Source organism: Callorhinus ursinus, unplaced genomic scaffold (assembly GCF_003265705.2).
Source record: "Callorhinus ursinus isolate GAN/ISIS: 27379988/994484 unplaced genomic scaffold, GSC_fseal_2.0 scaffold4, whole genome shotgun sequence".
NCBI classification, from domain to species: Eukaryota; Metazoa; Chordata; class Mammalia; order Carnivora; family Otariidae; genus Callorhinus; species Callorhinus ursinus.
The window spans coordinates 29323561-29467739 of record NW_027397066.1 but is presented as its reverse complement, the minus strand read 5'-3'; the positions used below and the strand labels follow the sequence as shown (position 1 = coordinate 29467739).

At 36.1% G+C, this 144179-nt stretch overlaps 1 long non-coding RNA gene and 1 pseudogene across 1 annotated transcript; both read left to right on the top strand.

Moving 5' to 3' along the window:
- Positions 1–34562: 34562 nt before the first annotated feature.
- Positions 34563–35506, top strand: LOC112835535 (large ribosomal subunit protein uL15m pseudogene; annotated as a pseudogene).
- A 48260-nt stretch (positions 35507–83766) lies between these two features.
- LOC141372444 (uncharacterized) lies at positions 83767–119918 on the top strand. The gene is made up of 5 exons (XR_012377698.1): positions 83767–83861; positions 106745–106901; positions 107747–107789; positions 108329–108564; positions 119751–119918. It is a non-coding gene; the product is annotated as an uncharacterized lncRNA (long non-coding RNA).
- Positions 119919–144179: the final 24261 nt, after the last annotated feature.

Below are 144179 nucleotides of genomic sequence, written 5' to 3'. Positions count from 1 at the left end.
TATATTTGAAATTGTTGACACATGTTCAGGTTATGCCTTCACTTATTCCCTCAGAAATGTCATTCCACTAAAGATTTCCTCTGCCTCTCCCTCCTACTTCTGTAGTAGATGGTAATTTATGCCACTTATTATATTCTCTATACTTAATTATGAAGAATCATAGTTACAATATGAATATGCCTGTATATAAGTGTGACTATGACTTTGACTGTGAAAGTTACAGGGAAGTAAAAGATACCAGAGATGGAGACGGTGAGCCGCCAGGCAAGCATTTTTATGTCGCTATATCTTGGCAGTTTCCATGTCTCAACTTTTGGCATGGAGGTCTAGAGTCATTTACACTCAGAATGAGTCAGAAACTAAAGATGACTCATTAAAACAAAACTTAAAAAAGATTGATGTATAAACCACATATTTTATGATAAATAATTGACAAGAAATCCTAGTACTTATGCAAGCTCTTCGGGGTATAATCCAAATTCACCATTTGGAAAGTCTACACCAGAAGTCAAGTTATACTTTGGAAATTGGTAAGTGAGCCTGAGTTAGAGCAAGGGAGCAGATTGGAGGTGGATGGCACATCTGGCTCCACTGGGGTGCTCTTACCAACCATATAAGCATGATTGAGAGAGTACCTCTCCTGTAAGCAGATTGGAAACACACTGGCAATCATCTTTTTATGGCTCCTTTTTGAACCTTTCTTTTCTTTGGACTTTGGACAGACCATCCTTCTAATCCTAGTAATTGATTTCTCGGATACCCCAGGACATGTGTAAGTTTGACTTAATGTGTCATGGGGTCTTCACTAGATTGGCTTCCTGTATTGGGTCTTAGAGACATTTTTTTTTTTTTAAGATTTTATTTATTCATTTGAGAGAGAGAGAGAGACAGAGCACAAGCAGGGGGAGAGGCAGAGGGAGAGGGAGAAGCGGGTTTCCCACCGAGTAGAGAGCCTGATGCGGGGCTCGATCCAAGGACCCTGGGATTATGACCTGAGCTGAAGGCAGATGCTTCACTGACTGAGCCACCCAGGTGCCCCTTGTTTTGTTTTGTTTTGTTTTGTTTTTGAAGATGGTGTTTGTAGTTATAGTGGTTCTCATGTGTCACATGCTAACTGTTGCCAATTCAGTAACTTTAGCTTATTTCAAGCTCTAGTGACACGTGATGGGCGTCCCCTTTGTGCCTATTCAATCTCATGTGACCACCCCATGTAGCTTTCCCATACCCAGTTTATGAGTAGTAGAACCTTATAATTACCAATGGGCTAAAGAGGATGAGGCCTTGCCTCTTAACCTTCACACTGCCCGATACCTGCACATAGAGAAATCTATTTCAATGAGATAGAAACTATTCATTTTAGGGGCACCTAAAATGTAGCTACACTACATTGTAGCTACACTATGAGAGTGGAGAAAAGAGACACAAATCTGAAGAAAATGCCTAACCTTTAGAGAGTTACCTAAAACTTGTTATCCCTCTTTAATTTGCCAGCGTGAATAGCAATTTCTTCAGATGATTATTTAAAATCAACCTGCCTTTCAGGTCAGTCTTCAAATTTGAAGGTAGATAACTGTATAGACTATTGTATCAAGACTATAGGTCTGTGGTCTATAGAAAGATGGAGTAGTTAAGACATTCATGTGGGGAAGAATGACATCTAAACTTTTCTTCAGAGGGTGTCATTCACTGGTTACACAAACAATGCTCACCTAGGAAACAAGAAATACATACTTCAAATTATAAAGTTCAGTGACATGGTATGCAAGATGTAAGAAACAAAAATTGTTGGTTAAAATGTAATAAAACTGGGGAGCAGAGGCTACTAAGAAACAAGGGAGAAACAAAGCACCCCAAAATGAGGAAAATGAAAACCAGAGCAGGAAACATGAATGGAAGTGTGGGCTGCCCTGTGAGAGTTTGAGGAGACTAGTAACAATGGATTTGGGTTTGGATGGCTGGTGGGGACAGCAAATGGGACTCCAGTCAAGGGATGATTTGGAACTGACTGTATTGATTTTGCCTATGCTGTATTTTTTATTAGCGCTTGTTTCTGTTCGATACTGTAAAATACACTTAAAATATGGGTTGACCGAGATAAATATCTGATAGAAGAAAAGGAAAAAAAGAATAAATGAAGGGAGGAATGAAAGAAGTTACATTTGTATATATACCTATCTATATAAGAAAAATGTAGTGTTTAAAGTACTTTTTGAGTACTTAAGCTGTAAATTATCTTTTTTTTTTTCAGCTGGGGATTTAGTTTTCATTTAATGAGATCTTCCAAGTATCACTCAATTTTTTTCAATCTAAAAACTGACGTTTGAAGAACATGATTTATGACTTATTCAATTAATATATATTTAATTGCTTCAGACACTTCAAAATATGAAACACTCAACCTTTATAAGAAATCACTTAGGGCTCAAATTCTAGCTCACAAAATATTTTCAAAGAGGATGAAAGAAACAATGAATCACTTTTGGCCACTCCAATGAAAAATTCAGAATTAGAAACAAGGAATAAAAACACCGAAAATCTCTATTACTTCACTCATCTCTGATTTTGTTTTTGACCTTGTGAAAGTTCCCTCTGTGTTTTAGTTCTTTGCTCTTCAAAATGGAGTCTTTTTATTTTCCCCAGCAGTTTTTCAAAGAGGAGCTATCTAATGCACAGCCTTAGATAGTTTGGGGAATGAAGCAAAATATGAATTATTAAATAAATAACACCTAATGTTTATAGCCTAGAATAAAAATATTATGGGTATAAGAAAAAAAAAATCTTTCTGTTCTGTTTCTAATCCTGGAGATGAAATGTTCTCTTCTGTGATTCCATTCTTCTCCTGACCCTAACAATGCAAGGAGATTTCATCAGGATGAAAACTTTATGATTATCTGCTAATAATAAGGGAGGATCAGGGTGAATATGTGATAAACACCACAGGAAACAATAATTCCTTCCTATTTTTTGTTTTTGCCTCTCCTTTATGGGCCCAATTAAAATGTTATTTAAATTTTATTGGAACAGTTGTGTATAATTTTGCTGAATGAGCATTTTAAGCTATGCAAGTAGGCAATGAGAAATAGATTGATTATTCCACCCACTCTTAAACCTATAAACATGTTGAGAATTTTCCCAACAATAATCGAAGAGGAATGTCTGTATTGGGCGCTATTTTATCTAACAGTTAACACCATAGGAAAAAGCAACATAAAATATTAAATTACTCAGGAATTATGTCATTTATTTTAGAAAGCCAGATTTATATGCAACTAATGAATCATTGAACACTATGTCAAAAACTAATGTACTATACAGTGGCTAACTGAGCATAATTAAAAAAAAAACATGATAAAGAATCAAAATCTAAAAAAAAAAAAAGAAAGCCATATCTTTTTCTTTTACATAAGGGATTAGCTATATCTGTCAGTCTATCCATCAATCTATATATTTATGTTCACACCTACATCTAGCTTTTTACTTCATAATCTTGGATTCTAGTTGTATTAGTCTCTGCCTTACTCACTATAAAATAGAAAACACATAAATAGGCAATTTCTTTCATTTTCACCTGGTTTGGCACAATATGGGGTTCCAGGACTTTTATTAGAAAAGGAGTTGCATAACTTTCTTCATTTCTCTTTCCTCTGGGCTACATCTTCATGGCTGTGTGCTGGAAGTCATCACAGGAATTTCCAGCTGCATTTTCTGAGCCTTTTGGGATTCCAGTCACTGGATGTGTCTTGGGTTTCTTCATTTTCTGGGGGGAGAAGCCCATAGTGGCCTTCAGAAACAATTTTATTTTTACTCTTTTTTTCACTCTGACTCATTAAAATGTGTTTCTCCTGATAAATATTATAGAAAGTGAAGTTACTTTAAAAATGAAATTTTAAATAAAAAGGAATCTTCTTTTACAATTTATGATTACAGTTACTTCTTTGAATCAACTACTGTATACCTTCTCTTGTCTTCCTCTGGGTGTTAGAGGTCCCTAAGATATTTTTCCTCAATTATGCTTTAGGTGATCCTTACCTTTGAGTGAAGGTCACAGGAGGTATTCTATCCTTCAATTAGTAATCTATCATAAGTTAGAATTTTTCTTCAAGAAATGTGCTAATGGAGTATGAAATTGTTTCTTTTGGTTTCCCATATAATTTTCAACAAAGCTTGTATTGCTGGGTGAAAGGGTATGGCTGTTCAGACCCCTCAATTTCCATAATTTTTTTTAAAGATTTTATTTATTTATTCGACAGAGAGAGAGAGTGAGAGAGGGAACAACAGCAGGGGAAAGAGAGAAGCAGACTCCCCACAGAGCAGGGAGCCCGATGCGGGGCTCGATCCCAGGACACTGGGACCATGACCTGTCGAAGGCAAAGGCTTAACGGCCTGAGCCACTCAGGTGCCCCTCTATAAATATTTTTTACTACAAATAGAACAAACTGACGGTTGCCAGAGGGAAAAGAGTTAGGGGGATGCACAAAATGGGTGAAGGGGAGGAGATAAAGGCTTCCAGTTATGGAATGACTAAGTCATGGGCATAAAAGCCACAGCACAGGGAATATAGTCAATGGTATCGTAATAGTGTTGTATGGTAACAGATGGTAGCTACACTTGTGAACATAGCTTAACCTATAGAGAAACTGAATCACTATGTTTTATACTGAAACTAATGTAACATTGTGTGTCAACTATTCTCAAATAAAAAAAAAATTAAAGTAAGTTTGATTCACTTTTATTGGATTATAGAAGTGTGGAATCTGCTCACGTCATTTTAAGTCTTCAGTGCTATCAGGCAGACTTTTGCCCACATATGTGAGTTATATATTGACTCATAAGCTCTTACTCCTAGTTTCTTCTACTGAAAAGAATGCTTTAAAAACTTCTTTATTTTGGAAAATTTTCAATATATCTATAAATAGAAGAGTAAGGTAAACCTTTGTGTATACTCATCTTCTAGCTTCAACAATTATCAACATTTGGTAGTCATGTTTCATTGACCACACCAGCCATTTTTCTTCTTTTCTTGAGCTAAAGTATTTGAAAGAAAATCCCACATATCATGTCATTCCTCCCATAATGTTATCAGCATGTGCATCTAACTCAGAACCTTTAAAAAAAAAAGCACACATCACATTATTACTCAAAGTTGAAACTAATCTTTAAAATTCTTTAATAACCATCCACATTTATATGGGCCTAATTGTCTCAAAGATGACCTTTTCTTAGGGTTCATTTGCTAATATCAAGATCCAAATAAAGCCCAGATGTTGCTTTTTTTGATTATTTTTTATGTCATAGATTTGTTGGGGGAAATCAAGTTGTTTGTCCTTGTAGTGTGTCCTAAGTTTGGATTATTGCTTCCAGTGATGTCATTTATCTTACCCTACTATCACCCACATATCACACTGGTAGTTAGATCTAGAAGTTTAATTAGATTTAGATTCAATTGGTGGGGAGTTCAAGAATGTTTCATAGGACATCAGATCAGAAGCCACATGATCTGTGGTTGTCTCACTTTTGGTGATGCTTGAGCTGATTTGAGATAATGCCAGTGTGATCCTTCTTTCATAAAATTTCTGGTCAAATTTTATTCAGTGTTTGTAGTAGATCAAGCTCTATTGTCAAGCTCTATTATTTTATTAGGTGGTGTAAGGTGATAATTTTATAATTCTATCATCCCTTTTGCATTTATTAGCTAGAATGCTGATTGATGATTGATTGATTGATTGATTTTTAAGTAGGCTCTCTGCCCAGTGTGAAGCCCAAGATGGAACTTCAACTCATGACCCTAAAGACCTGAGCTGAGATCAAGAGTCAGATGCTTAACTGACTGAGCCACACAGGTGCCTTTTTAAAAAATGAATTTTCACACAACTGTTTTTTTTTTTTTATCTTGAAATACAATTTGTGCAGAATAGACAGTATAAATGATTGATTTGTTCACTTTATTATTGAGTTTTCAAGATAATGCCCTGGTAACTTTCAATGGAGACCCATGTGTTGTGTGTTTATGTGCATTTGGGGGAGAGTAGTATTTTGAATTCACAAATATTATGTTTGATGTATTTCATTTTTTAAAAATTCAGTACTATTTTAACATTTCCTGCAGGACAGGTGTGTTGGTAATGAATTCTCTTAGTTTTTGTCTAAAAAGAAAAAAATCTTTATTTCTCCTTTACTTTTTGCAGATAATTTTGTTGGATGTAGAATTCTAGGTTGGAGTGGACGTGTGTGTATATTTTAACATTTTAAATATTTCACTCCGCTTTCTTCTTGCTTGCATAATTTCCTCTATAGATGAAATGTTTCCCTACCCTGGCTTCTTTCAAGATATTCTCTTTCTCTTTGTTTGCAGACTGAATATGATATACTTAGGTGTAGTTTTGTTGATATTTATTCTGCTTGGTGTTTTCTGAACTTCCTGGATTTGTGATTTGGTGTCTGTCATTAATTTTGGAAACTTCTTAATTATTATTATTTCAAATTCTCCTCTGAGACTCCAAGTATGAGTATTTTTTTCTACCTTATAAAATTGCCCACAGTTCTTGGATGTTCTGAGGTTTTTTGTTTGTTTGTTTGTTAATTTTTTTTTTTTTTGGCATTTCTGTTTGGGAGGATTCTAGTAATACATCTTTAAACCCACAGAATCTTTCCTTGGCCATGTCCAGTATACTGATGAGCCTATCAAAAGCATTCTTCATTGTTGTTGCAAGCATTTCTTTATGATTCTTTTTTTAGATTTGTTGTCTCTGTATTTAGATTACCTGTCTATTCTTGCATGGTGTCTACTTTTTCCATTAACCCGTAACATATGAATCATAGTTATATTAAATCCCCCATCTGATAATTCCATTATCTGTGTCATATTATAGTCTGGTTCTGATGCTTACTTTGTCTATTCATATTGTATTTTTATTTGCCCTTTGTTGTGCCTTATAATTTTTGTTGAAAGTTGGACATGTTGTATCACATAATAGAAACTGAGCTCTATAGGTCTTTAGTGTGAGGATTAATGTTAATCCAGTTAGGAACTGGGTTGTTTAATGTTTTCTGTTGCTAAGGTGTCAGATTTCGAATTCCTCTAGTGTCTTAATATATGCTGTTCCTCATAACCTTGAACTTTCCTATATATTCCTCCTGAGAGAGAATTTGTGTCTCTCAGCTCTTCTAGATGTAATCTGCTGCAATTATACTGGAGCCCTATTTGTGTGTTGGTGAGATGGTAGAAAGAGGAAGAATTCTGTAATCTTATTATAGACATATGTCTTTCCCTGGACGTGTGTCTTTGTGCTGTGATCTTTAGAAATGTTTCTCCAGTAGTTTACTTTTCCTTCTGTTCTTTCCTCTCTTCCCTGGTTCACCTCTCATTTCCAATTTTCTTGGAGACTTGACTCCTCTTTATTATGTTTTTTTCCTGTTTATATGAGATAGGAAGTAGTGAAGTGGGAGGAATGCCCTTCCCAGCTGGAATGAAGCTCTGGTAAATTCCATAGAAAGCAAATCTTTATTATGGAGAGGGCTCTGGGCTGTTTCACGTTTACTTTTCCCCTCTCCTTCCAGAACCAGGAGGGGACATTTCTCAGGTGTTCACCCTAAGAACCTGGTGGGTTTCCCAAAAGTCATGCCCATGAAGTATCCTTCCTAAGACTGTGGCATCCAAGAACTTTTAATTTTCATATTAGTCCACACTCAGCTTCCACAATTTGTGAAAATTACCATTTAAGTCTTCCTACCAGTTCATACTCCATAGGTTTCTGTACAGGTACAAAGATCTTGGCTGTGATTTCTGGATTCACCTGTTTCTACAGATTTCGGAGTTGTAGTTTGCTTTGCAACCTCAGTTCTCTGACAAGTCCAAGAAAAGTGATTAATTTTCACCTTGTATAAATTTTTCTTCTTGTAAGAATGGAAGTGATGACTTCCAAGTTCTTCAAATGTCAGAGCTGAAACTGGAAGTCAAATTCAGTATTTTTGTTGAACCCTCAAATTATTCCATCTTAGAATCATGGGAGAGCCAGCAAATTGGATTGCATAGCATTTAGATATGACCCAATTTTTTAAAAATTTTTTATTGCTATGTTAATCACCATACATTACATGATTAGTTTTGGATGTAGTGTTCCATGTTTCATTGTTTGTGCATAACACCCAGTGCTCCATGCAGAAGGTGCCCTCTTTAATACCCATCACCAGGCTAACCCATCCCCCCCCAGAACCCTCAGTTTGTTTCTCAGAGTCCATTGTCTCTCATGGTTTGTCTCCCCCTCTGATTTCCCCCCCTTCATTCTTCCCTTCCTGCTATCTTCTTCTTTTTTTTTTTCTTAACATATATTGCATTATTTGTTTCAGAGGTACAGATCTGTGATTCAACAGTCTTGCACAATTCACAGCACTCGCCATAGCACATACCCTCCCCAATGTCTGTCACCCAGCCACCCCATCCCTCCCACCCCCCACCACTCCAGCAACCCTCAGTTTGTTTCCTGAGATTAAGAATTCCTCATATCAGTGAGGTCATATGATACATGTCTTTCTCTGATTGACTTATTTCACTCAGCATAACACCCTCCAGTTCCACCCATGTCGTTGCAAATGGCAAGATCTCATTCCTTTTGATGGCTGCATAATATTCCATTGTGTATACATACCACCTCTTCTTCATCCATTCATCTGTCGATGGACATCTTGGCTCTTTGCACAGTTTGGCTATTGTGGACATTGCTTCTATAAACATTGGGGTGCATGTACCCCTTCGAATCCCTACATTTGTATCTATGTGATAAATATCCAGTAGTGCAATTGCTGGATCGTATGGTAGCTCTATTTTCAAATTTTTGAGGAACCTCCATACTGTTTTCCAGAGTGGTTGCACCAACTTGCATTCCCACCAACAGTGTAGGAGTGTTCCCCTTTCTCCACATCCCCGCCAACATCTGTTGTTTCCTGACTTGTTAATTTTAGCCATTCTGACTGGTGTGAGGTGGTATCTCATTGAGGTTTTGATTTGGATTTCCCTGATGCTGAGCGATGTTGAGCACTTTTTCATGTGCCTTTTGGCCATTTGGATGTCTTCTTTGGAAAAATGTCTGTTCATGTCTTCTGCCCATTTCTTGATTGGATTATTTGTTCTTTGGGTGTTGAGCTTGATAACTTTTTATAGATTTTGGATACTAGCCCTTTATCTGATGTGTCATTTGCAAATATTTTCTCCCATTCTATCGGTTGTCTTTTGGTTTTGTTGACTGTTTCTTTTGCTGTGCAAAAGCTTTTTATCTTGATGAAATCCCAATAGTTCATTTTTGCCCTTACTCCCTTGCCTTTGGCAATGTTTCTAAGAAGAAGTTGCTGCGGCTGAGGTCGAAGAGGTTGCTGCCTGTGATCTCCTTTAGGATTTTGGTGGACTCCTGTCTCACGTTTACGTCTTTCAACCATTGGGAGTCTATTTTTGTGTGTGGTGTAAGGAAATGGTCTGGTTTCATTCTTCTGCACGTGGCTGTCCAATTTTCCCAACACCATTTGTTGAAGAGACTGTCTTTTTTCCATTGGACATTCTTTCCTGCTTTGTCAAAGATGAGTTGACCATAGAGTTGAGGGTCCATTTCTGGGCTCTCTATTCTGTTCCATTGATCTATGTGTCTGTTTTTGTGCCAGTACCATACTGTCTTGATGATGACAGCTTTGTAATAGAGCTGGAAGTCCGGAATTGTGATGCCGCCAGCTTTGCTTTTCTTTTTCAACATTCTTCTGGCTAGTCGGGGTCTCTTCTGGTTCCATACAAATTTTAGGATTATTTGTTCCATTTCTCTGAAAAAAGTGGATGGTATTTTGATAGGGATTGCACTGAATGTGTAGATTGCTCTAGGTAGCATGGACATCTTCACAATGTTTTTTCTTCCAATCCATGAGCATGGAACGTTTTTCCATTTTTTGGGTCTTCCTCAATTTCTTTCACGAGTATTTTATAGTTTTCTGAGTACAGATCCTTTGCCTCTTTGGTTAGATTTATTCCTAGGTATCTTATGGTTTTGGGTGCAATTGTAAATGGGATCAACTCCTTAATTTGTCTCTCTTCTGTCTTGTTGTTGGTGTATAGGAATGCCACTGATTTCTGTGCATTCCTTTTATATCTTGCCACTTTACTGAATTCCTGTATGAGTTCTAGCAGTTTTGGGGTGGAGTCTTTTGGGTTTTCCACATAAAGTATCATATCATCTGCAAAGAGTGAGAGTTTGACTTCCTCTTTGCCGATTTGGATGCCTTTGATTTATTTTTGTTGTCTGATTGCTGTGACTAGGACTTCTAATACTATGTTGAAGAGCAGTGGTGAGAGTGGACATCCCTGCCGCGTTCCTGACCTTAGGGGGAAAGCTCTCAGCTTTTCCCCATTGAGAATGATATTCGCTGTAGGTTTTTCATAGATGGCTTTTATGATATTGAGGTATGTACCCTCTATTCCTATACTCTGAAGAGTTTTGATCAAGAAAGGGTGCTGTACTTTGTCAAATGTTTTTTCTGCATCTATTGAGAGGATCATATGACTCTTGTTCTTTCTTTTGTTAATATATTGTATCACGTTGCTTGATTTGTGGATGTTGAACCAACCTTGCAGCCCAGGGATAAATCCCACTTAGTCATGGTGAATAATCATTTTAATGTACTGTTGGATCCTATTGGCTAGTATTTTGGTGAGAATTTTTGCATCCATGTTCATCAAGGATGTTGGTCTGTAATTCTCCTTTTAGATGGTGTCTTTGTTTGGTTTTGGATCAAGGTAATGGTGGCCTCATAAAATGAGTTTGGAAGTTGTCCTTCCATTTCTATTTTTTGGAACAGTTTCAGGAGAATAGGTATTAATTCATCTTTAAATGTTTGGTAGAATTCCCCTGGGAAGCCATCTGGCCCTGGGCTCTTGTTTGTTGGGAGATTTTTGATGACTGCTTCAATTTCCTTAGTGGTTATGGGTCTGTTTAGGTTTTCTATTTCTTCCTGGTTCAATTTTGGTAGTTGATACATCTCTAGGAATTCATCCATTTTTCCAGGTTATCTAATTTGCTAGCATATAGTTGCTCATAATATGTTCTTATAATGGTTTGTATGCTTTGGTGTTGGTTGTGATCTCTCCTCTTTCATTCATGATTTTGTTGATTTGGGTCATTTCTCTTTTCTTTTTTATAAGTCTGCCCAGGGGTTTATCAATCTTGTTAATTCTTTCAAAGAACCAGCTCCTAGTTTTGTTGATCTGTTCTACTGCTCTTTTGGTTTCTATTTTATTGATTTCTGCTCTGATCTTTATTATTTCTCTTCTCCTGCTGGGTTTAGGCTTTATTTGCTGTGTTTTCTCCAGCTCCTTTAGGTGTAGGGTTAGTTGTGTATTTGAGACCTTTCTTGTTTCTTGAGAAAGGCTTGTATTGCTATATACTTTCCTCTCCGGACTGCCTTTGCTGCATCCCAAAGATTTTGAACAGTTGTGTTTTCATTTTCATTGTTTTTGATGAATTTTTTTAATTCTTCTTTAATATCCTGGTTGACCCATTCATTCTTTAGTAGGATGCTCTTTAGCCTCCATGTATTTGAGTTCTTTCTGACTTTCCTCTTGTGATTGAGTTCTAGTTTCAAAGCACTGTGGTCTGAAAATATGCAGGGAATAATCCCAATCTTTTGGTACCAGTTGAGACCTGATTTGTGTCCTAGGATGTGATCTATTCCGGAGAATGTTCCATGGGCATTAGAGAAGAATGTGTATTCCATTCCTTTGGGATGGAATGTTCTGAATATATCTGTGAAGTCCATTTGGTCCAGTGTTTCATTTAAAGTTTATTTCCTTGTTGATCTTTTGCCTAGATGATCTGTCCATTTTAGTCAGGGGTGGTGTTAAAGTCCCCCACTATTATTGTATTGTTGTCAATGTGTTTCTTTGCTTTTGGTATTAATTGCCTTATATAATTGGCTGCTCCCATATTAGGGGCATAGATATTTACAATTGTTAGATCTTCTTGTTGGATAGACCCTTTAAGTAGGATATAGTGTCCTTCCTCCTCTCTTATTACAGTCTTTGGTTTAAAATCTAATTTGTCTGATATAAGGATTGCCACCCCAGCTTTCTTTTGGAGTCCATTAGCATGGTAAATGGTTTTCCACCCCCTCACTTTCAATCTGGGGGTGTCTTTGGGTCTAAAACGAGTCTCTTGCAGACAGCATATCGATGGGTCTTTTTTTTTTATCCAATCTGATAGCCTGTGTCTTTTGATTGGTGCATTTAGCCCATTTACATTCAGGGTAACTATTGAAAGATATGAATTTAGTGCCATTGTATTGCCTGTAAGGTGACTGTTACTGTATATTGTCTGTATTCCTTTCTGGTCTATGCTGCTTTTAGGCTCTCTCTTTGCTTAGAGGCTCCCTTTCAATATTTCTTGTAGGGCTGGTTTCGTGCTTGCAAATTCCTTTAGTTTTTGTTTGTCCTGGAAGCTTTTTATCTCTCCTTCTATTTTCTTTTTTTAAAAAGATTTCATTTATTTATTTTACAGGGAGAGACACAGTGAGAGAGGGAACACAAGCAGGGGTGTGGGAGAAGGAGAAGCAGTCTCCCCACCGAGCAGGGAGCCTGACGTAGGGCTCGATCCCAGGACCCTGGGATCATGACCTGAGCCGAAGGCAGACACTTAACGACTGAGCCACCCAGGCGCCCCTTTCTCCTTCTATTTTCAATGATAGCCTAGCTGGATATAGTATTTTTGGCTGCATATTTTTCTCATTTAGTGCTCTAAAGATATCATGCCAGTCCTTTCTGGCCTGTCAGGTCTCTGTGGATAGGTCTGTTGCCAATCTAATCTTTCTACCATTATAGGTTACATATCTCTTCTCCCGAGCTGCTTTCAAGATTTTCTCTTTGTCTCTGAGACTCGTAAGTTTTACTATTAGATGTCGGGGTGTTGACCTATTTTTATTGATTTTGAGAGGGGTTCTTTGTGCCTCCTGGATTTTGATGCCTGTTTCCTTCCCCACGTTAGGGAAGTTCTCTGCTATAATTTGCTCCAATATACCTTCTGCCCCCCTCTCTCTTTCTTCTTCTTCTGGGATCCCAATTATTCTAAAGTTGTTTCATCTTATCGTTATCGCTTATCTCTCGAATTCTGCCCTCGTGATCCAGTAGTGGTTTATCTCTCTTTTTCTCAGCTTCTTTATTTTCCATCATTTGGTCTTCTATATCGCTGATTCTCTCTTCTTCCTCATTTATCCTAGCTGTTAGTGCCCCCATTTTTGATTGCACCTCATTAATAGCCTTTTTGTTTTCGATTTGTTTAGATTTTAGTTCTTTTATTTCTCCAGGAAGGGTGTCTCTCATAACTTCCATGCTTTTTTCAAGCCCAGCTAGTATCTTTAAAATCATGATTCTGAACTCTAGGTCCGACATCGTACTAATGTCCCTATTGAGTAGGTCCCTGGCAGACGGTACTACCTCTTGTTCTTTTTGCTGAGGTGATTTTTTTCGTTTTGTCATTTTGTCCAGAGGAGAACAGATGAATGAGAGAACAAAATGCTAACAGGTTAACAACGCCCCCAGGAAATATACTCTAAACAAATCAGAAAAGACCTAAAACCAGGGGAAAAGAAGGGGAAAGAAAGAAAAAAGAAAGAGAAAAAAAAAGAAAAAGAAAAAAGATAAAAACAAACAAAGACAGAACAAAACAAAAATAAACAGAATATGATCAAATATGATCAGGCTAGTGCATAGATCAGTGCCACACACTAGATGTTGGGTGTATTTTGGTCTGTTAGAAGAAAATGCCTCTGAAAATTTTAAAGAAAGAAAGACATATATTTACAAAATAAGGGTTGATACAATGAAGGGATGGAAGACGATTTCAGTAAGTGGTCCCTTTTCTGTTCAGAGAGTTGTTGCTATTCTTCTCTTCAATCTCCCGTTGAGTTTGTAGGTGTTCAGAATGGTTTGATCCCTATTCAGCTGAATTCCTGAGACCAGACGAAATCCAGGTCTCCTACTCCTCCGCCATCTTGCTCCGCCCCCAATTTTTATTTTATTGATTCCTTGCTTTCTGGTAAAAGATATCTTAAGCTCATCTTGTATGTTGTCCTTGACAAACTTACAATGAGCAAGTTTTTAAAGGAACCCTAAAAATAATCATTAAAACACAAAACAAACAAATAAAAAATAAGATATCCTTGTTGAAAGTTAAGCTAAACTCTGTGGTGTTGCTGCCTTGGCATCTATATTGTTTGGCCGAGTGATCTACAAGGACCTTAAACCAATACTAGCCCCTTATATAAGTGCATGTCCTAACTAGCGGCCCACAGAATCACAAGCATATGTAAGCTCCTAGTTTGATTTTCCAATGGCTCTTGTGATCAACAGTTTTCCCTTGCCTCCCAGAACCTGTATGCTTTATGTGTCCCTAAGATAAGATCTCTGTGGGACTTCCCAAAGCCCCACCCTTTTAATTTGAATAAACCAATCTGGCCCTAACCCAGGAGCCCCAAGACTTTCCACCCATGCACTAATAAAGGCATTTTGCACAAGGTCCTGATTTCTTTTTATGCACTCTGCCTGGACTTCCTGGTGTTGTCCCTAAAGGTGTACCATGTGTTTCCTGGAAGGACTGATGAGTACTAAACTTCTCTACTTGAATTTCTTTTGTGGTCTGTTATTGAACTGTGGCTCACCACCTGGCACCCTGTGTTCCTTTTAACAAATGTTCATTAGACAGATTTATATCAATCTTTGTGATAATTTTCCTATTAGTCTGAAGATATATGTATTTATAAAGCATAATCTATTTTTTAAATTTTTTATTGTTATGTTAATCACCATACATTACATCATTAGTTTTTAATGTAGTGTTCCATGATTCATTGTTTGTGCATAATATCCAGTGCTCCATACAGAACATTCCTTCTTTAATACCCATCACCAGGCTAACCCATCCCCCCATCCTCTCCCCTCTAGAACCCTCAGTTTGTTTTATAAAGCATAATCTATTGATGTGTGTTAAGCATAGTTAGTATTTCTTCAATAATTCAGTAATATTTATTGAGCATCTACTCTGTGCCAGGCACTATTCTAGGTGCCTGAAGGTATAGTAGTGAACAATATGAGATCTTTGTAGTCATGACACTTCATTTTAGAAAAGGCAGGCAACACACAATCAACTCTAATGAACAATTAAATACATAGAGTATTATAAATTGTTAGGTCCTGTGGAAAAAGAAAAAAAATAGAACAGAAGAAGAGCGATCAGGAGTGTGTGAATTTGTATGGTGAATTGCAATTTTGAAAACAGTGGTCAGGGTAGTCTTATTAGGTGATAATTGAGTCAAACTTAAAATGAGTGAGGGGGTCAACCATCCTGATATCTGTGTCAGAGTGTTCTAGACATATTCCATTGCCACATATCCAAAAACTACTATGTCCAATTAAACAATAATGACAACATTTCTCTACCCTTGGATTTAAGTATCCATGAGACATCACATTAGAGACATCTTTAATCTTTTGGAGACCTGAAGCACTAAGTTGAGAAATTTTGACTGTGTAGAGTTTGGTATTCTAATCTGTCTAAAGAAATCCTAATCTGTCTAAAAAGAAAAATAATTGTATTATATAAAAGTACTTCTCTAGCATTTAAGGAACGTTTTTGAAAACTTTCCAGGTAATTTTTACTGGATGTGTCTACAGTGAATTGAAAGCAATACTATGCTTTGGACCATCAGTTTCTGACTTTTCCATCTCAGTCACATTTAATTAAAGAAAATGTTCTTGTTAAGTAAAATTCTTTCATGTACGTAAAGAAAACTGAAAGATCACTAATTGTGATCTCCAATGTAAGAAAATAATTAAGATTTAATTATTAAACTAAAAATGAATTTGCCATATATATATGAAAGAGAATAAGTAAAATAAAATCAAGTCTCTTGGCATAACCTTGGAAAAGGTGAGATTCTGGGAAACCAGAAGAATGAGATAATCTAAAGGAACATCATGAATAATTCTGAACTGGAAACAATAAGACAAAATCTTCAAGAGTACATCATAGTTAACATATTTTTTCATGTATTTTTCCACTTGGACATTTTAACATATCTTTTGAAGTTGCATATGTTAATTTACAATGTTTGAAATTGGAATTTTAATGAATCCAATCATAATACTGCTTCATACATAAAAGTCAAAGACTTCAATATACATTACCTTCTTAACTAGCCACAATTCTAAGTTTTAGATAGGAGAGAGCTTATTATCCAAACAAAAATCAGAGAGGTTAAAAGATTGATTCTAACTTATAATATAGCCAAAATTAGAAATTATATCTTACTGCTGTTAGTCCAGGGAACTCTTTTGCAAATCATTTCTTATATAAAATGGATCTTTATTTAAAAAAAAAAACAGCCTGGGTCACTGGTGCTTTTAAAACAGAATACTTCCTTTGGGAAGTTATAGGATAATAATATGCAAGGGGAGAGAGATTGACTGAAATAGGGAAAAAGAGATCATTTAAGTTGTCCATTTAAAGTTGATTTTAAATTAGGAATTCTTCCTACTGACAGCTTAAAAAGAATTGAAGCAATAATAAAACAGTAATTTTTCTGTAGCCTATGATTTCCCAATGATGAGATAAGCTAAGCTACTATCAAGGATCCGCCCTATATGACAGTTAAACATGGCCACAAATTCTTTGAGATTTCTCCTATTGAGGAATGGAGTCTATTTTCCTTTCTTTTGAATTTGGGTGGGGTCTGTGATTGCTTGACCTTTTAGGAAATAGTAGAAGTAATGTTGAGTCATTTTCTGGGCCCAAGCCTTAAGAAACTAGAAGCCATCATGTATGTTGCCCAACTACCTTGCTGGAAAGACCATGGATGAAAGCCTTGAGATAACCTGATGAGTCCAACCTTCCAGCCATCCCAGCAGGACTGACTTCCCAGACTCACTCAGGTAGCTTAATGTCCCAGTGGATGCCAAATGAAACTGTAGAATCACCCAGGCAAACCCCACCAACTCCTGATTTATAAAACAATGAAATATAATAAAATGGTTCTTGTTTTAGTCACTGAATTGTGGAGTGGGTTATAGTGCAGCCCTAGATAAGGGCAACATCCCTTACCCTTACCTGATCTCTTACTGGCTTATGGGACTCTCAGCTATTTCTCTCTCTCTCTCTTTTATTATTATATTATGTTAATCACCATACATCACATCATTAGTTTTTGATGTAGTGTTCCATGATTCATTGTTTGCGTATAACACCCAGTGCTCCATGCAGAACGTGCCCTCTTTTATACCCATCACCGGGCTGACCCATCCCCCCAACCCCTTCTCCTCTAGAACCCTCAGTTTGTTTTTCAGAGTCCATAGTTTCTCATGGTTCATCTCCCCCTCCGATTCCTCCCCCTTCATTCTTCCCTTCCTGCTATCTTCTTCTTCTTCTTTTTTTTTAAAAACATATATTGTATTATTTGTTTCAGAGGCACAGGTCTGTGATTCAACAGTCTTACACAATTCACAGCGCTCACCATAGCACATACCCTCCCCAATGTCTATCACCCAACCACCCTATCCCTCCCACCCCCCACCACTCCAGCAACCCATATGAGGAATTCTTAATTTTTTTTTTAAGATTTATTTATTTTAGAGAGAGCACTTGAGTGGGAAGGGCAGAGGAGAGGGAGAGAGAATCTCAAGCAGACTCCATGCTGAGCATGAAGCCCGATGTGGGGCTCAATCCCACAACCCTGAGATCACGACCCAACCTGAAACCAAGAGTCAGAAGCTCAACTGACCACACCACCCAGGTGCCCCTCAGGTATTTCTATATAAGGTGCTCATGAAATCCAAAAAGGGAGAAAATTTCTCCCTAAGAGATGAACATAATGTTCACAAGTATTTCTCATGCCACAATGTAATCTTCCTTCTTTACTCAGTCATTGACGTGGAGCTTTAAATCTCACTTCTGTAAAATGGGTTTCCCTGCCATTTATCAGCCTATGTACCGTGGGCATCCCTCCCTACTCTCTCTCCCATCTGTTCTTAAAGTAAAAGACATCATCAGAAACTGTAAACTTAAATTTTATTGTTCATTTCTGTGGCTCTCTTTTACTGACAAATTATGCCCATAAGGTCCTTCTACAAATGAACAGAAGAAGAGACCATGGGTTGTGCAGGTACTCACTGTTCTTAATCTTATTTTGCTCCTTATTCTCCCCAACTAGCTATAAACAGTCTATATAACCAGTTGAAATCCCAGTTTTCATTAAGAGAGTAACCTCTGGAGCAAAAGCACTGACTCCAGAAAGCCACTCTTAAAATGCCTGCGTCATGACTGGGAGGATAGAAATAATGGAAGCACTAGCTCAAATGTGGCAAATTGTTTTTATCTTATGTGTAAATTCCTGTTTATTGGTAGTGGCTGTATGCTGTGCTTTGATTTGAAGAAGTCTGACTAAGCTCAGAGAGAATGAGTTCAAGGGTCAATTATTGATGTCTTCCATGAGTGCAAAAGGAGGAATTTGCTATTGTTGATAGTCTTTCTCCATAGGTAAGGAACACAGATACGCAGAAAAGAGGCAAAGACAAGAGGTACATTTGGTTCGCTTAGACCACAGCTCCAGTTCTGAGGCATTGGTGATACATTGGAGCATGACCATGGGTCCTTTAGAGTCATCAAGAAGTATAATTTTAACTATTTATTTTGCTGACAGCTAGTCTTCTCTGAAGCTCCTCTTGGATTACTCAGTGTTAGGGTGAGTGGATTTTCTACAATAGCAATAACTTTGTGTTAGTTTTTTTAAAAAATACATTTACTAATATTATCTCATTATGCATTTTATCACCACTCTGTGATTAGACTAACCAGGATTGGTATATTTGTTTCCATCAAAGAGGGAATAATTAAGGGCACCTGGGTGGCTCAGTCAGTTAAGCAACTGCCTTCGGCTCATGTCCTGCACACTGGGCTCCCTACTTAGTGGGGAACCTGCTTCTCCCTCTCCCTCTGCTGCTCCACCTACTTGTATTCTCTTGCTCTCTCCCTCTGTCAAATAAATAAAATCTTTTATTTTTTTTAAGAGGTAATAAATGTAAAAAAAATAAGGATCTTGTCCAATATCATACATCAGGTGGAGAACCATAATATTCTGATGCTGGATTATTGCAGATTTTTCTGCCCACTGTGAAATCCTTAATCTTGAGGTTTTTGCAGGACATCTAAAAAACTGCTGCTTGATACTTTGCTCTAAAATATGCTTTATCTCTTTGCAGTGAAACAGAAAACTAAAATGAAATGCTCATCTTTTATTAAAATTTTCTAGCATGTTTGATGTGACAAGATAAGAAATGGAAAAATTTTAAAGGAACCAAATCTGTTAGGTCTTTAAGATTTCAAAATAAATTGCTACAAATAACTGAAATACAAACTTAAATACAAACTTGAAAGTATACTATCTACAAAAATGTGAGCTTATATATATATATATATATATATATATATATATATATAGATAACCAGACTTCACTTCCACTGAGGCCTGATTAACAGTTGAAAAATATTCATTGAAAATTAATGCTATAACTGTCAACATGAAACACAATTCACCTTTATCAAGAAAATCTGAATGCCAACTTCCAAATGACACAAGTTTAAAGATAAAATTCAGTGGGTATTTCCTGACAGAAATAATATCCCAAAGACAGTATTTCCTAATGGAACATTAATATAATTCTTTTCTTCTTCCCTTCCGTTGTTTACTCTAAAGTTTGTGGATCTCAGATTTACCCAAAGGATACAAAAATACAGATTCAAAGGCGGCACATGAACCCTCATGTTTATAGCAGCATTATCAATAATAGCCAAACTATGGAGACAGCCCAAATGTCCATTGACTGATGAATGGATAAAGAAGAAAACTGGCATATGTATACAATGGAATATTACTCAGCCATGAAAAAATGAAATATTGCATTTGCAACGATGTGGATGGAGTTAGAGTTTATTATGCTAAGTGAAATGTCAGTCAGAGAAGGACAAATACCATATGATCTCAATCATATGTGCAATTTAAGAAAGAAAACAGATCAACATATGGAAAGGGGGAAAAGAAAAAAAGGAGAGAGGAAAACAAACCATAAGAGACTCTTAATGATAGAGAACAAACTGAGGGGTGATGGAGGGAGCTGGGTGAGGGATGGGCTAGATGGGTGATGGAGATTAAAGAGGGCACTTGTGATGAGCACTAGGTATTGTATGTAAGTGATGAATAACTGAATTCTACTCCAGAAACCAATATTGCACTCTATGTTCACTAACTGAAATTTAAATTTTAAAAAAGTTATGGGAAAAAAAATAAGGTTCATAGATCTCTATAGTCATGTCCTGATTAATTATCCCTATTCTAGACTTTAGCCACTGAGAAATTAATAAGGGAATAGTATTAATTATTCTCCAAGTTTCAAAATTCACTACTAATGGGAAGATAACTATTACTTCTCTTTAAGTTTTATCTCTTGCTGCCTATCTCTGTCCTGTTTTAGGAGTCTTGTTTTCTGGTTCCTTACCTTACTCTGGCCACCGTCCTTCCCAGGAATCAGCACCTTACTCCGGTTTAATAACAAATTGCTGGTTTGTGATTATATAGTTAGGGTAATATTTATTGTTACAATCATGGATACCATCATGAAGCTGGTCAACAACTTATGTTTATATTTTATATAAATAAGAATTTTTTAATGAATATAAACAGCAGGAATTCAATTTTCCTTAAGAATAAATGAGAAAGATTGTTCTAAATTAAAGCAGGGGACCAACAAGAAAATGTTTCAATGAAATATCAAAATAAATGGTAGATATTTTATCTTGATGAAGAAAATGGACAACTCTCTGTCCTGAATTAATTAGATATTCATGTTAGTGAAAGTGTCTTTTAGGGGCGCCTGGGTGGCTCAGTTTTTAAGTGTCTGCCTTTGGCTCAGGTCATGATCCCAGGGTCCTGGGATCAAGCCCTGCATTGGGCTTCCTGCTCAGCGGGAAGCCTGCTTCTCCCTCTCCTACTCCCCCTGCTTGTGTTCCTTCTCTCACTGTGTTTCTCTCTGTCAAATAAATAAATAAAATCTTAAAAAAAAAAAGAAAGTGTCTTTTAAATCTACAAGTGTATGTTGGTAAACATAGTTTATTTTTCTCAGAAATGTCTATGTAGGCCAGTTAATACTTGCCCCATCGCCTAATAAAAATCATGAGGTGATCTTGTGGAAGTAATTTAAAAACAAAAAATCTCCCAACTCAGAAAAATTGTCCACAAACCTAGTAGAGAAAGAAAATAATTTTATAATTGACAAGCATTCCACCAGAATATAATGCACATCATAGGCAATCCACTAAGCGATTGCAGAGACAGAAAGAAATTTCTTCCTTTATATAAGTCAAGCAGATAGGGTCCATTACATACATGTTTTCAAGATAAACAGTAACTGGTCCTCAGGTAAGAGGACTTCACATCACCATTTGTCACACATAATGCATCTTAATTTTACCTAGTAAGTGAGATAATCATCTGTGTTTGCTAAAATTGCCTTTATCTGTAGAAAAGAAATTCTCTTCTGTTTATGGCAGGAGGTAATTTTACAACTTGGACTGAGGACCCACAGAAGTTAGGTTCCTTCCCTCCATAGTCAGTGGGACATAGGGGATAGATCTCCTTTAGTTTTCACATTTTGAAGAGATAGCTCCAGAGTCCTTGAGAAAGACTTAGGTCAGAAAGTTGACAAAATGCCTATCTAGTTGTCTTCAAAAGGATTTATGTACATTTTAAGAGAGGAGGAAGTACATACCAGTTTTCTAAGGCAAATAGTTTAGGAAAAGGAAAGGGAAGGAGATCTGTTCCCTATTTTCAACAGGGAGAATTAAGTCTCTATTTTTAATTTGCATTCATCCTTAGAAGGTCTAGGCTCTGATACAGATATAAGTTTCTTTATAGTGTTTTCATCACGAAGAAGTCTGGCACTTTTAAGCCATCAGGTCTCCTTCCAGTTTAGAGGTAGAAAGGTATTAATAGAGTGCGATAAGGTTATTTTTTCAAAGTATGAGGAGAATATCAGTACAGTATACTGATTTTAGTTATTAAAAAAAAGGTGATAATCAAGTTGTTATATGACAAAGAAGAAAAGTGAGAAAAAACATATATAATCTCAATTATTTCACATAACTGGAAGCCTGCCATGAACTGGAATCAACACCCAAGACTTCAGACAATTGTCCCCTCTTCTTTTCATTTTTTGATGCAATTTCGGGTCTCTTGAAATCAATTTTCAAATAGACCATTTTTTTAGGTTTACTCTCTAAAGTCCACACACCAGGTTATTTGGCACTTTGTGGCTTGATTGATCAGATTACAATTCATGGAAATCAGTGCTCCCATTTCTACTTGATTCTTTTTGTGTAGTCCTGGTTGAGGGGTCTGCTTTTAACTAGCTCTATTTTCTCCCTCTCTCCCTCTCGCTTTCTCTCCCTCTCCTTCTCTCTCTCTTGTCTTTCTCTCCCTCTTTGTGTGTGTGATTTCCACCTTCAAATTGAATAAAATGTCGAAATGCTGTCTACCTTCATTCTATTCACCTTGTAGGCATTCAAATCCCCCCCCAAAAATTCCTGAGATAAATAATCAACTCATGGGTTAACTACAATTTATTCGCAATTTAATGAATTTTTCGAGCAACAATTGTATTTTTTTCATTGCAGCAATAGTATACATAATTTATATCTTGTTCCTAAGCCTAACAAATGTGTTTTCTAGAGATAAGAGGTCTATTTCCACTGTTTGTTCTCTGCATAGCCAAACTTTTTCGAAAAGGTTTATGAACATTACTTATGATACATATGTTAATCATTTCCCCCCTTTAATTGTGGATTTAGACTCAATTTTGCATGCTGAAATCTCAGTCTCTGTCTCAGTCTGTTTTGTTATTTTGGCAATTTAATATGATCAGATTTGACTTCCAAGAACTTATTAACCTAATGTAGAATTAATCTTTCTCTCCTACAAACATATGTATATTAACCCACATATTAACAATTTTAAATAAGTTAAATACAAAATTTCATTGTTGATGGGAAATGAAACAAAATATAGTGTTAATTTGATTTCATGACTTTTTGGAATCTTGCTCCTGAGAATGTCTTATTTTTTTATTTGGGTTCTATCTGTTTAGTTATTTGTAAACCTCAGGAACAAAGGTGAAAATTTTTCTTTAAATTCAATAGAGGTTAGTTGTCAAGAGGTTGTGCAAATTTAAATGAAATTTCCCATGAGGTACTGAAACCTAATAACAGTGGTCATTCCATATTTGTTTTTATAAAATTTTAGAGTTGATACAAAATAACTCTTTTGGAAAGTAAGTTTTTGGAAAGTAAAAATATCAGAGTAACTGGCTTAGAATTTTTCAGTGTTTAGTATTTTAATAGATATATACCCCCAATATATTTTCACTAACAATTGTTTATGTTATTTCTTAAGATAACATAATGAGGGTCTAACTATTAATATTAATTATAATAAGAAAAAGACCTACCACTTATCAAACTCTTTCTATATCTTAGGCATTTGTTGAGTGCTTACGTGCATTATCTTATAAATCTTCACAACAACCCTCCAAAAGACAAGCACTTATTATTTCTACTTTTATAGATGAGGAAATTGGGGCTTAGAAGGGTTAGGTGGCTTGGACAGGCTGGGCACCAGTAAGTTCTGGGGCTTGAATGTGAAGCCAGGTCTGCCTGCATAAATGTCACTGTTCTTAACTAGGATGTTAACTGCCTCGTTTAGAAACGGCTTAGCTCAGTAATATAAAATTAATTGAGAGATTATATTAGAAACCTATAGAGCATCAGCTAATATTTCCCTTCCTGATTCTTCCCCCATAGCCTCTGGAGATCCACCTGTTGTATCTTCACTCTCTCTCTCTTTTTTTTTTTTTTTGTATTTCAGGATAAATTCCTGACTGGTTATTTGCTGGATCTGGCTCACCCTCTGTGCTTCGTTGTGTCATGTTATTTCATTCCCATAACCACTTAGTGTGTGCTATTATTCTCCTTTTGCAGAGAAGCATATGGAGGCTCAAACTGGTTAAAAAAATTTGTTAAGATCTTTGGCCTCTTTATAATGATTTTTCCATTATGACTCCGTGATGGTTAGCTTTATGTGTTAAGTTGGAGTGTGTTTTTGGATGAGATTAACATTGACATCAGTGAACTCTGAGTAAAGCAGATTGTTCTCCATGATAGGGGTGGGGCCTTATCTAATCAGCTGAAGGAAGGCCTAACTAGAATGAAAAGACTGTCTTCCCTGAACAAGGGGCGATTTTTCAACAGATTACCTTCAGGCCTTCAGGCTTTATCTGCACCATCGGCTTTCATGGGTATCCAGGCTGCTGGTCCACATTGCAGATTTGGAACTTGTTAGCCTCCAGAATCATGTGAACCGATTCCTTAATAAATCTTCCTATATAAATACACATCCTACTGGTTCTGTTTCTCTGGGGAATTCTGACTAATACACACATAGTTCTTGATGAGCACAATTAAAATGCTTGGTAATATGCAGCAAGGCATATACCACTCACTGTTGACCCCACCTGGGAACTTCCATCAGGAATCTATTTGGATCTTTTAAATGTGACCTTGGGTAAAAAAGGAATTAAATAATAATAAATATTTAAAGGAAAATACTGGTTGCAGAGTCATTATTATTCAATTATAAATATAAACAAATTATCATAATAAGCAACATCCTTCATGCAAATTCTAAAAATCATTATTCAGTAGAGCTGGGAATTACAGTATATTAGATTTTTTAAAAGGATTTGAATTAGGTACTGTGTAACTGACCATAAAAAATAATGGCTAGATGTTTATCTCAGTCTGTCAGATTCCACCCATAGTGCCTTGTCTTTTACTATCAAAAATTCAAAGGCGTTTCTCAAATGTATATTTCTCAAATATAAATGTTGTTATATGTTTACTTGAAAGTTTACCAAAACAATGAATATAAGCATGTAACAGGGCACTTAACATGCTTTTTAAAAATAAAAATGGAGTTTTCAGAATTTCTTCTCTTAAATTTGGCATGGACAACAACCAGGGCATGTATGCATCTGGTTTTTATTAAGGAAAATTTTATAAATTATAAAAGAAGCAGCACATCTGTTAAATGTATGGTTCAAAAACAAACAAGGGGTAGAAATTAAACTTGAATACAATATATACACATAATATAATCTTAGAAAAACTGAGTAGCACAAAAAGTGGATTCAAATCTATTGAAACTAAGGAGCTATGGAGTGGACTTAACTAAAAAAAAGAAATAAGAGGAACCAAATAAAATATCTAATTTTAATCACAGTGATATCCAGTATATTGAAATTTAAAAGGAGGAAATCTAAGATAAGAAAAGAATGTATTCAGGGGCATCTGAGTGGCTCAGTCAGTTAAGCATCTGCCTTCGGCTCAGGTCACGACCTGGGATTGAGCCCCATATCGCACTGGGCTCCTTGCTCAGCAGGGAGCCTGCTTCTAACCTCTACCCCTCCCCCTGCTTGTGCACTCACACACTCTCTTTCTCTAATAAATAAATAAATAAAATCTTTTAAAAAAAGATTTAAAAAAAGAAAAGAATGCATTCATGTAAAAAGCATTATGACAAAACTTAAAAACAGATAATTATCATTTGATTGAAGCAGAAAAACTATCCATTTGGAGAATAAGATTTGCAAGATACTGGGTAAGGATTCAGAAGAACCAATATACTGCTATTTGAAAGAGGTGATGGAGAGATAATCATCAAATAAACACTTTAAAATGTTTCCTAATCTGAGGAAAGACTTGAAGCTTCAAATCAAAAGAGGTCAGAGAGTACCAGGCAAATTTAGTGAAAATAGACACCCTGCATATACAGCAGAAAAGATGAGTTGCTTTCAAAGGATATAATGAGGTTCGTGTTAGATTTTTTTCTTCTGATCACTAAGGGTCAGAAATCAATAAAGCAACATCAGCAGCTTTGAAGGAAAAAAAGATTAAGGTCTAAGAATTCTATACCCAGAGAAGCCATCATTTATTTGCAAGGGCAGGAGAAAGATACTCTCTGACATGCAAGGGCATAAAAATTATACCACCTAAGTAGTCATCCTGAAAAAATTACCTGAAGATATAGTGAACTAATGGAAACATGCATCAGAATAAATTTTTCAAGAAGAGAGTGCAGGTATAAAACAACTGTGATGAGCAATGGAACCAGAAAATAGTAACATAGAAATAATAATTGTTAATATTAAAGAAAATGAGAATTTTGTAAAGAGATCTCTAAAAGAGGAAATTTGAAGGAAAAATCTTATTTGTAACAAAATAAGTTCATTTCAATAAAAATAGGAAAGAAGCAGTAAAAGGGTGGCGATTTTCAATTGATAATAGAAGTCAGTAACTTAAGATTAATTACTCGATACTGATTTTTCAAAAATAATGAATCCTGTGTTTCCAAGACTAAATGCAGTTAGCCTCATCTGGGCACATTTTTAAGCATATATATCTCCAAGATTCATCTCAGACCTTCAGAAACAGAATTTAGTTTTGGCTGGTAATTGCCAGCCAAATTGCCAGCCAGGTAATTGCCTGGTAATCAAAACTATTTGAAAAGCTTGCCACAGTAACTTTTGTGCAGCTGAAATGTAAAAATTTACATATATAGTTTAGCACAGCTCCCAGTTGTTCTGGGAGACAATCAAATCTCCCTTAAGAGAAATAAAGATCCTAACCTTACTCTGGAACCGTTGTTTATCTTTATCTTTTCTTTGGGCAGTTGATAAGGGTGGGGGGAAAAAAAACCCAAACTGTGGTTATCTATTGTATTAAAAGTTCAGTAGAAGAGGGGCTCCTGGGTGGCTCAGTCTGTTAAGTGTCCCACTCCCGGTTTTGGCTCAGGTCATGATCTCAGGGTCCTGGAATCAAGCCCCATGTCAGGCTCCACAGTGAGTGTGGCATCTGCTTGAGATCCTCTCTTCCCCTCTAGATCATACTCTCAAACTCTGTCTAAAATAAATAAACAAATTAAAGAAAAAAGTTCCCAGAAGATATCACATTAAAATAGGGGCAAGAACATATAGTGTCTTAAAAAATGCTGTGAAAATTCTCTAATTGTTTTCTGTTTCCTTTTTAAAGTTTTACTGAGAGAAGAGATTGCTTTTTAAGGCCTTAAGGAGGTCAGCAAACAGCCTTGGAATGGACATCACCATTGATGCTGTGATGGTAAATAAAATGAAGTAATAAATTTGTGATTTGTGGTTACAACAGCCAATCTTTTCTGCCCCAGGGGAAATAATAAAAGGGGTAAGGATACCTTCTCCTTTGAAACTGTCATCTGGTCGTGACCTCAGGGATTAGTTATGAGTTATGGGTAAACAAATTTCTAGGTTTGCCCCACAATCAAGTGAACACTGGGGTTTACCTTTGTGGAGTGTTGAAGACAGGAAATTAATGTTCCTCAGGGAACAGATTCTCAGTGCATTGTTGAAATAGACAGAGTTGCTATTATAAATAGGGCCAAAAATCTGTAAAGACTCAAAGCTCTAGAAGCTTATTTCTCACACAAATGACAAGTCAAGGACGGTGCTCTTTGTTGGTAGGCAACTCCCCTGGGTGGTACAAACATCAGAATTCGTTCTATCTTACAACTCTGTCATCCCTTAGAGCCAGTTGTCTAGAACATGCAACTAACAAGGTGGAGGAATGAAAAGGTCTCTACTGGGAAAACCAAAGAAGCAGTTAGAACTAAGGAAGCAGAATTCCTTAAAACATATTTCCTGAAACAAAATTCTTGGCTAGATAGCCTCCAATAGATAGCTGTCTCTGCTATAGGATATAAAAAGCTTAGACTGTACTCTTTTTCAACATCCTGTAACTTCTATCTTATTACACTGAAAAGAATCCAAATTGATCCTAGTTCTCTGAAAGGTGTCACTCCAATACATGTAGACTAAACATTTATGAAATTAGTAAAAAGGAAAGACGGAATGCTAACTGAAAAATAAAGGACCATATTTACAAAAGAAGAAATAAAAATAGAAATAAAAAAGAATATATTCAATTTCACTGAAAGTGCAAAATGCAATTAAATTTTCTTCCCCAAACTGACACAATGTTCAGCTTAGTATTATTCAGTGTCAGTGAGGCTGTATGAGGCTGTATTATCCATTCTCATCCGTTGTTGTTTGATATTTTTAAAAGAAAGTAGACTTTTTTTTGCTTCATGAGAAATAACTAAAAATATGTATTTATAGTCATGAAATCATGTGTACCCTTTGACTCTGTAAATTCACTTATAGCCACCTACCCTAAGGAAATCAACTGAGGTGTGGATCATGATTTATAAATAAGGACATTCATTGCAACATTATTTATAATAATGAAATGTTGGTGGAAAATTCCAGCTACAGTAAAATAACTAAATGAATCATGTTACAGCCATATGGTAGGCTGTCACTCACTTACTTAATAATATATTTCAAAGAAGTTAGATATGGAAAAATTCTCACAGTATAACATTAATTGAAAAAGGTAAACTATAAAATTATATATATGACATACAGACTATTAATTTGGTCTGTAAGATAGTAAAAGCAAAAAGTAATAATCTAAATTAAAATGATGTTCATAGAAGAGAAATGTCCAGTAAGATATATGTTAAAATATTAATAGCCACTTTTATTTTTTAGGTTTTAATATTATGAGTGATAAATCTTTTCTTTTATGCATTTCCATATTACCCACAATCTTTACAGCTAACATATATCGCTTTCATATTTAAAATATCCTGTTAAGGATAAAATATCATATGGAGTCATAGAAACAAGTTTGAAATAAACTTTATGTATTCTGAACTTCCACTCAATGCAATAATCCTCTCCATACTAAATTAAATCATTGCTGACTAGTGCTAGTCACCAAAAATTGTTACTTTCAAGTTTGATAATCTTTTCTGTATATAAGAGAGCTGTTAGGAAACCAGTAGACAAAACCTGGGCTCTAGCAATTTATTTTTATTTACTTTAAGTCTATTCTACGTATATATATATATATATATATATATATATATATATATATATATATTTCAAGTCTATTCTATATATATATATACACATATATATGTTTCATTTCTTACAAATAATTATGTTTTCCTCACCAAAGATATATTTGAGTGAAAATTGAATATAATGAATAATTTACATTTAACATTTTCATTAATAGTTTGGATACTTGTAAAGAAATTTGATGTCTTTCTCTCTCTTACTCTTTCTCTCCCTCTCTCTCTCTTTCTCTCTCTCTCTTTTTTTCTTTCTCTCTCAATTTCTTTTCCTGCTAAATGAAAACTACAGTACCTATATGATAGGAGCATCTCCTCCTCACCTTTGGAGATGCGGACTTTTTAAGAAACCATTTCACAAGAATTTCACAAGATGCTTTTAGATAACTCTATTCTATTTGTTTTGAAAAAGTGCCTCTAAAGTAATCTATTATAAAGTATGCAGTTTTCCAAAAGCCATAGCTAGTTGCCTAGCAACACAGTTGGTTATGTCATATAATGAAAGCAATATGATAAAATGCTATTTTTCAGGTATTAATTTTTAAACACTTTTCTAACTAAAAGAATATATTTTTTGTGTGAGAACTATTGAGAGATGGGTCTTGTAAAAACAAAATAAGAGAGGGTAAATGCCACACTAATTGAGAGTCATTTTCTTAATGACACGATATTAAAATTCATGCCCAACCATAAAGATTTGAAAACTCCTTACCAGGCCCTCAGGCTCTACGTTGTACTCCCTAAAGCACTAGCTGCATTAAGAGCCTGCAGTAAGAGGATCAAATTGCATGTCTGTGAAGGGAACTTAATGGCATTATGACATTTGCTGAACACACAGAGTGCCTTAAATGCAACAGCAAATATCTAACTTTGTAAAAGTTCTTTATTTTTTTAAATGTCAGAACTGTTAGACCAGGAAAATTTTAAAAGCTAAATTTAAATCCTAGCATGAAAATGAGAACAATCACCACTTGGGTTTTTTTTTTTTTAATAACTCTTTTCTATTTTTCTTTCCATTTCAAAGAGTTTCTTGAAAAATCCCATGTCCCCTGTTTGCTTTTGCACATTTTTGTGATATTCACTAATATTAGAGATCACCCAGATTTCCTATTTCCTCTCTGTTTTCTTTCCAAAATTTCATCTGCTTTTTTCTGTTTCCCACAAAACTCAACTTCTTTCTTCCATTGTCTTTTTGTACCCATGTGTGTGTGTGTGTGTGTGTGTGTGTGTGCACCTGGTGGTGGGGGTGAGGGTGGGGGGTGGTGGTAGGACATGTTGAAAGAGTTCATAAAAGAGGGGAGACACTCTCATATGAAAATACATTGAACTAGAAGTGAAAGTTATGGTCTTCTTGTCAAGTTTGAGCGTTTAGAATCAATCTAAAACAGGCTACTTTTCAGAATTTTTCATTTTTAACTGATTTCTCTCTGATGCTTAGATTCACTCTGATCTTTAAGCCTGTATACTGTAATCTGCAGCAGTATACAGCTTGTCTTTGCCAAAATATCTCAACTGGCCCACCTACCACTCTTCCATAATACTCCGTGTTTAAATCCTTGCCATATGATCCTCTTATTATATAAATGGTTTATATCTCTTTGGAGGAGATGTAGGCTATTGATATCCATTTTCACATTAATATGGTATTTTTAAAAGAATTCATTGAGTTACCATAGAGATTCCTGAATGTGTGTGTATATGTGCGTGTGTGCCAGGAATGGAGTGGCAGGAAAAACACTGATTGTATAAGAAGGCAACATCTGAGGAGATATTAGGGTATCAAGAAGCCAGATGTCACTAGCATATGTTCTCTACTCCTCTATGTGACAACATAATGCTTCTTCCTAATTTTTTATTGTATTAAGATACACATAACATCAAACATACCATTTTAACTATTTTTTTCCTTTTTGCACTTCTGTCTTAGTGTCTCCCCATGCCCAATGTAATAAGCAGGCTTAAGGGCTGCAATGTAATTGATAACATAGGGAAAGAGGGTAACCTCAGGTCCTCAAGCTTCTCTCATCCACGAGCATGCCCATGGTTACAACTTCCTGCCTTCATTTTAGGACACTGTTCCTAGTTATGTCAACCTTCAAGGAAGGATAACTTCTTAAGTTTCTATACCGTTGATACTCTAGGTGTGACAAAACTCAGAGGCAGGGTTTTATGGAGGGGACGGGCACTGGGGGGTAAGATGATAATGCTCCAAGGTTACTTTAGAAGAGGCAAAAAGTGTCAATGTGGGGATGATTCACAGTAAAATATTCTGTATTATACTGTTTTAAGGTCAATTTACTCTTGCTAATTAGTTTTCAACATCCCTGCCTTTTCCAAATCTACCTTTTGCTGACATTTTTTTCAAATGTAAACTGTCAAACATTAACTATTTTTAAGTACATGTTTCAGTGATCTTAAATGTTTTCATAATATTGTGCAACCATCAGCACCATCCATCAACGTAACTTCATCTTGTAAAACTGAAACCCTGTACCCATTAAACAACTCCCCATTCTCCCTTCCCCCCCTCAGCTCCTAGCAACCACCATTCTGCTTTCTGTCTCTATAATTTTGACTAACCTAAGTTTTAAAGATATCATTTCTATTCCTTGTTTTGTTCCTCATATTTTCTTTTACCCTTTGTCACCTTCCCCAATCTACCCTCTGACCATTTCAGTATAGTATTTACTATCTCAATGAAGGAAAGCTTGGATTTTTTTTGATAAAAAGGGTGGGAGTGGAAAGAATGGGAAACAGAATTCTAGGCAAAGACAACATATTTTGGGAAAGACATGGTAAAAATGATGATTTCAGAGCAAAAGTTCTTGTCTCTGAGATTTATAAAGGTTTCTGGTCTGGGAGTCAGGAAAGATTTAGAGGGGAAACAAGAACGTTGCAAATCCTATTGGATTTCTGGATGGAAGAACAGAGAGTAGAGTCCCTGAGAATATATGATTTTGTGATATGCTTAGAGAGACAGGATTTTAGACACCTTCAAGGAATTCCCAGAAAAGTACAGAAGCAGCAAAATGAGTCTCATGTACCCAGGAGTGGCAAGAATGTCGTGGAACAGAGTGCGTCTGGGTAGACAGCTGCATAAGATGTTCTGCAAATGGCAAATAAACTCCATTTGTTTAAAAACATCAGGGAAGTGGGAGTGAGAAAGGACTGTATCCAACACTTCAAAATTTTTACCAAAGCAGAAAAGTGTTACTTGTTCACCAGACTGATTAAAAGCTGTAAGACCTAAAAAGCTGCAATTGTGAGAAAACTGACAGGGGGCCACAGAGGAAAGATTAAACTTATTGACAGATTACATAGAATACATATAATAAATTTGATTGATCAGCTCAATTCCATCTCCATTCCATATCTTGCCATTATAGAAAGGCTCCTGATTTTAGAAACAGGTTCAAGGAAGAAGTCGAAGAACACCAAAAGTAATGAGACTAATTTCTGCCACATGGTGAAGTGGGGCTTCATGTTAGAAGTTAAATCCAGAGATGAAAATGAAATTATATGTATTATCCATGTGAGTCTCATATAGAGAATTACAACTGTTACAGTAAGTACACTTACATAGATCAGCCTTCTCAAACGTTACTTCTTGGTTTACATTGGAGCTTCAGGGATGCTTAGGATTGGCTCTGATCTTTCTGTGTTCAGTAGTTTCCTGTAGAGTAGTTCCTTCACATTTGGAGTCTATCCATCATTCACTTACGTTCTCCCAGGTGAGTGATACTGCTTTAAACATTCATGTTGATTTGTCACACTAACTGCAGTCTAAAACTCATCTCCTCTTACCAATTGTCAAAAACAGTTCTTGGGTAACTGCAAAGTTCCATGAAGGCAGTTATGCCATTTAGAGCTACTAGAATCCAAAGAATTTCAAGAATCTCAGGGGAGAGATTTTTAAATCAGAATCGAGAGAGCTTTGTCAGAATTTTCCCCCATTTCAAAGGATCTGATGTAATCTTTAAGTGTAGTTGGAGAGAGGCAGCAGTTTGAAAAACTTTTTCAAAGCTCCCTTTAGTTAATTCACTATTCATGGTTATTAATACTATTTCTAATGTGTTCATAATGTATTTGGGAGGATTGTTAATTCATTTCATAGATATTTATTTTGAATATCCTCCATGTAATACAATGTTCTAGGGGTTGAAAATACAAGAATGATGAGAGTATACAAAGTCCTTGCTGCCATAAGGATTATAAAGTAGCGTGGAGAACAAGAAAGAAAGAAATGTTAAGCAGCAATAATGATATAGTGATATATATAGATAGAGAAGATATAGTGATTATCTATCTATCTATCTATCTATCTATATATCATCTATCTAAAGAAGGACAAAGTAAAAGAAAATGGTAGAGGGGTCTCTTTATAAGGTGGTCAGGAAAAGTATCTGAGAGCTGGTACTTTACTGATATTTGTAGGAAATTAGGGCCAAGCCACATAGTTATCCTGGGAAAGGCATTCTGGGAGGAAAAAATAGTAGGTGTAAAATCCCAGACGTGGTAACTTGTCCAAGCATGTTGGAAGAATGACGATAACCTGAACCAGAGACCTGCATTAAATTGCTGGGAAAGAGAGAGGTAGGCAATGAACTCATGGTGGTAAAGGGCATTAGATCACATAGAGCTTTTATAAAATTAGGCTTTTCCTATGAGTGAGATGGTAAATCACTAGAGAGTTTTAAGCAAGGGAAGAAAATGATCTAATTTATATTTTGAGAACGTTTGTGGCCTAAAGGAAGCAAGGACAGAGTCAGGGAGACTAGTTAGGAAGCTATGTTTAACAAAGCAGGGAAGAGTTGATGTTGTCTTGGGCCAGGGTGAAAGCAGCAGAAGTGGTGAGAAGTGTTCTATTCTGCAATTACTTTAAGATAAAGTGAACAGAATTTGCTGATATAATGGAGATTAGATGTGGTAAAGAGAGAAGAATTCTGCCTAGACAAGTAGATACATGAAGTTGCCATTTACTGGGATGGGGAAGATTAAAGGAGGAGCAGATTACAATCTGCAAAGGTTGAATTGTTTTGTACATATACTAAATTTGAGATTTATAACTTTGAATATTATACATTAAAGAGAAGATGTTGAACAGGGAGCCGAGTTCAGGACATAGGCTTTGGTTAAAGATACAAATTTGAGTATTTCTAAGCATCCAACTCGTAATTAAATGTAAGGGATTAAATCAGATCACCTAAGAGTCTAGTGTAGATAAAGAAGATGTCTAAACTTTAATTCCTAATCTAATATTCAGAAATAAGAATAGTGATAAAAGCATAAGAAAGAAAAATAAGAAGTAGCAACCAGTGAGACGAAGAAAAAATGCTACAGAAAAATGATATTCCAGAAATCAATTGACAAAAAACCAGTATAAAATATTGGCGTGATTAGACCCCAGGCGCCCTTGGAGGGTCTTGGCCCTGCAGGTAATGACTGGTCCCATGCAGGACTGTGGGGCAACGGCCCTGGACCTGCTCCGGGCCCTGCCCCATGTGAGCTTGGCCAACCTATGTAAACCTGAAAGAGGGCGAAGAGGTCGGAGAAGAGGTAGAAAATGTGGTGGAGGCCATAAAGGAGGAATCTGTCAGAGAGGAACCTGGCCCAGCCTGGGCTTTGAGGGAGGCCAGACTCCATTTTACATTTGAATTCCAAAATACGGGTTTAATGAAGGTCTTGGCTTCAGACACCAGTATCAGCCTTTGAGTCTCAATAGATTGCAATATCTTATTGATTTGGGTCGAGTGGATCCTACTCAACCTATTGACTTAACTCAGCTTGTTAGTGGGAGAGGTGTGACCATCCAGCCACTTAAAAGGGATTATGGTGTCCAGCCGGTAGAGGAGGATGCTGACCCTTTAAGGAAAAGTTAATATTGAAGTACAGTTGGCTTCAGAACTAGCCATTGCTGCAATTGAAAAAAAAAAAAAAAGGTGGTGCTGTTACTGCGGCCTTCTATGACCCAAGAAGTCTAGAAATTCTGTGTAAACCCGTTCCATTCTTTCTGCGTAGACAACCCATTCCAAAATGAGTGCTTCCACCTGAAGCACTGGTACCGTATTACACTGATGCAAAGAATTGTGGTTATCTGGCCAATCCTGCCAAATTTCCTGAAGCAAGACTTGAACTTGCCAAGAAGTATGGCTATATTTTACCTGATATCACTAAAGACGAACTCTTCAAAATGCTTAGTACTCGAAAGGATCCAAGGCAGATTTTTTTTGGTCTTGCCCCTGGATGGGTGGTGAATATGGCAGATAAGAAAATCCTCAAACCTGCAGATGAATATCTCAAGTATTACAGCTCATGAATTCCCTTCCAAGAAAGCAGAGTTGTAAAAGAGTACTGGAAGAAAACAGACTGAAACATGCTTATTTCTCATCATTTTGTCTTGATTTGTGATTCTCTAGATGTTGATGTTAATTTTCCATGTAGCCCTATATCTATTTTTATCTAAAATTGGAATAAAAAATGGAATAAGTAAGGGCTGCATAGGGGAAAAAATTTGGAGTGATTAAATATAGATGCTACATTAAGGGAGAAGTGGATTAAAAAACAACCACTGAATTTAGCCAAAGAGGATGTCATTGGTGACCTTGCTAACAGCAATTCTAGGAGATGGAGATAAAAATCTTAATTGGTATGGTTTCAAGAAAGAATGAAAAGAATGGACCTGGATGAATTTTACTATAAAAAGCAACAGAAGATTGGAGAAGTAGGTGAAGGGGAATGAAGGATGAAGGAAGTTCACTTTTCAGATGTGAAGTAATTTATATATGTATATTTAATTAACATATTATGATATATATTAAGTATAATTTATATATATATATATTTTAAACGTTGGTCAGGTAGAAGGGGAAAAGTATGATTCATGATCCATGAGTGACATTGAATAGGACAGGAGTCTGGATGAGTTGGCAAGTTAATAATTAGGAGAATAAAAGTTCCAACAAAGAAGGAAGGAAGAGAAAATCTGGGCACGGATGCAACTAGGCTGATGGAGTTGGTGGGAGGATGTGGCAGCTCTCTACTGATAGATTCATTTGATCATGAAATAAAAAAGATCATCAGTTGAAATTTAGAAAGAAGGGAGTGTTGGATGTAGAGAATCGAGAGAGTATGAGAGAGTCACCTCAGTAAGTAGGAGAACATACTGACCAGAGAAATGCAGTAGTATTTTGGGTTAGCACTGATACTGAGAACTCATTTGCTATTTGATTTCACAAATATAAAAAGATATAATGTAACATGGTTTTATTTTTTTAATTTAATTTGTTTTTCCTTTGAGATCTGCTCAACTCCTCAGTTCCAACAATGAGTAAGCAGAGAGGCAGACTGAACTAGCCAAACCAGTAAGTCCAAGGGAGAGATAAGCAAGGAGCTGTGTATGTTAGTTAGGATAGTCTAAATGGCTGTAAAAATAGTTTCTTAATGTAATGGTTCAACATAAAATAGATGTATTTCTCACACACATATAAAGTTGGTGGGTATCTTTTTCCCATTAGGTGATTCAGGAACCCATCTTTCTCTTTTGTGGCCTTGCTATGCCTGATAGTCTTAACTTTAAGGTTTTTCTAGAAGACCTAGAAAAGAAGACCAATTTTTAGAAAACATTCTGGCAGCCCCACACATCACAGTCACTTACATTCTATTGGGGAGAACTAATCTTATGACCATACCTGCTTCCAGCATGCCTAGGTAAGGTAATTCCTGGCTGGATACCTTCTTTTTAGCTTACATATTTATTTCTCTAGAAGGGTAGAACAATTTTTGGTTGAATTCTAGTTGTCTCTGCCATATTGGTTATAATGATGGGTATGGAACTTAACTAGATATGGAGGGAAATGGGAATATGAAGGGTTATTGAATGGCATTGCATGGACTGGAGAATCTGATGCTAGTGGAAGAAGTATTGAAATTGGACTACTAGAGGTAGCGACCCAAAAAGATAGGAGGGGGTGGTCAGTAAGTAGGATACTTAAAAGGGAAAAGAAAAGTGACCGGTTGGCTACCAATTTGGATGACTCACAAAGCTAGTGTTGAATAAAGAGAATAACTCAACATCAGAGCAAGTATGAATTCTAATATCTGATTCAGATATTGAATTCTTCTATTTAAAATCTGTTCTAGAACAAATTTCTTATTTTCCCTGAATTTTAACTTTGTCTTATAAGATAAAAATAATAAAACATCCTATTGTATTATTAGAAAATTATGTGAGAGAGTACAGATAATAACTGTAAACTTTGTACTTTCTAAGTGTTTAGTTTTTCATATTACTCTAGCTGAATTTCAGGACACTGCTGACTACCATGAATTTGGAATTTTTATAAGCATGAGGGTGAAATTAGAGTTGCTTCTGACTTGTCATGTATCTTCCCTGAAAGAATACAAAATGACTTCAAAAAAGATGTCAGAATATTAACATAGTAAATGGAGAGTATAGGCTGGGGTAGGATAAATTATGCTGTTCTATAATGTTACAGAGCAAAACTGTGTCCCACTTTCTTAGAAAGAGTAATTCATTCCTGAGTTCTGCATCCTCTCCTCAGGTCTACCATATCAATGATATATTCAAATGAAGATTAAAATATTTTGTTAAAATAAAACATCTTTTCCTATTTGTCATAAAATAGGACAGTAAGCTTGTTCTAAATTTGAGTGAGTATTTCCTAATTTATGATATATAGAAGAGAAGATAGAGCCTAAATTTGGGCCACCGTAAGAAATAAAACTCCCAAAGATGTAATTGTGTCTTCTCTACTTAGAGGAAGCGAGAAAATAAATAAAAGATATTTAAAATTTCTCTTTCCATTTTCTTTCTTCTCCATTATCCCCACGAGGAATTTTTCACATTCTGACAATAAAAAAACAAAAACAAAAACACCTGGAGAAGACTGGAAGATTGAGAGGCTATCAGGATTTGCACTACAGAAGAGAGAATTTAGGGCAGAAGATAATTAAATTTGCAGAGGAGAAATGAAAGGAGAAAGGCATTTGAGAGTCAATGAGGACTTGACTGGATTTTGAAAAGAGATTTTAGAGGAGTTTTAAAAGACGTGTGAGAGATTTTAAGAATATATAAATGTTGGTGGCCTGCTGTCTTAGTCTTAGACCAGCCACCTTAGACCAGGTGGCTAATACAGAAATTTGTTTCTTACAGTATTGGAAGCTGGAAGTGTAAGATCAGGGTGCTACGTGGTTGAGCTCTGCTAAAAGCCTTCTTTGGGTTGCAGACTGCCTACTTCTCATTGTTTCCTCCCAAATAGGCAAAGATGGGAAGTGAGCTCTCTTGTGACTCTTGTAAGGGTATTTTTCCCATTCGTGAGGACTCCACTCTCATGACCTCATCTAATCCTAATTACCTCCCCAAAGCCCCACCTCCTTATACTATTGCTTTGGGGGTTAGGATTTCAACAGGTGAATTTGCAGAGGACACATTCAGTCCACAGGACCTACAGATTAAGTTAGTGATATGATGATAGGAGAAAGGAAAGAAGTAGCAGTGGAAATTGAGAATGGTGGGGAGATAGTGATATTTAAGAGAGAGCATTGGCCTGGAGGTCCATGATCTGGGTCCAATTTGATGTGGGGAAGAGGGAACATGCTCCTTCCTCTGTCGGAAATGCCCTCCCCATTCAACCCTTTTCTGCTGTTCACCCTCTTTTTTGTCTTCAGATTTAAGTTCAGTCATCACTTCCTCAGGAAATCTTTCCCACACTTAGTCTTAAATGCTGTCACAGAAGCCCATTGATGTCCTTGTTGGGACTAGCCATTCTCCTTATTTCATTAAATTATCTCTTTCCCATTAAACTGTCAGCTACCTGAGAATGGGGACTGGTTTTATTCTGCTCAATACCTCAAACACTGCTTGGTATACAGAACATATTCCATAAAAATTTTGTCAAGAAATTAATAACAATGTGTGTTCTTGGTAAGAAATTGGTGGGCAACCACTCAGGTAGTGTTGTCACTCACTGGGGGAGGGCATAAATAGGTGGGAAAAAGCACTTAAGTTCACTATGTTTGGTGTTGAGTTTAAGATGCCTAGGTGTCAGTGGCACTTGGGTGACTCAGTCGGTTGAGGGTCCGACTCTTGGTTTTGGCTCAGGTCATGATCTTGGGTTGTGGGATTGAGCTCTCGCTCAGCAGAGTCTGCTTGAGATTCTCTCCCTCTGCCCCTCCCCCAGCTCTCTCTCTCTCTTTCAAATAAATAAATAAACAAACCTTAAAAAAAAGATGCTTATGGGTCATGTCAGTGGAGATGTTGAGGCAGTCTTCAGGTCTTGTGGAGGTTGTACTTTAAATGTCAAGAAAAAGAATTTAAAAATCATTCATTTGGAGCAGGATCTAGAACAAAAAAGACTGAAAAAGAGTGAATGGACAGAGAGGTAGGAAGAAAGTCAGGGAAGACATTTTCACAGAAGCAAAACTGACGAGGGAGCAGAAAACTCCATTGACATTCTTTCACTCATGGAAAGAGCTGGAGAATAGACAGTGTGGATGTTGCTGCTTTTTAACACCCAGTCTGTTACTTAGCTGCATGGCAGCATTAATGCTTAATCAGAGGTTCCAACACACGGAGAAATTACTTCTCCTGTTTTTATTCATATTTATGAGAATCTGTACCTTATAATTTTGCCAGATATGAAATAGCCAGAGGCCTTAGTGACCAATCATTTAAATGTATTTTGAGCCAAATGAAACCTTGAGAAATCCAGACCCTACAAAATGTTACCTTAGAATATTTTTGCATACATCATAGAAAGAAATGGTTTTAGGCTAATTTGTATAACTCACCGATGTAATACAGTGCAATTTATTAGGTTAAAAAAACAAAACAAAACAGTGATTTTTTTTTTCTCTATCAGAAACCTATAAATCACAGAGTGGTGATTTAGCCAATACATTTGTTAAACTGATATAGCTAAACATTTTTTTTTATTTCTGTTAAAGTATTGAGAACTGTATCTCTTTTTTTTTAATTGAGATATAATTGGCATATAACATTGTTTAAGGTGCTCTTTCTCTTCTTAAAGTAACTAAAAAATATCTCTTTGTTATTGTCCAAGCAAAATTTTATTTCTCATACAGCATTTTAAACATTAATCAGAAACACAGCTAACTCTGGCCAGGAAGGCCTATGCTTTAGAAACTAATATTTACCCTGCGCTTCTCATTTGAAAAGCCATTTAAGAACATAAATTAATCTTTACAACACTGCTGAGAAGTAGTTAGTGACAGGAAGGTGATCATTATTCCCATATTACAGATGAGTAAAACTACACTGCAAGTTTAGTGACCAAATTAAAATTATTACTCATGTGGCAAATCATTTATGACTATCCCCATCTGATATTTCATGCTTCAAGTTTTTTTAATGTATAATCATCTCTTGGATGAATAACTGTATTGCTCTCAGGTATTTAAGAGAGAAAATACTAAAGTAATAAGACAAGGCACATGAAGTTTGGTCAGTACATGATGGAATATCATTACTCTCTACTTCATACACAGTGGGGGAGCAAACTACACATCACTGACAGACTTCATCACTTCCCATACAGACATCATATTCAATTAAGTAGAGAGCTCTCTGTCAACAAACTTGACATGCTCACCTAGGGAATGTCACAACCTCCCCCCAAATCAATATTCAAGTTATGATGGACTGACAGCTTCACAGATGAATGAGTGTCCCTTGATTTTTACCTACTTTTGCTGCAGAGCAGAGAAAAGTGCTGAAAGCATGAACAAACAAACTTAATTAAGCTTAAGGGATATGGTTGAGTAATGTAAATCTGGAGCAAACAAAGTCATGGAGCATTAAAGAACCGCTTAATGAAATTCTGATCAACAGGAAATAAAATGAAGAGCTGCTTCAACTGATCCAATAAAGTTAGGTTTTGGTGATTTAGGAAGGCAAATGTTCATGTGTAAGAGGTTCCTTTTGAGAAATAATTTCCTAGACTCTTTAGACTGATGCATATCTTGAGAATTTCTATATTTTCTAATATATTTGACAAATTGCTGACAGTTTCCCCTTTCTTCTTTGATCTCTAAAATGATTCATAATGGCTCCAGAAATGGAAAGGAAAAACATCTGAAAACTTTAGAGGAAAAGCACAAAGACTAGGGTTATCAGAAAACACAAGTGCCCAGCCTCAGATGTTTTGACAGATGTCATTTTCTGGGCCAACTTTTCTTCCAGCAGAAAGCTATTTCTTCTGATAGAGTTGAGGTCATCTAACTCACCTTCTTTCTGATCCATTGTTTTACTCTCTGACTTTTCCTTTTAGACTCTAATCTTCTCAGGAATGTCACATTAGCCACTTCTTTGGGTTAAGATAGCTATGAACTAAATTAAATGGCAAAGGTTAAGACATCCATGAAATAATTTAAATTAGAAATGATATCATTAATTTATAACAGTGCAAGTTGAGACGGGTCAGCTAGGAAAACCCTTCCAAACAGGGCGTATTGTAAGGAAATTTTACTGGGAGAAAGAAAGGACTACGATAGTGAACCATGACATATTTGTCCAGAGGATGCCATTTTTTTTTTCTGTTCGGATATTGTGCTACCTCTAATCTTAGATTACAGGTGACTCTGTGGGAAAAAAAATGGGGAAAGAGAGAGAGATAATGAGAAACAGAGATCCATTTCTATAGCTGAACACAATTTTATCCATAAGAAAAAAAATAAAGTTGTGTTCACATGCACCTATAAATACATATTTTTCCTCCTTTCGATGACTTACATTTTATTTTTTTATTTTTTTTAAGATTTTATTTATTTATTTGAGAGAGAGAGAATGAGAGATAGCATGAGAGGGAGGAGGGTCAGAGGGAGAAGCAGACTCCCTGCTGAGCAGGGAGCCCGATGTGGGACTTGATCCCGGGACTCCAGGATCATGACCCGAGCCGAAGGCAGTCGCTTAACCAACTGAGCCACCCAGGCGCCCCTCGATGACTTACATTTTAGAAGGGAAATAAAGGACAGATATTGTTTAACATTAACATATAAATTATAAAAACACAAACAAAAACAAAACTGGAAAAACCCAGAAAAACTCAGATGTCTAGCAGTTGCTCTAATATAATTCAAAGTCAGGAAGTTAAAAAAAAAGAAGAAGAAGAAGAAGAAGGCAATGAGTGTTCTAAATGTTACAAAGTTTCATGCTGAATGACATGCGTTCATCCACAAACATTCTCTTGTTTTTCACACAAATATAGTTCTATAAAGTTTGGTTAAAATTTTCCAAGCCAGTATCAGTTAGATATAGAAATGTGAAGGGAAAAGCATAATAAGCATTCTGATTTTAAGGATATTTTAATGATGACTCTATGTTACCAACAAAAGCTTAAGCCCTTCCTCCACATATTTTTTTCTATTATTCTTTCCTTTTCTTAATTTTATGTCTTCATAGACTCAATAAATATCGTGTGCATATAATAAATATAAATAAATATAGGCATAATACTGGTCACTGAGGTTAGAAATATTTTGTTATACAGGTGCAGGGTAATTTCACAGGTTATAATTTAGGCAGATTTCTATTTTAAAAGACTAGAATAAATCTTTTTGGTATTTTGCATTTCTATTTATTACTAGCTTTGAATATTTGGACAAGTTACTCAATATTTTTGATGCTTAGTGTTTTCTTCCATAAAATAAGGAAATAAGAGGAAATTCTTAAGCACCCAGTCAGCATCTGGCACATAATAGGCATGTGACATAGATTAGTTTCATTTAGTAGCAAAGACAAAAATTTCAGCCATTCTGAAAATGTACCTGCTGTAACCCAGTTTACCCCCAAAGTAAATTTTATTACTTAAATTTTATTACTTTTTTGTCTCTCCTCAGTTTATTTCTGGGCTCTTTCCCCCTTTGAAGAGTTTCAAATATAGGGCACTCTGAAACTCAAAGATAATGAGGAATTCAAGTAGAAGTTGTGTTTTAGGGTTTCTTGACAACTAAACAACCCACTCTATTTTTTATCAGCTGATGAATTCACTGTATAGTTTCTCAAATTCTCTACTTTTTATTATCTTTAGAGAGAACCTGTGCATTTAAAATTTCTGGCTTTCATGCAAATGTTAGGTGTTTATTTCAATTCTGATCTTTTCCTTTTTACTTAGAAAAGAGAGCAGCCACAAACGCATCAACTTCTGCCATAAAAATATTGATTTGGATTCTTTATGGTACATATTGTTACTTCTAGAATCATTATGTTGACTCAGTAATTCCCAGAAGCAAACTTCCCTACCTTTTTAGAAACACAGCGAGCCATCCACAATGTCACCCAGAGCTGTAATTGTAATTATGGGTAAAAAATTCATGGCTTCAAACCAGTTAGATATGTTTGAAGATAAATACAGACATAAATGTGGCACAGTATTAGCACAATGTCTTGTCTCCTGAGTGCTGCCAAACATCTGTGTTGGAAAGAAAGAAGCAAATGCACAAGCAGGCCCCAGTTTCTCCATCTCTGCACGTGTGTTCTGAGATGACACACCAGGGTGTATGCTAACAAATAATGAGAAAACATTGTGATCAGCACGAGTCATTACCCAAATCTCATGTGGGTTCCTGTTGGTAGTTTTGTTGTCAATTTGTGCCTCACTAGCTCTGTGGTCCTGAACAGAAAACAAACTGAAATCAGAGTTAAAGGTAATAATATGAGTCTATTTCTAGGTATTCGAATGAAACTTCTCAAGGTATGTATAGTTACAGTTTCTTGAAATAGTGAAAGGTGGGTATCCAGTCCATTTATAATGGAGCCCACTTTTTTGTTAATTCTAGCTGCAGAGTGTAATGCCTCCCGATATTCTTCCCTCATTGGCACTGTTTCGTATACCATAGACTTGAGTTACAGAAAGCTTTGGACTTAGGTGCTCCAAAAATAAGTGCTTATTGTGTGATGGGGAGAATAAATGTATTCACCAAATCACACTCCTGGGGTTGGGTTGAATCAATTTGAGCATAATGCCCTTCATGGTGAGTTAAAGTAAACATTTATGAATTGACATTTGTGATATAATAAACTGTGCTAAGTGCTGGGATATAATGAGGAGAAAAAATCGACAAGATTTTTGACTGGTGCAGCTGGGGATCTTGTGGGAAAGAAAATTATCATTATATAATCAAAAACTACAACTTGGAGTAAGTCCTAAGAAATGAGAGGTAGTAGCTCACAGCAGAGGGGAGGGAAGAATTGTTCATGCTGAGGAACTGGAGAGATTGCATGACTGCAGTGCATAGACTGAAGCAGGAATATAACTCAAAATGAGCCTGGGGAAATAGGAACCCAACTATGTACACTATTCTGTTGTGAGAGAAATGGGAAACCATGAAGGAAACATCACTACGGCTGTAGAATATAAAGAACAAAGCTGATTCAAAGGAGTGTAAAAGAAGATGAACAAGTGTGTAGTAAGTAAATTGCCCTTACCCAAAGAGAGGTCTGGCCTTTGTCCCTGGCTCCCTTCAGGTGACCTCTAATTCCCTAGAATTTCCTGAGTGATAGGATGGTCTTCTTATTTATAGTGGGTTCCATGGATGATATTTGATAGTTTATGCTAATAATGTGGCCCATGATGGGCTCCTTGGGCCACATGATATCAGCCTGACCTCCAGAGAGGAGCGAGGTTGAGTTCACATGGATAATCAATCAATCATGCCTGCACAATGAGCTTCTTGGGTGGTTAATACTCTGTGTAGATTGTCACACATCAATACTAAGAAGGTAACACATTCTGCAGGGACTGAGAGTCCATCCTATGTCTCTTTTCCTTTGGCTGATTTTCTGTATCCTTTCCTTGACATAAACATAACTATGAGTACAATAGGTTGCTATGGGTTCCATGCATTTTTTTTCTAGTGAATTATCAAACCTGATTTTGGGAAACTCTGATGGTTAATTGTGTGTGTTAATGTGGTTTAGCCAGGGTACACAGATATTTTACCAAACATTATCCTAGATGTTCATAGACGAGATTAACACTAAACCAGTGGATTTTGAGTAAAGATGATTAGGCTTCCTTACCTGGGTGAACTTCATCCAATCAGCTGAATGTCTTAATAGAACAAAGGCTGACCCCTGAGCAAGGAGTTCTCTCAACAGACTTCCTTGGACTCCAGCAGCAGCTCCTTTCTGGCTCTCCAGCCCACTGGCCTACCCTACAGATATGGGACTTACCAAGCCTCTACAATTGCATGAGTCAATTCCTTAAGACAAAGTGCTCTCAATCTCTCTCTCTTTCTCTCTCTCATCCTCTCTCTCTCCCTCTACACACACACACACACACACACACACACACACACACATCATATTAGTTCTGTTTCTCTGGAAAACTCTAATATACTTTCTAAACTTACAGTTCATCTTAGAACTGAGGGTGGTCTATGTGGACTCTGACCCCTAACTGTAGATGAACCTTAACTTGCAGTAGGGATCAGAAGTTTTGGGCAGACTTGGCAGTCTGGAGCACTTAACCTTGTGGCTTGGGTAACTCCAGGTAACAAGTTAAATGGAACTCCTATAGTCTTAGAGAAGATGTGCTTTTGGAATAAATGGAATGAAATAGATGGATTTGAGAGTTATTTGTTAAATAAAATCAATGGGACTTAGGGTGATGAAGAATGACAAGATTTAATGCATACTCAGGGAGTATACAAATGTTCTCATAGGATCATTAAGGGAGTATATAGTTTGCAAGGAATAAGGTCTGTTTGGATAGCTGGAGTATAAAAATTGTGTGTTAAAGCTAACAGCTAAAGCCCTCATCATCCCTTCATTGTTTTATTCTTCCCACTTTTCCCAGCAAGCTAGAGAACCAGTCACTTTAGCTGATTCAAGCTGAACCAGTCATCATGAGAGCAGACTTCACAATTTGAGGCACCTCCAAACAATGCTGGCTAGAGGAAAACCAACAAGAACAAGCGATGTGTCTATAAACTTTGTGAGCCATTTGAAAGAACAAACACTGACATTTGTATTTTCCTTAGAGATACCAAAAGCAGAGATGTTTAAAGAGAAAGGATTGTGGAGAGTAAGGGGAGAAATGATAGAGATAAAGAACTTGGGAGGTTTAAGTAAAACATCCTCTGAGGGTTTGGGGACCATCCCTTACCCTTTTTCCTTATTCCAGTTGCTCAAGCAAGGAGGCTTCTTTGAAGTGTGGCTGGTGGACCAGGGATACATGCTCTGATTCTCTGCCTCACCAGTCCCTGCCCCTCCATACTTGAGTAAAGAACTGCTTAAATCCTCCTCAGAGCATTTTTTGGGAATATTTGGGATAAGTGAAAAAGTGACAGTCTCTTCCTCTTGGACACAGGCAGTCTCTGGTAGCATCATTTTTGTGGATCATGTGTGATGGAGCATCTTCTTTTGTGGAACATTCTAATTAAAGAAATAATATGGTAAGTTATTAAAATCCTGCTCTCCCTACAAATTCTGAGTGTGTCGTGGCACATTGTGCGGGCCAAGGAAAGAATGGGGTTACCACATTCATTATGATTGCCTTTTTCATGTTTCAATTTAGACAAACTTTTGCCATTCAAGTCCTTTGATGATAAAACACAATAAAAGAGTTCTTTTTTTAAAGATTTATTTATTTATTAGAGAGAGGGCATGCAAGCGGGGGAGGGAGCAGAGGGAGAGAATCTCAAGCCGACTACCCACTGAGCCACTGAGCGCAGAGCCTTACTCAGGGCTTGATCTCGTGACTCTGAGATCATGACCTAAGCTGAAACCAGGAGTCCAGTGCTTAACCCACTGTGCCACCCAGGCACCTCAAGAGAGTTCTGATTCTACTGTAATTGAGAGGAAGCTATTACCTTCTTGAATTGGTATACTTACTCATTTTACAGATAAAGGAGGAGAGGTATCAAGACATTCCAGATGAAAACAGAATGACTCTATATTAATACTTATGTGAAGGGTTCTGAAGTGTGAGTCAAGAGACACTAGTGGCCAGGGAACAACACCAGTGACCATAATTGAAACAACAAAAAATTCCATAGCTTGACCCTGAGCCTCAGACCATGATGCATGATACAAGCCTGTCTGACTGCCTTTCCAAAGAATCTAGAAATTCCTCATATAACAGTCTCAACTTTATTTCATTCTAGAAATTTACTGAAAAGAACAATTACAGTGAGTAAATTGAGCCCAAATAATGGTGTGTGTGTGTGTGTGTGTGTGTGTGTGTGTGTGTGTGTGTAGTCCTTGTTCTAAATAACTTTAATGATGAGAGGAGGTTTTATGAAGGTTAGGTTTGAGAAGTATTACTGAGGCACAAATTCTAGCCATGCATGTATCAAGTAAATTTGTTTATGGCAAAGGTTGAATACATAGAGCCTTTTGAATGTGTCCAAATTTAGTGATAATATATTGCACACGCTTTAGTATTTTAAAATTGTTTGTCAGTTGAAAATTACATGCGTTATACTGTTTATACTGTTTAGTGTGTATTTCCAAAGTCTCACAAACACATGTAATGAATAGATACCTTGTCCTTGTGAAACTCTATTTATTGCATATTCCATTAATGCAGTACATGTATTTCTGGGCTTATTGTGGAGAAAGATGGAGCCTCAGGTGTCTACTGTAAATACCAAATGATGTTCAATGTTATCTTTATCCTTATATTTAATATAGACTTCTCATGAGAAAATACTATAATGACACACCTGCTTCTTTAAACTTAGTATGTTTCATGTAAAAATAAGGGATCAATTGTCATTTCAGCAGGGAGATTAAGTGTTGTTTAGTCATCTTAAGGAAATACCTCTTTTGCACCATTTTGGGAGTTTGGTAACTTAACAGCTTAAAAGTATTATATGCTTTTTAGAAGTGGAGGTGTATTTACTCAAGAAACCTTAGAGACATGTAATTGAGAACATTTTGAACTTGTTTAAGCTTTTTAGAATTCAAAATGTACCTATATAAGTCAGTTATTTAAATTGTTCTAAGGCTAACTTTCCTCCAGTAGGAAAATGTTAAAGTGCATTGTCATTAAACTGAAGACTTAAATTTGAACACTGTCCGGTTTGGGGAAAATGTGAGTGAATGATAGTGATTACGATGGTAAGGTCTTCTAAAGACAGTGAGTAGTCTCTCTTGCTCTTTCAGTATGCACTATGATGTCTGCCTGCACCAGTCGGCAACCAACTGGTGTTGGGGAACTGGCTCATTATATGAACCTAACTTCCCCCGCCTAGGTTAGCTGGTGCTTTATGACGCTGGGGCAGGCAATATTAGTATAGTAATATTCACCAAGCCGAATAGGAGAATACCTCAGAGCACACGTGTTAGGCTCAAACTCTGAAGGCATTTGCACATACAATGAGTCATTCTGCCTTTTCCTTCCCTTTTTCTTTTTTAGGTTTATTATTTTTCTGAGAAAGAGGGCACAGGGGGTGGGGCGGTGGGAAAGGGCTAGAGATAATCTAGAGCAGATGCCCCGCTGAGCATGGAGCCCAATGCAGAGCTGGATCTCAGGACGGTAGGATTAGGGACGCCCTGAAGGGAAACCAAGAGTCGGAGGCTCAACCGACTGAGCCACCCAGGCGTCCCCTTTCCCTTCTTTTTTAAAAGCATTTAGTAAATTGAAAAACACTAAACAAACATTAGTTACTGTTATTTGCAGATCTTAATTTCCAGAATGTTGCCAACATCATAAACTGCTCATAGATATTCTGTGAGGTAGTTGTAAAGTGAGCGCTCTACCTTAATACCTCTAATAGATGCCAAAACCAGCCGAGAGAGCTTATGAAACTACCTGAATGACGTTCCTACTGCAGGCCAGGAGACAGTGAGTTAGAACCAGGCTTTTCGACTCTTATTTCAGAACTGTTTTCATATTATAACTAATGCTGATTTTTTAAAAATATTAATTCTTGAGCTAAGTCTCTGCTCTTAATTGTGAAAAGCTGCCTCAAATCGATATATTCCAACTTGTCTATGTGTAACAGTGGTAATGTCAAAAGCGCAAATGATATCTTGAAGTCCCATTGTGTCTCAGCTCAGGAATGAGCAAACCCTGGCAGAGAGAGGCATCAAGACACGCCATGATTCCTAAGGTCATTGGTGACAAAGACAGGACTTGAGCGGGTTTTGTTGACTTTGCAACCATGGTGAAAGTTAAAGTTGTGCCTGAACAGTATCAGCACTATGGGGGAAAAAAGAGTAAAATGGGGAAGTGTGTCAGTACTGAGTGGGTTCAATGAGGCTTTGACCCCAAGGGCTTGCTAGTAAGGGAGCAGGATGGTTGCCTTTTCCTGCAGCGCCACCTTCTGTTTTGCTCAACTCAATTATGCTGTTATCATATAGGAGGCCCCTGACCCAAGACGTAAATTAAAGACAATCATGATGATTCCATTTCTCTTTGCCAGGGATTGGATTAGTGAGAGCTGTGTGGCCCAGGTCTGGCCAAAAAGATATAAGGGGAAATTTTCTGGGAAAAATTACCAGATCTAGCAAAAGAGAAATATAAGGAGAAAACTCCCTGACCCTCTTCTTCTTGGCTTTGAACTTACTCGTGTAATGAAGTGATGTTTGGAAATACGGTAGTCTTCTTTGATCAGGAGAGAAAATCAGACTCTTAAAGAAGTTTAACTAGTGTCCTAACATTAATGAACTGCTGAACTGTCTCTGAAATTTCTATCATCAGACATTTTTTTTAATGAGAAAAATAATTACATTTTGCATAAGCCACCTTTAGGCAGGCAATGTATTACTTATAACTAAAAGCTTCCATAAAGGACCCTAGTTCCCATTAGACTTCCTTTGTCCTCAGGTCCATTTTTTGACCTTATCTGTCTTGCTGTGTGCCCTGGAAGGCTGACCCTTGTGGACTACATCACGTGAACCTCTTTGCCCTCTGGTTTCTGGCTGGCATCAGCTAATGGGAGACTCCTATAGATCAGAGTTTTTCCTATCACTGTGTTATTGCTCAGCATAGTTCTGACCATGCTGTGCTCCCTAACATGGTGGTTTCTGTCTGGTAGACTTTATTTTATGGCTACAGCTCTCAATAAGACTTACTATTTTTTTTTTCTCTTTCTCTTTCAGGCAGAGGGGGATGATATCAGCCTCTTGCTATTGCTTTCTCCTACGGGTCCCAACATCCTGTGGGTTCCTTTAGCCTCACCCATACCTGAAAAGATAGTTTTTTCATTAAAAATTCTCAGCTGAGACTGTTAACTATTTCTAATTGGGACCCTGGATGATACGTATACTTTCTAAAATCTTTTAACAATGAATCTGAACAGAGATATGACATTTCTTTTTAAAAGCAGAATAATTTTAGGGGTGCCTGGGTGACTCAGTCAGCTGAGCATCCAAGTTTCAGCTCACGTCATGGTCTTGGGGTCGTGGGATCCAGCCCCGCGCTCAGTGAGGAGTCTGCTTGAGATTCTCTCTCTCCCTCTCCCTCTGCACCTCCCCTGCTTGCGTGCATTCTCTAAATAAATAAATAAATAAATAAAAATAAATAAAATCTTTAAAAAAATAAAAGAATAATTTTAGGCCAACACAAGTTGTTTATAATTAGGGTAGAAGTCTTACTCTGTGTGTTCATTTGGTAGGACTGCTGACAGAGTTACACAAACTGGGTGGTTTAAACACCATTAATTTGTTGTCTCACAGTTCTGGAGGTAAAAGTCCAAGACTGAGGTACTGTCAGGGTTCGTTCCTTCTGAGAGCTATGAAGGAGAATCTTTACCATGACTTGCCTAGTTTCTGGTGAATTGCTGGCAATCTTTGGCATTTCCTTGGTTTGTGGATGCATCACCCTGATCTCTGCTTTTATTTTCATGTGGCGTTCTCCCAGTGTGCGTGCCTGTGTCCAAACTTTTCCCTTTGGTAAGAAGCTAGTCATATCGAATTAAAGCCCCAACATACTCCAATATGACCTCAACTAAATTAATTACATCTGCAGTGATCCTATTTTAAAATAAGATCACATTCTTGGGGCGCCTGGGTGGCTCAGTTGTTAAGCATCTGCCTTCGGCTCAGGTCATGATCCCAGGGTCCTGGGATTGAGCCCTGCGTCGGGCTTCCTGCCCCACCGGAAGCTTCTCCCTCTCCCTCTCCCACTCCTGCTGCTTGTGTTCCCTCTCTTGCTGTGTCTGTCTCTGTCATATAAATAAATAAAATCTTAAAAAAAAATAAAATAAGATCACATTCTGATGCCCTGGGGTTAGGTCTTCAACATAATGAATTTCAGGAGAACATGGTTTGATCCATAGCACCCTGTCTAAAGAAACCAGTATGGGCTAGTTCTGCTATGGAACAGAAAAAGGATTTAGAAAAAAAACTTGCCGAACACTTGCGATGGTTGATGATACCCTGGACTAGGGATATAAACTTTCTACATAAACTCTTAGTTGGCATAGTAGATACACCACCATCTTAGAAATGGTTATCTCACATAACTTTAACCTTATTCACCAAGAAATATTCTGACTATTATTTATCTGCCCATTTAAAATGTAAAGAATGAGCAGACTTCAGAATGAGCATTTCAAACTACAATACTTTATTTTTGACCACAGCAAGAGAAAGTGATAGCTAAGGATGATGGGACATCTTGACTTTCAGGTGTTTTGTTTGTTTTTTCAAATTGTGAAACTGGAAATCCCATGTGCACATCAGTATCAGTAATTTATTAAATGTTGGGCTGTCCTAGGACTGATGTTTTATGCTGTCAACTCCAGTTCCCAATACTCAAATCTGAAGTTCACCTGTGGCTGTGTTTCTGCTCATTTTCTTTAAATAATAGACAGTGGAGTTACTCTGAAACACATTTAGCTAAAAAAAAAAAAAATACTCCTATACATCCTAAATATAATTTTAGTATGCTTCCTTAAAAAACTTTTTATATGATGACTATGGAAAGAATATTCCTCAATGCCACTCATACCCAATCACATAAAAAATTATAACTTTCTGGGCGCCTGGGTGGCTCAGTTGGTTAAGCGACTGCCTTCGGCTCAGGTCATGATCCTGGAGTCCCGGGATCGAGTCCCACATCGGGCTCCCTGCTCAGCGGGGAGTCTGCTTCTCCCTCTGACCCTCTTCCCTCTTGTGCTCTCTGGCTCTCATTCTCTCTCTCTCTCTCAAATAAATAAATAAAATCTTTTAAAAAATATAACTTTCTATAGAAGCCAACTAAATGGGAAACTGAAGAGGAGCTGGTAGGAATTGCAGCTTGCATTAGGAGTTAGGATATTTGATCTTTGGCATTGCCCCCCTCCCCCCCCAAAAAAAACATTGTGAAGAACCTGCCTCCCTTTCATTCAGTGGGAAATAAGCAACAAAGAGGGATACATTGTAAAGCAGATCAAGTTGGAGGATTGAAAGATTAGCATAGCTCCAGCAGTCAGACATTTCAACCTAAATTTCTTTTCTTTTCACATATTACTTCCTAATGGATGTAATTCCTTACATTTAGTCAGAGAAAAATTGCCTTACTGAGCCAGATAAACTTTTCAGGTAAATCTTGTTATTAGTTTTAAGGATGATTAGATGCCTATAGTCAGAGTGGGTTTTGCTACTGTTTTACCATTTATAATGTAATTTAAGAGCTTTGGTTACATTTCAAGCCAATACCCTCTTCTTTCATCCCCTCATAATTGGGCTTTAGAGACTTGAGATTCAAACTGGTCTCTATATAAAGTCACAAATGGAAAATTTATGGATGTCAAATAAAACAAAGTATTGGATTCTCAGTATTAAGGAGATTTGGGGAGATGAGTGTCCATGATGTGCCGGCCAATCTCTTTCACATAGGTGAATGCCCTTAATTCCCTCAACAAAGATTTAAGATGTGTATCTTATATTTATCAACTTTATGAGGATGCTGACATTCAGAGACATTAAGTTGTCCAAGGTCTCATAGGTAGTAAATAGAAGAGCTGGGAATGTGTATCCATCATCTATCTATCTATCTATCTATCTATCTATCTATCTATCTATCATCATCTATCTGTCAACTATCTTAGTTCTTTTTTTTTTTTTAAAGATTTTATTCATTTATTTGACAGAGACAGACACAGCGAGAGAGGGAACACAAGCAGGGGGAGTGGGAGAGGGAGAAGCAGGCTTCCCGCTGAGCAGGGAGCCCGATGTGGGGCTCGATCCCAGGACCCCGGGATCATGACCTGAGCCGAAGGCAGACGCTTAACGACTGAGCCACCCAGGCGCCCCAACTATCTTAGTTCTAATCTTAAATTCTTATAATATAGCAAATTGCTTACATATAAAATTAAATTCCTTACCAGATATATTATAACACAGTATTACAAAAAGTGTGCTTTGTAGTAACTGCACCAGCCAATTCACATAAGTATATTTCCTTCCTTCCCTCTCTCCATCTTCCTTCCCTTCCTTCTTTCTTTCCTTCCAACACATTTATTATACACCAGATCATGTTTCAGTTTAATGGGATGTGGGTTCATTGATCCATATGTCTTAAGGGATGACTGACTGCTGACTCGGGGTAGCAGGCATGAGAGAGCAGAAACCTAGGACTATAGAGTAAATAAGCTAGGGAATCCTATCCCCATTGCCCAGCTAGAGTGTGCATCTGGTGGGAGAAAAGGAAAATTTGAGAATGACTCACAGTCTAGGTACCTCTAGATAGAGCAACATGGCTAGGCCTCTTTTTCACATGGAAATTTTGTCACCTTAATTTTAGTTAACAGAGCAAATTTAAGGCTTAAATATAAAGTCACATCACCATCTTTATGCTTCTTGGTCAGGTATTTCTGTGTTTAGAAGTCAGGCTGGGAAAGCAGAGACTGAATGTGGAGATGTGGCTGCTGAACAATCCTTTGCCCCACATCTCTAGCGTCAGATTTAATGCATTTTTGACATACTACCTCTATGCCTGCAAATGCTAATTAGAAATCCGTTTCTGATTTTTAATATGTTCATGATATACTTTAATTATGATTCTTTACTTTTGTTCATTCATTATCCATAAACTAAATATAAATTGAAGTTCAACTTCTTCTCAGTTCTGTGGTAGGCTCTGGAATTAAAGGAGAGAAGATACTGGAAAGGTCTCTTTTTCTGAATGCTATCCAGAATGTGACTGGAGTATGCTTGCTATATTTTCACATTTTCTATTCAGCTTTCACCAGTAAGCATATCGATGAGTATTATCAGAATATGCATATCAATGTATTTAACAGAAGTCAACATATTAACATGTTTTCCAGCTCCTAGAATTTGAGTATTAAATTATTACATTGATATAATACATTACATGATAGCATAGTACATGTGATTAAAAAAAGTACACAAGGATCTACCATTCAGATTTAAGTATTGCACCAAACTTTAGGGAAAGTCCCAAGACATCACTTAAAAAATCTTGAGAGGAGTCTGAGATGAGTTGATTGCCATCTTGAGACAAGGCAGTGCTGAACTTTGTCAGGTTTCAAGTCCGTCCAATTACCTTTCTGCTCTTCACTTTCAGAACTTGATTTTGCATTCAACACAATCTCTTGGCATTTGAAGCTCCGTCAAACTGAACAGCTCTGTTTTAGACACATGTTTTGAAAAGCCTCACAGGCTCTCAGTTTGCACATACAGTATGTCTTTTAAATAATGTAACCCTGAAGCAGCACTGAGATATTATTTTCATAAAAGGAAACTAGAAACCAGTGAAGCTTATATATTTGCTGTCTTCACAGTAGAAGGAATGTACTCCTTGCCTTATTTTCACGCTGTAACGGAGTTCTGCCATTTTGAGATTGTAAGCACATTTTTTTTTCCAAATAATTCAGAGTCAAGGTATGGGTTTGCTTCATTTCTTCCTAAACCTAAGAGCTTTTTCAACCAGAAAGTAAATGTTTTCTCAAAAAATTGAAACTCTGGGACACACATTTACCCATTACTTGTAGCCCAGAATTACAATGAATATTACTGGTATCATGAATTCAAAGACTGGTGACAACGCAGAGCCTACTACAGTTTGTACTTAAAAAGCAGAGTAGGAACAATAGGGGAAAAATCATTTTTGTAGTTCTCCTTTTGTTATGCCATGATGCTATCTACATTTGTATCTTAATATTAAATCCTTTATAAGATAGCATATTATCTTACATATTAAATAAAATTTCTTCTCGGACGTTATAACACAATATTTACAAAAGCTATGTCTTGTAGTGATTGATCCAGCCAATTCATATAAGTACATTTTCTTTCTTTCCTCTTTTCCACCCTCCTTCCTCCTGCAATTACTCCCTTTCTCCTTCCTTGACTTTCTCCTCCTTCCCTTCTCTCTTTCCATCCAACGCCTTTATCATGCACCACAGTAAACCAGGTCATGTTCCATCTCCATGGAATACAAGTCCATTGATCTATAATGCTTGCAGGATGATCCTTTCTCGTCCCAGAGGTCCCAAGTCTTCAGAAATAAGAGACCTGGAACTAAATAAACTTTTCAAAGTTTAGAAATCTCATTTTTGTTCCCTACCTATTTCCATGATGGATATATATGAACCATTCCCTTCTAGAGAGGTAAATGTCTCTTAGCCTTTTCTAGTCTCTGGACTTAGTACTGCAAATACAGATCAAATTCTACAGATGCTACTTGAAATTCTGAAACGAAAGCCTGCAAACTTACATTAGAAATTTGATTAAAAGAAGAACATTTTGGGTGCCTGGGTGGCTCAGTTGGTTAAGTGACTGCCTTCGGCTCAGGTCATGATCCTGGAGTCCCAGGATCGAGTCCCGCATCGGGCTCCCTGCTTGGCGGGGAGTCTGCTTCTCCCTCTGATCCTCCCCCCGTCTCATGCTCTCTCTATCTCATTCTCTCTCTCAAATAAATAAATAAAATATTTAAAAAAATAAAAGAAGAACATTTTAAGGGGCAAGATTGTGGGACTAGAGGAGTTTGGTGATTAAATTTTGCACATTCCATTTTAGCCCAGTTAATGCCACAAGTTTTCTAGTTCATATCCGACAGAGATGAACACCTTAACAGGCTTAGCTGTAATTCATGCTGTCAGCTCATAAATGAAATTATAGGCATTGCTCAATAATAGATAACATTATCTAGAATAAAAAGATCAACACAGAAGAAGAGACAAAGAGAAAGAGCGTCCTGAATTGTGACATTTCCATGGTCTCCTCACCACAGTCTTATGAGGATATTTATAAAAGATAGGTAAATTATCTGAGTTCTTTTATTTCATAGGTAAGCTCACTGGTATTCATAAGTTTTAAATTTTATTTTATTAATTTTTTTTAATTTTAGAACTCTATCTTCAAAGTCTATACACATTCCACTATACTGTAGTGCTTCTCACACTGATATGATCCTTTCATTTGCTCCAGTCTGAGGCATACATTTAGGTAATTATGTATTTATTCAGTCTTTTGATATTTATTGAATATCTACCATGTGTCAGGTATAGATTTATAAGAGGTGCAAAAGTGAATGAGGTAACATGATGTAGTTGAATATCTATTAGAATCAGCGAGGCTTGGATTGAATTATTATTATTATTATGGAGACTCAAGCTGCTGGTGGCAATAGTCATGCATCAACAGAATATAATAATGTCAAAAGTAGCACATTTGTAGTGCCATATGAATATGACAAGAAATAAATTCTTAGAATTCCCTGGAGTGAAACTTTACAGTGTGTGTGTGTGTGTGTGTGTGTGTGTGTGTGTGTATCTTAGTGCACAGGTGTGTGTGTGTGTTTACATTTAGTTATTTTACATCTATATACATAAATCTATCTAGTACAATCAGTCTAAGAAGAACATTCACGTCTTTAGAAGTCCCCTTGGAATTATTGAATTATATAGACTATTTCTACAATTTTGCTAAATTTAAAATAAAACTGCTAAAAATTTAACAACATTGAATAATCCTACTGTAACACCATGTCTTTAGCTTTACTTTCTAGAATGATGTACACAATTTAAAAATATGTATAAATGGATTACAAATATTCCTAATTTATTAAACAGAATCTATTTAACAGGACTCCAGGACTCCCTTTTAAAAGATGTTAACCTTGGTGCTTTATATCCTGTCTGTTGAATAACTAGAAGGGGAAGAAGAGAAATAAACTCATTTGGAAACATTTTTTACTGGTTTATCCCATCCTTGCCTCTCTTGGTTTCCTGTGCTATCTTCGCCCTTAACAAATCTAAGTGCTATACTGAGTGTATTTTCTTATCAGAGGTTGCAAAACAGCAGCCGGAGGGCCCCAGATTGTCCACAGATGTATTTTGTTTGACTCATACAGTGTTCACCCACACAGTATTTATATTGTATTCTTAATTAGAACTGGGAGATTTTACTTCATACGTGAATAATTAACTTTTCTTGAAAAAAAAAAAAGAAAATTTAACACCAGTGAATCTTTTTCAAACATCCTGACTACTGGCTGGATTGAGGTTACCTTCCCTGTAGTTCTCCACAGTACCCACCATTTCCTATTGCATCCTAATACTGAGACAAAATGCCATTTGCTATTTAGTAGAGCACTAGTACTATTAGTTTTCTTGTTGAGTGAGAAGGAAAATTCAATATTTCTTATAGTCCTGCCTCTATCTAATACAAGACCATCATTGCATATTTATATTATCTACCTTCCTCTAAAATTATATAGTTTTAGGGTCCTTATGTCATTGGATAGTTAACCCAGTATAGTGAAAAGAATCAAGAAGATTTAGAGCCTGATGGAATTGGGTTCAAATCTGTTTGCCATTTACCAATGACATAAAATTATATGAATTAAGTGAAGTGATTTAACCTTGCTGGACTTTGAAGTATCTAAAAAAAAAGTCTTAAAAGTACCCCTTACCCAATCCAAGATTCAGCAGGTCTAAAGTCCATTCCTACGTCTCATATTAGGAAAATACCCAGTGGAATGATGTTTGGCACCAAAGCAACATTTGCCAAGTTTACATTGCCAGCAGGTATTAGCCTTTCAATACTGAGGCATCAACAGATAATTTAAGCCTTGATTTTAATGAGTGTCTCCCCTTATCCAAGAATGCTGAAACACATTAGATCAGAATTAAACATGTGGAAACCTCACAGAAGTGAGTCCCTTAGGTGGAGTATTTGCAGTCATCCTACTTATGGCACCCTTCCTTTTGAGATTAGATATGGCTTCATGATTCTTGTCATGTTGGCACACCAGTGCCATCAGCACTGAGTGAGCTGAACTGGTATGTGAGATGAAACAATCAGGCAGCCCAGGATTTGCATATGATGGGCCAGGGATACATTCTTTACCATGCCTCATTTTTGGAAAGCTTTCTCATTGCTGGTGCTGTTCAGTAACTCAGTGACTAGAGTAAACTGGGAGGATGGAAAATGAAGGAACACTGGTTTAAAAATGTATTATTTAAAGTTTCCAAAGTTTTAGTCAGATAATGAACCCCCAAAGATTCCCACCATTGCCACAGTAAAGGAACAGATCCCATTCATATATGAACAGTTTCCTCCACATGACCTCAGTGATGTTTTCTCTTCCAAGAATTCCCTTGAAATTAATTATGATATAATGTAATCTAGCTAATAGGATCAGTTGAACAATTACTAAGGAGAGAATTTTACTTATCCTGTCATAATTCATAACTGCCAGGAATTCACAACTCTGCTATAGCATTGAATTTGGGAGATGAGGAAAGATCAACTAGTGTAACATAAAGACCTAGGCTAGGCTAGAATTTCAAAATAATATGACTAGTCATAACCAAGTTATTTTGTTAAAGATTTAGACATTGTTACTTCTCTAACAACTATAATGTGCCAGTCAAGGAGAGGTGTAATGTAATAGGTAATATATCTGAAGCACATTTATTTTGAGAAGGTTTTGAAAGACATTCAAGGATTGTGAAGATTTCCAATATTAGTGTTTTATCATAAAGTTATTATCTTATTTTAAAGTAATTTTAAAGTTTTGCTGAATTCATTTTTTATTATAAGAACTGACCCATTTCTTTTAGTTAGATGCACTTGGTTTTATAAATCACATAAAATAGAAAGTAGTATTCCCTTACAAATTCAGGTTATGAAGATGTATGCTAGAATCTTTTTTTCCCCCTTAGCCAAATGGGCATGTGTCACTTAACATTTCCATTATTTAGGATCTTTACTTGAAAAATGGGAATGATAGATATCTATTTGTATTTAAGTGTCACTTTTAAGTAAAAAAAAAAGCAAGCTAATTGTGACATGAATCTTTCTCTTCCCTGGGAATTGTGGTAGAGCTAGGGTCAGTCAAGAGTGGACCCAGGACTCAATATTGTCAATTCTCTCAGTCCCTTTCTCTGTCTCTCTCTTTACCACATAAGCTTTGCTCCTTTCACATGGTAAGAAAGGCCTCATCAGCAGCTCCAGAATCATATCCCCTTCAGCCTCATGACACTGGGGAGAGAGACAGTCTTTGGCAACAACTATAGCTGGAAGTTTCACACTTGACTGGTTGACTCAACCTGGATCACACCATCATCCCTGGCTATTATGATTGGTTGGACCTGGGTCCCATGCTCATATGTATGATACAAGAGATAGGCTGGATCTGTTATGAGAATAAGAATAAAAAAAAAGGTTAAAAATAAAGGGCAGCCTAAATCAGTTACTACCACAGTTATCTAAGGTAAAAAAGTGTCATGTTTTGGTTGAGGCCTGATACCTGGCCTTTATTCTAACTCTTTCCTATTTTAAACATGGATTATTACTATTTGCCTTAAAGTAAAACAGGATAAATTTGATTAACTTCCAGTTTGTACTTCCGGCTTCTGCTGTGGTGTCTTCCAGCACTTGCGTGAAATGCATGTGTTGTGAAGAAAGAACTCATTTCAACATCTAGTTAAATGTGCGAAACAAAAGAAAACAAAACTGAGATACCTCCCTCTCTTCTCCTGACATTTTCCCAGCATGTAAAATACTCCCTGATGAAATGAATTCAGACACAAGCAGCTAGTCAACTAACTCCTGGTCTGGGGTGGTAGAAGGTGAGGTATTTGAGCTGATGTTCCTGCCTTTCTGCCACCATGCCAGCCAATTGTGCTATGGTCCATATTTGGCTTGAGAGATGCAGGAAGGCTGCCAATTAATGGGCCCGGTGGTAAACATGGAAAATCAGAGGTTCGGTACTCACAAGATAAATTCAGGAAATAGGGACCAAGCTGCTTTGCCATAGAGAATAGCCTGAAAACTCTTGCAAGAGTGATTTTTCACATATTGTGTGGTGTAAATCAACAGCGATTTATCTTACTTTTGGTAACAATTTCTTTTCAAATTTTGCAATAACCCTTTCAACAGGAATGAATTAAATGCAAATGAAAATACATTTTTGATGAAATATTAAGACAGTGAATATGACAATGTGCAACTTGCACAAAAACATGAATATTCAACATGCAACTTGCATAAAGTATTTTGATATTTACCATCTACCACGGGGATCATAGTGGTGTTGCTGACCACATGCAGTTCAGAAGAAACAAATATAATGAGGAAGCAACAGTGCTGAGTTTGAAATTTAAAGAAGACAATGCCCAGGGAAGATTTAACCCCATAAAGTGGTTTTACATTGGTATGGAAAACATGATTTTTTATTTTGATCAGAAACTGTTCTTCTAAATTAAATTTTGTAATTTCCAAGTTTCTTATACATTTACAAGTTGGGTTGAAATGTATTAATATATTTGCTACATTATTAGAAGAATTTTGTTGTTTCTCAAAAAACTAAATAGTATCATTTTTATATCAGTGTCATTGCATGCTGCAAACAAAACATCAGTTAACTAAGCACAATGATTTAATTTTCTAACCAATTCAATGAAAAGATACTTGAATTTCATTCTATTGAAGGTGAAGCATCTGCTACTATTGCAAATACTATTGTAAATTCTGTTAAAATTTTTTGCTTTTACGGTGATATTAAGAATCCATTTTTTTTTTTGTGCTTGAAGAAGTTATCATGGCAAAAATTGATGTCCTTAATGAATTAAGAATTCTATGGAGCAGAAATGTACTTTGAATTAGTTGAGCTGTACACACAATTCCTAATTGTCTATAACCAAGCTGTGATATACTACCAATCAAAATAGAAGCTATAGTTGTCAAAACTGACAAATATTAAAATACGATACACACACAGAGTAACTACACATTTTTTTGAAACAAGGATGATGTTGAATACAAAATAATGTATCTTCATGAAAACATGTGCTTTCTTTGCTGCTTTTCACCAATTAGATTTTAAAATGTTTGACCCTTAGAGGAACTTCTAAGCAGAACCTAGAAGAACTTAGACCCTCAGTGTCCTACAATGATATTGGACATCTTAAGACATCTTTAAAACTTGGTTTGCATTTTGGTCAAAATCAGTTGGAGATCTTTAATTATTCCATGAATCAGGCACTGTGCAACCATTAAAACAAAACCTTCAAAGAAAAGGACATTGAACTTTATTCCAAAAATATCAAGGCAGAAACTAAAAATTAATTGGTAACTGAAATTATGTATGGGATTTATGTTTTATAATTCTATAAATGGATTTTGGACATCTTGATCCACAGAAGGTATCTTTGTTGGAACTCTTATTTTTAATTTTATACATTTCTTTCTGCACCATTATGGAATAAAATTGAAAATGCCTATTATTTTGCAGATCTAATTTTGATAAAAATAATTTTATTTGATAAGTTTATATTCTATAATATACTTGTCAAAGAAATGTACTTTTTAAAAATTTTTTATTGTTATGTTAATCACCATACATCATTTGTTTTTGATGTAGTGTTCCATGATTCATTGTTTGTGCATAACACCCAGTGCTCCATGCTGAATGTGCCCGCTTTAATACCCATCACCAGGCTAACCCATCCCCCTAACCCCCTCCCCTCTAGAAACCTCAGTTTGTTTTCCGGAGTCCATCGTCTCTCATGGTTCGTCTCCCCCTCCGACTTACTCCCCTTCATTCTTCCCTTCCTGCTATCTTCTTCTTCTTTTTTTTTTTTCTTAACATATATTGCATTATTTGTTTCAGAGGTACAGATCTGTGATTCAACAGTCTTGCACAATTCACAGCGCTCACCATAGCACATACCCTCCCCAATGTCTGTCACCCAGCCACCCCATCCCTCCCACCCCCCAACCACTCCAGCAACCCTCAGTTTGTTTCCTGAGGTTAAGAATTCCTCATATCAGCCAGGTCATAGGATACATGTCTTTCTCTGATTGACTTATTTCACTCAGCATAACACCCTCCAGTTCCACCCATGTCATTGCAAATGGCAAGATCTCATTCCTTTTGATGGCTGCATAATATTTCATTGTGTATATATACCACATCTTCTTTATCCATTCATCTGTCGATGGACATCTTGGCTCTTTCCACAGTTTGGCTATTGTGGACATTGCTACTATAAACATTGGGGTGCATGTACCCCTTCGGATCCCTACATCTGTATCTTTGGGGTAAATACCCAGTACTGCAATTGCTGGATTGTAGGGTAGCTCTATTTTCAACTGTTTGAGGAACCTCCATACTGTTTTCCAGAGGGGTTGCCCAGCTTGCATTCCCACCAACAGTGTAGGAGGGTTCCCCTTTCTCCACATCCCCGCCAACATCTGTCATTTCCTGACTTGTTAATTCTAGCCATTCTGACTGGTGTGAGGTGGTATCTCATTGAGGTTTTGATTTGGATTTCCCTGATGCTGAGCGATGTTGAGCACTTTTTCATGTGTCTGTTGGCCATTTGGATGTCTTCTTTGGAAAAATGTCTGTTCCTGTCTTCTGCCCATTTCTTGATTGGATTATTTGTTCTTTGGGTGTTGAGTTTGAGAAGTTCTTTATAGATTTTGGATACTAGCCCTTTATCTGATATGTCATTTGCAAACATTTTCTCCCATTTTGTCGGTTGTCTTTTGGTTTTGTGGACTGTTTCTTTTGCTGTGCAAAAGCTTTTTATCTTGATGAAATCCCAATAGTTCATTTTTGCCCTTGCTTCCCTTGCCTTTGGCGATGTTTCTAGGAAGAAGTTGCTGCGGCTGAGGTCGAAGAGGTTGCTACCTGTGTTCTCCTTTAGGATTTTGATGGACTCCTGTCTCACGTGTAGGTCGTTCAACCATTTGGAGTCTATTTTTGTGTGTGGTGTAAGGAAATGGTCCCGTTTCATTCTTCTGCATGTGGCTGTCCAATTTTCCCAACACCATTTGTTGAAGAGACTGTCTTTATTCCATTGGACATTCTTTCCTGCTTTGTCAAAGATTAGTAGACCATAGAGTTGAGGGTCCATTTCTGGGCTCTCTATTCTGTTCCATTGATCTATGTGTCTGTTTTTGTGCCAGTACCATACTGTCTTGATGATGACAGCTTTGTAATAGAGCTGGAAGTCCGGAATTGTGATGCCGCCAGCTTTGCTTTTCTTTTTCAACATTCTTCTGGCTATTCGGGGTCTCTTCTGGTTCCATACATATTTTAGGATTATTTGTTCCATTTCTTTGAAAAAAGTGGATGGTATTTTGATGGGGATTGCATTGAATGTGTAGATTGCTCTAGGTAGCATTGACATCTTCACAATGTTTGTTCTTCCAATCCATGAGCATGGAACGTTTTTCCATTTCTTTGTGTCTTCTTCAATTTCTTTCATGAGTATTTTATAGTTTTCTGAGTACAGATCCTTTGCCTCTTTGGTTAAATTTATTCCTAGGTATCTTATGGTTTTGGGTGCAATTGTAAATGGGATCGACTCCTTGATTTGTCTCTCTTCTGTCTTGTTGTTGGTGTATAGGAATGCCACTGATTTCTGTGCATTGATTTTATAGCCTGCTACTTTACTGAATTCCTGTATGAGTTCAAGCAGTTTTGGGGTGGAGTCTTTTGGGTTTTCCACATACAGTATCATCTGCAAAGAGTGAGAGTTTGACTTCTTCTTCACCGATTTGGATGCCTTTGATTTATTTTTGTTGTCTGATTGCTGTGGCTAGGACTTCTAATACTATGTTGAAGAGCAGTGGTGATAGTGGACATCCCTGCCGCGTTCCTGACCTTAGGGGGAAAGCTCTCAGCTTTTCCCCATTGAGAATGATATTTGCTGTGGGTTTTTCATAGATGGCTTTTATGATATTGAGGTATGTACCCTCTATTCCGATACTCTGAAGAGTTTTGATCAAGAAAGGATGCTGTACTTTGTCAAATGCTTTTTCTGCATCTATCGAGAGGATCGTATGACTCTTATTCTTTCTTTTGTTAATGTATTGTATCACGTTGATTGATTTGCAGATGTTGAACCAACCTTGCAGCCCAGGGATAAATTCCACTTGATCATAGTGAATAATCCTTTTAATATACTGTTGGATCCTATTGGTAGTATTTTGGTGAGAATTTTTGCATCCATGTTCATCAAGGATATTGGTCTGTAATTCCCTTTTTGATGGGGTCTTTGGTTTTGGGATCAAGGTAATGGTGGCCTTATAAAATGAGTTTGGAAGTTTTCCTTCCATTTCTATTTTTTGGAACAGTTTCAGGAGAATAGGTATTAATTCTTCTTTAAATGTTTGATAGAATTCCCCTGGGAAGCCATCTGGCCCTGGGCTTTTGTTTATTGGGAGATTTTTGATGACTGCTTCAATTTCCTTAGTGGTTATAGGTCTGTTCAGGTTTTCTATTTCTTCCTGGTTCAGTTTTGGTAGTTAATACATCTCTAGGAATGCACCCATTTCTTCCAGGTTATCTAGTTTGCTGGCATAGAGTTGCTCATAATATGTTCTTATAATTGTTTGTATTTCTTTGGTGTTGGTTGTGATATCTCCTCCTTCATTCATGATTTTGTTGATTTGGGTCATTTCTCTTTTCTTTTTGATAAGTCTGGCCAGGGGTTTATCAATCTTGTTAATTCTTTCAAAGAACCAGCTCCTAGTTTCGTTGATCTGTTCTACTGTTCTTTTGGTTTCTATTTCATTGATTTCTGCTCTGATCTTTATTATTTCTCTTCTCCTGCTGGGTTTAGGCTTTATTTGCTGTTCTTTCTCCAGCTCCTTTAGGTGTAGGGTTAGGTTGTGTATTTGAGACCTTTCTTGTTTCTTGAGAAAGGCTTGTATTGCTATAACTTTCCTCTCAGGACTGCCTTTGCTGTATCCCAAAGATTTTGAACAGTTGTGTTTTCATTTTCATTGGTTTCCATGAATTTTTTAATTCTTCTTTAATATCCTGGTTGACCCATTCATTCTTTAGTAGGATGCTCTTTAGCCTCCATGTATTTGAGTTCTTTCCGACTTTCCTCTTGTGATTGAGTTCTAGTTTCAAAGCACTGTGGTCTGAAAATATGCAGGGAATAATCCCAATCTTTGGTATTGTTTGAGACCTGATTTGTGACCTAGGATGTGATAAATTCTGGAGAATATTCCATGGGCACTAGAGAAGAATGTGTATTCCGTTGCTTTGGGATGGAACGTTCTGAATATGTCTGTGAAGTCCATTTGGTCCAGTGTGTCATTTAAAGTCTTTATTTCCTTGTTGATCTTTTGCTTAGATGATCTGTCCATTTCAGTCATGGGGCTGTTAAAGTCCCCCACTATTATTGTATTGTTGTCAAGGTATTTCTTTGCTTTTGTTATTAATTGCCTTATAAAAGTGGCTGCTCCCATGTTAGGGGCATAGATATTTACAATTGTTAGATCTTCTTGTTGGATAGACCCTTTAAGTAGGATATAGCATCCTTCTTCATCTCTTATTACATTCTTTGTTTTAAAATCTAGTTTGTCTGATATAAGGATTGCCACCCCAGCTTTCTTTTGGTGTCCATTAGCATGGTAAATGGTTTTCCACCCCCTCACTTTCAATCTGGGGGTGTCTTTGGGTCTAAAATGAGTCTCTTGCAGACAGTATATGGATGGGTCTTGTTTTTTAATCCAATCTGATAGCCTGTGTCTTTTGATTGGGGCATTTAGACTATTTACATTCAGGGTAACTATTGAAAGATAGGAATTTAGTGCCATTGTATTGCCTGTAAGGTGATTGTGACTGTATATTATCTGTGTTCCTTTCTGATCTATGCTGCTTTTAGGCTCTCTCTTTGCTTAGAGGACCCCTTTCAATATTTCTTGTAGGGCTGGTTTTGTGTTTGCAAATTCCTTTAGTTTTTGTTTGTCCTGGAAGCTTTTTACCTCTCCTTCTATTTTCAATGACAACCTTGCTGGATATAGTATTCTTGGCTGCATATTTTTCTCATTTAGTGCTCTAAAGATATCATGCCAGTCCTTTCTGGCCTGCCAGGTCTCTGTGGATAGGTCTGTTGCCAGTCTAATATTTCTACCATTGTAGGTTACATATCTCTTCTCCCGAGCTGCTTTCAGGATTTTCTCTTTGTCTCTGAGACTCGCAAGTTTTACTATTAGATGTTGGGGTGTTGACCTATTTTTATTGATTTTGAGAGGGGTTCTCTGTGCCTCCTGGATTTTGATGCCTGTTTCCTTCCCCACATTAGGGAAGTTCTCTGCTATAATTTGCTCCAATATACCTTCTGTCCCTCTCTCTTTCTTCTTCTTCTGGGATCCCAATTATTCTAATGTTGTTTCATCTTATCGTATTGCTTATCTCTCGAATTCTGCCCTCGTGATCCAGTAGTTGTTTATCTCTCTTTTTCTCAGCTTCTTTATTTTCCATCATTTGGTCTTCTATATCACTGATTCTCTCTTCTGCCTCATTTATCCTAGCTGTTAGTGCCCCCATTTTTGTCTTTTTTTTTTTTTAAGATTTTATTTATTTATTTGAGAGAAAGAGAGAATGAGAGATAGAAAGCACGAGAGGGAAGAGGGTCAGAGGGAGAAGCAGACTCCCTGCTGAGCAGGAAGCCCGATGCGGGACTCGATCCTGGGACTCCAGGATCATGACCTGAGCCGAAGGCAGTCGCTTAACCAACTGAGCCACCCAGGCGCCCCTTAGTGCCCCCATTTTTGATTGCACTTCATTAATAGCCTTTTTGATTTCGACTTGGTTAGATTTTAGTTCTTTTATTTCTCCAGAAAGGGTTTCTCCAATAACTTCCACGCTTTTTTCAAGCCTAGCTAGTATCTTTAAAGTCATGATTCTGAACTCTAGGTCTGACATCGTACTAATGTCCGTATTGAGTAGGTCCCTGGCAGACGGTACTGCCTCTTGTTCTTTTTGCTGAGGTGATTTTTTTCGTCTTGTCATTTTGTCCAGAGGAGAACAGATAAATGAGAGAACAAAATGCTAACAGGTTAACAACATCCCCAGCAAATATACTCTATACAAATCAGAAAAGACCTGAAACCAGGGGAAAAGAAAGGGAAAGAAAGAAAAACAAAAGAGAAAAAAAGAAAAAGAGAAAGAAAAAGATAAAAACAAACAAAAACAGAACAAAACAAAACAAAAAAACAGAATATGATCAAATATGATCAGGCTAGTGCATAGATCAGTGCCACACACTAGATTTTGGGTGTATTTTGGTCTGTTAGACAGAAGTGCCTCCTAAAATTTTAAAGGAAGAAAGTCTTATATATGTACAAAATAAGGGTTGATACAATGAAGGGACGGAAGATGACTGAAAAGATGAAACTTATAAAAGGTTTTATAAACGGAATTGATAAGAAGTTGTTTGAAAGATGAAAGAAGAAATTTAAAAAAAAAGAAAAAAGAAAAGAAAAAAAATGGGAGAGACTGTGATCAGGCAGGAGACTAGAACAAAGCCATACACTAGTGATTTAGGGTATATTTTGATCTGTTAGAAGACACTGTATCTCAAAATTTTAAAGAGAGAAGAACTTATATATATATGCCAAAAATAAGGGTAACTACTATGAAGGGATAAAATATGACTCTAAAAATGAAAAATAAAAAATGTTTTTTTAAAAAAGGGATTGAAAAGATGTTGGTTGAAAAAGGGAAAAAGAAAAATTCAAAAAAAACAAAAAAGAAAAAACAGTTAAAAAAATTAACTTTGAAAAACTAATGAATCATGGTAAAAAAGCCATGAATTCTATGTGCAGTATTCCCCAGTGCTGGAGTTCTCCCGTTCTTCTTGTTCGGTAAACTTGGTCTTGGCTTGCTGGCTGTTCCTGCTGATCTTCTGGGGGAGGGTCCTGTTGCCGTGGTTCCCAAATGTCTTTGCCGGAGGCGGAATTGCCCCGCCCTTGTCCGTCCGGGCTAAGCAAGCTGCTTGGGTTTGTTCTCAGGAGCTTTTGTTCCCTGCAAGCTCTCGGTACAGCTTTGGAGGATCAGGGTGAAAATGGTGGCCTCCCACTCTCTGCCCAGAGGAGCTGAGAACTCGGTACCCCGCTCCTCAGTGCGCCCCCAGAGAAAAGCAGTCAATCACTCCCGTCTCCCCGGTCTCCGGCCGCACTCCGTGCTCACCCGGCCTGTGACCAAGTGTTTCTATCTCTGGCACCTGACCCCGTGTGGAGTCTCCAAACCCAGCAGATCTCTGCGGTGCGCTCCCGCGCCACTCCTCCCGGGGGAGGAAGGGGAGTCTCCCCGGCTTTGCTGCTTGTTGGGTCCCTGCTGGAGGCGCAGTGGCCCAACTGGGCTGCGGATCACAGTGTATGGCCACCCCGAGCTGTGAGCCCACGCCTCGGCTCCGTCTCTGCAGCCGGCTTTCCCACTCCGATACCTGGGAGCTCTGCCACTCTCAGGCACCCCCAGTCTTTCTGTGACCCGAGGGTCCTGAGTCCACACTGTCCCATGAGGGTTCCACCTCCCGCTTAGCCACTGGAGTGACGTCCCTCAGCGGAGCCGACTTCTAAAAGTTCCGATTTTGTGCTCCGGCTCTAACACTTGCCAGAAGCGGTCGACGGAGGCCCCCTCCCCCGCCGTCTATCCTCCCGAATATCGCCTCGGGTTCACTTCTCCGCACGCCCTACCTTCCAGTAAGTGGTCGCTTCTCTGTTCAGAGAGTTGTTGCTACTCTCTTCTTCGATTTCCTGTTGAGTTTGTAGGTGTTCAGAATGGTTTGATCCCTATTCAGCTGAATTCCTGAGACCAGACGAAATCCAGGTCTCCTACTCCTCCGCCATCTTGCCAGAAATGTACTTTTAATGGAGACCAATAATATTAAGTGTGGATATTTTAGGGGTACAATATTTATGAATTTTAATATAAAAACTGAATTTAGAATATTTTACTTTGAGCATATTGGCTTTCTGTGGAAAGATTAAAAAAAAAAAAGTGTGGCTACTCATATTTTCCCTTCAAAGAAACTGCTGCAAGGAGAGTAGTTGTCTTACAGCCTCCAGTTGCCACCTAGGGATCTACTGCGGCATTCACGCTGAGGCATATTTCTTCTGAGATCAATCCAGCTGCAATGAATTGAATTGTATCTTCCAAATTTATATGTTGAAGCACTAATCCCTAATGTGACTGTATTTCAGGATAGGACCTGTAAGGAGGTAACTAAGGTTAAATGAGGTCATAAGGATGGGGCCCTGATCTAACAGAAGTAGAGTCCTTAGAAGAGACACCAGAGACACTTGCTTTCTCCTTCTCCTTCTGCCATTTTGAGAATGCAGCAAAATGGTGGCCATCTGCAAACCAACAAGAGAGCTCTCACCAGGAATCAAATTTGCCAGCGTATTGATCTTAGACTTCCCAGCCTCCAGAACTGTGAGAAATATATTTCTATTGTTTAGGCTAGCCAGGATGTGGTATTGTATTATAGCAGTCTGAGCAGAGTAAGACACCAGCCAATAACTGAGCATGATGGAGGCACCAGAGCTGGGTCCTTTTGCACACACAATGAGCAGCCTCGCTAGATTTTCCCAGACCTGTGCTCTTTCTATAGTATCTTCATTTTTTCAATCTTTCCTTTCACAGATATCTGACCTGCATCACGGTCTTGAGATTTTTCCTGCCAACCCTTGGTCTTTCTCTCCCTTGTCCTCCATAATTTTTCAGATATAAATCCATCTTGGCATCTTCTAGAAGGACCTGAACTGACACAAAACCAACTGAAAGTGATGATGATTTACACATAAGTTTTAATTCTGAAGTAGATTTCAGGTAATTCAATGAGAACAAAAAAGAATAGTAAGACCATATTGAAAAAATGCATTTTTTAAAAAAATACAAAATTAAATACAATAAATACAATATTAAAGAGATAAAGTTAAGAAACTAAAGTGTATGATTATGTACCAAGGATATTTTTTCTGTTCTTTTTCAGTTTTAATTTATAATTAGATCTTAATATATAGTTTCTTTTACATTTTTGTTTTTATATTTGCTGACAGTTTAATTTCTGGAAATAGCTATTTCTTTTTAATTTAAAGATTTTTTAATGAAAGTAAGTATTTCTGAAAATAATTTTTAAGCAGAAGTATTACATAAGCCTTCTGAGATAACACATTTTCAGTCAAAAAATAAATATTTCAAAAAGTATATATAATTGTAATTATTTTAGTACTCTGTTTTAGGACTTCAAAGTGTCCTGGTTTAGACAATAAATAATATAGGCACATTACCCTCAGGGTGCTAATCATGATCACACTGGCCATTTAGGTAAAAAGGCTATGAAGATTTTAAAGTGATGTATCAGGATAACTTAGGTTATTTGGTGACAACAAATAACTAATATTGTAGTGGCTTTAAGCAACAAGCAGGGACCTGTTTCCTATTTCAGAATAATTTCTTCCTATCCTTCCTTTCCTCCTCAATTCCATTTCTCTCTTACCTTCTTCAAACATGAATAAAGCATCTATTCTGTTCATTGCTTTGTATTCTGAGCTGTGGAGTTACAGGCTCAGCAATTTACAAGAAATTTCTCACACCAAATCTCCAAGAAAACTTTAAAAAGCTTCTAAAGAAGTATTTGATTAAGTATCAAATGGCACTGAAGAGAAATAATTATATATTTATTCAAAAATATTTATTGACAAGCTATTGCATGCCAGACATTATTCTGGCATTAGGATAGAGAAGGAGGAAAATAGGGAAAAAAATGATTTCCTCACTGAGTTTACATTCTAGTCAAGAGAGGTCAATACTAAACAGAAAAACAAGAAAAACTTCCATTTTTCAGATATAATAATTGCTATATGTCAAGGAAAGCTTCACTCAAATGTGACATTTAAGCATAGACTTTAATGGAGATAAAAGATCAAGTTACATATATATTTGGATGAACATTCAAAGTAGTGAGTGGCTCCATTTGGACTATGGAACTAACAGGGTTTGCTGATGGATGGGACTATCAAAGTATGAAGTTCCCATTTATTGACATAGTGATAGACTGGGAAGAACAGGTTTGGGGTAGATGAGAAGTTCAGAACTTTGGACGTCTAAGGATTGATGTTGGCAGCTGAATTTATGCGCTTGAGGTTCAGGGATAAGGCTCTGGCTCTACATACAAATGTGGAAATCATTAGCATATAAATAATATTTGAAGTCAAGGGGCTAGATAAGATCACATAGAAAATAAGTATAGAAAAAAATGGAATATTTGCGGAGGGGGTTCACATCGACATACAGTGGTTGGGGTAATTGAGAAATACCAAAAAAGGAAATTGAGAAGGGAAGAGCATGATAAAGAAGAAAACTCAAAAGAGAATGATGTCCAAGGAGCCAAGGATGCGTCTCAAGGAAAAAGAATGAAATTCGTCAAATGTTGCTGATAGGTTAAGTAAAGTAACTGAAAATTGACTGTTGGAATTAGCTTAGAGCAATTCCTGACCTTGGTTTTTGTAGTGTCAGTGGAACCCCGGGGACAATGGTTTTACATGCAAGGGTTCAAACAGGTGCAATAAAATGAAAGAACAGTGAGTACATACAAGCATTGGAAAGAGAAAAGAAAGGAGTCAGTAGCTGGAGGGGGATGGTCAGGGCACAGTTTTGCCAAGTAGATGCTTTTAAATATGTTCAAGACAATCAGATATGTGATGGGATACATATGCTTTTTTTAGTGTTTTTTTTTTATTATTATGTTATGTTAATCACCATACATTACATCATTAGTTTTTGATGTAGAGTTCCATGATTCATTGTTTGCATATAACACCCAGGGCTCCATGCAGAACGTGCCCTCTTTAATACCCATCACCAGGCTGACCCATCCCCCCACCCCCTCCCCTCTAGAACCCTCAGTTTGTTTCTCAGAGTCCATCGTCTCTCATGGTTCATCTCCCCATCACATATCTGATTGTATGGAATGTATTTAAAAGCAACTACTTGGCAATAAACTATTTAGAGGAAGCAAAAAAAAAAAAAAGAAAAAGAAAAAGACGCGTGTTTGCTTCTGGAACTAATTCATTGGAGAGGGAGAAATTGACAGAGACAGTGAGAGTCAGGTAGAACAGAGTCTGTGGAAGTAGGAATCTGTGCCGCAGGAGGGATAGAGAACCTGGGACGTCTCCCAGGAACGGAGACATTTCTGTTTTCTAAACAAGAAAGAAATTTGTCAAAAGGATACTTTTCTTGCTTTGATTTAAACCCATTTCTTTTTGTACATACATCTGTAGACAGAGCAACTAAAGAGATCCCCACCATGAAAAAACCTGATCACAAATAGCGATATGTATCTTCTTTCGCCTTTTCTCCCTTCCTTACCTTTCAGTCTTTTGTTAAATTGAGGGGCTGATATTTATCTCTCCTTATTTCCTTGTTGCTAAGTGGAAAACTACATAATGAAGTTTAATATATAATCTAAGAACAGTGCTATACAAGTGATTCATTTTGTATTTATTATCTTTATATTCTTGCTCTATCTTCATAACCTTAAATATTTTAGAGTGTGTATTTTAGGTCCTGCTTTTTTATGCATGCTCTTATGTCCAATATAATAGATTAACAAGAGACCTAGGTTTATATTATCTGTTTGTGCTATTTTGCTCCCACATTTAGTTGTACGAATTTTAGCAAGTTATTCAGTCACACTAAACCACAGATTCTTCAAATGTAAAATGGACATAACGTTTCTTTGTTTTTAAATATTATTTATTTATTTATTTGACAGAGAGATAGTGCGTGCAGGAACACAAGCAGGGGGAGTGGGAGAGGGAGAAGCAAGCTTCCCGCTGAGCAGGGAGCCCGATGTGGGACTCGATCCCAGGACCTTGGGAGCATGGCCTGAGATGAAGGCAGACGCTTAATGACTGAGCCACTCAGGCGCCTCAGGACATAACATTTTTTGATGCATGATTTTAATATAAAGATTTATTAATTAATTCAAAAATAAATATTCACTTAAGGATTTTTTCCAGGTATATTTACATGTAATCGAATTCTAAAAATGTATTGATGAGGTCCCAGTTATTGGAGAGGTCATGCCCACATATCATTAGCATGGCTATTGTGAAGCCTGAGGTTCAGTGCAATCATACTTCTGAGTTATTTTGAGGGCCTTCAAAATATCATTATGGGTTGAGGTTAATAATAACCTACATGAAACTAACAGTAGGACTATATAAGGAAACAATCAGTTTTGTTTCTTGTAGAGGTCATTGTGATTTTTCTCCCCAGCATTTGTTCTTATGAGTTATCGTTGGGCTTGAACTGAGCACCAGTTTAGGATTGATTTCTAATTTGTAAAAATTAATCATGGATAATTAATCATGGATCATTCCATCACCAATAAGGCACTCCTCTGATGTTTCCTCATGCCCAGGTATCAGCTGAACCATAATATAAGCAATTTAACTGCATCATCTTTGATGGGGAAAACATCGTAGTGGCGCATATGTCATGCCTAAAAGTCACAATAATTTTGTTGTGGTGACAGAAGCCTGCTTGAGAATGAATTCCGTATTTAGAATAAGACAGAGCAGAGAGAATTGCAGGGGAACGGAGTAAGAGTCCTAATCAAACCATACTTGAAACTCACTCTACTTCTGGACTTTTCCACAATGTGGATAAACCAATGTCTTTCTTAAAGCAGTTTGAGTTTTGTGTTCTATAACTTGCACAGTGATTCAGTTTAGCAGTCAAGAGTGAAGGAAAATCAGACTCACTTTTCCTGGCCTTGTTCTCTTTGAACATAAGCCACTTCCAAACTTCCAAATGCAACCAGGGTCCCTATTTGCTCTACAACATATCTAAGAATTTTCTTTGCAGGTCTACCGGATATGCATTCTCATTATGAGACTGAATTCTCATGCAAGTAGTAGAAACTAATTTATATTAAGTTATAGTCTCATGTTAAGACTTTTTGCATGTTTTATCACAAATGGATCATGTATAAAAAACAAAAAAAAAACAAAAAAAACAAATGGATCATATATGTTTTCAGCATCTAGTAAGCTGCAGATTGAATGACAGAATAGTAGTAATCAAGGAGCATGATTTTAAAAACTCATATTTTATCATCTGTTTATGATAATTTACAAAAGATCACTAAAGAAACTTTTTTATTATGATCTGATAAAGTATAAATATTTGTACTGATCCCCTAATATGTACAAGGTCTGATGCTAAATAATCTCTAGTATTCAAAAGAAGAGTTTGTGGGGATATTTTCTTCCAAGGAACTTAAAGTCTAGTCAGGGAGATGAGATACTTCTGAAACACAAGTGAGAAATAAAAGACCACATGTAATTAGCTGTTGAATTACGCCTTAACCTCAAATTCAGAGCAGAAATACGTCATTAAAGACTGGAGAAATCAGAGAAAGCCTGCCTGATTTTTATTGGGTTATGGCTAAGGATATTTTCATATAAAAGTTATTAGTATGACATTCAATATCTCGATGATTAAAGACCCTCGTGGTCTGTAACCAAGACTCCTACTCTTAAAATTGTATTTATACTTACATTTAAAAAGTTTCCTTCATTAATTAATTATTCTCTGTGCATATGTTTTATAGGCTGAGGACATAATCCAGCACATATTCATAGACACCAACATAAAGGGATGAACAATTGAGTTCAATATTAAATTGAGATTTAACGTGTGAAAAACAAGCATCTTACATGGTAAATTAGCTTCTGAAAAGGTCTACTTTTGGAGTGAAGTGTTGAAAACGTGGAATAAAAAAACTAGATTGTTTCCCAGATCTCCAATTTAGTAGTGTTGTGGATTGGTCTGGTTTTTCTCTGAGTTTCAGTGTTCTTGCATATAAAACGGGGATAGTAACAAGACCTATACCACCACACTTCTGGTGGTAATTTTGTTTCCACATAAAATACAGAGTATGAAATTACTTGTAAAGTGCATGTGCTTATATGAATATTAGTGTTATTTCTGTTAGTCCTAGGAAGTTTCTAGATTTCTGTTTTAATAGGGTAAAAACTTGCAAAGCTTTCTGGTGAAAGGTAGTTATAATAAAATCAGAATCTACAAGAAACGTTGGTCACTGATGACTAACTTTTGTCTAAACTTTCAACCACCCAATAGAATACCTCCATCAAATTTGGAACAAGTGTTTTTTCTAATGCTATAATTTTTTTTTTTTTGTAGTATACGGGAAAATCTCTACACAAAGCTGTTTCTAAGATATCAGCAAATGTTGGAAAGTTCCAGCTGGTTGGAGCTCTGAAGATTATGCAGGGAAAACTTCACAAATAACGAAAGGAAGAAGTCAATCTCTGTATGGGAGAGAACTGTGCTAGCTGTGATCTTCTTGTTTCCAATTTGTATAGTCCCTTTTGTTTCGTACTGTTAAGCATGCAACCCAACTCCTAGAAAAGGTGATGTAAGAACAAAACACGAGTACAGCACTCCATTGGATAGCTCCTTCCCAGACTGAATAACTTTGATATATATGCAATTTTGACAACTGGGCTTAGAAGGAGAAACTAAAAAAGCCATTTTCTTTCTATAAAGCAAATTTTTATAAATGTAAAATCTGAAGCATTAATTAAAACACTAAATAAGTTTTTGAAATCTTGACAACATGAAGCAACCAAGTTCAAGAATAGTATAACCCTGTGTTAAAGAGGTGTAGACATTATAGTCTCGCCCACACTGTCTGTTTACTGTTGTTAAATCTGAGAGCCAAATAGTGCTCTTACAAAATTATGATACATGATAATTTTAGTCTCCTCTTATTTTCATGCAAACTATTCTGCTGTCCATATGCAGAAGAAAAACACAAGGCAGGGTGGAGATGATAGCAGATATTTTTATTATTCACATATCAAGAACTATTGCTCTTTTTACCATAAAATATGTTTGTAAAGGAAAATTGATTTTGGGGGGTGAGGAAGATATTTACTGTAATATTTTACTTAAACTGCAAAGAACAGTGAATGATGGACAAATCACTGAGAGCTCTTCTGGGAACTTAAATGACTACTTGTTGTGTTATTGTCTAGTTCATTCTCCATTGTTTTATATTAGTCATTTTTAAAAAAAAAACATCGTTCATACGTGCAAATAGGATGGGCTTATCACAATGATGAAGGCTCACACTATCTGGATAACACTGAAATATGTTAAAATTAGTACACAAAGAAGAATTCCAGACACATTTCCATCACAGTAGCAACAAGAAAACGTGCATATTTTTTTTTCTGTGAAATAAATATCTTTGTTCTGTTTTTGTCATGCCAAAGTAGAGTAGGATTGGCATGTAATGTTGACCAGAATCTTCCAAATAGAGAAATATTTATCTGAAGAGAGGTAGCATTATTAAGATAGAATTTCTATCTTAAGTGGAACTGAATTTTTCTGAACATATAATGTTTCTTCCACCTGTATAATTAATTGTTGGTGCTTTTAATATTTACTGATATCATGTTCAAGTTTGGAGAAGGGTTGGTAGAATATTTTACAAACATTGTTGGAGTGCAGAATGAAGATGTCACAGTTGTCACTCCAGTTCATTGACTACTGAAGAGGTGAGAAAACACACAACTGTTTTTTTGGTGAGAACATGTCTAACCCTCTAATAGGCACATCTCATACTCATATCCCATACCCATGGTATAATCATTTATTGAAGGTCTTCTATGTGTCTATCACTTTGGTAAATTCTGTAGAAATGCAAAATAAGAATAAGAGATGGAGGGGGCAAGGGAAGACAATAGTGAGGAAATCATTATGTTGCAGGTGTGCACAATGATATGAAGAAAGTCGGTCTTTTTTATCATACAGAGTTTCTCGTGAATGTTATAGCCTAGTATGCCTGTAGCTCTCCCAAACTACACAATTTAGCATTTGTACTGTTTATATTGTTTGCCATATTTTCATTCTGTAGCACTGTCACCCTGTGGTGCACACTCCTTAAAAATCACATTTTCACTTCTTCTCTAACCCCATTACACTTAAACTTAGCACGATGCTGAGCACAAGGGGTGTGTTCGGCGAATTGTTGTTTCTTAAGCTTAAATGCGGTGCGTGTCATCCCCCACCTGCCATCACTGTAAATACAGCAAGTTGAACATAAGCCCATATCCATTGCAGTTTACAGAATATAAAGGTCTTTGGGCATAGCTCTTTATGACAGATATTATCAAGATGCTTCAATCCAGAAGAAGCCTTTATCAGCCTTTGACCGAGTCTTAACCTGGCATGAGCACAGCTGAATTACACAGGGATCAAAGAATAAACGACCGGATCATTTAGAACAAAGAATTCTTCCATATTCTTTGGATCCAGGTTGACAAAGGCAAACCCCAAACATTTAAAAAAAATGCATTGTGTGAGTATAAGATTTGATGCAGTGGTTACTTGAGAATTTCTAAATAAGAGGGGCACAAAGCTGTTCTGATGGAAGAAGCTGGGGGCTTAATGCCAGATGTGCATAGCACCTCACTTAAGATCAACACTTCTATCGATTGTCTTTGTCAAAGAAGGAGTGTTTATCTTTGACGTGAAGGAACTAGCTATTGTTTAAAGCCCAAGCCCCCAAGGATGGGGAGAGTGGGGCAGGACAGAAGTGGCAGCAGGTGAAAGAAAGTAGGGGGCTTTCCAGTGGCCAGACCTGCACAGCTCCCCAGACCCCTGGTCCAGGCCCAGCTGAAGGCCTTCTTTTTGCCGCATCTGTGAAATCTAACATAGGGGGAGAAGCGAGGTGGTTTGAGGTCACACTTCAACCCCTTATGGTCAGACCTCAGGGCTGAGGGGCACACCTGGTCCCAGCAAGGAAGGTGTAGAGCCAGGCACAGAGCACTCCCTCTCCTTGGGGACATTCCTGAGGGATTCTGTCAGACTTCTTCCTCCTGGGTCATTGTGGCCTACTTGTTAAAAATTATGTCAGGACTGGGTCGGTGGCACTTTCTCTGGATTTTAGAATGAGGGGTGTTCTGGAAAAGCAGTGCTAAGACAATCTGTAGGTGATCCACCTTCTTCCATTAGGAGGAGCTCATTCCCCAAGGTTGAGGAAGAGATGCTCCAGGACGTGGATATCCTTCAAGAACCAGGGTGCTGAGCGCTTCCTGCATTGGGAGGGCAGTGGTGGGTCTCACCCACTGCCCCATGCCCCCATGCAAGCACCTCACGCAGGGATGTCACAGAGCAGGTGCCTGTATGAGATGGCTTTAACAAAGCACCAGAGACCAGAGCTTCAAAAAAAAAAGAAAAAGATAGAGGGTTTAAACCAGACCCATCCCATCTGATTTCCAGGCTTGTGCCTTGTTCATAAGACAAAGGGTAGGAGACTCTCTTTTCTGGGTTTTAAAGATATACGTTATTAGAGCAGTTCATAATTTGCTGAATCTGATACTCTTGATCTCCATGCAAATATAACAGATTATGTAAGTAAGCATTCTTTATGCAATTTTTTTAAAGATTTTATTTATTTATTTGAGAGAGAGAATGAGAGATAGAGAGCATGAGAGGGGGGAGGGTCAGAGGGAGAAGCAGACTCCTTGCTGAGCAGGGAGCCCAATGTGGGACTCGATCCTGGGACTCCAGGATCATGACCTGAGCCGAAGGCAGTCGCTTAACCAACTGAGCCACCCAGGCGCCCTCTTTATGCAATTTTTTATACAATGTACGACTTAAAAAATGTTTGTTATTTTCTACATAGTACCAATAGATACATAAATGTTTTGTTGTTCTCTGTGAATTCAAGTAAGCTAAAAATTTTCCAATTATTAAAATATAATCAATCACTGATAAGAATTAACATTTCTCAATTCAGAAGTTTGCACATCTAATATAATATTAACAGCATTAAGATGGGTGTTCAAAGTGTGAGTAAATGCACTAAAATTTCTTTGGCAAAATCAAAGAAAATACAATTAAGTGTATTTTTCTTAAGGATGTGAAAAAGTTGTGGAAAACGTCATTTTATTTGGTTATTGTGTCATTCACTCTTGGAAATTGTGTTACAAATTAAAGTTTTAATGCAAATCAGCAACAGTCCAATTTCTGTAGGCATTTTGATGTCTTTCAGAAAGCACAGATTAGTTTCTTATAAAGGAATGGTTTGATTCACTTACAGAGTGAGGATTACATTTTAAAAAGACATGCTTAGATGGCAATGTCTATTATTCATGTGACACATATATTTTTAAGGACTCAGCTGAGATCATTTAGTTATTTTCATTTCCTACCCTTCTCTTTTTAAGCTTTTATCTTTTCATAAATGTATAATTTTTATCCTTCTTGCATTCTTCTCTAATGAAGAGGATAATTTTTATTGCTGCACACATGTCCGTGTCATATTTTCCATTCTTCAAAATCCCCACTTACCACTGGGAGATCCTTGTAGCTTGAGGGAAGCTAATCCCATTCTTGCTTTCAGGGGTAGAAGCACATGACCTAGAATAAACCCTATTGTAGCATTTCAAAATCTGGCCAATGTGATTAGTTCATGGAACATATAACACTTCGTTTAATTGGAGTAAATCTGGAATTTGCTGAATATTTTGGGGAAAAATACTCTCCCATATCTGCAGAATATGAAAGAGGACTAATACAACCAAGTGGATGGAAAAAGCATTTTGAGACCCTGAAGGGAAGTTTACACAGTGAAGATAAAGTAGAAGACCAAGTAGAGAAGTAGAGACAAGGAAAAAAAAAAAAAAGTGTGGCCTGGCCTGGTAACAGCACTGGGGTCCTGGCTCAAGCGTCAGGGCATGTATTTGAATTGGGTTTGCAGTTATTGAAACTGAAAGTATTCAAACAGAAATATCAATACTGTATTTTTTTTTAATTCTTGAATGAAATGCATTTAAGGGCGCCTGGGTGGCTCAGTTGGTTGAGTGTCTGCCTTCGGCTCAGGTCATGATCCCGGGGTCCTGGGATCGAGTCCCGCATAGGGTCCCTGCTCAGCGGGGAGTCTGCTTCTCCCTCTGCCTCTGCCTCTGCCTGCCTCCCCCTGCTTGTGCACGTGCTCTCTATCAAATAAATAAAATCTTAAAAAAAAAAGAGTCTATTTTAATCGGAACGAAATGCACGTGTCTGCCTTTCAGTAATTGTGTGTATTCCTAAGCCCTGGAGCTACCCAGCCAAGATTAGAAATTAGCTTTCTTGATTTCCAGTACAAATCCGTTTTAACTACCTCAGCATTGCCCTATCCGATGTCCCTCAAAACACCTCTCTACAAGTTAATAGGTTTTCCATGGAAATATTCCCTTGTGCTTGAGTAAATTTGAAACTTATATTCTGGAGTTCCAATATATTCAAAGGAGTTTCCTTTCTGCATACACCTCAGAGCCTTCAACACCACCTGAATCCACAGAAGAGGGATTTAAGTTCAACATTTCCCAGTCTTACGTGAGTATCACATTTTCAAGGCACTCTTGCTAATGTCTTCTAGATCAAGGCTCCAAGGAAGCAAACTTTGGTAAGCCCAGTTCTGTGTTATTCTTAAAACTTTATACTGCCTCTGAAGGAACAGACAACTTACCGTGTAAATTTCTGTCTCCAATAATTTTATTCTCTGTGATATTGATGTTTCCAGGGACATTGTTTCCGATATGATCCTCATCTAACAATGAGTTATGTTATAATGGGGTTCTATTTATATTTTTATATTTTAAAATATAATTTACTTAATTTATTCTTAATATGTTCACTCTTTACTAGGCAAATATTAGAAGTATTTGTGCAAAGATAGCACTGGAAAAAAGAATACAGTTGTTAGATGTGTGATTATTACTGTCACTGGTGGACAGGGCGTTAGAGGAAGGAGAATAACAATAGCACAGTACGAGCCATGTGGAGAGAATTCACCAGTGGCACATCATTGAACCAACTACAAAGAGAAGGGTGAGGCTGGAAATATGGAGGTGATTTTAAGGGTGGAACAAATAATTTTCAACCACAATGATTGTTACCATATTCTTTGTAAATGTCCAATTTAATTTGAAAATGAAGAAAAGAAAATGGACATTTTGGTGATTTACTTTTTTGGTCAATTAGTTTTCATTAAGTGCTTATTTTATGTTCCATCCTGTGTAGGGTGTAAGTATGTTGATTTTACTGTGCTTTTGAGAAATTCGAATTATATTGACAAAAGAAGATTGATAGTCACACACTATTAAAGACCAATATCTAGTCAATAAGGGCTGTGAAACTACAAGAAATGAAAAAAAAATTACTATGGACTTGTATAGTTCGAAAGTCTCCCCAGGTGGACAGTGTGGAATGAAGAGTGAGAAATAAATAGCATCTGACGAGATGGAGGAAATGATCAGATCTAAAGGGGAAAATTTTTCTAGATATTATGAAACACTGTGGATATCATTAATTCCTTAGATATTTTATTTACGTATATTAACTATGAAGGGAACACACATAATTTATATCTTCACTTACAAGCTGTTACTATGGACTCATGTCAGGCAAATTTCAGTAAAAATTGGCTTCCTTGAACTCTTGTAATTAATATCTTTGTTTATTGTTTATGCTTCACTCATAGACCTTGTGATTAATTCTAAGCCTTAAAATAAGAGGAAAAAATAGTCCTAATGCCAAGAAAATAGACACATGTCATAAAGATTCTTCACTGTGCTACTACTAACTTCACATCCTAGTTTGGAATATTCAGCAATGATCATTATTTATAAGGCAAAATACATGGGCCATTTTTAAAAATATGGAACTTTCAGCCAGTTTACTCAAGGTTAGAATTCTTTTATTCAACAAATATATTTTGAAGACCTACTATATGCCAGAGGCTTAAGCAGGCAAAAACGCCTAGTTTGCTAACAGAGAGGAAGAATAAAATTGCCACTGTAGCACCCTGGTACATAAGATTTTCTTGACACTGGAATGTGTTTGAGATTTCAAAGAATCCTGCCCTCTATTGCTCTGGACCTGTGCTTCTGGTTGCCATAGATGCATAGCCAAAAGAGATGATATGATTATTAGGTTGTTTTGGCATCATTGAATGCAAAGTATCTTTCAGTAACTAAGGGGAACACATTCAAGCTGGTCATCCAAAAGGCAACAGAATTTCCTCTCACTTAGTAAACATTGGCCTCAGTTTACTGAAGAGCTGGCTCAGAGCATGCTTCTGCAATGAGAAATATAGATCATAGAAATTCCTGGGCATGGAGGTTGTCCTTGATTGGGTGGCCTCAGGGACTCTTTGGAGTGGGAATTATGGTAAAAAAATACAAAACAAAATTATCAAATAAAAAAAAAAGATTCATCCCTCAAAGAGTCAGGGCAAAGCTTTGGACATAATGGGAGACCGTACAGTAGTACAGGTGTCATGTTTAATCAGCTAGTTTTAATAGAAGTGTCAGAAGATCATGTGACAATATGACCAGGGGAATGGTAATAAGAAGAGAGAGGCTGGATTATGAGAGTCTTATGAAAGAAGTAGAGAATTTTGTAAACATTGTGATTGGCTTCTCAACATTCATCCCTCCACCTTATTGATGAAGAACTTGAGAAACACTTGGAGGAATTGATCCAAGACAATAGGTCAATCAAGATACTTTCAAGCCCTTGACAATCACTGTTGCAAGAACTCTGGTCTAAGCCAAAGAATGAATCACATTCCTGGGGATGGCAAGGATCGATCTTGCAAGGGGCATGCTATTCTAAAGAAACAATGAAAAGCAAAGAGGTATTTGGGAATTCTAAGAAAATGTTTCTCTTCCTTAAGTGTTAATCACAAGAAAAGGTAGCCTCTATTCATCTGTGTAGAGAGCAAAATGGAGTCTCTCATGCCAAGCAGGGGCCTGTGTCAAGCAATGACACAAGCAGTTAAGGTACTGCAGCTAGGAGACATCAGGAGACCAACGTCAGCTGACACCCCAGAACTGATAACAAGCAGAACCGGAGGAGGTCTGCAGAGACCCAAAACTGATTAAATCCCTTTAAAAAGGAAAGGATTTTGACAGCAAACGGTCAGACTCTTCAGACCTGACGTTTCTGTCTGACCACTTAAAAAAGGCAACTGCTGCTGAAGGCCCTGTCCGACTGATCTCCATGGTCTCCGAACAGAACCAAGATCCTTCACTGCTTGAACATCAGAAGCAGTAAGTGCCGAGAGTTGACCCGGACCAGACTGAGGCCTTAGCTCAACTGCGGGCCCATAGACTGACTTCCAGTTTGTTTGGTTAAGTTCCTGCACCCTTCTGTTACCTTGTTTGTTGTGTGGCTTGTCTTCTGTCCTGCTCTTTGTGTGGTGTAAGAAGCCAAGTTGAATCACATGGCGAAGTGTCATTGAGTTTGGAATCCTAAACCTGCTTTATAATTGTGATTTAACTTTGCTTTATGACTGAATAAAGCTGACACTGTGGAAAGACACAACTCGTGTGTGTGCCTTCAGAGCCTATTCATGACAATCTGGAATCATTTTGCCATGTGCAAGACCTGTCGCTTTCACTGCTCTCTTTACCTGCTTCCAAATGAAGCTACGTGGGAAGGAAGGTAAAACCAAGAGAACTGCCAACAACGGAAGCCAGAGCTGTTGGGCTGAGTCATCTTTGAGGCCTGCCCTATGCTGTACTCTCAGGATGTTATTACTACTTAAGAATAGTGGAGATGAGTTTTTTCATTATTTTTAGCTGGGAACATCATAACTGATACAAAGCCTATATAACAAGATACTGCCTCTTTTCCCGAGAGCTTAATGCTAGTACTCAAAGGCTAAAGAGGCAAATGACTTAGCCTAGATTTTTACTCACAAAAATCCTAATTTCAGGAAGTATTTTATTTAAACTAGAATAAAAAAGTTTTTTTCAGAGTAGTGCAATCCTTTTAGAGGAACACATTCTTCATTTCCTCTTTGTTGCCTAGAGCGGTGATTCTCAAATTTTAACATGTGTATAATCAACCAGGGTGAGACCTGAGATTTTGCATTTCTTTTTTTTTTTTTTAAGATTTTATTTATTTATTTGACAGAGAGAGACACAGTGAGAGAGGGAACACAAGCAGGGGGAGTGGGAGAGGGAGAAGCAGGCTTCCCGCAGAGCAGGGAGCCCGATGTGGGGCCCGATCCCAGGACCCTGGGATCATGACCCGAGCCAAAGGCAGATGCTTAACGACTGAGCCACCCAGGCGCTCTGAGATTTTGCATTTCTAACAAGCTCCAGGTGTTGTTGATTCAGTTGGTCCATGGCTCAAACTTTGAGTACCAAGAACCAAGTGGACTTCAGACTTCTGTAGGTAGTAAGACCAATAAAACTTAGTAATTATTGGACTGTGATCATGAATTGTATTATACTCAAAAAGACCTAATGCGTATATCTACATAAAACTCAACTCTAAACAGATCTCTACATTACTGATTCATCACCACCACACATATGTATATATCTTATATATATATACATAAATCTCATCTCACAAATTTCTAATGTATAATGGGAAGAATAGAGTGCTGGAGGGGAAACTTCTTGATTAAATTTTCTTTTCCCACTTAATTCAATTTTACTGAAATGACTGACAATGCAAAAGTGGGAAAAAACATTTACATACAAACTGGGCAAAATAAACAAGCCCAAAATACTCATGCAGTTTATATGAAGAAGCAATGTGCATAATATGGTTACTCAAATAGCTTAGTCTATTTTTCTTGGGTAGTTTTAACTGGGCCCTTATCCAAATGCTTTCATTGCTCCAATTAGTTGTCAATGTAGTCTAGATTCTCTTTAATTATTTGTATTGTTCTTTTTTAACTACTTGAGCAAAATGGTACTTTCAATTCTGTGCTAAAGTGAAAATCTATTAAAATGGAGAAGTTTTATGAAGATGCAAATTTTGTCATATGTTCTAAATCAATATTCTTCAGTGTTTTTTTTTCCTCTATATTGGAAGTATATATCTTGAATGCCAGATCATTATACTATAACCATATTTTGGGAAATGCAAGGAGGAATGCTTTCCTGTTTTGCTGCCTTCACCCATTTATGCAAAAGTATAAAATGTAGGTATATTATAAACATTTATTTCAAAATACTTAAATGACTATCTAGTTATATTGGTTGGAATAATTAGTGGCCATAACACCTTAAACAAATATGTCTTAATACAAGAGAAACTTCTTATTTATGTTCCCAGTGAATGTCTTTCTTGCAGGATGGAAGCTCCCCTCCAATTTGTGCTTTCAGGAATAGAGATTTTCCATCTTTTAGCTTTTTTTTTCCTACAAGGCCTTGGAATTTTCTGTATTCATCTAGGGAAAGATAAAAATGAGAGTAGAATACACCAAATTGTTAAAAGCCCTGGCCTAAAAGTGATATATCACTTCTACTGAATTTCACTGTTGAGAATTAGTCACGTGCATTATAAGGACACTTGGAAATGTGGTCCACAGGTGGGCAGCTGTCTCCCCACACAAGCTCAACACCATGGAAGGGGAAGCACAAATTTTGTAGACAGCCAGCCATCATTGCTATAGTATTATTTGTACATTATATGCACTGGATGAATTGAGTCAATGGAAAGGTGGGTGAGATACTGAGCATTACTATCTAATGAGGTAAGCAGGAATGCAAAATAAATAAATAAAATAAAATGTAGTGCAGTGTGGTAAGGATGGTGTCTCTCCAATCGGATGGGGGACCCAGAATGTGGGGTGAACCAATCTAGTAGAAGCCAGTAAATTGGGTGGTGAAAGAATTCACCTAAGGCATAACAAAGGAGATAGACTTTAACAAAGACACCACAAGGGAATAGCTGGCAGGACAGCAAAGGAGAGACTGTGTGCCATGAGGCAGTGGGTGGGGGCTGTATTTAAAGGGCAAAAGTGAGGAGATATGAGGATGTATGGAATTTTTCCTTTTTTGGTAACTGTGCCTGGTTGTCAGTTTCTCATTGGTTAGTTAGGGCCTATGGTGATTTCAAAATGGACTTAATGATCCTGTTTGTATTCAGTCAGGGGGTTGAGGTCACTGTGGGCCTTTCTACCTTACTCAAGTTTCCACTGTTCAAGCCTGTTGCCCAAAAATGGCCTCTACAGTAAGTGCTAGGAGTTGATAACACAAGAAAATATGTTTAGCTGGAAAATGTGTTTTTTGTGTAGTGAATTCTGGTGACATTAGAAGAAATTGAGTGGACTTAGGAGAGAGAAGACTCAGGAAGAAGTTGCAACTGTTCTTGCCATAAGTCTTGGCAAGAGCTTAAACTTAGATATGGCAGTGTAAAAAGAGAGAAGATTCAAGAGCTATTTATTTAACAAAATTAAAGAGATTGTGTACAACAAAGGAAGAAGAAGTTATAATATGCATGACTTACAGATGACCTTGAGAAACTGGATGGAGGATGACATTGATTGTTACAGGGAATGAAGAAGTCACAATAGATTTTGAGTGGGTGAATGTTGAATGTATGGTGAATACAATATGGGTGAATATGAAAAGTAGTTACATTTTGTTTTTTGTAGCATAGGAGAGTGATCAGAGATTGAGATAAAGAGAAAGGATTCAACAGCATAAAAATGGTAGCTAAAGTCAAGAAGGGAGCTGAAATTGTAAGGAAGAACATGCATAATTGGAAGAGGCAATTACTAAAGACAAAACCAAAATTTAGTCTGAAATGAAAATGACATTGAATCAGAGAGAAATAAGATTGACTATCAGATTTTTGCTCATTAAAAGAAGAGATCAAGTGACTCAGTCTTTAGTGAAATAAGTACAGTTGAATGAGTTTTCAATGATCTTTAGTGTTTTGTTGATCATAGACATTGTGAGGGTTAATTTTTTTTTCTTTCTTTTTTTAAGAGAGAGAGGTGGGGAAGGGGCAAAGGGAGAGACAGAATTGTAAGCAGACTCCATGCCCAAGGTAGACCCTGACGTGGTGGCTTGATCTCACAACCCTGAGAGCGTGACCTGAACTGAAATCAGGAGTTGGATGCTTAAGGGCGCCTGGGTGGCTCAGATGGTTAAGCGTCTGCCTTCGGCTCAGGTCATGATCCCAGGGTCCTGGGAGCGAGTCCTGCATCGGGCTCCCTGCTCCTTGGGAGCCGGCTTCTCCCTCTGCCTCTCTCTCTCTCTCTCTCTCTCTCTGTCTCTCATGAATAAATAATTAAAATCTTTAAAAAAAAAGAGTTGGATGCTTAAGAGACAAGTAGAGGAAGGTTGAATTCTTTCTCTGTCTGTTTGAGCTGGGCATCTGTTTCCTCCTGCCTTTGTCCTGGGACCATTGTCCTCTAATTCTCAGGCCTTTGGTCGTGAACTGTTCTACATCATTGGCTTTCCTGGGTCTCCAGCTTGCAGATGGGAGGCTGTGGGACTTCACAGCCTCCATAATCACATAAGTTAGTTCCTTAAAATACAACACTTAAATATAAATATAAATGTAAGTATAAATGAAATTACATATAATAATGTATTTAATAATATTATATAATATATAGAACCTATTGGTTCTGTTTCTCTGGAGAATTCTAATACAGTCATATTTAATAATTCAGTGAAAGTCCTATCCCCTCTCTTAAAATATGAACATCATGGATATGCATCATTCCAACCAATTTCATGATTTGATAGACTACTGGAAACCTAATCATGGCACATGAATTCCAGTTTTAGAATTCTGGCACTGTGTACCTAGAGGGCTTAAACTGTAAAATAGTAAGTTTAAATAGCTTTGGTAACTTGCTTCTTGTAAGGCAGGGAAAGTCCTGAATACATTTTTATCAAGTTGAAAAATTTAAAGGAGATGTTATTAACTCATTGCATTGATATAAAATATTTCCATCAGAGAATTCAAGGACATGATGAATTTAGATTTTTTTAATTCTACTCATTTTGATTTTCTCTTTTGGAAGGCAACCCTGAAATATTATATTATTTTGTTTTGTTTTGCAATAATTACCCTATATGAATGAGTGATCACTGTGCACTTTAACCTCAGGATAGCAGGCACTTGGACACTGCTGCAGAGAATTAGTCATAACACTCTGTTAAGAGTTTATTATTCCATTCTTAAATCCCACCACAAGTATAATAAATAGGTTCCTAATGTCATTGGCCATTCCCATAGACATTATTTTACTTAGTTCATTTTAATTAAATGCTAATCATATGGGAGGCACTGTGTTTGGAGCTCAGAAATAACTAGACAAGGATATATATACTAAGTTCTAGAAGAAATATAGACATTTACACCCTCACATTAAACACAAACTCAGATTTTAGTACCCATTCATTTGACTAGTAGTTATTAAACATTTTTTGCCTTTTCAAGAACCCACTCCTAGTCAACACTCTCCAGCTTTCTTTGATCTAAGCAGACTGGATTCCCCTTTGTAGAGGTAATCTTGTACTTTGAGAACAGTATTTTTTTTTTTTTTTAGACTTTATATATTTAGAGCCATTTTAAGTTCACAACAAAATTGAGAAGAAGGTATGGAGATATCCCACATACTCCCTGTCCTCACACATGCATAGCCTCCTTCCCCACCAGTGTGTATATTTGTTACGAACGAGAATTTAGATTGATACATCATAGTTACCTACCAACGATGAATTTAGATTGATACATCATAGTTACCTGAAGTCCATAGTTTACTTTAGGGTTCACTTTTGGGTTTGTACAAATCCCTAATGACATATATTAATCATTATGATATCATATGGAGTATTTCTACTTCCTTGAAACGCTGACGTGCTCTCCCTATTCATTTCTCTCTCATCCCTTTCACCCATAGCCAACCACTGATCTTTTTATTGTCTCCAAAGTTTTGCCTTTTCTAGAATGTGATAAGTATGCACCATTTTTAGTTTGGCTTCTTGCACTTAGTAATAACCATTTTAGTTTCCTCTATGTCTTTTCATGGCTTGATAACTCCTTTTTAGTGTTGATGAATAATATTCCATTCTCTGAAGGTACCAAAATTTCCTTATCTATTCATCTACTGAGGGACAACTTGCTTGCTTCCAAGTTTTGGCAATCATAAATAAAGTTGCTGTAAATATCTGTGTGTAGGTTTTTGTGTGGGCATACATTTTCAACTCTTTTGAACAAATAACAAGGAGCATGATTGCTGGGTACCATGATAAGGATATGTTTAGTTTTATAAGAAACTGCCAACTGTTTCCCAAAGTTGCTGTCCCATTTTCCATTCCTACCAGCAAGGAATGAGAGTTCCTATTGCTCCATATCCTTGCCAGGATTTGGTGTTGTCAGTGTTCCAGATTCTGATTAGGTTTGTAGTGGCATCCCATTGTTGTTTTAATGATGTAATGCTATGGGCACCTTTTCGTATGCTTATTTGTCATCTGTATATCTTCTTTAGTGAGGTGTTTGTTAAAGTCCTTGGCCCATTTTTTAAATGGGCTTTTTCTTTCTTATAGTTGAGTTTTAAGAGTTGTTTATTTTTAAATTTTTTTTAAAGATTTTATTTATTTATTTGACAGAGAGAGACACAGTGAGAGAGGGAACACAAGCAGGGGGAGTGGGAGAGGGAGAAGCAGGCTTCCCGCTGAGCAGGGAGTTCGATGCGGGGCTCGATCCCAGGACCCCGGGAACATGACCTGAGCCAAAGGCAGACGCTTAACGACTGAGCCACCCAGGCACTCCAGGAGCTGTTTATTTTGGATGAAAGTCCATTATAAGATATTTCTTTTGCAAATATTTTCTCTCAGTCTGTAGCTTATCCTCTAATTCTCTTGACATTGTTTTTTCACAGAACAGAAGTTTTTAGTATTAATGAAGTCCAGCTTATCAATTCTTTTCTTTCATGGATCATGTCTTTGGTGTTGTATCTAAAAAAGCATCACCATACCCAAAGTCATCATTGTTTTGCCTATATTATCTTCTAGGAGGTTATAATTTTGTGTTTTAACATTTCGGTCTGATCTATTTTGAGTTAATTTTTATGAAGAGTGTACGGTCTGGGTCTAGATTCACTTTTTTTTGGCATGCGGATATCCAGTTGTTCCAGCACCATTTGTTGAATAGACTCTCTGTACTTCACTGTATGGACTTTGCTTCTTTGTCAAAGATCTGTTGATTGTATTCGTGTGGGTCTATTTCTGGACTCTGTGTTCTGTTCCATTAATCTGTCTATTACTTTGCTAATACCACACTTTCATAAATACTGTAGCCTCTATAGTAAGTCTTGATGTCAGGTACTTTTTGCTTCCTACTTTGTTCTTCTTAATATTGTTTGGTGTTTTTTGAGTCTTGGCCTTGCCATATAAACTATAGAATCAGCTTTTTAATATCCAAAAAATAACTTGCTGAGATTTTTTATTGGGATAGCACTGAATCTCTAAATCAAGTTGGAAACAACTGACACAATGATAGTATTGAGTCTTCCTATCCATGAATACCGACTCTCTCTCCATTTATTTAGTTCTTTGTTTCTTTCATCAGTTTTCTAATTTTCCTCATATGAATCTTATATGTATTTTGTTAGATTTATACCTAAGTATTTTATTTTTGAAGTAATTGATATTGTGTTTTTAATTTCAAATTCTACTTGTTTATTTTTAGTATATAGGAAGGCAATTGACTTTTGTATATTAACCTTGTATCTTGCAGTTTTGTTATAATTGCTTATTAGTTCCAGGAGGTTTTTTTGTTTTGTTTTGTTTTTGGTTCTTTCAGATTTTCTAAGGAGATGATCATGCCATATGTGAACAAAGACATGTTTATATCTCCCTCCCCAATATGTATGTCTTTTTATTTCTTTTTCTTGCCTTGCTGCATTAGAAAAGACTTCCAGTACAATGTTAAAAAAGAGTAGTGAGGAAGGACATCATTGCCTTTTATCTGGTCTTCGTGGGGAAGCTTCAAGTTTCTCAGTATTAAGTATGATTTTATCTGTGGGATTTTTTTTAGACATTCTCTATCAAGGTGAGGAAATTCCCCTCTATTCCTAGTTTACTGAGAGTTTGTATCACTAATGGAGGTTGGGAGAACAATCATTTTAATAGAAGAATAGAAACAGGGCCATTTGAAAATACAAAAAGATTTGTCTCTACATAAATGGATTGGTGACAGTTCCTCACCCACAGAGAGCATACTAAACACATTAAACAATAGGATTAGAACATAAGTAATGGGATTTTTAAGGCTTTCAAACTCTAAAGGACAATTTCAAAGGTTTGAAGGAAAGACAGATGTATACTACCAGTGTGAGATGAAGTTTTTTCTCTTTTTCTCCCTCCCTCTCTTTTTTCTCTTCTAATCCCACACCTTCCCCCCAATATACACTATTTCTATGGAGGAAGGCTACTGAGGGAACTATCAAAGACAAGAATAGAATTTGACTATGTGTTTAAAGAGTAAGAGATGCTTTATGTGTGAAAAGGAAGAAGCTAAAAGTTCTGACTTTTCCATGCCATTTCTTTTTAGGATTTGTTTTTTTTTTTCTACTGGATGCCGAGTAGTGATTATCTAAGTGTCCACTACCTTCTCCTTTTGCTGCAGAAGCTGGAAAAGTATAATCATCTATTTTAACAGCTAGGATTCTGAGTGCAAATTTGATTTCACCAATTATATGTATTCAAGTGAGATTTGAAAATAGAATAGGAGTTATGTTGCTGCTCTTTTGATTATTTTCTCCTCATCGTGGGAGTGGTGAATATATAGTTTACCTCCCACAGGCCTGCCTGGTGGAGGCAGAAGTTATGTGTGCATCTCTCTGTGGTTCAAAACCTCACCAGCGTTCCATAGAGGAGCTTGGGAAGTGAGCAAAATCTCAGTCGTAAGCTGGCATTGAGCTGAATATATGTTTCTTCTTCAAGTACTGAGTGGAGCCTATTGCAGTTATACCAGGAAGCTGAGCAAAGCGTATTTGATTTGATGTAGGGATTCCACACACTTCCCTCTTCTCTTTCTACCCCAGAAAAACATCTTCCTCTTCTGTGCTACTACTTTTCTCATACATGTTGTTTTACTTCTTTATATAGATGGATGGCTAACAGACTAGACTCTGAGCTCCCTGAGGGCTTAGGTCAAGATTTTTTTATATATTTGTGTCCATGGTACTGTGCTGGTCACATCATGGAATTCACAAATAATTTTTGAGTGAGTGAATAAGTGAATTAATGAACAATATGCATGAAAGTTTTTGGATTAGACCGTTCTTCAAACTACCTGCAGTTCTACCTCCAAAATAAGTATTATATTTTTTGTCATTTCTAAAACAGTGTAAGTCTTCAAATCCTCTAGGGGTGGTAAGAAAAGTGTTTTAAAATAGATATCACAGTATAAATACTTAGCCAACCTGAAGAGCAATAAGAAATGTAGAATTTTCTTCAGCTCATATCTATTAATTTGTTAAGGGGTTCTGTCAAAGTGTGGGTCACTACCAGAATGGAGGTGTAAGCCTTGGAAATGTAGACTCCTGGTTAGTTTTTAGTTCTGGACTTGTGCATTTTTACCTTCCTGCAGGAATTTTATTTACTTTTTGACTATTTAACACAACACTTATTCCCATGGTCTAAATTCACTTATGTTCACATTTCTTATTTTCAAAGGTGATTTAAATTCAGAACCAAAGGTTGAATAGGCCAACGGGTTGCACATTCATGTGACTCGTCACTACTTTCTTGTTTATGACATCTTCCCCTTCACAGACTTATGAACCTGAACTTATACAGGCTATAGCATAAAAGCTGAATTAATATTAAGTGTTTGATCTCTGCATGTCTCATTTTGTGGCTCAAGAGACTGAAGCAGTTAAGCTATATATTCTGCATAGAGGCCAGAAAGCATAACGCCTTCAAAGGAATATACATACATATAATGTGTACTCCTTCTCTAAAAGCGTTCTATATTCCATGAGAGCAACCCCATCATTTTTCAAATTGGAAAATAGCTCAGGGCTTAATGATTGCTGCTTGAACAAGCAATATAAATTCATTTCATACTCTACTTTTTTGGCATCTTTCCTAGAGGACAACAGGAAAACTTAGATATATGGGTTATATCATGTCAGTTTTGTTTTATTATTTATTTTTTCCTACCAAGTATGACCTATGTTTCTTCAGTTCAAACAAGGCTGGACATGAAGGTCATATTATTGATAAGAAGAAACTGTCTCTGCTTCTATTCGTAATTGCAAATCAAAAGAAATCCAGAAACTCTAAGTTGCTCTGAACCACTTTCAGGAGATCTCAGGGACATTCTCACACTTACTCTCCAACACTGTCCTCTTATATGTTTATATATGCTGTTTAAAATGACCTGAAGTAACTACCCTGAAGTGGGTAGTTCATATTCTCCTCTTCATGTGTTGCATGTTTTAAAAAGCATATTTCAGTAACAGAGAAAAAGACAGATTTTAAAAATCTCTGTGTACAAGGTTTTAAGTGAATTCCTGGGGATAGATAAGACCTTAGGCCAGATGTTTTATAACCATCTCTCTGTTGATCATTTGCTTTTGGACAAAGCATGAAGATCCTGAGCTCTTCCCTCGCCTTTTTTTTTTTTTTTTAAAGATTTTATTTATTTGACAGAGACACAGCGAGAGAGGGAACACAAGCAGGGGGAGTGGGAGAGGGAGAAGCAGGCTTCCCGTGGAGCAGGGAGCCCGATGCGGGGCTTGATCCCAGGACCCTGGGACCATGACCTGAGCTGAAGGCAGATGCTTAACGACTGAGCCACCCAGGTGCCCCTCTTTTCCCCTTTTGGTAAAAATATTATGGTTCCTTCTACAAATGGATAGCTGGAGAGCCTGCTTCAAGGGCATCCCAACATGGGGTGAGTTTTCTGTGAGGTTGTAGCTGATCCCAAGCTAGGGTGCCTCCATTTCATTTGAGAATGCATTCATAAATTACTGATGTAAAAAATAACCCTTTTTCTGCCCACATAACTGTTGGCAATTTCTGTCTAATTCACTAGAATACTAATAAAAAAAATCCTGATATACATAATATGTTCATTTTATTATCCTTAAGGTTGTATTTACTCACATAATGATTGTGTAGTTAGATGACTTTTTTAGTCTTCATAAATCTAGCTCACCCGAAGATCTTTTTCCCTTTCATATGCTAAAAAATAACTCTTTATTGTGGGTTCAAGAAATTCAGCTATGTTTAAGGAGGTGTAAATGGATATTAACAGTCTATGTGCTACACAACTTTAGGTCAATAAGTACAATGCACATGAAAAAGTGCATTTTTTTTGAGATTAATAAGACTCTGGGGCTTAATAGAGATATACTATAGTTATTACACTATCTGAGTAGAACAGAGTTGCTTTCCATCTGAAATTCTTACATCAGTGTAGAGCTTTTTAATGGCTAGATGATTTGGTAGGTAAAATACTCTGCCTTCTCTAAGGGAGGGCTACTTGCTTCTAACTAGGAAGTAAAGTTCAAAGTCACAAGATGCCTTGCCTTAATTATGGAAAGAATGCTTGAACATATTTTCTATCATGAATTAAATGTTTATTGATTTTCTCATTTTAACTCAGATGCTAACTGTGTTTAAAAGTACTTTTTCCCTGCATATGTGGAAGCCTCCAACTTACATTTTATTCGTGGATCTACTAGGAATCTGGCTGCATGTTATTGGGCCCAGAGCATGGAGCGTTTGAGCTAGATGCAATCTTAGTGGTTATTTCACTTAATCTCATCATTTTACAGCTCAAGAAATTGATGCTGAGATGGAATATGATATATCCTCAAAGTTACACAGTGAGATTTGTAGCAAAACTTAAATTTGAACTCAGATCAACAATGTCCCGATCATCCATACACTTTTTTGTGTCGTTTTCTACCCAAAGTGATGCAAGTACGTCAGGTCATATACATAAATGAATGATGGTGAGTAAGTTATTTTTGTTAGAATTTACTCAAAGCTACTCTATTGGAATTTTTACTTCTATTCTTACAGTTTTAGAATATGGGCACAGTTGAATAGTTTAAGATGTGGGCACAGTTGGAACCCATGATTTGTTGTCAGAACTGTACAACTTGAGCAAAAAAAAAATAGGTACATAAAATTGTATCCTTTTTGTATGAATGAAAAGTGACAGAACAAGGAAACATAGGAAAGAGGAGGAAAAGAGGAAAAGTGTGATTTGTGCCCAAGGATTTGGGGAACCAGTTTTGTTTGCAGGATTGTTAAAACTTTACACATAAAACTTAAAAACATTTACTAATTCATTAAGTCTGTTTTTATATTTCCTTCTCTTCAAGCACTTTTTATACTTTCTTAGAGGTAGTCTTCAGAATGGAGCAGTTGAGTGGAAAATGATGACATAGCCCCAAATGGAAAGGAAAATGCCATCGCATGTTTTTATAACGTGGGACAATATGGTACTTACGGAAAAATTGCAGAATATGTGAACCCTAAGTATTTCCTGCTTCAGGTTAATCAATTCGTTATTTCTGCATACAAAAATAAATTACTCAACTCGTTCTTTGCCCTCTGGCTTTATTTTGATTTCTACCGATTTTTTTTTTTCCTTTTCCCGCAACAATTTTGCTTCAGTGCCTTTTGCTGTAGGAGATGCTAATCAAATGTATGGGGTATTTTATGTGATTAGCAGGAAAGACAATTATCTGCCTAGAAATAAATGCTGCCATCTTTTGTACGCAAAGAAGACAGTGTACCGACTGTAGGATTTAGTCAATGGCAGAAAACTAAGAGATGAACATAATTCTCCCAACTTAACATGGCCCATTGTCGTCTATTTAATGTAATATTTCTCTGCTCAACTAATGATTATGGTGATGATGCTGGAAAATAAATTTTCAATTTCTGTGTATTCTAGCTGCTAGTTTGAAGGCAGGCTAATGTCACTTGTGATTACAGAATCCCTATTTGAATATTTAGTTACTCTGGTTCTGTTTGCAGCTCTCGCATTGACAGCTGCACATTGAACATCCTGAGACATGTCATTCTTTAGAAATATTTGCTGAAGAGGATTCTTTGGTCAGAAATGCTAAAAGAGGGCACTTCCCATACAAGTATGAACTTCAAGTCTTTATCTCACATTGAAATGCACAATGAGTAGAATACATTAAGGAATTCTAAGTTTTTAGACAACTAAATTTGTCAACATATGAATAATTATCTGACTTTGCCAACGATTATTCCATTTTAAACATTTTAATCTTTGTGTTGAGACCTCTGTGTGAAAAGAAGTTCTAAGAAATAAGTATATGGGTTTATTCATCTTTGAGGATTTATTTTCAATCTACAAATGCAAAGAACTAACATCAGGCTATTGCTATTAAATTTTTAGAAATATTACCCAAGTAGTAAGATTTCCTGACCTTGCAGGCTAATAAAATGTTTTAATGTATCAGAATCAGCAGAGCATGTGGGCGGATAAGTCACTGAGCTAATTAGTCATCCCTCTCCCAAGAGCTGTGTATGACTTAGTGGAGTGTGTTTAGCATTACAAGTAAATCAACATTGTTGCAGCAGGGAAGCATCATTTCTGAGTCATTTCCATAACTCTGCCACCTTGACTTTCCAATAAAATCTTCCAAGTTTATGATGCTTACAGCTTGTAAAAAGGGAATGTAGCAGGAAGGAAAATTGATGCCACACATAATCATATGATAACCTTAGTACACTAACTTTAAGAATCAGAATGGATTCCTAAGTAATGAATATGAAGATGTGAATATGTCAGTTCATATACATAAATGAACAAGAGTAAGTAAGTCATTTTTATTAGAATTGACCTACAGCTATTTCACTGGTATTTTTGCTTATTTTTTACCTTTACAGTTTTAAAATGTTGGCACAGTTGAATAGGAAAACAGCAAACTTGATTTATAGCTAGAAGCTGTTGAGGTTGACTTTCAGGCAGGTCCTTGTATAAGAGTAGCAAAGAGAACTCTCGTGGCTCTCTTTGGAATTCTTCCAAGGAGCAGGAAACAAGTGACAATAATAACACATGATTTTAAACTTTTTCTATAATTGTATTTTAGTGTCTAATTGTTACGTATGAATTTTTACTTACTTATTCTACATTTTACTCACCCCCAGAGTAAGTAAACCCATGCAGGCCAGACAATTTTAATTTTACAAATGGAAAATGAGATACAGAGAGCCAAAGTCTATTGCTAAAAATTATGCATTTGAAAGTGACAAAACCCGATATACTTAATACATGAAAACAATGAAAAAGGGATCGACAGATTGCAATAAGGAGAGGAGAAAGAAGCAGCTCCCCGTGATCAACACCTTCTGTCACTGTCTCTCCCTCTCCTCAATTATTTTTGTCCTTTCATCTTTAAATAAGGCATACCTCTCTGATCCTAGGCCTCATTTCCTTGACTATTTTCTCCCACCATTCTGTTCATTCTTTCTCTTCAATTCCAACACCTGAAAAGAACAAACAACCATCCGTTTCTTACCAACAATTCCCTTTGAAAACATTTGCAATCTGGCTCCTGCCTCTTACCACACAGAAATTGCTCTCCTGATGGTCACCAATGTTCATCCTTTACTACAATATTTGGTTCTCCGTAATTCTTCATCCCTCCTTGAGCTCTCTGCAATATTTAGAACTCCTGAAAATTTGCTGACTTAAGCTCTTTCCCCTCTCTGGAGTTAATTGACGCTGCAGGCACCTGGATAAAAGAGCATTTCTCAGACCCCACTTCTGCCTCCTCTTTTTCCAGGTCTTTAAACAATGCTTTGTTTGAGTTTCTTTCTTCAGATGTCTTTCCTGTTTGTGGATCTCAGGTATTCCTATGAACTCAAATATTACCTTCCTGGGTTCTTCCAAATTTCCTTCCTTAACTTTACTTTGCCCCTGAGCAACTGACCCATATTTCCAATGACCTGTTAGACATTTTCATATAAACTCAGTTTAATGAAAGCTAGACTTATTATCTCATCTTTAAGACCATCTCAGTTATCATTCCACCATGCACCTAATCCCCTAGATCAAAACCAAAACATGGGGCGCCTGGGTGGCTCAGTTGGTTAAGCGACTGCCTTCGGCTCAGGTCATGATCCTGGAGTCCCGGGATCGAGTCCCACATCGGGCTTCCTGCTCAGCAGGGAGTCTGCTTCTCCCTCTGACCCTCTTCCCTCTCGTGCTTTCTATCTCTCATTCTCTCTCTCTCTCTGAAATAAATAAAATCTTAAAAAAAAAACCAAAACAAAACAAAAATTAAACAAAAACAAGAAAACAAACTTGACATGAATCACTTTTTCAATCTAAGCTTTCCTTATTTCCTTTAGATTTTATTTCCACTCTGACTCTCATCTGGTTTTTTATTCTATTTTCACAATTTCTTCTCTATGTCATTTCTAATATTCACAGTAATGAACTTCGGTGTTGCCTCAGTTTTTTAACTATAAAAAGGGATATGTGTTAGTATAGTATATTTTATCTCTGTTATGAAATGAAATAACTTGATACACAAAGAACATGTAAGTCAGAGCCTGGCACAGAGCAATTACTTAATACATGTTAGCTTTTACTGCCACTTCTAGTGTTATTACCACTACAACCCAGACCACCTACATAATTTGTGGAGCCCATTGAAAAATGAAAGTGGGGTCCTTTGTTCAATAAGCAGGAAAAAAAAATGTTTAAATCAGTTTGTATCACTTGTTCTGTTTTTAAGCACATTTCCGAGGTCAGTTTCTGTTCTATAGAGTGATGAAGTTAGTGTCAAAGAGAAATTCACCAGACACTGGTTAAAATTTGCAAGACAGATTTTATCAGACTAGTGCAGTAGGGGAAATACTTCAGTGTAAACGGTTCAACTCCTCCAAACAAAAGATAGGAGGTTTTTAGAATGCAAGAGTGTGCTAAAGGAAAAGTACTGAAGGGCTTAATTTGTCAATATGACTAAGCCATTCAGTTTGTTAATTGTCACTTATTTGGGGGACAAAAACTTTTTATATCTTTAGAACAGGATATAGTTTTGCAAACTGGAGAAGGTGCCCACCAAAGTTAGGTTTACTTTCCCATAGGAACTGAGAGACAGGAGAGCCATCTCCCTGGATGTTTGCATTTTAAAGAGATAGACGGCCCCCAGTTACTTGAGACATTTTTGGCTAGTAGAAGGTTTATATCTCAATGGGGGAATGAAAGGATTTATAATTACAAGGTTTTTTGTTTGTTTGTTTTGTTTTGTTTTTTTTAATTGTAACTGCTCTAAGGAAATAGAGAGGTCAGGGGCTTATAGTCAGGTTCTGACTGAACCAAACTAAATCCTTTGGTCAGCTGTGTTAGTGATTTCCAGAGAAACAGAATCGAATGGGATACACACTCACTCACTCACTCACTCACTCACATATATATGATTTATTATAAGCAATTGACTCACATGATTATAGAGACTGAGAAGTCCCAAGATCTGCAGTCTGCAAGCTGGAGACCCAGGAAGGTCAGTGGTGTAGTTCCAGTCTGAATCCCAAGGCCTGAGACCAAGAAAATCAATGGTTTAAGTTGTAGCCTGAAAGCCAGCTCAAGATCCAAAAGGAGCTAAAATGTTTCCCTTTGAGTTTGACCTCATGAACAGACCACAATGTTCCAGACCAAGGCAGTGAGGCAGGAGGAATTCCTTCTAATTCTAGGGAGGCTGAGTGAGCTTTTTGTTCTGTTCATGCCTTCACATGAGGACCCCCCCACATTAGGAAGAGCAATTTTCTCTACTCAGTCAAAAGCTAATTTCATCCTAAAACACCCTCTCACCCAGAGTCATGCTTCAATGAACACCCGGGTACCCCATGGCTCAGTCAAATTGCCTCATGAAATTAAACATTAAAACAGTGTTGACCTTTCTCAAGTACACATTTTAAGGGGGTGGTGGTGGCTGTGGTTGCCCTAGGACGTGGTCTTGGGCCAATAGAAGGTATGTTAGAGTTTGGCTAATTCCCTTAGCATGGGGATTGTTGGACAATGTCATTTGTGCCAAGAGTTTTAGAGTTCTTAGAGGTCAAGTGGCATTATTATTACATAATCTCTCGTAGGAAAGTTTCATGAGACTTAATTGCAGTATTTTAAGACACTTTAGGATTCTAAGAAAATTTTAAATTTTTAAAAAAGATTTTATTCATTTACTTATTTGAGAGAGAGTGGGAGTGAGGGAGCACAAGCTGGGGGAGTGGCAGAGGGAGAGGGAGAAGCAGGCTCCCCACTGAGTAGGTACCCCAGGATCCTAGGATCATGACCTGAGCCAAAAGCAGATGCTTAACCAAGCCACCCAGGTGCCCCAGGATTCTAAGAAAATTTTAAATGAATTGTTGTGATAAAGATAGTAAGATAAAAATAATTATATTGATTAATATACCCATTGTAGAATTGTGAGTTTTGGAGGTGAACTAGTTTCTGTGTTTTGAAGGGCTATAGATAGAGCTCATGTTGTTTTTTATATTCCAGTTGCTGTCTCATGATGTCTTTACTCGCACCTTGCCATGCACATGATCTCGGGTACTTTGAAAATATGGGCATGACGAACTCAGTAATATGAGACTGTAATTTCAGAAAACATTCCTCTGGCAAAATAAATAGAGCCAGTTGTATGTCATCTATAGTTTCTCCTTTAAAGATCAATGTTCTTCAATTTACTATTATTACATACCGGGATCTTGGTATAGAATTTTATCACTATAATTAAATGAATAATGAGTATAGTAAATATTTAGTTAGTGTACACATAGCAGCAAGCAGTATGGAAAACAAATTTTCTCTCTTCTTATATGCACACCTCCTAACCAAGAGCCTTTCTTAATTTGAAAGCCCCTTTTTCAAGTGCGAATACTTCTTTCTCTTCTAAATGAATCCTCAGACTTTAGGAAAAATATTTAAGCTATGTATCTGGCATTTATTTCACCCACTGCAGCTTCCTAAGGTATCTGTTGTTGAGGCTTCTAAAACTGTCTTCCATGATAGGAAACAATTAGCCAATACACCCTCCAAGGGAAGTCATCCCCAGTATTTTGTTTTATGTCTTCTCAGATGGTCCAGCCTTCTATATTTTAACTTATATCTGTAGGATCAAGATTATTAATATAGTGGACTATGTTTCTACTTACAAGGGATATTTATTCATGTCATGAAAAATAGACAAATTTCCAGTATTTCAGACATATTTTTAAGTTTTTATTTATTTAACTTTATTTAATTTTTCAACAAATATTTATTGAGTTCCTATTATGAGCTATAAATATATATTGAGTGCCTTCTGGTGGCAGAGAATATGTAAGTCAATGAAAGAGAATATGACCTCATCCACACAGAACTTTTATTTCAGTAAAGGGAGACATAAAGTAGTCAAATAAATCAAACCTATGATGAGTGATAAGAGTTATGAAAAGAAAGCAGGAGGACTGATAGGTAGGGGGTTTGGTTAGGTTACCATTTGTAATAGGTGAACAGGGAAAGTTTCACTCCTAAGGTGACGTTTTGGAAAAGAATTATGAAAAACAATGCAGCAATCTTTAGGAAATCTATGAGAAGAGGATTCTAAGCACACTTATAGCAAGTGTGAGTGTCCCAAAGCAGGAGTAAACTTTGTGTATTGGAGGAATAATAAGGAGGCCAGTGTGACTGGAACAGAGTGAACCATTGAAGAGTGGTAAGAAACGAGCTCTTAAGTAATGGGCGCCAGATCACATAGGACTTTGTGTACCATTATTAGGATATTGCCTTTCACTTTTTTTTTTTTTTTTAAGTATGCTCCATGTCCAGGGTGGAGCCCAACCCGGAGCTTGAACTCATGACCCTGAGATCAAGACCTGAGTTGAGATCAAGAGTTGGATTCTTAACAGACTGAGCCATGCAGGAGCCCCTCTTTTGCTTTGAATATAAAGCTATTTAAGTATTTTGTTCAGACTAGTGACATATACTGCCAACATTTTAGAAAAATTTCCCTTCTGGCTGTGTTGAGAATAGACTAGAGGAGGGTGAATCTGCAAGTATTATAAAGGAATTAGACACCACTGAGATAATGCTGACTTGGACAAGGGTGTTAACTGCAAAGGTAGCTAAGTTACTTGATGTTGGTTTTATTTTGAGGCTAGAACTAATAAGGATGGTGATATACAGACATGTGACAAATAGAAGAGTCAAGAATGAATCTGAGATTTTTCTCCTGGGAAACTGGAAAAATGCAGTTGTCATTTCCTAAGAAGAGTAGAAAAGGCGATATCATATGGCCAACATGTTCTATATTGGACATAGTACTTTTGAAATTTTATTATTAATCTGAATGGAAATGTAGACTAGGTAGTTGGTTACATGAGCTAACAAAATCCTGGCTGGATGCATACTTTTAGAAGTTGTCAGCTTATCAGTGGTATTTAGAACAAAGAGGCTGGGTAAGTCACCAGAAGAGTAGCATAGATAGAAGAAAGAAGAGATCCATGGACTAAACTCTGAGGCCTTCCTAGTGTTTAGAGGTTGAAGGTTAAAGGGGGTCATTGAAAGGATATGACACAGGTTGATCCCCCAGCTGGATCTGGGCAATCGGGACTTCCCCAACCCCTCCCCCGTGCTTGGAATGTGTGTTTCGCTTGCTGTCCTCTTGCTGCAAGATGCCCTGCCCAACGGCACAGTCTTGAGGTAGTAACATGTTGGGACCATCTGAATGGTATATGACTGGGCTGAGTTAAGGCCTCTGTATAAACTTTTAAAATTCTGGCAGGTGGGTGCTGAGATCAATTCATCTTGTGGTCACCCTGGACAAGTCTCCTAAGTAAGTTCCCTTGCTTATCAACCCTGCCACCAACCAATCTGGTGAGGCCTGAATTTTTCTTTGGTCTTTTCCTGCCCTTCGTGTTCGGGACCCCATTTCAGATTTCATCCAAGAAGCTCCTGAGGTTTTGAACCAACAACAAGAGGTTAAGTTGAAAAATATAGTAAAATATATTAATAGTAAAGTAAAATGCAGTTAAATATAGTTTTATGTAGGAAAATGACATCATAAATAGAGAACTCAAGGGAGATTTGTACCAGACGGTTTCTAGAACCTCAGATAGAGCCAAAGCATCTCTGAAAAAAATCTAAGGTAAAATTACTTTAATAACTTTGACAAGGAGTAATTATTGAATAAACTCTGTGTTATCTATTGTAGAGAGGGAATTGCTGTCCTTGTTAAACAGATTTTTTAATTAATAAGGAATTATCACATACACTATACAGGGGGATTACCAATTTTCCAAAGAATTAGAAAACAATAGAATGCATTTAACACTAAATTAAATCAAACACAATTTAATCGTTATGATTCCAAAGTTTGCTAGAAATACTTTACAGAAGCAGTTTAGAATGTGACACAAATACAAATGTATACAAGAGCATGCAGTAGGAAATCAGGTTATTGATTAGATTATTTTGGGTGGGGAGCTAATAAGACTGAAGTTTAGATCATAGAAATATATGAGCATGTTTATTATGTAATACAAAAGGATTAGTTATGAATTAATTAAAACCATTAATTCATCATTCATTCATTCATTCATCCCACATTTATTGAAAGCATGCAGAAAGCTTGGCATTGTATTAACTGAATTGTTTTTAGTAGGAATAATATTTACAAAACTTTCTGTCTTCAGGAAGTAGACAGTGTAGTTTGGGAGGCAGGAAGGTCAGTAACGTAGGATAGAATTTTATGCTTGATGGTATAGAAGTACCATACCCTCAAGAAGATGAGCTACTCAACATAGTCCTAGGTTAGAAAAAAATAAAAGAAGAATTTCTAGGGAAATTCACATGCAACATTTGAAATCCCGGGGTTTCTTGACGTCGTATCTATCCTACATATAACAGCGTATTTAATGGGAAGAGACATAAGTGCCTACAGTTGAGTAAAGAATTAGAGGTGTTGCTTGTTTAGACTACTTGAATATAAAAGAAAAGACAATCCTTTTTGCAAATCCATTGATGATAAATGAAAAGATATTGGGAAACCAGTTTTCACTGAGTTAGTAATGTGAAGAGTAACTCATTTTTTACTTAAAGAGGTAAAGTGTTTACATGCAACTGTGGTTTCTTTATCAATGGCCTCTAGGGATTGAAGTTCAGGTGCAAAATTCATAAGAACTCACAACATGGATTTCATATGTCCGTAAACAAAGATTTGTAGGCAAAAGCATTCAAGTGCTCATTTGTTAATCCATAATCATGACCATATCCATATCATTCAGGGTCCAGTCGGGACATAGAAGTTATGACAGTTTTTGTTGTTGTGAGTTTTTGTTTTTGATCAGGAATATGTAGTATAAAGATTGGCTACTACTTATTGGAGGACTGAAAAGGCAGATAGAAAATACTGAGGCATCAGGGATAGTAGCTACTGGATGATGATTCCTTCCCAAGGCTGGGGCAAAAAAAAGTTGGAAATTATTAATACTTCGGAGATAGAGGAGGGAATCTGCAGAGCTGAAACTCAGTGTCTTCTAATCAGATGTCTGAGGAGGAGTTACTGCTCACTCTGCGAAGTTGACATCTCTCAGAAGGTGTGATGAGGTTGGTTCAGAAATTGTTGGGTAAGTGCAAACTGAAATCAGCTGCTACTACTGAAATGAAATGTCACTGTCAGGGTGAAAAATGGTTGCTGCAGGGATGGAGAGCAGCAAGAAGCCAAAACAGGAACAGGAAACAAACAGGAAGGCGTGAGCCCTTTTTATCCCTCCTAAGTCCTCCAGTCTTTTTCTAGTATCTTCTGTCCATCGGCAAAGACTCAGAGAAGCCAGCACACAGAGCAGAAATAGGATAGGCAAGCCCTAGTCCCAGCATCATAATCCAGAGGTTTGTGCTGAGAGCCCTAACAATAACTGAGACAACAGAAGTTAGACCTCAGATACCCTAGAAGTGAACATCTTTGAACATACTTTTTCTTTTGCTCTATTTTTTTTAAGTTGCAGAATGAAAGTGGCATTTTTATGAAGAATTTCCTTTTGCTCCTATAGAATTGCAAGTTGGTTACTCAGTCAATACATTTACAATTTTAAAACGCTTGGTTTGACAAAAGCTGTAAAATATTGTCAAATAGTGTCTCAACTTGCTTCAGAACACAGAAAACTCAATAAGTGGTTGATTCTGTCTTGAAGTCATTCAATTCTTATTTGCTTTTTTGTTAAAGATTGATATTTAATTTTGTTTCTTGGAATTCACTGTGAAAGTTTTGCCTGAATTAGGGATAGCAGAACATAAAAAACAAAATATGTATCAAAACAATACATCACTTTTGTATTTCTTTCCTTTTTCATGTTACTAAAAAAAGAGAACTTTAATTCTGTAATAGTTTAATTTCAGTCTTATTATGCTTTCATCATTTTCTTAAATATCTATCAACAATTAGCAATGAGAAGAGGTGAAAGAATCTGGTCTTCTGACTACCCCTATAAAAATCTGAAAAGAGCATGAGATTGGCATAGACCTGAGCTAAACTATTGGCATTCTTACAAAAGCTATAGAAATTACTCCATACAGAAATTCACTCAATGGTGAAATAACATTTAGAGGAAATTATTTATCTTACTTTATTAATGTTGGTGTTAAATTGTGCAATTGGGCATCATGTCAAAACTGAGCTTTTTGTTTCTTAAGGGGAAAAGGTAAGCAGGAAGTTGATCAAGTGAAACAATAAGAAATAAGATTTTGTAAAATAAGTAGATTTTAATTGCATCAATTGCTAAAGTGCTACTTTTCCCTCAAGTATTCTAAGTCAAATTTTCATATGCATCATTACATAACACCAAAGTTACTTATTGTCCCCAGTTTAGACTCTTGCTTCTAAACTTAACTCTTTGGGATAAATTGGTAAGTCTATATGTTTTTCCTGGCTCTCAAAATGATGTACTAGATTATTTTTTAATGTTTGATTCCACAACTGTATTAGCTACTGTAGGTTTCTTAAAAGTATTATGAAGTTATAGAGTTGGGAGTTTATGCCTAAGATGAATTGTAATATATATCTTCAATATGAAATACTGAAGAAGACGCTTATCTTAATTTCCAAGAAGGAGGTGCCTTTGAATAGTTATTTTTTCATCTTTTTCAAACTAGGCAAAGAAATATTAACATGATTATATTTGATGCATTTAGTTAATTATTAGGCTTGATTTAAAAGTAAGGGAAATATCAAATGCTAAGATTATAATCTCAGTTTAATCTCAAGTTTTAAAAACCAATAAAATGTTTAAAATTCTTATTTAAAACAGAATAAACTATGGCAATCCAAATTGTTTGCATGTTTATGTATAATGAAATATGAGTTTCACTTCTGAATTATAGTTTATCTCAAGGTCATAAGTAATCATGAAAGTAATAATGAGAGTAATAAAGTGTCCGTTATCATTTATTAAGAGACTACTCCATTGTCAACACTGTATTAGACGTTATTTATGTCTTTATTTTGTGTAGGAGTGCTGACAACACTGACTCCGTCTTTGGTCCTCCATCTTGTTCTCCTTCTGCCACAGACAGGCACCACTTTAGACAACTACCCTGTGAACTCACCACCATGCCCCTTGCTCCATAAAAGCTGAGGATTAAGGTCCTGATGGGGTGGAGAATAGGGACCGAGATTCCTAGTGCCTTGGATCTTTAGTCCCTCCACCAGCCTGATTGCCCTTGACAGTAAGTTACCCTCAGTATAAGTCTGTGTAAATGGTGTGGAGTGGTTTGCTTCATTTTGCCATATTACATTGTCTTCTCAGTCCAGAGGATACGTTACTGACCCTCCTCCACCTTCTAACATTCAACAAAGACTTACTGATTAATTTTTATGTTTTAGGCATTAGATGAGACAACTAAAACCTCAAAGATTATAATGGAAAAATTTTCCACCTTCAGAGTGACAATATAATGTGATAAGCATAAGAGATAGAAATGTTTTTTTAACTTTCTCAATTTTTTTTTAAATTTATGCACTCATTTAATAAGTATCTACTTTCCCCTGCATTGTGCTAAATGATGGTAATTCAAAGGTGGATAGATACAGACCAACTACTTTCTGAAAAAGAACTTGTAGTATGGGGTAGGAGGCAGAAATTAATGGGATTAATACATGAATAAATTTAAAATTGAACCGTTATAAAAATTACATTGGGGGCCTTTCATGATACTATGAAAGGGTATGATAGCATTTCTACACTATTCAAAGAAGTTAGGAGAAGATGTTCTAATGGATATCTGAAGGATGAACTCAGATGAACTCAGAACTCAGATGAACTCAGAAGGGGCAGCGTGTTGTCAGAAGGAACAGCATGTAAGAAGGCCCTATGGTGATGGAATGGTAGGGAGTAGATATATTTTGGGAAAGTGAAAGGAAACAAATGGGATCACTTCGAAAGATAAAATTCAAACCATATAGAGTCTTCCAGTTCAAGTAAAGGATTTTGATATTTATCTTAAAAATTAAGAAAATGCTAATATGGCTTACTCAACTAGATGTACTGGTTGTATTATATTTTTCATTTCAGAAAATTGTTCTGGCTCCAGTGAAAAATCTGAAGAAAAAACAAGGTGAGGACAAGTGTGGCTTGGGGGGTACAATGCAGGAAACCGTACTTACCAATATTTGCATTCAGTTCAACATGTGCTTAGATCTCTTGGAGCTAACCCATAAAAAAAGAACTGCCATCCTAGAGCCTTAGTAACTAATATAAATTTTTTTAAAAGATTTATTTATTTATTTTAGGGAGGAGGGGCAGTAAGGGGGAGAAAGAATCTCAAACAGACTCCACGCTGAGCGTGGAGCCTACTTGGGGCTGGATCCCACGACTCTGAGATCACAACCTGAGCCAAAACTGAGAGTCTGAGGCTCAACCGAGTGTGTTGCCCAGGTGCCCCAATATAAAATTTTTTTAAGAGCTAAGTAGGACAAGTTAAGGGGACTGAAGTCTATTTTATCATGGAGGAAAGAAGTAGAACAAATCCATGGATTCTGAACTTTTTAAATACATGGTGTGATTTTTATACAAGAGTCCAGGATTGAAAACATGAGATTATCCTACCTTGCAAATATCTGTTTATTTTATAAAGATTTTTCTTAATGCCCATAGGATTAAGAAGCATATCTACATAGCTACACATCTCAGATCTTTAATACTCATCGATTTTACATTTGGTTTTTATGACTTCGAATTCTGCCAGGAGAGGGAGGAGGACTTCAGTATTCATTTTGAATCCATAATGATGATGGTGATAGCGATAACAAATTAATGGCTAATATTTACTCTGTGTATACGATAAAAGAAACACTTCTGAGGAGCAGTATCTCAAAAAACAAAACTCTGAGGTAAAAACTTTTTATTATTATTATTCTAACTTAGCATATGAGGAAATTCAGTCTTGGAGAAGTAACCCACATAAAATTCTATAGCTAATAATAAGAAGAAATTTAATTCAAGCCAGTGTCTGTTTGACTCAAGAACCCATACTTCAAAATCATGCTTTCCCTTATTAGGAAGCAGGTAGGAAGGGGAAAGTACATTCAAGACACCGCAGTTTCTCCTCATTATAACCAGAGTTGGAAGGACTTATAATGGAAATTGAATACACTGTGTGAGTTTATAAAATATAATGTGAGGAGAATACGACATGCTTAGTTGTGAATATGAAAGACTAATTCTGCATTCAATATTTTTTAAAAAATTTTAAATAACTTATTTGATGTAGTCTGATTTTAGTAAGTTTTAACCATTTTTTTCTTTATTTAATATTGTCCTCTGTCTATGTTTAGTCTTAAAAGTTAGGTTTTACACAAAGAGTAAAAAAAAAAATCTAAGTATATTATCTTTTTAACTTTCCACAAATAAAAGTCTACTCAGATTAAAGACTATCAGTCCCATCCTTTTCCTCTCTAATGATAGGTTCCAAGCACTGGAAATATCTGAGCTATGTTCAAAGTTTATTTTAAGTTATGGAGCTAATGTGCAAGATAATGACACAGCTTATTTAAAGCTGCAAAGAGAGTACATTCCTATCACTGGAAAATTATATGTACAATACCTAGCATTTTATTAACATTCTGGTATATCTCCCAAAGAAGTTCATGATATGAAGACATAAAATTCTGTTTTTCCTAATCATACATTCTTAAAGCACTCTGAAAAGAAAAATAACATGCTAAAATTGTTTTGTACTTTGTGGCTCTACTCAGGTTTAGGTTAAATCCAAGTCTACATAATTTCCTGCATGGCTTGACAGTTCTCCCTCTGCTTAGTGCAAACCCAGTAAAGCTTTTCTGCAAGATAAAGCCTTGATTTTGGGAAAGCAGTCGCAGAAGGCTCAAAACGACAATGAAATGAACAACGCTAACCTCGATTTGTTAATTGAGGTCATTGGTTAGCTTTAGAGAATACAGTATACACAATTAAGCAAGCATTTCACACTGTTCTTCCTTGTTAACTGGTTTTGAGATATTCTGCTAGACAGAAAATTGATAGGCATGGTAAACATGCTCTAGTTGCCTAATTAACTCAGGTGGTACAATTACTGGTATTCAATATCTATCAACAAAGCAAAGGTGCTTTAAATGTCATATAAACACTAGAAATAAAGCACAAAGGGATTTCGCACAACTAGCCATCCGAATGAAAGTTGACTTCTTGTTAATCTTGTCTTGTAATGTAGAAAACTCAACTTCGGGAAAGAAAGACAGAAAGGAAAGGCCTTCTTTGATTTTAAATTGCCATTTCTGAGAATTGGGGAGGCAGCTTTATGAAACCTCACGTTAACTTAAAATGCTAAAATATTTGTCAAATAATTCAACTTATATGATACCACCTTAAATTCTCCCATTCCATAGTTTCTCCCTGACTAGGCTACCAGTAGGCTTCAAGAACCGATAGTTCTGTCCTATGGAATGCAATAATGTCTCTACAGGGGTAAACATGTTGGTCCTTCAGAGTAAATTTATACTCAGGTTTAAATTTTTAGAATGCTGTTTTCTTCCATTATTGTTTCACCCATTATGCCTGCCATTCTTCCATTTGGTTATTGAACTGGTATTTTTTAAATAATTATTTTGATAGTAAAATAGTAGTAGATGCTCGAAATACATTTGTATGTGAAATAATGTTCCAGGGTAATGGACTGGCTGTAATGGATAGCCACATTTGACTCCTCAGTGTCCAGCCCCATGTCCCTTATTTCTAGAACAACTACTCTTCATATAGTCCTATGACTCAGGAAAACCTGACCGTGCTCTCAGCTCCAGGTGGCGAATGATGTAAAGGTGATTCTAGTCCCCTTCCAAGAGGCTAGTTCAGTTACAACCTTCTCACCCATTGAGCAACTGAGTCACCATTAAAGGCTTGTTGGATCTTTTGGGAAAGTTATTGAGTTTCCAGAACTCTTTTCCTCTGAATATTGTAAAGAATAAATGTCAACACAAGAAATGCTTTGGTCATTTTTCAAGGGGAAAAAACAGCCGGAAGAAGGACACACAGAGAGGATGGTACATTTAGCAACAGTAGTGCAAAAAACCAGAACCATAGATTGAGTTGATCCTCAGGAAACCCAAATTACTCTAGGCTTTATCATTTTTATGTCAGGGTGTATTGTGGTTTTCTGTTAGAATCATAGTACTTCAGCTGACAAATAAGAGAAAGCTCTATATCAAACAAAACAAGAGTTTTATTTATTCTTGTTTTTTTATCTTTCTATCACAATGTACCATAAAAAATATGTACTTTATGTTTTCAACAAATGAAGACAATCTGCTTAATAGTGTGTTATACAAAGGAATATCTTAGTTTATCCTTTTTGTTACTGATAATACACGCCCTTACTTTATAAACCACAGAGTACTAACATGTTTTTGGATATAATATTATATCTTTTGGATATAATATTTTCTTTGAGTTCTCTGAGAGTACCAAGTGATTATTTTTTAAGGACTTCTACTCCTGGTTTTGATGCTCTATTTTCTTCCTTGTTCTGTTTAGTGTTTCTCTTAATAAGAAACTTTTATCAAGTATCTGGTGATTCTTGGCTATTTGTTAATGCTTAAGATTAGGACACTAAAAGATAATTAAAAGTTTAAAAAAAAAACTTGACCTACTTTCATCAAGTAACTTCTGGTTTCTTTATTTTCCTCCTACATCACAAATATCTATCTGTATCTTGACCTCCTTAGCTGGCTTCTCCTCCTGTGACAAAAAGTTAAATTCCATTCTCTGCTGAAATAGTCCATCCTCTATTTGCTATGCAACTTACTGAAAATGTTACTCCCCACCAGCCACTCATGGTCCCTTGCTGTCAGTGCTTTGAAGGACTGATCTTTATTTAAAATTACATTATACACTTTTACAGTCTGTCTCTTCTTCCTTGTGCCTAAGCTCCATGAGAATGCAGAGAAATTCTTGTACCAATGTGCATTGCCATATGCATAATAGATTCTTTTTTATTTTACTTTATTTATTTATTTATTTATTTATTTATTTATTTATTTATTTATTATTATTATGTTATGTTGAATCAGTACTGAATTGGTACTTAGTTCAATGTGCCCCTTCTTAAGGACAGATTGGTTCTTTTAAAAACTTTTTTTTTTTCCTTTTGCAGGGGGAAGGGAGTAAGAGGAAAAATTTGCCTCAACATAGATTCCAGAGAAGGCACTACACTTTCAGATCTCTTAGGTTATTTATTCAATTTGTGCATGACAAGCAGTGTTAACTATTGCGTTAAAAATCACAAGAAAAGTCTCTTGGCATTTCTTAAAATTAATCTCAGTGCACATATCTTTGACTTTAGGTCCTGGATGATTGGGAAACTGAAATAATCCTCCCTAAAAATACTGATCTGTTCAGTGAATCTGTCATTCTGTCAGATAAAGGACTAAGGGATTCTTCTTAACTTAGTCTAGAGAATTTTTTAAAGCAGTTCCTCTGGAAAAAGTGCTCACTTTGCTTAAAGCTACACTTGGTAAATGATGCTCAATAAGGCAAATACTGAAAGTTCATCTAAATTATTCCATATGTTAATAGACAAATCACGAAGAAAGGGGAGAGAGCACTCAGATATCATTTTGAAGAAATATGGGAAAGTACACATTCTATGTATTTGGGAATTTTATTACTGAGGGAAAGATGGACTGAAAGCCTTTGTTATCGTTCTTTTCTTTTTTTCTCTGTGATTTCAGATATTCAACTTCAACTAAATGCAGCAAATGTCTATTGACTGGCTTCTATGTGAAAGGTGCTGTTGGGTTTAGTTACTGAGGATACATAATTAATATGGAAAACCTTTCCTCACAGGATGAACTCGATGTAAATAAATGCTTGTAGCACAAATAACAAGGTGGTATGTGTCAACTCATGGAGTAGAATGAAAAAGAAGGAGCAATTATTTCTGATTTAGAGGATATGTGGCTAAGGATGTTCTAGAAAATTTAAGGTAAATTCTGAATGTTGGAGCTTTAGGGACTACAGGGCATCACGATTCAGCTAGGACTGTTCCAACACTGATAGAGTTTTAATGGACTCAAAAATTTTGGGTTGAGTTTGCTGAAAGCTACAGGGTCGTGGAGGAGAACAGTTTTGTGAATATATGCTTGTGTATATGTTGTGGGTTTTAGAGAGAAGAAGAACCATTCTAGTGATATTTATACAAAAGAAGTCTCAATTATATTTTAGAATGGGCTTAAAACTTATAAAGTTTGAATCAAACTAAAGTTTTATTTTGGCAACTATAATCTAGGCTTATGCAGCAAAAATCTAAGATGTTGTTTCAATATATGACTCTGTTTTAAAATAATCAACAGAGTTGAAAAGTCTCTATAATTTATATGCTTTTAAATACAGAAATGAGATCATCAATAAGCAATCCAAACTATTTGTGACACATATGTTTTTCTCCTTGATTATATTTACATTTTCTATAAAAGGAAGTTTACAGAATAAAAAAAAATTTCAAACCACTAGCAATTACTTTGTACTTGAGACGCAGGATGGGAAACAGGATTCATATCTATGACACTTCATACAAATGCGGTTGTAAATTTTCCCAGATTGATCTTCATTCCTCTGTCTCCTTTAACCTTGGAACATGTTAGATTTTACTCCTCTGTGGCTTATAAAGCATAACATTTATTAGCTGAATATTATACCTAGTTGTCACCATTAATTACTATGATAGTAAATCTGGATAATAATACTTAGTTTAAAATAAATTAAAAGTTGCTATTGTTATTTTCTGGGGTCTGACTTGTTAAGTGGGAAAAAACCTCCCATATGCTTACAGAAAACAAATATCTAAACAGGAAATACTCTATTATTGAATCAAAACAAAAAAACAAAAATGCTATTTTTGGCCTCAATTCAATACCTCAGATTAGAGAGAACTTAGTTTTTACAATAAGGCAAAATAATTTCTTTTGTACTAACTATATGTTTATGTATGTCAGCTGCTCATTTCTTATAAAATATTAATATCCCCGGGAGACAAAAGAAAATAGTGCAGGCAATGAACGTGTTAGTATTTGGGTTATATATTGTTATTTTTCTGCGTTCTCTCCTTTATTTTTTATAATTGCTAGATTAGGACAAGATTCTAACTTTAGCCTTCAGGGACTTTAATTCTGAACATACAACAAAAGAAAAGGAAAACTATGTGTCTTTATGAGTGCATATCACTTTGGAAGCTGTCAGACTTTTCCGGAAAGGTAATAAATAATTCATGAAAAATAGAAAACTCTCTCATGCATGGGCATTTGGTCTTGGTGGTTTAGACTGAGGTGTAAGACCAAGATATCTATGGAAGCTTACACAACTGCGGGGCGTCTTGCTGATCTGGTAACCTGCAGCTTTGGAAAAGATAGGCTTCTTCCCTGCTGGTAGCAGGAGATGAAAACCCGAAAGGCAAACAGTTTGTATGGAAAATAAAGACGCGGCCTTTTAAAATGTTTCTACTTGTAGGAAGAAATGCTGCATAAGAGGTTAAGTACCTCATAAGACTTTATATCCTCTTAAGTATAAAGTCCCCGTATTTTTTGAACTACAACTATAGGTTATAAAAATTGCATTTGTCTTCCTGAAATTATCATTTCTCTTTTTCCCTTGCCATCCTCATCATGAAACATTTAAATAATATAAAAAATAAGAGAAAATATAGAAACCATAACATATTCTACCACTCTAATGTAAATACCATTCCTATTTTAGGGATTTTCATTTCATACATTTTTCTATGGACACACATTTATATCCATGATATTATCATCTATTTTATGAATATCATTGATTTTGCAGATTTTCTTTTTTTTTCCCCCAAACTCCTAAGTTCATTATTTCTCATGCATCTTTTCATAGTCTTTTCTAGGTGCTAACAACATTTTAGATGCTTGCTGTATAAGCTTGAATTATAGTTGTAGTGATAAATAATACGTAGAAACTTGTGGTCATTTTTTACTGTGTGAGGTCACATTGTTTCATTGCCCTCTGCCCTCAACCATACTTCTTAGAAATCTTTTTGAGGGGCACCTGGGTGGCTCAGTTGGTTAAGTGTCTGCCTTCGGCTCAGGTCATGATCTCAGGGTCCTGGGATCGAGCCCCGCATCGGGCTCCTGGCTCAGGGGAGAGCCTGCTTCTCCCTCTCCCTCTGCCCCTCCCCCCTGCTTGTGCTCTCTCGCTCTGTCAAATAAATAAATAATATCTTAATAAATGTCTTTAAAAAAAAGAAATCTTTTTGAATTAGCTGGTTTATAATGCTAACCAATTCTGTTTAATGAACTTCAATTTGTCCAACCATTCCACTGTTGATGGTTAGCTTCTAATGTTTTGTAACTGCAAACGATATTTTAATACATCTTCTGTAGTATGTATCTTAAGGTACATGTGTTTATAATTGTATGGGAGAGATTGGCACCTTTAAGTGAAATGCATATTGCCAGTTTGCTTTCCAAAGAGGTAGAACTTATTTCCAGAAATCACCCATGAACTATCTTCCATTTCATCTCAAAAACCAGTGGTTCTTATTACATCTTAATTTTTTTTCAATCTGGTAAAATGAGCACTAGACTGTTTTGTTTAATGTCCATTTCCCCAATGACTACTGAGTTTGAATCTGTTTTCCCTAATTCATTGGCCTTTGGCATGGCTCTTTGTGATATGTCTAGGTAATTTTTATCCATTTCCATTAGTTTTTTTTACCTTTAGTTATCAATTTATAAACTGCCATGTTTTATATTATAGATAATTTTCTTTATTTGCGTAGCCATGTTGCTCAATCTCTCAGATACATTTGATTTTGTTTGTGAAATATTATAGCATAATTCATTTCACAGTTAAATATTTTTATGATTTCTTAACTTCCTTACTTATAACTTATATGCTTATCCTTAGCTTATTTTATCCTAATTGACTGTAAACCTCTTATTTATTTAATATTTGAGTTTATAATTCATTTCATTTCTTTTTTTAATACAGTGTGAGGTAGTGATATATAATATGATTTTTCTAGATAGCTAGTTTTATTGACACTATTTATTAAATTAATATTTATTTTCCTCTTTGAATTGAAATTGAAACCTTTTTAATAAAATGAGTTCACATATATATTTGCTCCTATTTCTGGATTCTCTACTCTGGTCTACTGATTTAGTAGATTATTTCTATAACAATCCTGTACTGTTTTGATTATAGTAATTTTATGCTATATTTTAACAAGTGGTAAGAAAAAGTACTTAAGATTATTATTTTATTTTTACAATGTTCTTATCTATATTTAAGCATGTGTTTTTTGCACACTAATTATGTTGATTTCATCCAGTTCTCCCTCTCCATCAAATTGAGGCTCAAATTATAATTATATTAAAATTCTATATTAATTTTAAGAAGATTATTATTTGTCTTTCTAGTTAAGAACATGGTAGGTCTTTCTATTTTCAATTTGTATTTTATGACTTTTAGTAGTAAAGAATATCTGACATCAAAAATTCTGTTTGTTTTTAAAATTAGTTTTTTGTATCATTCAGTCATGGACTATTTGAAAAATTAATCTGTTTTTGTAAATAAAATGAAATGCTAAAATTTTTTTTATTGTCACATATGATTTTTTCCCATTTCAGTGAAGACTTTTTCAATTTGGACATTAGTGATACCAAGTCTTGGATATATCATCAAACTATAGGTGATTTCTTGTTGAGGAGCGGGTGGCTCCTAGGATTTGTGATGTCAATGTGAAACTCATTTCTTTATTAAAAAAAATAAACACACACACAAACACAATACATGCTTTTTTCCTTCCTGGTAGATTTTAGATATTGTTTTTTCCTTTAATGCTTCCTCCGCATCCCCTATCCCCTTAACCTGCTTGAATCTCTGTGATCCCTAGTCAGTGACATAAGAATGTTAATTGGAAGCAAGATCATTTTTCCCTAAATTTTCAATTTAAGAGTATTGATCTTTTCAAATCTAAGAATGGAACATTCCATGCTGACCTAAAGAACTGTAGATCTTGTAGATCACATTGTATTCTGACCTACTTTTTTTTTTTTTTTTTTTTGTATTCTCACCTATCTTTAACTTTGATCTAGTAATGTGAGTCAAGTACTGCCTGCAAGCTCTCTGCGTCTCCAGCTCAGATTTACTTCTGGGATTTTGAGCTTTCACAGAAAACACAGCAGACCCAAGTTTGCACATTTATCTTAATGTTATAGCTTCCAAGAAATCAGGTTTTTAAAGACAGACTTGATGTTAATCATGTGCTCAGAATTCTTTTCTTTTGTTTATAACTCATCAAAATGGTGCTCCCTTTACATTTAACATAAAGTCCCACTTCCCTCAAACCATGTAACAGCCTTCCTTCTTTCTTCATTTAACAAGAAAACCGCATTTGTTGGCAATTCTTCCTCGCCCAAGTAAGAAATAAATTTAACCTGTGCTTTTCAGATGTGTGTGAATTATGATTACTTTGAACAAAGCAAATAACCTCAAAAATAGCCCTCTACTCTAGATCCCTTTGAACTTTTTGGGAATTCCTAAGCTTTATCAAATTCTCAACGTGTTTTCAGAACCATATTTTATCAATATATTTCTTTTTACTTATCCAGAGCAAAATTTTAAAATGGACAGCGTACAATTTTAGTAAAGTCATGTACTCCAGTCCCTCTTTCCTTTCCTTCCTATTGACACAGTTACTGCTCACCTGTCTCTATCAGCTCAGTTCATATTCTCAAACGCTACCTATTTTCATAAAATCAGTTTCTTTTCCCATAAGCTCAACTCCTCCATGCTCTCCAAAACAAATCTTTGTCCTGTACCTTGCTCTAGTAAAGCTTGTGAAGGCAACTCAAGGTAATTGGACAAACATTCCAACCAGGGCCTATTAAACAAACATGGATAAACACCAGAAATTTCAAGTGACTACAAACGGAATACCCTGTGGAAATTAAAGGCCAAACAACTTACCCTTAATATCAAATAAGAAATTCACACATTCTCTCACCTTGAGTAAAATTTAATTAATTTATTTGCATAAAGATCATTCTTTGTTCTTTATGAAGAAGCCTATGTGAACTGTTTAAAACATATTTACTTTGTTGAGTAAATTTAAATCTTCAAAAGAAAGAAGTCTTCTTTTAAGAATGATTATACAATGGAAAGAAGAGAGCTGAATCACTAAACTATGAGTCAGCTAGGGACACAGAGATTGCTTTGTAGCATTTTTTGAGGAAAAGGATTCATTCAACTCCTTGTGGGAGGGAGATATAACAGCTGGCTAAGACAGGAAGCAGCTCCTAGCCCTGAAATGCTAAGAAGATAATTGCACTCTCTTTCCTCCGTATGGCTGGAATAAAGTGTTATTAATTTCCTCCAATCATTAAGTGGTAAACAGATACACTAGATTTTGGAGGCAGTAAATGGTTTTCTTTGTCTCTTAGAGTTACATCTATTTTGCTGAGTTTGAGGAAACCAAGCTTTGTGATTGCATTTCCCAGTGAAGCAAAGTGATAAATTGGAGCTCTGGAATTATTATTAGGAAACCAATGTTTGGATTCCAGCTCTGCTACTTATAGGTTATGTGATCTTGAGTGTAGATAATTCTGAGCTTCTATTTCCTCAGGCATAAAGTAGTTATGCTGTTGCTGCTACTGCTTACCTGACTATGTTGTTCAAAAGATATGTTAGGTGAAGTATGAGTAGGACTACCTAAATACTGGTTATCTCACGATTGCTATAATTATTGACGATAGCATATGTGATGAAGACCTTTAGCACAAAATTTATGGTATATGAAATATTTATCCAAAAGCAAGGAACTTAAAAAAAATAATGTGGTGGACAGATTTGAAGTTTTTCCCATGGTCCTCACCTCCTAATATCCATACCTTCCTGCAACCCTCTTCATGAAACATGAGAGGGGGCTGTGACTTGCTTCTAATTAATGGAATACCATAAACGTGGTAGGATGTAACTTCTAGGATTGCGTCATGTTAAAAATGACTGCCTAGCAAACAGACTCACTCTAGAGACTCTCTTCAATGCTGGCTTTAACGAAGTGAATTACCATGAACTTTCCAGCCTCAAGGGTGTGAACTCTGCCAATAAATCTGAATGGGTGTGCAATTGGATCTGTCCCAGTTGAGCCTTCATATAAGCACGAGTCCTGGCCATCACCTTTCTTGCAGTCTTGTAGGGAACCCAGTTAAGCAATGCTCAGACTTCCTACCCACATAAACTGAGAGAGTCAATGTGTGTCTTTTTAAGTCATTAAATTTTTTAAGCAGGATAGAAAACTAACATAGGCAGCACTTCTCTATGATGAACTAGAGAATATCTCTTTTAACGATTGTTTTGATTTTTCTCTAGCTCTGTCAGTCATGAACATTAACACTTGAAGAGTTATATATTTGTATGTTAGCTAGAAAATATACAAAAAAATCAATAAAAGTAACTGGGTGTAGGCTCTTGATTGAGAATATTAATAGGATAAATTAATTTTATTAAGGGTATACTTTATAGATATAGGCCAGCAAAAGAAAATTCAGCAAAGGGGCTGGGAGTAGAAATAAGGGTCACTAGTTATACTTCATAAAACAGACATTTAAAGGTAGGGCAGTGTTGGCATTCTTCTCCCTTTGATTAATTTTAATGACTAGTAAAAAGTTATTTAACTTTTATTGAGATAACTTTTTATCTGTTGACCTGGTTTAGCGACAGAAAGCTATAAGGAGCTATCAGGATTTTAAGTGATTGCATAAATATTCAATTAAAGCTAACACACAATTGTCAAGAAGCTACTAACATTACAAATCACTATAATGCATTAGTAACTTAGAGGTACATATTAAAATATTAGCTTTAATATCACCCCCTCAGTGAAGCCACATGTGGTTATCCAATGTAATCCAGTCTCTTTCAAGGATATCATCCTATGTTTTATATTTATGTATTATTCAAGAACATTTCAATCATTAACTGCAATTTGACATTTTCTTATTCAAATTTTATTTTTTTGCCCTTCATTCCCCTCAATAAGAATGAAATCTCCAGGAAAGAAGAAGCCTCATCTGCCAGACTCAAGTAAATGAATGAAGAAATGAACAACACACAGATAAATGGAGCATGGAATCTGGCCAAAGTGAATTACAAATGGGCAGGGATAATGGTTTAAAGGAAGTATTAAAGGAAAGAGTGATTACAACAATTGGGGTTAGTAGGAAAAGCGCTAGAGTTTTCTGACTTTCTGGAAATGTGGTCAACACTTCTCAGATGTCCAAACTCTGCCAGTTTACAAAGTTCCAGCATACAGATGACCTTTACATAAAAGTTGCATCGAGCCTTTTCCACCCTCTCCTCACCTTTTTACTGAAACCAATCCCTTTATTGTTTATTTTCAAATATTTATGGGATGCTTTCTTTGTCCAAGGCATTTTTTTAGATGCTGGAGACAAACTGATGAGAATGGGGCTACTGTGTAGTACATGGAGGCAACTGTTAATAGAACAAGCACACAAAGAAACATATGATGGACAGCAATGAATATTAAGTAAGGAAGATGTTAGGAGTTTACAGCCTGGTGGGGAGACTTAAATTACTCTTATGCTGAGATGTCATGAAAGGCTTTCTTGGGGAAATTGAGCATTTAAGCCAAGATCTGAAGGATGAGTTGAAGTTAATTGCGGCTAAAGCTGGGAACAGGGTTTAGATGGATCGTATGGGCAATGAGATCAGCATGTCCAGAGGTCAGGATGTAGGTGCGAACTTGAAGAACTAAAAGGAAAGCTGGGATGGAGAGGGGATGACTAGCAGAAATAAATGTATCAGTGCTTTATCTTGTGCTTTTTTGCCTTCTGTGTCTCAATTAAGAGATTTTGCTTTACTCTGAGACAGAGAGCCTTCAATGTTTTGTTCTAGAAGTTTTATAGACTTTTTTTTTTAACATTTGAGTCATTACTCCTCTGAAATGGATTTTAAAACTGGTATGAGGAAGTAATTATATTTTTCTTTTGGATATGGGACACTAGTTTTCCCTGTGCCATTTACTGATGACTTCATCTTTTATCCTGATTTTCAATGTCATTCCTGATATATATAAAACATCTATGTTTATATATGTTTCTAGAATTTCTGTTTAATTCCATTAGCCATTATGTACATAACTGCTCTGAAACTAGTTTCCATTTATTTAACTGTAGATTGAATCTTGATATTTTGTTAGGCAAATTTTCTCACTTATTCTTCAAAATTGTCTTGACTGAGATGATCTCCACAAACAGATGTAAGAATAATTTGTCTCTTGGGCGCCTGGGTGGCTCAGTCGTTAAGCGGCTGCCTTCGGCTCAGGTCATGATCCCAGAGTCCTGGGATCGAGCCCCACATCGGGCTCCCTGCTCGGTGGGAAGCCTGCCTCTCCCTCTCCCACTCCTCCTGCTTGTGTTCCTGCTCTCGCCGTCTCTGTCAAATAAATAAATAAAATCTTTAAAAAAAAAAAAGAATAATTTGTCTCTAGTAGTTTTGTTACGTAGCAACCACGTCAAGTATCTTCCTCTGGGCCCAGTGAATCTGGAAATGAACTCCATCCTTAAAGCTTTTTGTGACAAAGTAAGCTATTGTTTTATTTAAATGATAAATAAGCAATTTATGCTGCTGAGAGAAAGCATATTCTTTTAAAATACCTGATGATTTTTAACAAAAAATAGCTTATATATGGATTTACAAAGAAACTTCAGTAATTACCAGAAAATATACATTTTAGAAGTCATATATTTGATTAAAATTAAGAGAATAACTAGCACTTTAGGCCTTTATTTTTCAATATGGATGACTGAATCAGTTTTTCGTATTATACAGACAATCTTTTTGTGATTTTGATGAGACAGCTTTGAATTTATAGAGATTTGACATCCTTATGGTGTTGAAACTTCCCGTATATAAAAGCAATGTATCTTTACATTTCTCTGTTGACTTTTACGTCTTGCAATCACCTTTTGTACTATTCTCCATGAAAGGTCTTTGTCCATGTTTTGCTAGTTTTATTACTTAGTACTTCATATTATTTCTTGACATTGCATATAGGGACATTTTACTGACTATTTCTTGCTGATGTGCAGGAATGCAGTTGATTTTTGTAGGTTGATCTTGTTCAAGTAACTTGCTGAACACGTTTGTTATTCTAATTGGAGTATAGATAGAATTCACTGAATTTTCTAAGATTTTGTCTCTTACATTAATTTTTTAGTTTACTAGTCTTATATCTCATTGCTCTTATTTTTTCATTTTCTCTTACATAATTTTCTTCTCTTTTTTATCATTTACTTCTTCTCTCTCTTTGGATCTACTCAGTGGATGTTTTTCTAAGATCTGTTTGGATGCCTTGTCATTTTGGAAGTGAGAAAATCCAATTAACAGTGAGTTAAATCATTGATTATCTTGATAAGGAAGGATTTTTTCAGTGGGCAGTTTTAGAATTTTGTGCCAGTTTTTTTTTTTTTTTTTTTTAGATTTTATTTATTTATTTGAGACAGAGAGAATGAGAGAGAGAGCACATGAGAGGGGGGAGGATCAGAGGGAGAAGCAGACTCTCTGCCGAGCAGGGAGCCTGATGCGGGACTCGATCCAGGGACTCCAGGATCATGACCTGAGCCGAAGGCAGTCGCTTAACCAACTGAGCCACCCAGGCGCCCTTGTGCCAGTTTAATAGTTTCATCAAGAACCCCAGTTTTTCCATGCTTTATATACTTTTAACATGTCAAGAAGGTTATATGGGTCTTTCTTATCTACATCCTAGCTCTCTATCTCCTTTCCTCTCTCTACCTTTCCCTCTTTTTCCTTAATAAACCAATTATTGAGAAAAGTGAGTAACATTCACCCTCTGTGATCATAGATTTGTTATTATCTTCTTATAATTGTGTCAGTTTGGCTTTATAAGTTGTTTACTCTGTTCTCAGGAGCTCACATGATTTGAATTACTGTATTTTCCCAGTGAAACCTGTTTAGACACTTTCTCAATTCATTCTTTACAAGTCTAACATATACCATCTATTTATATATTATTAGGAATTTGCATATGTTTACATATATAACTATAAGTAAATATATATATGTATTTTTTTTCTCTTTAGTTCATTTTATCAAGAGGTCTGTAACTCCACCAGCTTCCTTATATTTAGTATTTGCTTGGAGTAACTTTTTTTTGCTTTCAATTGCAATGCTTCCTTAAACCTTTCTTTATGTCTTTTGCAAACAGTATTTAATTGAATTTCAGGTTTTATTCAATTTGTTAATCTTGTAGTTCTTTTTCACATATTTATTTTTGGTTCTTTTTCAAATCTGATTGATTTGAGCTTTTTACATTTCTTGTTATTTTTATGACTATTATTATTACTAATGTATTTGCAGTTATTGCTCTATCTTAATTTCATTGAATTGTTTGAAATATTTTTATTTTTTTTAAAGATTTTATTTATTTATTTGTCAGAGAGAGAAAGAGAGAGAGAGAGAGAAAGAGCACAAGCAGGAGGAGTGGCAAGCAGATGGAGAAGCAGGCTCCCTGCTGAGCAGGGAGCCCGACGCGGGACTCGATCCCAGGATCCCGGGCTCATGACCTGAGCCGAAGGCAGCTGCTTAACCAGCTGAGCCACCCAGGTGTCCCAAATTGTTTGAAATATTTTTAATTGAATCTTTCTCATCTTCTGATTTGAAAGTGATGCATCCAACTTCTATTGCCTTTGTGCACATTTGATTTGCATGTGTGTAGTTACCTTAAAATTTTAACTTTATATTTGACCCAATAAAATCTAATGCTAATATTTCTATCCTCTTTCCAAACGATATAAAATGTAACACATTCGAATTCTATTTTACTGAATATAATCATATTGACTTAACATATTATTTGAAATAATTCCAATCCATCGACTATAATTATCTCCCAATATACCTTATGTTAGTTAGATCTTGTTTATATAACCTCTCTGCTACCAACACATATTTAAGTCATCTTTACCTCTTGCATCCCACTTCATTTTAAAGTTCACTCTTTACTGAAAGTTTTTAAAGAATATCCTTGTTTGTCTAAAATGCTATCTTTGGGGTGCCTTTGGTGGCTCAGTTGGATAAGCGTCTGCCTTCAGCTCAGGTCATGATCCCAGGGTCCTGGGATAGAGTCCCACATCAGGTTCCTTGCTCCACAGGGCGTCTGTTTCTCCCTCTGCCCTTCCCTGGCTTGTGCTCACGCTCTCTCCCAAATAAATAAATAAATAAATAAATATTAAAAAAATAAAATAGGAGCACCTGAGTGGCTCAGTCGGTTAAGCATCTGCCTTCAACTCTGGTCATGATCCCAGGGTCCTGGGATGGAGCCCTGCCTGGGGCTTCCTGCTCAGCGGGGAGTCTGCTTCTCCCTCTGCCTCTGCCTCTCCCCTCTGTTCATGCTCTCTCTCTGGCAACTAAATAAAATCTTTTAAAAAAATCGCTATCTTTGTCTAAAAGTATATTTAACCTCAATCTTTAGCAAGATATAGATTTCTAGTTTACTTATTATTTATTTTCTTTTTCTTTGTGGATAATCTTTATTATCTCTCTGGTTACTTTAAGTACACTTGTTAATGGTCTTTGGTGTTCTGCAGTTAACAATACTGTGATTTTTTTGTCTGAGAATTCAAGTCTTCTATCAACTCTGGACTTTTTTAGCATTCATCTTTTTAATTTATTTTATTTTATTTTTATTTTATTATGTTATGTTAATCACCATACATCATTAATTTTTGATGTAGTGTTCCATGATTCATTGTTTGCGTATAACACCCAGTGTTACATTCAATATGTGTCCTCTTTAATACCCATCACCAGGCTAACCCATTCCCCCACCCTCCTCCCCTCTAGAACTCTCAGTTTGTTTCTCAGAGTCCATAGTCTCTCATGGTTTGTCTCCTGCTCCGATTCTGCCACCCTTCATTTTTCCCTTCCTACTATCTTCTTCTTTTTTTTTAACATATAACGTATTATTTGTTTCAGCGGTACAGATCTGTGATTCCTCAGTCTTACACAATTCACAGCGCTCACCATAGCACATACCCTCCCCAATGTCTATCACCCAGCCACCCCATCCCTCCCACCCCCCACCACTCCAGCAACCCTCAGTTTGTTTCCTGAGATTAAATGAGGTCATATGATACATGTCTTTCTCTGATTGACTTATTTCACTTAGCATAATACCCTCCAGTTCCATCCACGTTGTTGTAAATGGCAAGATCTCATTCCTTTTGATGGCTGCATAATATCCCAGTGTGTGTGTGTGTGTGTGTGTGTGTGTGTGTGTGTGTGTGTGTGTGTGATATATATATATATATATATCTATATCTATCACATCTTCTTTGTCCATTCATCTGTCGATGGACATCTTGGCTCTTTCCATAGTTTGGATATTGTGGACATTGTGGACATTGCTTCTATAAACACTGGGGTGCACATACCCCTTTGGATCACTACATTTGTATCTTTGGGGTAAATACCCAGTAGTGCAATTGCTGGGTCATATGGTAGCTCTATTTTCAACTGTTTGAGGAACCTCCATACTGTTTTCCAGAGTGGCTGCACCAGCTTGCAGCCTTCATCTTCTCAGGTATCGCTTTTGTTCTCCTTTTGTGAACTTCTCTGATATTTTAGAACTTCTCATTACACCATTCATGCAGCAAATGTTTTCCCAGTATCTTTCCTGCATGGCTATGCCTCCTTCTGGGTGAATCATTATATATATATACCTTCTAATTCACTCTTTGTCATGTCCAATGTGCTGTTGAATCTATACAGTTAATATTTTATCCTATTGACTGTGTTTTTCTTGCTAAAAGTTTTCTTTTGGGGGGCACCTGGGTGGCTTCGTTGAGTGCCCGACTCTTGGTTTTGGCTCAGGTCATCATCTGGGAGTCATGGGACTGAGCCCTGAATGGGGCTTCACGCTCAGTGGGGAGTCTGTTTGAGATTCTTTTCCTCTGCCCCTCCCTCCGCTCATGCACATGCATGTGCTCTCTCTCTCTCAAATAAATAAATCTTTAAAAGATGAATAAACGTTTTCTTTTTGTTTTTTTCTCTGTATCTGCCTGTTATGTGTTTATCGAATCTTGACCTTTGTTATGGCTTCAGTTCTTCCTTTTATTTCTTTAATTAATTTAAACATTCCTATTTGACTTTAATTCTTCATTCTGTTTATCATTTCAATGATTTATTGAGCAGGTAACAATTCAACACGAATAGATGTGTTTTTTATTATGTTAATCACCATACATTACATCATTAGTTTTGGATGTAGTGTTCCATGATTCATTGTTTGTGCATAACACCCAGTGCTCCACGCAGAACGTGCCCTCTTTAATACCCATCACCAGGCTAACCCATCCCCCCACCCCCCTTCCCTCTAGAACCCTCAGTTTGTTTTTCAGAGTCCATCGTCTCTCATGGTTGGTCTCCCCCTCCGATTTCCCCCCCTTCATTCTTCCCCTCCTGCTATCTTCTTCTTTTTTTTTTCTTAATATATATTGCATTATTTGTTTCAGAGGCACAGATCTGTGATTCAACAAATAGATGTGTTTAATTCACATATTTATTTCAAACATTTTTGCTAATCAGGTCAGTTCGGTTTTTCTCAAAAAGTTGTCCTAATACAGCAACATTAGCTACCATATTTTGGCTTCCCTTTTGCTATTTAGAGTTGCACAGGTAACTGTCATAAAACAAATTGGTCTTAGATGGGACAGGTTTGTTTTGGTGAATATTAGTAGTTTACTGGTTGAAGTCAGTTACAGGTTAAAAGGTTTCAGAACTTCATTTTATGCCCCTCTACCAAGCTTAGTATTAGGTAGCAAGTTAAAATGAAACAAAGCCTCAGATCCAACTCCATAAAATAAAGAGCCATTTATAAATGCAGGCAGATACAGTCCTGAAACCTGTCTATACCTGGGAGTAGATCTCTCTCTGGGCTCAGGAACACTGATCAGCATTTTGCATGAAAGAGTTATTTCCAAGGGGCCTTGGAATTCCTACTGGAGTTTGTAAGAGCCCCATAGCCAGATCAGGAGGAAGAGAGTGGACAAATGCAGGGAAAGCCACCTCTAGGCCTTGAATGGCTGGCATACAAGAGTGGGACTGCTGGTTTACATGCAAGGGAGGGAAGTTCTGTGACATGACCCTCAACCAAACGTGTCTTTTAGGTGATGCACTTCTTTAATCAAAGAATGTTTTAACATGTAGATTAAGGCATTCTCTGTGTTAATGATACAACCATGGTGTGTTGATCAGAATTACCTCTAACACACACACACACACACGTAATCCTAGAAATTATTTCAAAATTAATGATTTTCAATTAAAATATTGTACACACTTGATAATTATCTGTATAATCCCCAAAAAGATGCAATTGAAGTTTCATTGAGAATTTATATCACCACTTATAGGTATTATAACATATAAAATAATGATATACTAGATGTAATTTATTATGTATGATAACATTATAAGGTAATATAATAAAGCACTTAAATGGGATTGTGAGGCCAAATTTTAAAACCATTTTCTGCATATGTGTAAGAACAAAATATTGTTATAGGAACCCTGAAAGTTTCTGGGATAAGAATAGGCAAATTTGTTTGTGGATCCTAGAGACTTTCCACCTGGGAAAGAAACAGGATTTTAATTCTTCCCTCTTGAAAACTAAATAGCCCTGTCAGCTTGAACTTGGTTTGTCCTGACCAAAGGCTCTCCCACAGAGGGAGTCAATAAAGCTGCTGATATTCTGCAGAAGCAACCCCCATAGAAGATGGCAATCACTTGTGCCTGCTCTTGTATTATCAAAGGATAAGGGTGGCTCTGAATCCTTGAGCTGAAGCATCGCTTAACTTGACCTAAATAAGTTTCCCTAGGGTGGACTTGAGTTCCAATGATATGGTCATATACTTGATTTTCAGAGGGCAATAATTTTGAGAGCACTGAAAATAGTCTTGAATGACAGTGAGGGCAGGCCCATCCTTCCTTACTCCTTGAGTAACCAGAGCAGGATCTACTGCATTAGGTCTAATCTAAGCCAAAGTACAGCAGCAGCCAGAGGTGCTGACTCCAAGTGTTATATTTTAGCACCAGAGCAATGGCAAGTGGTGGATGTTTCTCAGATCGGAATTTGTAAGAGTTGGCCATCGCAAGTGACTCGTTGTCTGGGCACAAATTGAGAGCGGCCAGAACTCACTTTCAATATCCATAGCCATCTAAAAATATTAACTGTTTGGGATCAACAGAGGAGAGGTGACCTAGGAGCATTTTTGCTAGTTGAGTCAGTGATGAAGAGTGGAAAACTTAGCCATTTTGATTAGAAGCTTTTAAGAAGGTTGTTTCAGGATATGGTGAAGTGAGAAAAATTTTTGCATGTATCCTTATCTCCTAGAAGAAATCTCAAATACAGTACTATCTTTATCAAAACTGGGTAACTAACAATCCATTAGGGGTTACCCTTCATTCCATCTCCATTTTCAAATAGCTTATGCCTCTGACCCCCATGACCCTGGTTATTCTTATTTGTTTTTAAAGTTTTATACCAGACTAGAGCCTTACAGTACCAGCTGGCATGGTTTTTGATACTCTTTTTCTGTGCCGTGGCACCATAAAGCTTCACTTCCTTAAATCTCCTTTTACTGTCCTTTGATGCTCCTTATGAAAATATTTTTCTTCCTTGGCCGAACCATAAATCTAAATTTATTACTCCCTCTGCTATTGTTTAATGTTTAACACTAATAAAAATGCTACTTAGCTTTTACACAAAGGTTCGTATTTTTAAAGTGCTTTGCAAGGACTATTACTCAGTTCTTTTTTAATGAGAGTATTTTCAGAGGCAATTTGTATGAATATTCAGGAGATGTTATGAATGTGAAACTAAATCCCCACTCCTATGATGATTTGGAATTTAGATATGTAATACACAGAAAGGGGATAGTGCTGATGTGGCAATCACAAACAAAAAAGAAGCATTTATGCTATATTGAGGTCAGTAAAAATGCTCATATCTATAACTTTACCTATGTATTTATCTGGGTAGGTTATTTTTATGGAGGACAATGTCTATAAAAATAAAACGGTTTTAAACCATTTAAGTCTCTTCTTATAACATTTATTCAGCTGAGACTTCTTTTTTTTAATTGAAGAGCAAGCTTCTGTTTGATTTAAAGCCAGAATTTGCTACTTAAGGTTTTCAGGTTGTATTTGTGTTTTAGCTTAGTTCTTTATGGGGTGATTTAATTGAAATTATGCTGGTAGAGAAAATGTTCTACTGTCTTATTCAGATATTCCTAAGTAGTCTGGAAGTAAAATTCACTGCCTTACACCGTGCACCCAAATAAATTCTCATCAACAAATGCAAAAAAAAAATATATGTTTAAGCCATTAATGATTCAATCTTTTGTTTTGTCTACATATGTAAATTTTCCAACAGTTGTCCAAGATTAGTAACCTTATGCATCACTCAGCAGCATTTGTACAACAGGAGAATTTCTGTATAGGGAATAAACATAAGGTAAAATTATGTTTTTGCATTATTCTTTATGCTTGGGATGGAAATATACTGCAAGTAGGAATGATGTTCCATTATTCTTTTACTCCCCAATGACTGGATAGTCATTGGCATATATTCGCTGCTCAATAAATGTCTGTGGGCTGCTAGTTAATGATCGTATGTAGAGAACATTATTTCAAACAATATAAATACCTTATGAGGGATAATTCCTCAGGGGCCAGTGTGGATTTCATGGATTTGTTGGCTTTCCACCACTTGGAACCATACAGAAGCCTTCCATCTTACTCCACATTAAACTTAAATTGCAGACCATAGCTGTGAGATCTTTCTCTAGTCCTATGTGGTACCATTCTTTGTCTTCCCTGTCCACAGTGCTCCGATCATACAGGCCTTTGTTGTGTTCCTTGACTCAACATTACGTTCCCTCCACAGAGCTGTTTTCCTTCCCACAGACTGTCCCATGGATGTTCACTTCTTGTAATCCACATCCCATCTTCAACATTACCTCCTAAGAGAGGACTTCCTGACCACTCAAATCCTACAACTCTCGATCATGTTATTTCACTGTGTAATGGTTAATTTTATATATCAACTTGGTTGAGCCATGGGGTGACTAGCTCTTTGGTTGAACATTATTCTGAGTATTTCTGTGAGGATATTTTTGAATGATATTAACATTTAAATCAGTGGACTCTGAATAAAGCAGATTACTTTTCATAATGTGGGTGTGCCTTGTCCAATCAGCTGATAGTCTGAATAAAACAGAAGGCTGATCTTTCCCTTCTCCAACAGGAGGAATTCTCCAGTGAATGGCTTTTAGGCTTAAATTGAGGGCTTTTGATCTGGAACTGTAGCATTGGCTCCTTCTGGGTCTCTGGGCTGCCAGCTCACCCTGTATATTTTGGATTGGCCAGCCTCCATAAATGCATGAGCCAGTTCCTTACAATAAATCTATCTATCTACTATCTATCTATCTATCTATCTATCTACTATCTATCTATCTATCTATCTATCATCTATCATCTATCTATCTATCATCTATCATCTATCTATCTATCTATCATCTATCATCTATCTATCTATCTATCATCTATCTACCATCTACTTATCTATTATCTAATTTATCGTCTATCATCTATCTGTCTACAAATCTATCATAGATCTATCTACCTATCATTATCCATCATCTGTCTATATAACTTATCATCTCTCTATCCTATTAGTTCTGTTTCAGTGGAGAGCTCTCATTAATGCAGTTCATTTATTATCTTTTCCTTCCCCACATCTGTATGTTCTATGAGAATAGCGGCCTTAATTGCCTTGTTCTTGGCTATAGTGCCAGGGCTTAGAATGGTTCTTATTCTGAATACATGTAGTAATAAATTATTGTTGAATATTGTAAGTCATGAGTTGATCTATAGATACCAATTATAAGGATACTTAAAGAATATATAATAATGGTGTCCTTAAGATTATCCTGTGTTCTCTTGTGTGAGTTATAAAATCAGTTGTGCATGAACCTACAAACATGCTCTAATTACAAGTAAATCTATTGAATGAAAATATTTATTTTGGAATAATAAATAACAAAAATACAAATGATTAGGCATTATCATTTTCTTTTACCTTTCTTTACCTCGGTTTCCTTACATATAAAATGGGAACAATAATAGTTACAGTTGCAGACTAATTGTAAAAATGAAATAGATGTGTGCTTGACAGATTATGTTAACTATTATTAAGGTTGTTACTATACATTAGTCCTCAAGTCTTTTGCAAAGAGCATATTATCTCACAGGTCGACACGATCTTTTATTAAATATATTAATGGAAAATCAATCAGCTATGAAAGTAGAAATTGTTTTATTAACTCTTTTTGTAACAAAATGATGATGCTTTTAAGGTAACATGAAATTATCACTTGTTGATAATATTTTGTTTTATTATATTATATTTCTGTATTCTATGCTGAATAATTGCTTTTACTTCTTTCTCTTCACACCTTTCAAATATTTGTAAATGTTTTTCTTCCTGATAAGTTACACAAATTTAGCTCTTCTAATTTTTTCACTTAAGATGTGTTGACTTCTTTAATCATTTAAAGTTCTCTGTTCTGGATGATCTCCAGATCTCTTAAATTATTTGGGAAAAACATACTAAAACCAGATATTATAAAATTTTAAAATATATAATTTCAACCAAAGTGATTTCAAATTAATATTTTTGGACATCTAGTGAAAATATGTTTTCTACATCTTTTCCTAAGGAGCATGATGTGTTTTGGTCACATTGGATTTTGTTTATTTTTCTAAATATATTAGGTCCTGAACTAGTTTATATAGACACGTGCAAAGACATACATTTACACACTCACAGACACAAACATATACGCATATGAATTATTTCTATGGTTGGTTTGGCAAAGGTTTCTGATAAAGAATTTCCTTTGATTCTTAATAAGAAGCCACAACTATTTCCAGTTTCTAAATATGACTCCTGAGGGGTTAAATCATTAGCCCTGAGAAAAGTCATATTCACAACTTTCTTTTGCTTTAAGCTAATGGATTTATTGCTACAAAGTCTTCAAAGAAAACAAGAGACCTGGTGTTTGCACCAGCTTTTGGCTCTGTTATCTATATTTGCATGCTCCCTGCCTTAAAATTTAGCTCTCAAAGACCTTTGTATGGGGACTTTAAAAATGCAGTAAAGATGTTTAAGTAATAATGAATTCAGTAACAAACTACCATTCAGGTGTACAATATTATTATATTCACAATTCCAACTTCCTTTCTCCTCCATAAATAAACTCCCAAGGAACACTCTCTGGCTGGGCCCTCATCACTGAAGCAAATCTGTCTAGTGGCTTCCTTGTGGGCCTCTTGAGGTTGAAGGAATGACCCTCTATCTATGCAGGATGAATATCTGATGTGACAGAGTTAACACACAATCTCGGTTTTCTCCAAGAACCACACCCTTCATCTCGAAAGAGGGTCTACTTATGGGGCACCTGGGTGGCTCAGTCAGTTAAGCGTCTGCCTTCAGCTCAGGTCATGTCCTGGGATCAAGCCCCTCATCAGGTTCCCCGCTCAGCAGGGAGTCTGCTTCTCCCCCTCCCTCTGCCCCTTCCCCTGGCTTGTGCTCTCTCTCTCTTTCTCAAATAAATAAATAAAATCTTTTTTCTTTCTTTCTTTCTTTTTTAAAAGAGGGTCTGTTTAGAGTTTTTCCCATTTGAGGCAAACTTGTTTGTTTTTCCCGTATGGCAAAGTTGTCTACATGCATCATAGTTTTTTTTGTTTGAAAACATAGAAGCTGGGATTGTGCATCCAAAGGCAAGGTAATTTTTAAAAATGTATTGTTTATTTATTTGAGAGGAGAGAGAGAGAGAGATAGAGCGAGCATGAGTGGAGGGGGGAGCAGAGGGAGAGGGAGAAGCAGACTCTCCTGCTGAGCAAGGAGTCCACTGCAGGGCTCTATCCCGGGACCTTGGGATCATGACCTGAGCCGAAGGCAGATGCTTAACTGACTGAGCCACCCAGACACCCCCCAAAGGCAAGGTATTAACAAACATTCCAAAGCAATAGCCAGTCAGAATTTAAAAGACATTAAACAAAGTACAGAATGTGTGGCATTGACTTCAGATCACAACATATGCTGTCCAGGTGTCTCAGAAATTGGCTTTTTATTTGGAAAATGAAGATAAAAATGAGCAGTTTCATAGTGTTGATGTGAGAATTAAATAAGATAATTGAGATATGTTCAAGCATAAAATTGGTAATATATCCACTTTTATGGCAATGTTTCTGTTTCTCATACATTTTTGTTCATGACAAACGCATACATATTACTATAGAAAGGTATTTTTAAGACCATTTTTACCTTTTAAATGATCTGACATTTCTTCATTTTCTCATTTATATACATATCATTTTTAGTATTGTTTCATTAATTTTAATCATTTCTATTTATGGAGATTTCTCCATTTCCCTCAGTTTTTTTGTATCAGTCTAAAACTCAGAATTTGTCAAAATAATTAGAAATGTTAAAGGAGTCTACAAGACAATTAACTTAATTCTGTGTGATAACTACCCTGGAGTTCAATTAATAGGCCAGTGTTTAATTCTTCTGAGTGTTCTTTATCTCTATTAAAGCTTTGGAACTTTGGGGAATTCTTTCACTCCCTGGTGGCATTAAATCTCAAATTTTCAACTTAAAAATGTAAAAATCTGTGTTTAACCATTATTGCTTTTGTTTCTAGTATTTTATTATCTTATTTCATATAGTATATATAGTATATATTGTATTAGTTTCAGGTGTACAATATTATTATATTCACAATTCCATACATTACTTGGTGCTTATCAAGATAATTGTACTCTTAATTCCCTTCATCTATTTCACTCATCCCCTATCCACCTCCACTCTGGCAACCACCAGTTCATTCTCTGTATTTGAGTCTGTTTTATACTAGTGAAGTCATATGGTATTTGTCTTTCTCTATTTTCTGGTATTTTAAAACAATACCTTTTACTTTATCTCTCTTTTTTGGAGATTACTGTAGTTGTATGGAGAAAAGATAAAATTACTATTTTAAATAGTATTTTTCTTCATTTGTTTTCTATAAATCAACATTGTCTTATTTTATTTGTACACATTTTATTATTTCTTCTCCATCTTGTATTTAGTATGCATTTGGTGCCTTTAGCAGATCATTGCTCACTCACCAAATACTGGATTTTAATTGCCTCTTTTACTGTGTTAGCCTAAATGGATTACCTAATTGCATACTTTAAAAAAAATTAATTTGAGTTATTCTTCTTGAAATATTCAAATGCTCCTTTTGAAGAGACACAATTGACAAAAACAAGCAAGTTCACAAGAAAAGAAATGTTTGCATCTCAGCCCAGGAAATTTCCTATCTCGAACAACATTACTTTCTACCCACTCTGTTTGAATAAGTGAAGTTGGCACACAAATCTAGTTAATCCTTGCAAACTGAGAAATATAGTCCATAAAGTATTACTAACTCAGAGATTAGAGTAACTACAGCTTTCTCTCATAACCTGAAATAAATCAACAGATTCTTAGGTTGAAAAATCCTCTGATATCATAATAGTTGGTCTCTTCTGTTTTTTATCATGCACGTAAAGAAATCCTTTATATAAATTCTTTTTTTTTCTTTTTTTTTTGTAAAATGAAACTCTGGTGGAGAATGCTTAGTTTTTAATGAAATGAATGAATTAAGAATTAACTGTCATCAAATAACACTATTATGTCCAGTTGCTTCTTAGCTTTGAGTTAAATAATAATTAACAGAGAATTTGTTGAGATTGTAGCATTAAACAGACACTATATTTTAGATAATGACTTTTGCTTCTGTGGTATCAATTTCAAAGTGATTTATATTATCTACACAGGTCTTTAATGTTGAAAAACTAAGAGCAGGCTTGACACAGCTCTACATTTCTACATTGCTTATTGTTGGGAGCTAGTTGAAACTCATTGCTAAAGTTTTTTTTTTTTTTTTCATTTATTTGGTAGTGATTCAGTTAATTCATATATTGTGACCCACAAAATAATGCTCCAGTGCATGCCCACATTACAAATCTAAATTTAGTTCAGTTTACACTTACAGGGAAAACATATCAAGAAAACTTACACCAACCACGATCCTCCAACTCCACTTTAACTAGCTTACCTTACCCTAGAAAGTAGGACCTGATAACCATATAAGGAAATCCCTTATCTGCTAGCCAACCTTGCCCTGTTTCTATGTTATTTTCTCTAAGGCTCTATAAAACTCACTTTTGCCCACAATCCCCTGGGAAGAAGAGTAATCCACTGCTCGTGAGACACTGTATTCCCCCAATCAATGGACTGTTTTCCCTGGAATTAAGGACATCAAACTCTTTATTAAATTGTTTCAGTTTTGTTGTGTGATGGTCTGTAACATTGGAAGTCTATAAGTAATGATAGGTGTGAGGGTGGGGTACTCTTCCACAAGCTCACTACCAGATTGTAATGAAAATCCTAAACCAAATCTGGTTACACAGACAGACACTTCTTAACAAGCAGGCGTTAAACAGTACCACAGCTTGTTCTGTGAATTCAAAGAATTTTCATTTTTTAGTCTTTTTAGGTGCACTACATTCCACCTTGCATGAAAGGTTCCTCTTAAGTAAATGCAATAATATTCTAACATGGCATTTGCCTAATCACCTAAAAAACTAGACTGATTCTAAATCAATCAAGAATCCTCAGAACCATTGATGGAACAAAGCATCTGCTGTGGTAGGTATATAGGTATATAGGTCTGCTGTTGTTATAGGTATAAGATGAAGAATCTGATAAAACTTTTATATTCAGTTTGGGGAAATCTCTAACATATTTAAGCCACTCACTAAAAAAGATTTATTTCACCAAGGAAAGTCTTTTTAGATATACATTCTGCTCACAAGCTACTAATTTCACCCATGAAAATCCATTTTTAATGTTCATTTTGCTAATGAGCAACATTTCTCACACTGTTGAAGACAAGAGCTGAAGTTGTAGAGGCTGACTCTAGAGTGGCCTTTCTGAGTGAATGACAGGGGACCACCCTCAGAGTGTGACTTACTAATGGGAAACTGAATGTTCCTGGAGTGCAGTTTAAACCACCCAACGCCTACATAATATCACACCTTCTATATAGAAGGCATGTAAAATAATTTACAGACATGATAACATCGGTCTTCTCTGAACAGGATTAGAATGCACCATTCATTTTTTTATCTCAACCAACCATAGAGTGCTGTGCAGAGCAGGTCTTGAAGAAGAGTGATTAAATAGAATTTTGTGGGGACAAGAGTAGAGATCAAAAATGACAAATTAACTGTGAATGACTCATCCAATCAATTTGCCACTGGTATAACTAGGATTTATTTAATCTTCTGGAAAACGCCCTGCCTTCGGTTCATCTACCATTATCAATTCGGTGTTTTTTTTTTTGTTGTTTGTTTTTAATCAAAAGGTGTATAGATTATTTAATGAACTCAACATTTTTAATTTTGTTCTGAATATTCAAAAAATTATTATAGAACTTGAACTTTTACTGCATTACATCTTTATATTAGATGTACTAAAACCAAAGCACTAATTGCTATTTAATAGATACATTTCATTATAGGAAATGACTATAATTTTCCTCAATTCTACTGTATTTTTGTATTTTCTTCTCATATAATCTGTATGTATCTTATCTCTCATTTTTATACCAGACATTTTATTTGTGATTCCTTTTACTTTTTAGGTGATTATATTTCAAATTTTTAATTTTTCTGTTATACTTACTATAGATCAAGATCAACTTTGCCTTAAAACAATGCTTTTCCAAATTTATTTTCTTTTGCAAAGTGTTTTTTAAATTTTATACAAGTAGAGACTTCTAGATAATTAACATAAGCATTTTTTTGTTTTAGTTTTTAATATATTTTTTATCTGAAAACATTGAATATAACTTAGATGGTAAGATTTTTATAAGAGTAAATAAATTATTTTTTCAAAGAGTTATATAAAGTGATTTGTGCATTCACAAAATGTTCCGGAAGGAATACAGTAGTCTAACTTTCAGTTTGAGAGTACTGTGATAGTATTTTTATTTTACAGAAAAAAGTTTAGAATATATGAATGTGTTTTAGATTTCTAAAAAGGGGAAGGAGTGTAAGTGTGTGTGTTTCTGTGTTTGTGTATGTAAATAAGTGCATAAAAATAGTTATGATGAAGAAAGAATTTTCTTAACAGCAGACCATGGAGTAAATTGTATAGAGCTGCTTTGGCAATAAAATGAATATAAATTTCAAATGAAAATTTTATATTTTAATCTTACTTTTAAACTTAACTACTGTGAGCAGTAGTTAGTAAAATTTTATATTTTAATCTTACTTTTAAACTTAACTACAAGTGAGCAGAGGTCTAACAGTTTTTCTAAAGAAAGTATCTTTCTGTTTAAAAAGATACATTAGTTGACTTTCCCATTCATTCACTCATTAATTATTCTTTATTTCGACATGTATTTACCATGTTTTAGATAAAGTACTGGAGGCAACTAGGAACAGAGGGATGAATAAAATCTACACTTTCTTCTCAAAATGTTTCTGAGAAGTCAGACATAAATTATGAAACACTGGAAGGGTTTACATTTTGTGTGATTCAATTAAATTACATTCTCTTCTGTTTGATTTTCAGTGGATGGTCAGTTTCAATTAATTGCCTCTGTTTGAGAATTCAATCTACCTTTTGGTCCAACATGATACTTTTAGAAATATGGTGACTCTTCTGTACATCTGGTTTGACACTAAAGGAATTATATTTTGCTTTTTACTCTTTGGAATTTTAACTCAGCAAAGCATTCAAAAATTTCCACCATTTAACTAGATTCATTTGTAGCAACATTTAATATAGTAAACACTTTTGGGAAAACAACAACAACAGCACAAATATCCAGGAAAAGGAGAGTAGGCAAAACATGATATGATCACATAATACATATAATTGCTAAAATGAATGTACCAAAATGACATACAATAATATGGATGAATCTTAGTAATGAAATATTAAATGAAAAAGTAAATTCAAATGATCATGTAAAACAAAAGTACATTTTTATAAAATTAAAAACATTTAAAATATGTATGTGTATATACATATAATTTCACACATATATAGTCTCTCTATATGTATTCTATATTATATTCACATACTTCTTAGTAATACATATAAATGCAATATGAGATTGATGATGCAGTGATGTATGTGGAATTCAGGATGATTTTTTTTTTATTTAGGGAGGGGCATGAGGCTGGTTTGTCCAGGTTTTAGTTTTTCTTTTGGGTGAAGGTTAAGGTTCCACATTGCATCATTAAAAATGACTAATTAATGATGGACTAACTAACTAAGAGTGAGCCATGCATGGACTAATGATCAAAGAAAATGTATTATAAATCAAACCTAGGGTTTGCTGAGATTCTAGCTTTATTATTAGCTTTGTTCCATTGTTTTGTCATTCTTTTTCAGGTTCTTCAGTTCTGTTTATTGGCTCATTTTTTGGCCTATCTTCCATATATCCTTTCCTTTTATATCTTTTTAGATTCTATAAATGTTTTTTAAGATTTTATTTATTTATTTGTAAGAGAGAGAAAGAGAGCACAAGCAGGGGAGAATGGCAGGCAGAAGGAAAAGCAGGCTCCTTGCTGAGCAAGGACTTGATCCCAGGACTCCGAAATCATGACCTGAGCAGAAGGCAGATGCTTAACCAACTGAGCCACCCAGGTGTCCCTTTAGATTCTCTCTTTATTTCATTTCCTTGGGTCATTTTTATTCTTTCTAAATGTCCCTTATCATATTTTCAGATAATTTTTTTGTTATCTTGCTTTTTAGTGTTCAATCATATGATATTTTGTTAATATTTCCTTCCTAGACTCATCTGATATTTCACACATTACTGTTTTATCTATTTCTTTTCTAAATTGATGAATTATTCTTTCATTTTGGCAAGTGCTTGCTTAAGAATATTTTTCAATTGTAAATACCATACTAAAATTTTTCTCACTTTTGTGTTTTGTTTTTGAGTGTTTTTATATAATTAAGTCTTTTGATCCATATTTTCTATTTTCTTGTTATGACAGCTTTCTGTGAATCTTGTCTGCTTTTTTTGTTTATTTAAAAATCTCTCACATTCTCATCAACAATAACAGTACTTCTATGGGTTTATGGGGAGAGATTTTCATAGTTCACAAAGTTATCTAGTTCATAAAGACCCTATTTGGGGAGACAATAGAGTTGGATGTTAATAGATTGAGACCTGACATTTTTAGGAGATATAGTTGTGCTTTTGAGATAATACCTTTTTTTTTCTTGTAATACCCTAATTTCCACTATATACTTTCTTCTTTCCTTCAGTGAGTCTTAAAATAAATGTGCCTCTTGATTCCCAACATCAAAATAGTGTCATCCAGGAGACTGTTCTGTCATTCAAGCCCCTTGCTTCAAATTTTTTCGCAGTGCTGCTCTGACTCACTAAGTATCATCCACATTTTGAGTTTTCCCCCCACTTTGGGCAGGCAGTTCTCTTTTTTGGGGGTGTCTTTATGTGCTCTCTGCCATCTCTTTTCTATGCAGTCTCTACCTGGCCCTGCTTAGGTATTGAGTCTGGAGACAGCTTTGTAAGACTGGGATATTAACATCTTGACTTACATATACACTTAAGCATATAGTATTCTCCATCCCCCAGTTATTTTTGAGAATAGTTTGATTTGCTCTCCTCTTCCATCTTGGTTATGGACGAATGTATAAAGAGATTCAGATTTAAGCAGCTGCCATTATTCTTCAGGAGCCCTGAAGCCCAGTACGGTTTTTAAGCATGAGTCTTTATTGACCGATGCCTCAATGTGAGGCTCTTATTCTCTCCTGTATATTTTGTGCTCATCAGTGTGCTTGTGTTCTATACAAACTGTCTATCTCTTTAAACTAAGCATTCTGCGGTTGATTTCTCTCTCTAGCATTGGTGTTCTTCCATTACTGTTTTACTGGGAAGGAGATTTAAACCCTTTTTATTGGAACACAAAACATGACTAGCTCGCTGCACAAGGCCAGTTCACTTTGGTACACACCATCAAACAACGTAGTAAAAGCTCCCTTTTCCAAGACTGCTTGCATGAATAAGAAAAAGGGACCCTTCTTTTTTGGATGTCTCTGCTCTGAGCCAGAGTACCCAGCTTTGCGGGTGAAGCTGGAATGGATTTCAGACTACTTTTATGTCTTAAACAGGCACATCCTGCAAAATCTTATATATCAGCTCCCTGTCTTAACTCCCCAGGGATCCACAGCAGGCCTGAGTCATCTTTTGAAGGGCAAATACCATTTAGAAGGTGTAAACATGAAAATAACTTTTTAATATACTTTTATTTAATAATCAAATGATCACTTCCACAGGAAGTTTGCAAGGAAAAAAAGGACAAGTAGAGTTTAAAAATCAAAAGTATAGTAGTGAAACTGAGCTTGATAATGTCGAAGATGGGCAAAGCCAAATTAAATAACAGAGTGGAGGACTCTGGAATTTTCTTCTAATGGACAGGATAAGACGGAAACACATATTTCAGAGAAAGTCCTATCTTCTTATAAGCTTTGGGCTGATGCAAAATATCATGAGTTTGTAAATGAAGTTACATTTGTACTGTCTGAGTGCTTATCCGTGTAGAACAGAAGAGGGAGTAGTATCCCACAGTCACTGACTGACAGATTGATTTAATATTGAGTGACTATTTCAGCAATAATTTTCAAAAGTGGTGGAAGGAAATGCTCTGGAAAACCTTGGCTAAAGCCTGAATCATTGTGAAAGCACTAGTTCGGTAAGTGACACTAATTGCAAAATAATGGCCATATACTTCACAACCAGATTTATGCTGACAGATGAATGTTTTATTATTTTTTAATTTACTACCTTATACATTCAGTTGGCCTGCCAGAACTCTTTGATTTCTTTTGGAAATGAGCCCGGGCATTGTTAGTAAGTTTCTGCTTGATACATGCCAAGATGTGGGTTCTTAATTTAAACTTTTACTATGGCAGTATCAACTACCCTTACAAAAATCTGAAAGATCTATCAAGAGTTCTTCCAAATCTTGATTTCTGGGAGTTCTTAACTAAGCTGTAAAAATATGATATCTTTTGACACTTGGAATGTCACATTTCCAGGGTAAAAGTACCTTTTTTTTTTTTAAATCTTTAATTCCTATCCTTTTCAGATATTTAAAGAATACAGTTTTGCTCAACATAGATTAAGTATTAGGAAAATATTTTTGTTATTAATGCTAATGATTAAAAGTTGAGATGTTGTCTTTGACAAGGTTTATCTTGCTAGTGTTGTATTTCATTTTATTTATTAACATAAAGCATCTCCTTTAATGCATGCTTGTTTGTCATGTTTGATCAGGGCACAAGGCAGGCCCTGGAAAAATTTCTGGGAAAGCAAGTCCTGTGGAGCTGAGTCCAAAAAAGAGTGGGACAGAGTGTTTGATTTTGTCTCTTAATAGTAGCGCATTGTTTTCCCATTTGTTAATATTCATGGAATTTTGATAAATATTTTCACTTATGTTTCCAAAAAAAAAAATCCTTCAGTGTCACTTTTCCAAAGATCATATTTTTGTTTTAAGTAGAGCTCGATGTGGGGCTTGAACTCACAACTTCTTGTGCCCTTGAAAGTTACTTTTCTGGGAAGATGGGGAAAAAAAGCCATCGGTGCAGTTGACAAATGTATTTAAAGTGTCCTTTCTTAGGAATGATTTCCAAAATGTTTTGACTCTTGTGCATGGTGTGTGGTGGAAAGAGCATGGCAATTCCAATGGGGCAGAAATAGATTCCACAGAATCTGTAGTTACACATTTTCTAAAATATAAGACAGAAGACCGAACTTTCCATACTTCCTTTATCTCAGGCACTTTAATCGCTCTGTTTAAAGAAATCTTGATTGTTAATACCATTGGTAGTGTTAATACCATTAATATGTTAACAGTAACAGAGTATCATGTCTTTTGAGTGCTTATTATGTTATAGACATTATGCTAATAACTTTATTGGTATTTTTGCTCATATAATACCTACGTCATTGAATCTCGTACATAATATTCCCATGTTAGTGTTGGAGAAACTGAGTCTCCAATGGACTCAGCTAGTAATTAAGCTGGCTAAGTAGTAAATTGCTGACCTAAGAGTTTAAATTCTTAAGCATTTTTGTCAGTGGCAAGATAAGGAACATAGTATCATTATTGTGATATTGTTCAGGTGATATTAATTACTGTAATCCTCCATTTTTTCATTTGAAAAATCAGAATAACCTCTTAGTGTTGTTCTTTAGATTTGAGAATGTGAAGTAATATAAAATACCTAGCAGAATGTCTGACACATTGTAGTTATTAGTCAATATTAGTTTCCTTCCCTTCTTTCACTGAGATAAAATACTCCATTTCAAGTATTTTATTTGAGAAAATCACTATACAGCTTAAAATTTGCTTTCTTGCATATCATCTTATTTTGTTTCCTGTTAAAACACTTCTATGCATGCCACTTACCTAATGAGAAGACAGAGGTCAGAAAGTCAGTAACTGTTCTCAAACTAACACCAGACTCATAAGACCTTCCATTCTTCATAAAGCCATCATGTCTTTAGTAAGCTGATTTCAGGAAAACATGAGTCACTTTGGCTGCCTATCACTTTGTCATTGTGTTTATGACTGATACAGTAAATATTACATAGTTTGAAGTAGGAAGCACAAATACTTGCAGAACCACATCAATCAACTCTAATCACCATGTACTCATGACATTTCAAGTGCTTAGCAAAGATAATAAATTTAGAAGTTTTATTATTTTATGTGGAAGCAACAACACAGTCAGGACTATTTTTTGTCATGGGGTTGAACGGAAATGACATGGAAAGCGCAGATGGGATCGCAAAGAGAATGTGTGAAACAGAAGTGTGAAAATGCGTGTCTTTGTCTTTTCCTTGATTTTACAGGGAAAATGTTAAAATATTACTTCTTCATCCTTATGTATGATGTGATTTTTCAGATGCCTTTTTTTTTCAGATATTTCAGGTGCCTCAGTTTGCTGAGATTTTACTATTTTATCATGAACAGGGTTAAATTTGTCAAATGATTTTTTTCTGCACTTACTGACATCATCATATGCTTTTTTCTTCTTTATTCTGTTAACTTAATGAATTACATTGCTTGATTTAAAGTAGCAAACTAACCTTGCATTCCTGGAGTAAAACCTACATGATCATGATTTAGTTGCCTTTTATATATTTCTAGAATCTATTTGCTAATACTTTAAGTTTTTTTGCATCTATGTTCATGTGGTCATTGGCCTATAATTGTCTTTTCTTATAATGTATTTGTCTGATTTTATTATCAAGGTAATTCTGTCTTCTATAAAAAGATTGGAGAATATTCTCTGTCACCTGCTTTTGGAAAAAAGTTTGTATAATATTTATAAATTCTACCAGATTTGATAAAATTCACCAGTGAGAATTAACCAGTGAAATTATTTAAGGTTGAATTATCATTTATGGGAAGAATTTTTTATTTTAATTTCTGGTTTTTAATAGATACTTAGCTATTCTGAGATCTAAGTTTAATTTTTTATAGAATTTGTCTATTTCATCTTAGTTGTTGAAAACAGCAAAAAAATGTTCATAATATTGTTCAAAATATTTTATTACCATTTTAATGAACTGATGTAGATATATCAACTCTTTTATTCTTTTGCTGGTAAATTTGTATTTTTTTATGTTAAGAGTTGCTAGGGATTTATCAGTTTTATTATTTCAAATAGCCAAATTCAGGTTTTGGTAATTTCTTGACTATTTTATATTTACTGATTTCTACTTCCACTTTTTTATTTCCTTCTACTAAATTTTGGCTTAATTTACTCTTCTTTTATTAGCTGCTTAAAGTAGAAATTCAGACCATTGACTTTAATCCTTCTTGTTTTTGAATATAAATCTTTGACTCTAAATTTTCCTGCAAGCATTGTTTCAGCTGCCTCTCATAAATTTGGAGAAACTGTATTTTCTTTATAGTTCACTTAAAATTTCTTTGGCTTGTGATTTCTTATTTGACATTTGGACTATTTAGCAGTATGTTAATTAATTTTGAAGTATTTGGAGATTTTTGAGAGATTTTAAAATTATGGATTTCTAATTTGATTCCATTTTGGTGAGAGATATATTCTGTAGGATTTCAATCTTCTGAATTTTTTTTTAAAGATTTCATTTATTTATTTGAGAGAGAGAGACAGAAAATGCAACAGAGAGCACAAGCAGGGAGGAGAGGGAGAGGCAGGCTCCCTGCTGAGCAGGGAGCCTGAGGTGGGACT